This window comes from Solea solea, chromosome 13, assembly GCF_958295425.1.
Source record: "Solea solea chromosome 13, fSolSol10.1, whole genome shotgun sequence".
Taxonomy (NCBI): Eukaryota; Metazoa; Chordata; class Actinopteri; order Pleuronectiformes; family Soleidae; genus Solea; species Solea solea.
In genome coordinates this window covers 17,673,522-17,793,904 of record NC_081146.1, presented here as the reverse complement: position 1 = coordinate 17,793,904, position 120,383 = coordinate 17,673,522, and the positions used below count along the sequence as shown (strand labels likewise).

At 41.2% G+C, this 120,383-nt stretch overlaps 4 protein-coding genes across 14 annotated transcripts; 2 read left to right on the top strand and 2 right to left on the bottom strand.

The window, feature by feature from the left end:
* Nucleotides 1-12,595: 12,595 nt before the first annotated feature.
* Nucleotides 12,596-18,373, top strand: prss35 (serine protease 35). Its single transcript, XM_058646686.1, has 2 exons — nt 12,596-12,840; nt 15,910-18,373. The coding sequence occupies exon 2, from the start codon at nt 15,929-15,931 to the stop codon at nt 17,192-17,194; it is 1,266 nt and encodes a 421-aa protein (XP_058502669.1). The 5' UTR covers nt 12,596-12,840; nt 15,910-15,928; the 3' UTR covers nt 17,195-18,373.
* Nucleotides 18,374-20,693: 2,320 nt separating this feature from the next.
* Nucleotides 20,694-59,779, bottom strand: snap91a (synaptosome associated protein 91a). Of its 9 annotated transcripts, none has more exons than XM_058647762.1 (29): nt 59,292-59,776; nt 58,942-59,126; nt 45,208-45,350; nt 42,331-42,406; nt 41,697-41,799; nt 40,481-40,574; nt 40,049-40,160; nt 39,547-39,653; nt 39,417-39,458; nt 36,937-36,998; nt 36,169-36,181; nt 35,774-35,988; nt 35,554-35,648; nt 35,176-35,190; nt 34,658-34,855; nt 32,525-32,602; nt 30,716-30,958; nt 29,510-29,593; nt 29,136-29,204; nt 28,637-28,771; nt 26,833-26,904; nt 25,612-25,821; nt 23,426-23,596; nt 23,303-23,321; nt 23,016-23,106; nt 22,428-22,511; nt 22,238-22,333; nt 21,979-22,067; nt 20,694-20,855 (listed from the first exon to the last, which is right to left on the bottom strand). In XM_058647762.1, the coding sequence occupies exons 2-28, from the start codon at nt 59,069-59,071 to the stop codon at nt 21,987-21,989; spliced, it is 2,838 nt and encodes a 945-aa protein (XP_058503745.1). In that variant the 5' UTR covers nt 59,072-59,126; nt 59,292-59,776; the 3' UTR covers nt 20,694-20,855; nt 21,979-21,986. The 9 variants fall into 9 exon arrangements, 8 of the variants coding, with proteins under 8 accessions (XP_058503745.1, XP_058503744.1, XP_058503743.1 ...); XM_058647761.1 differs by having other exon boundaries at nt 23,426-23,611; nt 59,247-59,775; XM_058647760.1 differs by having other exon boundaries at nt 23,426-23,611; nt 59,292-59,775.
* A 1,619-nt stretch (nt 59,780-61,398) lies between these two features.
* dop1a (DOP1 leucine zipper like protein A) lies at nt 61,399-85,415 on the bottom strand. Of its 3 annotated transcripts, none has more exons than XM_058647458.1 (38): nt 85,040-85,415; nt 83,169-83,364; nt 82,685-82,866; nt 82,423-82,593; nt 80,916-81,105; nt 80,269-80,367; nt 79,829-79,928; nt 79,045-79,154; nt 78,150-78,264; nt 77,936-78,056; nt 77,469-77,588; nt 77,229-77,346; nt 76,327-76,356; nt 75,165-75,431; nt 72,807-73,326; nt 72,407-72,690; nt 72,167-72,319; nt 71,959-72,059; nt 71,603-71,868; nt 69,388-71,494; nt 68,969-69,080; nt 68,513-68,695; nt 67,958-68,083; nt 67,461-67,595; nt 67,139-67,194; nt 66,883-66,987; nt 66,649-66,715; nt 66,267-66,411; nt 65,894-65,973; nt 65,292-65,401; nt 64,928-65,077; nt 64,687-64,748; nt 64,381-64,533; nt 63,635-63,771; nt 63,504-63,559; nt 63,253-63,417; nt 62,802-62,931; nt 61,399-62,017 (listed from the first exon to the last, which is right to left on the bottom strand). In XM_058647458.1, the coding sequence occupies exons 2-38, from the start codon at nt 83,304-83,306 to the stop codon at nt 61,703-61,705; spliced, it is 7,479 nt and encodes a 2,492-aa protein (XP_058503441.1). In that variant the 5' UTR covers nt 83,307-83,364; nt 85,040-85,415; the 3' UTR covers nt 61,399-61,702. The 3 variants fall into 3 exon arrangements, with proteins under 3 accessions (XP_058503441.1, XP_058503442.1, XP_058503443.1); XM_058647459.1 differs by having other exon boundaries at nt 79,045-79,127; XM_058647460.1 differs by lacking the exon at nt 76,327-76,356.
* Nucleotides 85,416-86,381: 966 nt separating this feature from the next.
* Nucleotides 86,382-107,264, top strand: ube3d (ubiquitin protein ligase E3D). Its single transcript, XM_058648684.1, has 10 exons — nt 86,382-86,669; nt 89,335-89,546; nt 90,052-90,142; nt 91,613-91,832; nt 92,583-92,655; nt 92,744-92,825; nt 93,988-94,096; nt 95,469-95,635; nt 99,304-99,442; nt 106,793-107,264. Exons 1-10 carry the CDS (start codon nt 86,578-86,580, stop codon nt 106,811-106,813), a joined length of 1,206 nt encoding a protein of 401 aa, XP_058504667.1. The 5' UTR covers nt 86,382-86,577; the 3' UTR covers nt 106,814-107,264.
* The last annotated feature ends 13,119 nt before the right edge of the window (nt 107,265-120,383 follow it).

The window sequence follows — 120,383 nt, the reverse complement described above, 5'->3', positions numbered from 1 at the left end:
CCCATTTAAAAACAACCGCAGTTGACCAAAGTGCTGTACAGAATCACATCAATAAAATAGGAACATAAAAAAACAAACAGGAGTCCAGCTCAACATGAATTACACGACAAGGAGAAAAGGTGGGTTTTTAGAGAAGATTTAAAGAGCTCAAAAGACTTTTGTGTGGACAAAATTAGATTTTTAAAAGCATGAGGGAGTGGCCTCCTGGCTGCCTTTAAAAATGGCATAAATTCAGTGCTGTACAGAAAATGGCCATCTCGGTGATTAATTGAACAATAATGTGTGGCGGTCCATAATAGAGGTCCACATGAAATTTAGTCCTGAGGGCTGCCTTAAGTGCTTACCCCACCAGTGCACAGTATAGTTGCCCTTTTCATTTTCGCCCCTGCCTTTCCAAACGTCTCTGCACGCCCCTGCACTTTTTTTTTTTACACAGTTTTCAAATCGAGACATACCTGTTTTCTGAGTTGTACGAGCTCTCAAAGCAGCTTTTCCTGTTTCTCGTTAAAGGCATGTATGTTATTTTCACACTAATCCCAGTGACACACAATAGTGCATACGCTATAGTTTATGTAAGGTGAAGAAAATCCCCAGTGGCACCAGTACGGTAAGGAAAGTTTGGTTTACATATTGTAAGACTTGCATTACCGCCTAGTTTTCCCCGTTGAGTTTTAATGAGTCATGACATTTCTCACAAACACATAACTTACTGGTATGATTGGTAAATGGGGGGTTGTGACAGGGATCATATTTGAGGCCAAGGTCAACCGTCACGTGTTTGCAGCAGGAGAGTTATGCAACATCAGTCGGACAGTATGAAGGGATCCAATCCAAGGTCCATAAAACATTCAATGATAAGGTGGCAAATTCACAAAAGTATTGGCAAGAAACCGTAGAGGTTATTAAGATCAATTTATTATAGCCATATAAAACTCATTACTTTTAATTTATCGTAATTGTATTCATGGTAGTGCTGGATTTTATTGTTTTGTGTAAATAGAAACTAAGTAAGAATTGTACTGTGCATGTGACAATAAACCTCTTGTATTTTGTATCTTTTGTCTTATGTTTATTATTCTTGCCCCAATCTTCATTAAAGTTATCTGAGAGTCAGCAGAACAGAGATAAACTCACTAACACTGGGCTTTCTGGGACTTATGTCATCTACCTCAGACCAGCTTCATGCCAACAAAACTTTGGGGGAAATGTCTAAACTTGCAAACTGCATCCAGAGATCATTTCCTCACAACTCACGCCCACTTTATTGTTTATTCCAATACTGTCACGCTGCTGTAAGGGAAGAGTCAATATCTCTTGCTTGTTCTGTTGAACTGTGAAATGGCAGGTGTTCAGAGAAACCTTCTGTTGATTGTTTGTTTTTTTTCTCAGCTGAATTAAAAATGCTATCGACAACTATTTGCACACTGCTGCAGGAACAACAGGCACTGTGCAGTGGGAGTTTGTGCTGCATGCTTCCCTCTGGCAACAGACTCGGTGGCAGTCAAAGACTCAGAGTCAACGTCAAACTTCTGCCAACCTCTGTGTTTAGCGGCTACCTATCCTGACAGACTGTAAATTACATCTTCACTTTTCTCTACACCAGCTGTCAACACGCAGCGATTCAGTGTTGAACATTAAATTGATCTTTGGTGCACAGAAGTGACATCATATTTCTTTTCCCCCTGCCAACACAAACCAAAATACACAAATACAAAACGTGAAACAACCTGTTCTAACTCAGGCTACATCCATGCTCCTACAATTACAGTGAGTTTTGGGAAGTGCCATCACGGCACTGAAACAGCTGTGTGCATGATGTAGATTCCTGTTGTCTACAATGTATTATTTTCTTTGATTTAATATGGACATAGATTGCGGGATATACTAAGTATTCATATAAAACAATATAGTTTATTATATAAAAAGTAAAAGGGGGGTCGTTCTTCTGTCTGCTCCTTTTTTGGACCACAAGTATTTATTGGAAATATTGAGGATGTGTTTTATTTATTACAAGTTTTTCTTTCCTACTCTTTTAATTGTCTTCTTTTCATTATCATGTCCCCTGATGGCCAATCAAAAGAATTTCCAGCACTTCAACATCGGATTCCCAAACCCATGGATCTGGTCTCAAAATGTTTATTTCTACCTCCAGATAAAATTGTGACATAACGGAGCACAAAAAGGATTTAAACAAATACATAAAAAGCTGCTGCACAGTAAAGGCTGAGGTCAAATTGAACCTAATGAAGCCTCATCTCAGTTGTGAGTAGGTGAATGAAGGGCAACAGTGGAAGTGACCTGCTGCACATGAAGAACGGGATAGGTACAACTTTGCTGTGCTGATAATTCCCTAAAAGTGATTGCACAACATAGAGTACAGTATGTGCTGACTACTCAGCTTCATTTTGCCTTATATGCACTTAACAACTGCTCATGACCCTGATGTTTTACTGCCTCAAACTCCCATTATTACATGCTGGAACACACACACACACACACGCACACATACCCAAATAACTTCCTCAACATACATTTTTGATCTATGCAGTCTGCACCGTAAACAGACACCCACCCCCAACATCTGTGTTTTGACTCCTGTTTATTCCTGTGCGCTTTTTTCTGGTCAGGAAGAGGAGGAAGCAGCAGCAGACACAATTACTGAGAATCAAATCACCCACAAACACACTTCTTTCTTTTTTTTTTCTCCCTCCATTTATTCTGTTGCACAGTGGCAGGAACACCTGGTCGCGCTTCCTGCACTGCAGCTGATGGTAAAGGATTGACGGATGTGGTTGTTAGATGTAATTACAGTCCGACTCTCAGGGGGGAGGAAACTATACGTCTTGATTGCATTGGCACCTGTCGGTTTCAAATATTGGGCGCAAAGTTCATATGGAATTTTCAAGGCTAATAGCAGCATACGTAGACATACTGCAGACACCACAGCTTCTGATCTATTAAACCTTTCATCTATCCATTTTCTACTGCTTTATCCTCCACAAGAGGCTGGAGCCAATATCAAGCTAACAAAACCATTCACTCTCACGCCTACAGTCAATTTAAAAGTACACAACCTAGTCCACAATCTGCATGTTTTTGGACTATGGGAGGTGAATACTCAGCGAGAACCAACACACACACACACACAAGAGGAGAACATACAAACTCCATCAAACCAAATATCATAACCGGTGACCTGTGATGCAACAAATGCCACATGGGGACACATAAAGCAGTATATAATATCACACCTGCAGTGGACAATCTTCATATCAATATTATTAATCGCATACTCATATCTGGAGCTTTTTGTTTGTTTAATTTAATTTAATTTAATGTCTATATTGCCCTTAATTACTATATCCAATTCAACAGAGTAGAACCTAAGTGCTGTACCGTGTACAATCATTATGCACATAAAATAGACATCAAAAAACATACAATAAAACAACACAAACATGAGAAACACGCACAAAATTAGTGAAACAACACGAAGAAAAGTTCAACTCACGTTGTGGTAAAAGCGAATGAAAACAAATGTGTCTTTAAAAGAGATTTAAAAACAGGAAGAGAAGAAGCCTGTGGAGGAGAAAGCGGTCACTGAGGTGTACGATTTGCTTCAAAAGCGACAGGTTTTGAGACGTGACAGATACTATAAGAACAGTGGATAGTGTGTGGAAAGGTTAAGACGCAGGAGTGTGAGGTGAAAGATTCACTATCACGTGTGGGAAGGTGTGCTCACCAGTCAAGGCCTCAGTTTGACCTTTCTGTTTCTTTTTATATCTCACTAACTTGTACCAATAACCTCTATCTACAAAAGCCCCGTGTGTGGCTTTATCTCTGCAGACCCGAGCTTTCAAAACTCCTTCTGAACGAGCAGTATCCAGGTTTCACGACTATAGGAAAATCTGAAACCAGAACCACACTTCCTCCCCATGAGGAACTTTTACGAAGCTATGGCTGTTTCCATTTGGACTCAGAATTGAACGCACACCACGGTTCTCAGAAACACTGGGCCCGCCGAGCACCGTCAGTACCAGTGGAGGAAATGGGTGGATGTTTTGGAGGGATTCCTGAAGTGCGCTACACTTTGAAATCTGCTGCCATTCATACATACATAACTTCCCTCTCCCCCCTTCCTCTCTCTCTCTCTCTCTCATACATGACCTTCCCCCATTCCCCAAAAAAATCAATGGGCCCTTTCACCAATCACTCTTCATAATGACCCACTGTTTGAGCCTATGGATATTTGTGGAAAAGAGAGAGCTTTAAGCTCAGGCTTCTCTGTCTTGCATTATCACACGAAGCACAGTTAACATGCGTGTGTGTGTGTGTGTGTTCTGCAAGACGGAGCTTGATCATAATAGGCTGGGTTGGGTTAAGGAAGCCCTTAACATATCCTAAGGGAGGCTTTTCCCTGAGCCTTTGCTTTTAAACGTGTGATGTGGCCATAGTGCTGCCACTGTTACGTAAAGTTAGTTTCAGGACTATTTCATTTTATTTTGTTTGCTCACGTTTTGCTCAATAGCGCAAAACAGAAAGGTGCACGTTTGAAATCCTCCCTTTCGATAACGGTAACCTCTGTTAATGTTTTTTTGAGTGTTTAATGCAGAGAGAAGCAGCTGTAGACATTTATAAACAAGGCAAGTAAGCTTTAAGATACGTTTCTGACTGATACAGCAACCTGTGCAGCAAGAATGTTACTGCTCAGAAGTTCATATCACATCATACTATTGCCAATGAGTGCAGTTGAGTGAATTGTTAAAATGAACTTGCACAAAAATGAGGAGAAACCTCGGTGTCTGGCCTTTAGATGAGAAATCAAAATTGCATCATAAAGAAGGGATTTAACGCTAACTTTCCCATGTTCTTCTGTCTCGTCCGGCACAGAGTGCGTGTGCGTACCTGAGTGTGTTTGTGTACGTTTCCGCTCGCAAGAGCATGAATGAATGAGTGAGTGGGTGTGTTTTTGGATCATTTAATAATGACTGTGCCCACAAGACAAGGTGTGCCACGGCAGAACGGCAGGTCGGGGTTTGCCAGACAAGGTGGTGAACAATGAAGAAGATTTGACTGGAGAGACAGCGGAGCTCCTCCAATCAAACTCCAGGGCAAATACACGCCATCGACCGCGCTCCGACAATACCTCCCTTTCTTCTCCGGCAAAGAAGACAGAGATTAGTGTGTTAGCCGAGTCGGACAGTGTGTTTAGATAACCTCTCTGACCCCCGCACAATTCTCTGTGTGTCGTTCAACACATAAACACAGAGATTCTAGCCTAGTTTCCACACTTTTTTCACTCACATTCCACGTGACTGGATTTGTTTGCCCGAGTCCTCAGCAGCTCACACTCGTGTATGAAGATGCTCAGTTGTTCTGGTTTCTTCTCGCTAATATCAGCAACAAAATACCTTTTCTCTGTGTGTCCTCCCCTCATCTTACATGTCTCGAGTCCTGGCACCCACACTGGGAAATGAAAACATCTCCTCTGTCCAAATCCACACACTATAAACAAGAGGCCTGTCCGCGATAAATGTCACATCACCTCGTGTTTGTCTCCGCGCGTCTAAACAGTTTCATCTCAGCGCGGACACACTGCAGATCTGTCAGGGTTGCCAAATGAGCGTCGCTGATGCTGCGTCTGCTGTATAATCTGCAAAATACACGTTTGGTGTTTAGGTTATGGCAAAGTGGAAAGGCTGATTTCGTCTTTGCCAATGTCTTGTGCAACTGTTTGTTTAAGGCATATCCCTGCCCGGTGTTTACACATTATCATCATGATAAGAGATAGGTTTGGGTTTTTGTGTTTGTTTTGCTTCCTGTTTTCAAGCCCACAGTTTTCAGCTCCGCTAAACTGTGAAAAAGTAGAAATGATTTCAGATGGTGAAATGCAGCCGTGTGTGTGTGTACTCCAGGAGCATAAGGACATCGCACGAGAGGTCAGTCAGAGATCACTGAGGACGTCCTCCATTTTAATGCCGACTTTTCAAAGGAAACTCAACTCCCAAATTCTATTCCCCTCGTGCACTTTTGGACCTCTGAACTAACCATTACTGTACCAGAGCACAAATTACAAGATCATCAATCATGGCTGGAAACCTCAAGTGTCCAAATATTATCCACATCCTCGTGAAAAAAAAAAAAAAAAAAAAGCAACAGATCCTCTTATCTGAAGGGCACAGGGTTTTTTTTGTGGATTAACATCATGTAGAGCAGATGTTTCAGGTGCATGCAGTTTTTATGTTTTTCTTACATTAAAGGGATTAAGTTTGCAGTCAGCGCAAACACGGCCACACACAGAAAGAAGGAGTCATAGAAGTTTGAAATAACACGCTGACCTGTTAAAAGGAAAGGACAGGCCCAGCGAAGCATGTCAGTCTGCAATAATTCTGTCTCCCAGAAATTATATCCATATAAGTAAATAGTTTTCTTATTTACAGTATGTTGTCGTGGCAACAAACTGGGCGGATTACTGTATATCCAGAAGTCATGTTTGTGAAGATTGTCAGTCATCAAGAGTGTAGATACAGCATATACCTGCATTCATGAAGAGTCAAGTACTGTTTTACTTAAAGCGTTCAAGTGCGTAACTTCAAAACACTGTCACATGACTTCGCACAGAGCTGATTACAGCCCCGCATGACTTTCTGTCGTGTTTTGTTTTCTTTCGCGTGCTGTTCACAAAGTCATGGGTTTTATGTCCCCATGGATGGAGGGAAAGCACTAGAGTGAGATGGAATGCTACGGTGGCCTGGAAGTGCAAACCGTTATTACAAAACGTGAAACACTTTTACAAAAGCCTTATGGAAAAGGACTAGGCTCTTGAAGGAGATTACAACGTTTCTAATACAGTTATGATATGGCAAAAGAAGAAGTAAAAAAAAGCCGAAGTCAGTGGCTCTTATTCTGAAAGCCAGGTTGAAAGGAAGTGATGCGATACAAAATTGGCTGAGTGACTATTGTATATGAAGAAAAAAATACATCTTGTCTCTTTTGTTTATAGCGGAACAGTGTCGGTGAAATTTGTTTGGGGAATTGTAAGTGTGTTTCACATCTTGTAAATTTGTTTTCAAAAAAGGAAACCATCCCTTTACGTCAGAATTGTGGTTTGGGGCGTTCCCTTTCCATAGGGACTGTGGTTTTTGTACATTTGTTTTGGGATGTGGAAAAGTGTTTCTCATGTTGATGAATTTGTTTTCAAAACGATAAATTTGTCTCACGCTTTGTAAAAGTGTTTCGTATTTTTGTAATAACAGCTTGTACTTCCAGGCCATCATAGAATCTAGAGTTGTCATCTTCAGCTCCACAGGTTCACCTGAGGAGTGGGGAAAGTCTGATGTCATTGCCCAAAAGCTTTTATTGAACTTTAGATTGTAACCATTAGAAAAACAACAACATGAAAAGTCTTTGATAAACTGCTCTGCATGTGAGCTAGTAGTGTTTTGGAGACAGAAGTTACACACTGGAGCTTTAAGTCCTCTGACGGCGGCTGCTGCTTTTCCCCGTTGCTTGATTTTTGACGCTGTGGTTGTGTGATGTGCGATCCCCGACATTGAGCCAAGCCACTCACTTCATTTAGCCGTTGACCCAGCGTTCATGACCACAGGTGAGGGCTGGAATGTTCTGCCGGACAGTCTGGCACAGTGTCCACATTTCTGCTGACGCTGCACCGGCCCACCTGTCAATCTGAGACCTCCTCTTGAACAAGACCCAGGAAGACTTAAAGTCCTTCACCTGTGGAAAGCAGCCCAGGGGCAGTTCCTTTCCAATTCCATGTGCAACAACAACAACAATGTTTTTGTTTTGTTCTGTTTTTTTTTAATTCCTGAAAAGTCAACTTTCTTGAAAGCTTGTGACAGTGTCATGAACTCCCTGCTCCACAAGTCTGCCTTTGTGGCCGCCTGTTCATTTACACATGAGAACACTCAGCGGCACGTGTGACTTGAGGCGGCCTTTCATCGCGTACAGTCTCCTTTCTGAAAGCGGCCATGCTAACCATTTACCCAAATATTTACTATTAAAAAAGACTCAACTTTACATAGCCCTTTAACTAACTGCCCCGTTACTGTTTATATATGTATTTACTATACAGTATTAATGTTTGTGTGTGGGGTAGGGAGAGCGGTAGTCAGGTACAGAGTCCTATCATATCAATGGCGGTCTGTTTCACGCCGTGCGGAGCTCAAAGACCATTCAGTTTCCAAAATAAAGCCTGTGGAAGTGAACTGTGGGTCACTGCAGCCCCTGAACTGGTTTATTAGTGTGGTCTGTGCAGAAAACTGTGCTGCCTTTAATGTACGCTGCTATATGCTGAGAAAAGGCCAGTGAGGCCCTGTCACCTCTAAGGTCCAGTTTTAACCTTGTGATGATCCAGTGTTTTGTTTTTTTTACAATAACTCACAGCAGCTGCCTTTAAGACACAATGAAGGAGGGCACACTGACAAGAAAGGCGGCCTAAAACTTGGCGTGCCCGTCCTTTACTGCTCAGAAGGCAGAGAAAGTCTCGCCCGAACGCAACTAATGAAATTCCTGAACCTGCGCGCTCCCCCTCCAATGAGCGTTCGTCCACCACAGCAGAGAGAGCAAAGGGAGCACTTCCCGTGTGGAGGGTGTGACGCTTGGCACAAAAGCCCCTCTATCCACAACGCACGGCTCCGACCCCAACCTGAAAGATCACTCACTGCTTTCCTATTTGGAAACAACTGAGCTCTCTCTCTCTCCTCCCTCTCACTCTCTCTCTCTCTCTCTCTCTCTCTCTCTCTCTCTCCCTCACTCTGTTGTCCCATCCGTCTTCTGTGACCTTTGACACTGAACTTGACTGGAAACAGGAATATTTTCTATGCTTCTCTGTCTGCATGGGCTACAGTTGTGATAACACCGGTTTGGGTTTGTGTTGATTTGCTTCTGAAACGAGGCGAGCAAAACTTTGCCAAGAGCACGGTAACAACACCATTTAGTTACAATGACTTATAAGACCATAGACAGCTACTACCATACTGCTTTGTCATAAGGTTTTTGGAGGCATTTGCCAGTATTGTAATGTAACAAAGTACAAATACCTCGTTACTGTACTTAAGTACAAAATTCACGTATATGTACTTTACTTTGTTATTAATAATTCTAGCAACTTTTACTTTTACTCCACTACATTTCTTCGAACTATCTTCGTTACTCGTTCCAAATAAAATCAGAAGAAGAAGAGCTATAATGGTCTGTATTTACATAGAGCTTTTCGAGTCTTGGTGAGCTGCTGTACACTATAGTTTTGTCACTCACACACATTTACACGCTGCAACATGGGGTTAAATGTTTTGCTCAAAGGACACATATAGACTAGCAGAGCCAGGAATTGAACCCACAACCTTCCCATAGAAAGACAACTCGCCCTACCACTGAGCTACCATGGCTAAATCCTAACACTTCATTTTTTTAATACTTTTACTTTTACATCTAATACTTAAGAACTTTTTATAACAGAAAACTACTTTTGATACTTATGTACAGTAAATGTCATAGACTTTAAGACTTTTTACATAAGTAATTTATAAACAAGTGAGACAGGCATTTGCTGAAGTTAAATATCTATAAGGAGAAAATAGTGTGTTTTTATAGGATCTGGTAATCAATGTCACTCACTTTAGCCTCTGCAGATACTTTCCTGGGTACATCCGTTTAACTGCTTGTTAACACAAATATCACAGCCAATCATAAGGCAGCAATTCAATGCATGGCTGTTGGTGCCAGATGGGCTGATCTGAGTATTTCAGAATCTGTGGATCTACGGGGATTTTTCAAGCACGATCATACCGATCGTTTTACAGAGAATGGTCCGAATAAGAGAAAATATCTAAAAAGCAAAGATTCCTTGTTGTTTGCAGCTCAGTTCATTACAGCAAAGGTACTGAATCAATCCAAAAAGGTTTATACTGTCAGATAGAAAATATAAAGTTTTTTGATTACCTTGACTTCCTGTGGTCTTCCTCAGAAAGGGTCACGTGACGTTACATGTGACGTGTCTTGCTTCCTGTTTTATACAGGTTTGTCAGACAGCAGGGGCTGACTACGCCCCCTGCTGTCTGACGTCCTGTTGAGGACAGTATCCCAGGTGTGTGATAGGATGTCAGGATGTCAGGATGTTTTTTTTTAACAAAACTTCAGCTCAAAGTTACTGAACACGGAAAATGTAAAAACACAGCAGCAGAAGACCACGCCGGATGTCACTGCTGTCACTTTATTAGGTGTCCTCTGTACCTAATAAAGTGGCAGGTGATTGTTGTGAAGTTTAAATTCTCCACATCTCACTTGGACCACAACTACGCGCGCATAAACTGAGAAAGCAAAAGTCCGTGTGAAACTAAACCCTGGACTTAGAGTGAGGCTCAAACCTAACAGTAAGAATGAGTGGGAAAAGGGAAGAAAAAAAAAATAGGACAAAAACACATTTTTGACTGGAAGGGGACATGAAAGGGACACTCGTCCCACCTCGGCTCCACCCGCACTTATTGCCTAAATAATTTACATATCGCGGCTTGGGTAATTTGAGAAAGATGGCAGTGAGTGGTAGCTTCAGAGTAAACCAGGGGCGGCTGACGTCACAGACACAGTGTTTTTCCACACACCCACGGTGATGCTCGCTGATATGACCCTGCCTGTGTGTTAGCATTGTGTATAAGACAAACCGAGACCAGTGACAGGCTGCAGTAGGTGAGTACTGTACGTACTCAGGACCCAGAGAGGACCCTTATAGACATAATGCATATTCCCTAACCCCTTACCTTAAACTTAAACATCACAACTAAATGCCTAACCCTGACCTTTACCCTAACCCTAAAACCAGGTCTTAGCCCCTAAAACGCCCTTTAAAGAAGTGAGGACAGGCCATGAGGTTTATATGATTTTTCATCATAACACTGATGCCTTGGACTGTCTTCATACTGTTTACAGTATGTGTGTTTGTTCAGTTCAATTATTATTCTTAGTCTTCATTTGTATATCTTGTGTATTTAGATTATATCTCGTGTGTTTAGATTATATCTTGTGTATTTAGATGATATTTTTAATTTCCAAAGCCTTGTCTGTGCCGCCGTGACACGGCAATTTACCCCCTTGGAGATAAATAAAGTTATCTTTATTTATGATCTTTTATCATTCTCAGTGAGGACATAACACACTCCCTCGCCTCTTACCCTAACCGTAACCGTCATGACTAAGTGCCCAACCCTAACACTTAACCTAACCTTAACTCCCAATTCTAACCCAAACCCTAAAACCATGTCTTAACTTTAAAGTTGTGACCTTACAAGGTCAAAGTGTCTTCCCAGAGAGATTTGAATGATTTATTGTCCCCACAGCCAGTTACCAAGATGAACACGCAGCTGGGAACAGGTGTCATTGTAGCACCACTGAAATCAGTGGGTATCAATGACATTCCCACTCACATGCTACACTCCTTATTCCCTTTGGAGCCACATGTGTGTCACCTTGTCTCCTCTCCCTCATTACACACATATTTTCCATGTCTTTTTTCTTTCTCTTTTTTTTTTGCCTCATTGACATTTCCCTCGGTCACTGTGGCGTTCTTCCTCTGTCAGCCAGAGGCCACGGGCTCTTCCCTTGGGCCTTGACCTTTGCTTAATAGAAAGTCTAAACACACACACACACAAAAGATCTTAGCGAGTCTAAAGGTCTGTGCTGTGTTGTTACTCTGTGTGGACGCAAGCAACTGTTCACAGACACTGTGCTGCAGCCAAAGGTCTGAGGTTTTATTGGCAAAAATGTAATGTACTACCCATACGTGTTGTATCGTAGGTTTTAAATAAAAAATAAACAAAAAATAAACAAACTGAAGAATAAACAAACTGAAGGAATCTTCCATCTTGTGGCTTCATGTTTTTGGAACGACATTCAACGCAACACCACAGACAACAACGGAGGACATCCAGCAGCTCAGTTTGTTTTCTGCTCGGTTCAGTCAAGATTCAGGATTTTATGTATTTCAAATGCATATCAAATTTCCATCCATTTAGATGACTCAGATTGGGACATGAATAGACAAATAAGTGTATGTATTCAATATTAATAACTTGTCTGAAATGCTCAACAACCAGACATATGCACCTAAACCTGTTTAAATAAAATGCATTCAATAGATACACTGGTTCAAAATGGATTTATTTGTATTAAATGCATAAATCAATACATTGTTGAGCATTTAAAACACATTGGGGGCTTATTAGAACTGTTACACAATGCACCACATTAAGTTTAAATCAGTGTAATACAAATGGACAAAAATGTTACGTGCAATTGAAAAACATAAAACCTAAATATTGACCTAAATATTTCTGAGTCTCTCTCTCTCTCTCTCTCTCTCTCCTGATGAATCCACTGACTTCACCTAATTCTGCAGATTCAGTCAAAATAAAAAAAGAGTCAGTCGGTCTGGTTCCTCCCCGATGAGAACAGCTTTTGTCACAAGTGAAAAAAAAAGGTCTTTTCAAATAGTTTTCCTTACTCACTCCTCCTCCTTGCTTCCTCCCTTCCTTCCCTCCTCTCTCTCTCTCTCCCTCCCTCCCTCTCTCCCTCCTTCCCTCCCTCCTCAGCATCAAGTGCAGCCTGAGCGCAGCGTCCCCGGCTGCGACTTTCTCTCTCAGCCTCTTTGAAGGAGTCATGAGGAGACGGGAGTCGTCGCCCTGCTGAGACCTGCACGTCTGGGATCTGGGGGATGCAGTGACTGTTTTCTAACTGGGATCATATTTTGTGTTAATATAAATCTTGAGGGAGGGAAACAAACAATACATTTGCGGATATTTGACATATCCATCAATCGGATGCAAGCAGGTAAGGGCACGTTCCACATGTTGCTGTGACTCTTGTTGGAGAACTTGCAGGAGATGTATTTGTTTTTAACTTTGCATTCAATTATTATTATTATTATTATTGTTTGTTTGTTTTTACCTCCTTTTTAAAAAAAATAGTTTTTTTTTTCTTTTTAGATGAAAATATTCAACTTTATTGACACTGTGCACATTATTATTATTATTATTATTATTGGTTATGTGGGTTAGGGTTAAGTACATTTAAGTTTGTGCAGCTGTGTGGTGAGCACAGCTGGTGATGCAGATGTGGAATAGTAGATGTTTCTTTTTGTTTTTATTTCTTTGAAAAGGAAAAAATGTGATATTTATTTCCACTGCTGATGCTGATTGTGTTGGTTTTTTTTCCCCCATCATTTTTGGAATGTGAAAACAGATGGCTCAGACCTTTTATTTGGATTGAAAAATGTTTTTTTTTTTTGTTTTTTTTCATAACAGAAACCATGAGCAGAGTTTGTGTGATGAGGCTTTGGTTGTTAAAACACTTTGGAAGTTGATGCATCTGAACGTTTATCCAATGTGAAATGTGTAAAAAAAAAAAAAAAAAAAAAAAAAAATGAATGGAAAATCATTAGTTTTTATAAAGATGGTGTGATTCACACAATGGCCTGAGCCATTCTTACAGAGATGGAGAGAGCGCTGTGCCATAGCGCCACCTGCTGGCCACTGTGTCTCTTGCCACTGTATAAGGCAGCTTTGTGACAGGGATGGAGAGGGCACAGCTTCTTGTTCAGCTGACAGCAGTGGAAAAATAATGAAGAGTTGAAACGGCCGTGAGCCCGACATGGCAGCGTATCAGTTTCCACTCTGTGCTGAATAATTGCAGCCTTTCTTCTGGATGTGTGTTATGTCTGAGTCTGGTGGTGGGAGTGTGACGCTTCACAGAGAAAAACTAAAGGGTCATTTCTTGCATCTTCATTTACACAAGGCTGTTTTACAGCTATTGTGGGCCTGGCCCTTTTTTTTTATTACTGTCTGTTTTGGACTGGTTATAGATGTTGGCCACTTTTCTTTTATTGGAGACAGTGTGGCACACGACACAGGGCAATAAGGGCTTTGCAGTCTCGTGAAAAAAGTGGGATATGCACTGATATGGTACCACGGATAGATGCAACTCTCAGCTGTGTCTGCTGGAGCTCTGCCAGACCAGACGACTTCTCATTTTTCATGCTGCACTAACATCTAATTGAAAGGGAATGTCTGTGTGTGGACTCTCTGGAGTCCAAATGATTTTCTCTCCTTGTGTTTGGATTTGCCTGAGTGACTTCATCACCACAGCCATGCTGACTCGCTGAAAGATCCCCTGCTCTGCAGTCAAACGACGGCCTGCTCAATCTATTACAGCGTGCACCCACACTGTGACCTTCTTTTTAGGGTTATCAGGAGCATTGGCAGCCTCACACTTACTGTACAGCTCTCCGTGTTTGATGACATTTATATGCATGGACAAGGAGCGCAGTGGAGCTCAGGGGAAACCAGATATGGTCATTACTGAGAGAGAAGGTTAACCATTGTGGCAAACCTCCAAGCCACTGTCTCAGCCCATTCAGAGCATCAGGGTTCGTCCTCTTGCTTCTCACTGCCCGCAGCCTCCTGCAGGACTCAGTGGACATAAATCTCTCGTCTCTCTCTGAGCCACAAGACACATGCAACAGCTCTGGAGAGAAATGCTGCATGAGCGTTGACAGTATTTTCAGCAGAGCGATGCTGGGTGATTCCCCCCCCCCCCCACACACACACACGAGGAATCACACCAATGAACATTTTAAGAAAAAGTGCCCCCCTGTGCTGAGTCTCAACTTTTTACATGACTCAAATATTCTGTGCTGCACTGCCTCCCTGTGGCTGTAAAGGAAAGTAGAAAAGAGGAGGCCGAGCTGTTTTAAACAAGAAATGACTCAACCTCACTTGTTTTGTAGTCACACCTCACGTCCCACGACCTCATATAACTTTCACTGGGACCTGGCACGGACAGCAGCCACTTGGATAAGACGTAAGAAGAAAATTACAGGTGTAAAAGTCAAAGTGGTGATTTCAGGGCGCGCTCTGGTTCCACTGTCCCACGCTTTGTCCTGACTGAGCGGAGCAGAGTCGTTAATGTCATCACTGTCACCTGCTAAGCCAGGTCAAAGTGGCTGCTGTGCAGATGAGGAGCCTGAGCTCTTATCTCGCAATGACTGTGACGATAACGAGAAAAGCAAGGAAAAGTGAAGAGCATGCATCAGCAGAATATTTTAGGAAAAGTTTTAGTTTAGCAGAGAGTCATTGTTAAACCATAGTATTTGACATAATAATGACACACAGCTTTGACACAAGACACAAGTGGACATTTTAATATCCAGAATTCCAAACAGTTGTCAAAGCGTCTCGTTCGAAAACCCAAACAAATGGGAATTTCATGGAGATTCTGGAGAGAAAAGGTCATGACAAAGGTCGTGAGGATGATTCTGTGTCAGGTGACCATGGATGTATGTCTGTACAAGGTCTGGTGTCAATCCAGCGGGATTATTTTAAGATGACGTTCACTGATGTTGACTGTTGGTGATGCATCATGTATCTGTGCCAAGTGTTATGTTGTGTTTGTAACTTGTGTCTGTCAAGACCTTTTTGAAAATAATAAGGAATAAATGAAGTGAGCTCTCAGGCGGCATCTTCTGAGCCAGGTTTTTGAGCAACACAGCATTCTCCTCTTCCTGATGTTTTTTTTTGTTTTAATTGGTACCTCTGTGACATTCATCGGGCTTGACGTGCTATCTGAACTCTGTGAACCCTGAGCACATGCCTCATTTAAGACACTTTTAAACAGTTGTGGTTTGTTTGTCTCACAAATCTGAATGAACTGCGGAACGTCCGGATGAGAGAATCACCAAAGATGGGCCGGTTCATCCTCTGAGTTTTTCAAATTCATTCATTTGGGTGTTGTGTGTTATTTCAGTTCAGAACTTAATTGCATTGTAACTGTAGCTATAGGAAGAACAACCTGAATCATAACATACAGTATCATGACTTGTCCTCTGTGTTCTCTGTGTTTCAGAGCCAGGCCCAACTTAACAATGGGCCTCATACCCTTGTGTATCGTGCTCCCGGTGCTACTGGCTGTGGCTGCAGCTGCTGAGGAGAACGCAGTCAGTGATGAGTACACCTGGCCACAGTGGACGGTGCCTCTGGTAAGAAAAAGACGCACTGTGTATATCAGCAGCCCCGGCTTCTCAGCACATTCCCAACTGGAGTTAAGTGGAACCTGTGGGATTGAGTGTCAGCGGCGCCTTCCGACACTTTCTCTGGACGACCTGGAGCAGCTCCTGTCCTACGAGACGGTCTACGAAAACGGCACGCGCACGTACACCACGGTGTCCGTGCAAGGTCTCAACGAGGTGACCGCTCAGTCCACAAACTCCTCCACGACTCACTCGCGACGTAAGCGTGAGGTGTACGGCACCGACACCCGCTTCACCATCTCTGATAAGCAGTTCTCCACCAAATATCCCTTCTCCACCACTGTGAAGATCTCCACAGGGTGCTCTGGGGTTCTGGTGTCACCCAAACACGTGCTCACAGCTGCTCACTGCATCCACGATGGGAATGATTATCTGAATGGAGCGCAGAAGCTGCGCGTCGGTATCCTGAAGGAGAAGTCCAGACGAGGCAAAGGAGGCAAAGGGAAAGGCGGACGAGGAAAGGGCAAGAGGAGAAAGGGAGACAAAGGTAAAGAGGAAGTCCAGGAGAAGGAGGAGAACGACGGGAAAGAACATAAAGGAAAAGGGAAAGGCAGGAAGAGCCGGAGTCGGCGAAGTGCAGATTCAGAGAAACCTTCATTTAGGTGGACCAGGGTCAAACAGACCCAGATTCCTAAGGGCTGGTTCAAAGGTGTGTCTGACGGACTGGCTGCAGATTTCGACTACGCTGTTCTCGAGCTAAAGAAAGCCCCCAAAGTCAAGCACATGGATCTGGGTGTTATTCCTTCGGTTATGAAGCTTCCCGCTGGGAGGATCCACTTCTCTGGTTTTGATGACGACCGGCCTGGCAACCTGGTCTACCGGTTCTGCTCCGTGTCCGATGAGTCCAACGATTTACTCTATCAGTACTGCGACGCCAAACCCGGCTCCAGCGGCTCTGGCGTCTACGTCCGCCTCAAAGAGCCCGGCAAGAAAAAGTGGAAGAGGAAGATCATTGGGATTTTCTCCGGTCACCAGTGGGTGGATGTAAACGGGGACGGGATGCAGCAGGATTACAACGTGGCGGTGAGGATAACGCCCGTCAAATATGCTCAGATCTGCTACTGGGTCCACGGGGACTCAAGTGAGTGCCAGGAGGCCTAAGAGTACACAGGACTCCCACTGAACCTTACCTTTGCCCCCTTGACCCCTCCAACCTCCTCCTGTCACCAACCAGGGGCCCGACGACTGCCTCTGTACTTCCTGTTTCCTCCGAGCAGCACCTCCTCCTCCACTTCTTCACAAACACACGCGCGACTCCGCAGACTCGCTTGTTGATAACAACAGGAACTCGCAAACAACGCGCCAGGAGAACTGTGGCTCTTCAGCTTTTCTAATTTATTTGCTAAAAAAAATAAAAAAAAAAAAAAAAAGAAAGAAAAGGGACAAAAAAGTGTATTTTGTTTTTTTGTGCTTTTGCGGATCATGAAGTTGTTAAGTTTCAAACCCGTTTTTGGATACAATGTTGGGAAGCGCGTACAGTGTATTCACGTGCTCGTGAGTGTCACATTCGTCACACGTGCTCTCCACCACTGTACACGGTGATTACGTGCATTGGCTTTGACAAAAGACCCAGGAAAAATAAAAGTTTTACACATGAACTTCATAGAAAAAGAAAGATTACTGTGTTTTTTTTTTTATAAACAATCTAATGTAATGAGTTGGTGTTTTTGCTTTGTGTATATCTAGTTTGTTTGTTTGCTTTTCTTTTTTTTTTTACTGCTACATTTTAAAAATAAGAGAAAGGGTTCTTTTGAATCCTGGATATTAGATGTTGAGATTTTCCCTGTTCTTGCAGTGCAGTGAAATGTGGTTTCATTGTCGTGCACATAATTATATCAGTGCTTACCCAGATGACGTGGTGCTAATTTATGGAATTGTGTTTTTGTTTGTTTGTTTTGTTTCTTTCTGAAGGGGTCAGGGGTCGGGGGTTTTCAGAATATATTTTGATAGCCTAGTACTGTAACTATGTAATTAATGTGAGGCTACATTTCTTTGGGCTGTGTTAACATGGGACTGAACCATTTAACGAGTTACTTGAGGTTTTGTTTTTTTTTTTGGGGGGGGGGGGGGTTTATGTTAAATGAGGTCACAAATGCAATTTTGTTAGATAATAACACATCGAAATGTGGGATGTGATTTTCTTTTTTCATATGTATCTCATGTTTCAGAATTCATGGGGGGGCGGGGGGTATTATCCCATTTGAATGAGCAAATACCTGAAATTAATCTGAAATGAATATTGCAGATTGACGACAACAAACCATTAAACCAAGATTACTACTTGTGTGTGTTTTTGGGTCTCTGTGTAATTTACTAACTGAAACAAAAATCGTTATGTCACCACAAATGACACCCTTGAAAAATTATAAGGACTAAGTATTTTGTGATTAAGGGGAGACATTTGACACAAATTAGAATGTTCAAGATGGAACCATGTGAAAAATGTTGGACCTGTATTATAAGTACAATTTTGCAATTAACCAATGAATTAAACATCAGCTGATGCATAAGCCCCAATGGTAACATTTTACATTAGAGCAGAGTAACAATATGATAACAGTTTGATAAGAACATGTGCATGCATAAGGCAGGGTTAATATCAATTATATAACATGATCATTATCTGTTTTGATTAACAAACATGTTAATCTGAAGGTATTCTGGATATAATCTGGGCATTACATAAGAAATAACATGACATTACAGTGATATTCTCTCCTTATTACGTCACTACAAGTCATTATCAAGGTGGTTAGTGCATAAATAAGAGGTTTACCAGACAATTAACTCCCTATTAAAGAATCCTAACGATATTATTTTAGTTAAAGTGATGTAAAGTGTTGCCACAACAACAATTCAGACTTATTCATTCGTAAACAATGAAATGCGCAGGCAGTTCAATCCGTCATTGAATTTATTGCATCTCATTGGGCTTACATGCACTGGGGAGGGCCATAGTAAATAAAAATAACTTTACAACTAAACAAAAATACAATTTCAAGAATTAAGTCATGAAAAATGTCAACAATCTTCCATTGTTTTCTCTGAATTATTATTATTTTTTTTATTATTATTATTCCACCTGCTCACACACTCCGCTGAAACAAACCTTCGTAAGTGTCACAGGAGCGGGGGGGGAGGAGAGAACTGGCGTTGTACAGCTGTCACCATATGACACATCAACACGACAACATAGTTAATTCCATTGTAAGTCAATGGGGGGGAAACAAGATCATAGCTGTGGATACACACTGCTCCCATGTGGCCATAATACAGTATTACAGACGTTACAAATGTGCAACAAAGGTCAGCGATGAACCACGTGAGCAACTCGATCGTGTTTTCGGACAGCAATCAAATCATAAACTTGATCATCAGATCTCACACACTCACACACACACACACAGTCAGTCTGTCTCACAGCACTGGGTGCTACAGGCTGGCAACATGGAATTTAAAGGACGTTTGTTTGGGTTTGTTTTTTTAAAAAAAAAAACACAAACAGCACAATAGAGCAACATTGTGATGAGCACAACAAATCTAAATCTAATTTCCCCAATGTCTTGAGGACACACTCATACTGCACCTCTAACTCATGTGTTCTTGAATTTAACGTCACCATGTTGGTTGTTTGAAAAGTCTCGTCACGTTCAAATCGACGCAGTCTGAGTCTCATTTAAATACCTTTGAGTTTGGAATGACAATATTATATTATATGTTTTCAAGTGCACAATATCCATAATTGCATGGTCTTTAAAGGTTACAGTGAAAACACAAGCAAAAGACACTTCTAGTGAAGGGCAGTTTAGACTCGACTGTACCATGAACATGAAAAACAATTTCTCTGGATATGTTTGTTGTTTTTCTCGATATCAATGCCAGCAAATGTCAACATGAGTCTGGAGGATATTCTAAAATAGATAAAGAAAACAAAAAGGAATAAACACTAAATGAAAAAATAAAAAATAAAAGGATCACTTGCTGGTCTGGTATGATTAGAAGCCCACAGAAATTGTTGTTTTTTTGTTTGTTTGTTTTTAAATATACAATATATTAATCATAGACGCTTCTCATGTCGAAGACAGGAAATAGAAGGATACTCACACAACTTCTTTTTGTCAGATTCACATTTATATTTTCTCTTCCAACAGACACACAGAATAGAGACAGAATCCTCGCCGGAGAAATCTATGTACATCAAAGAGGACCGTTCTGTAAACAACACACCACGTAATTGTTTGGAAAATCTACTGGGACTTGTTTGCCACTCCTGCCATGGGCAGAGCAGCTTCGACAAACAGGAGCTCCTCCCCCTTTCACCAGGAGGCGGGGACAAAAGTACAGGGGGTGGTGGGTGGAGCTTAGAACACTAAAGCACATCCATCATTCAACGCAACACTAGAAAGAAGTCTAAACACATACGCCTTCACTTCCGCTCAGTTTTTTTGGGGGGTTTTCCCATGGTTTTGTTTAGACAAAAGATCGGTACATCTACATAAGCACACACTTGTATTTTTTTTTTTTTCTCTTATAGCTATATATTATTCGTTATGGTTCACTTTCACGGTTTGTGCTACAACATCACACAGGAGAAGGAGGGGGGGGGGGGGGGGGGGGTGAAATTGATGGGTTGGGGGTGGAGAGAAGATACTGTAGTACGGTTTGAGAAGCTGCACATCACTGGCATCCTGAGATGTTGATAGACACCAGGTAAAAAAAAAGCTGAGAGGGCCCTTCCTGCTGCTCCAGAGATGAAGGAAAGCTGGACGACAGGAAACACAGATAATGTTTAATTAGCAAGAGAAAGCACTCAGAGAGTGCAAACGTCCACCAAGGCCTGCTCAGTTTCCCAGGGTCAATACACTCTCCTGGAACACAATCAACTTCTACTCATTTCTTCCTTGGGCTGTAACCCACATTTCATTTAAATGCTACTCTCAGTTGAACAAAACCATCACCTCCTAAGATTAGTGGTTCTCGATCGTAAAATGGCGAGTGTGGTAAATAAAAGTGGTTCAAATACTTCCAGCACGTTCCCACGAGCAGAAGCTAATGAACCACTAAGATCATTAACAGTGAAACCATTCATTTGAAGGCTAAACTGGCAACACATTTAAAAGTGGAAGTGGGAACAAGTGAAGACATTGTGGACCCCTTTGAGAGGTCACAGTAGGAAAAACTGTAAATAAGCAATGAAATTAAAGAGGGCTGTTGTTTTGAACGCTGCTTCACTGTCACACTGTTCAAGTGAAGAGAACAGAGCCATCATTAGTGTGATTGGAAACACCTGTGCTTCTCCTGCTAAAACATGTCAAAATATAAATATAGAGAATTCATCCCATCTGCAGTTAACTACACTTGGGTGCATAGAAGCCAAGAAGCAGATATTTATAAAGTCTGTGGATGTGTTTGATTGCTACAAAAACAACCTAACTAGACACAGTATGTTATTAAAGATCATTGACTGTTCTGGTTATACCCTGAGGGTATTTGTCTAGTCTCTAATATAATATTTGAAAATAAGTTTCACCCGTCTATTGGCGCTTTTCCACGATACAGTTCTAGCACGACTTGGCTCGGCACGGCTCGACTGTCTTTTTGCTATTCCATTAGTGATAGTACCTAGTACCTGGTGCCTGTAAGAGTACCTGCTCTGGCATTGTCACGAGTCATGTGAGCGACGTCGGACGGCACAGGAATCAAACCGAAGATCAGTTAAAAAGATTTAAAAATCCCCAAAATGTGTGTTAATCTCCGACAATTAGTGTTAAAATTTCTTTAACAGAGGAATCTGGTGTATTAACCACCACTTACCAAAATCATCCACAAGTAGTTACTGTTCTTACTATGCTGTTAATACTGTATAAACTGTTCTGAAGTCACACCTGGGGCATTATAAGAAGTCCTTGAGGTCGAGTTCTGCCAGAGGGTCCTTGGGTTTCTTAGGACTCTGACTCGCAGGTCCTGGAGAAATCTGTGAGACAAGGAACAGAAGAATGTTTGAACAAACTGACCAGATATGAAGCGGCATGCAAACTTATCAACACAAACATGTAAAAGTAGTCCATTTGATTTATAGTTTGTGTACACAAAGGGACATAATTATTGGCAACAGAAAGCTTCAGCTGGTGTGTGGTCTATTACCGGTGCTCCTGTTACAGGTCTCATCATTGGCTGTGCCATCATGGGCTGCCCCATCAGGGGTTGCATCATGGGAGCTCCAGGTCCACCTGCTGGAGGCTGAGAAGACAGGAAGGACACACGAGAATGGCTGAAACTGAATCACAGGAGACTGTACGTGAGAAATTTCACTCTGACATTATGTAAATCTCACCATGCCAAAGCCAGGCTGTACGCTCATTGGTGGCACCATGGCTACAGCAGGTGGTGCCCCAGGAGCTCCAGGTGTGGCACCGGCCTGAGGAGACAGTTTTTGAAAATGTAATTGTTGTTTCTCATACAGACATAATATAAACATAAGCTATTATTTTGCTTGGTGACTACCACATACTACAAGCCTGTGTTATGATCTGGGAATACTTGGGGGGGGGACAGTAAGCCTACCTCTCACTATTACTACTTCAAGATGATAAAGTACAGCATATACCTGTTTTACTGACAGCTGGTATCATCCAAAAGCATGAAAAATCATGATTCTGGAGGCCTCAAAATGGAAAAAGGTCAGATTCTTAAGGTTATGACCAGTTGCCGTGAAAAAAATCAGTCATGAGTTAAGAACTTCACTCCACTAAGAATCTTATGGGTGTGGTGGAGAAGAGAATGGTGTGGACCAAATCCATCAAAAATACAAGATCTTGGCAATTGCACTGGCAATGCATACGTTTATTAATACAATGCCACAGGGAACCAAGCTAAAGGTCAATCCATCTCCATCCATCCATTTAGTCTGTGCTGTTCTTACCATGGGGGCTCCAGCTGTAGCCCAGCTGGTTGGAGCGACCTTTGGCATCCAGTTGGCTCCTCCAGTCAGCTTCTTCTCACTTTGTGGATCCCTAAAAAAGAAATTTAAATAATGAATAATGAAAAATATATATACATAAAAATAAATAATAAAAAGTCAGTAATTGATTTGGAACAGAAATAGAAAAACTAATGGAATCAATGCTACTGTGACATTCATCACAGGATATTTCAACTCTATAGGAACCCACGCATTGTGAATGTTCACATATTTAAACATGCACTTACTTTTTCTTAACTCCAAGGTCTGAACAGAGGGAAGGAAGCAGAACAAGTCAACTTTTCTTTAGGGAACTGATTTGATTCGTGAAATGAGTGAGCTCAGGAACAAAATTCTGCAGTCTACAGTACCTCCGATCAGGTTTGCCAGTGACGAGTCCAGATCTCCTCCAATGGCTTTGAGGGCCGGTGAAGCAGCTGCCAATCCACCTGCTGCGACAGGAGTTCCCATGCTTCCTGCTGTGCTTCCAGTTGTGCTGCCCCCGGTGCTCTGGGGCGTTACTGCAGGCATCAGCAAGTCGCCTAATCCATCAAACACTTGGAGAGAAGTTGGAAATGGCAGGACATCAGAGGACAACACCGATTACAAACAAGCAAATCCATAATCTAGCTATGACACTGTGTATGTGTGTGGAAGGCAAATCCTGATGTAACAGCATTAATTAGGGATGTCCCGATCCTGCTCTCAAGTACTGGATCAGTGCCAGTCCAGATCGGAGAACAACAATCACCCCATCACCTCACTTTGATTTACTCCAGCTGCAAGGATTTCCACTACTTTATAAAAAGTGACCAGTGTCCTTCATGTAGCTGAGCAGTTCACTGTGACAGAGCTTTATTTTGGGCAGACTCATAATTATTACCTGTGTTTAATATAATTGGTCATTTTTTAAATATGATTCCTCCTAAAGGTCCACTGCAGATTGCTCAGCCCTTTCTGCCCTGAACGTCATGGTGGACTTGCGAACTGTTCAGATTAGCACAGTGCCCCCCACGAACTTCATGTGGCGAGCAAAGAGGTAGAAGATGGATGGATGGATGGATGTATGTATGGATGTGAGGGTCTAAGGACAGAGGGTGTCACTTGCTGTAAAGATTGTAAACCCCTTCAAAGGCAAATTGTGTTTGTGATTTTGGGCTATATAAATAAAAAAAACTGACTTGACATAATATAAAGGTAAACTCTCTATCAAACCACCACAAACATATAGAACATGTAACTGCAGCCTCAGAGCAGCAGCAGTACAGAGACAATGACAGTGTCTGTCTGATCGGGGCATCCCTAGCATCAATAGTTGCCTCACATGCACAAAGGAGGACTGTAAATATATTTGAGCATTCAGAGGGCTAAAATTACATCAACTGGATTTGGTTAATTGCTCCGCCAGTTTACATCATCTCATATATAAACACTGGCTGTTTCTGTCATAAAAAAAAAAAAAACAGTTTCAAACCAGATATATATATATATATATGTACCAGGTTTTCATTCCAACTTGTTGTGAATCACTGCAAAAACTGTACTTTTTATTGTTAGTTTTATATGTTCTTCTACAATGTCTGGGAAATGCAATGTGCTTCTTCTAAACTTCTAAATGTGACAAAATCCTTCACATCTGCCCTTTACGAGTGTCCTGATGTTTCCCAGATGAAAGCATTACAGCCTCTAAAAGGTGGTTTGTCATCTTAAAAAAGGTGAGTTGGAGTGACAGACATTTTTCAGCTTCCTCGCCTTTAAAATGCCTTCCACAACAGTGCTGTTCAATTTGCCACATGAAAACGTTCGGCGTTAAAGGCTGTTGCTGTTTCGTGATTGGAATGAAAACCTTCCAAATTCCACTGCAGACAGACTTGGGGCTTGACGGCACGTGGTTACTATAAGAGCGACTGCTCTAAAAGAAGCGGAAAATAAAGATACACTGACCCTCATGCAGGATATCAAACTTATACTGCAACATGCAAAGTAGGAAGAGCGTCAGAAGACACAGGAAGGGGAGACTCGTCCAAACTGCACATGCTGCGATGAACTGCAGGATCGCACTCACCAATTACACATTAGAAGAAGCAAACAATGATGCAGCAGAGAGAAGACGGTGTGAATGATAAGTAGCAGTAACAGAAAAAGGTGTGGAGTAGAAAGAAATGCAGACAGAGAAAAAAATAGATTGTAGACAGAGGGAGAGTAGGATGAGGAGGTGGAGAAGGCAGAGCATTTGTTGAATGTGTAAGTGTGACAAGAGAAGAAAGAGAGACGTGAAGTCATTGCAAGAGAGGGAGCGGTGCTGAGGAGTTAAGCTGTCAGCAGTAACAACAGTTCATGTCAGAACAGAGACGGCAAAAGCAGATCAGTGTGTCATTCATGCAGCAGTAAAGCTCTGAGCAGGAACAGATGAATCCGTCCATTGATAAGATAGAACAGTTTGAACGAAGCAGACTAGCAAGCAGATTTTCTAACATTTTACAACGCAGAAATGTGAGGCAAATTACCAAAACTAAGTCACTAACTAAGAAAAATACATTTATTGAAAACCACTTACTTAAAGCATCAAAGCCACCAGAGGGCGCTGGTGTGGTGGTTGCAGGTTCTGGAACTGCAGCAGGTACTAGTGGTGTTGGTGATGGCAGCGAGCCCAGAGCGTCAAAACCTGACTCCAAGAGGTCGCCCTGCACCAGAGCTGAGGCTCGGGCCGGAGCCAAGGGAGCCAGAGGAGGTGCTGCAGTGGGAGCCAGGGTGGGAGACATCAGTCCTGAAAAATAGGACAAATCGGACAAGTTTTTAATCAGGATCACCATATTTCCACTAAAAAAGATAACAGATGGCCATCTTAAAGGCAAAATAAAATTTTGCTTATCCATAACGGGACAGTCGGATTCTTGTAGCAGCTACTAACAGCAGCATAACACACTGAGACAGAGGATTGAATGCAGCAAAATAAATCAAAAAGTTACACCAGGTCTGATTGAAGTGATACAAATGTGCAAAATAATCAATATCAGATTGGATGGTGAGAATAATGTGACAAAGAAATGAGCACACATCTATCTGGTGGGTATTACTCCAGTAGTACCCTTTCTATATCTTGTGCACTCAAGTATGTATATGCATTTTATGCCATGTTGGTTACCATTTGTACTCATTATTATATGTGATTTATAAAATTATAAAATATATAAAATCATAACACAAAATGCGTCTCTTTTATACATAGAAAATGTGTTTGTTAGCTTTTTACACCAATGTTCCTCACATGGACAACCCACCAGAATAAAGTGCTAAGGTTTGCTTATGTGCATCCTAAAATTATTATGGCAAAACTGCAAGGTTGTAATGAAGTTTCAACACGGTGTGACTGACAGACTCGAGATGCATGAGTGAAATATGTATGCAGGCATATGATTTAGTTTTAATATACAAGTTAAATGTTGAAAAATACATTAAAAAACTGAATAAAAAGCTAAAAACAGAGACTTTTAGAAAAGTTCCACTCATCGACCTTTGGCATTAACAGCAGCAACAGAAATAAGATTTGGCTTCATTATAAGGTTGTGGCAGGACTAAAAACCTGCTGTCTAATTATTTCAACCACTCCTGCCAAGTCTATGTCATTACTAATTGAACAAATGCTGCTCCATAATTACTTACTGCATCATTTTCATGCCAACATTAAACTCTTTGCAAAGTCTTCCATCTTTTCATCAAACTTTGCTGCTTTAATTTAACAATACTCCCTGTGGCGTGACTGTAAAAAGTGTCTCACCTCCCAGCAGGTCGTCTCCAGGTCCTCCAGGAGCGGAGCTCTGCTTCTCTTCCACGGGGCTGCTGAAGGAGTCTGCGTGACCCGTCCAGTGATCCACAATGCAGCATGGAGGGCAGAAAGGGGTGAGAGGTCAGCCCCAGACCACACACTGAGACATGGTGGGGAGGTGGGACACAGTCAGACAGATCACACCAATGGTCTCCATGAACAAGTATGCACAGTATGCTTCATACTGGGCAACACAGGATCCAAACACCCCTATACTGAGAAACACATAGGAAGTCATGCTAACCCATCCAATAGTTGGATGTAAAGTACATTTATTGATATCAAAATGTGTTCTTTAACCCAGAGCGAATTGCAGACGACATGTTTGCGCAAGCAATTACCGCAATTACGCAGCAGTTTCTGAAAGCTGAGAAGTTGCACGTCAAAGCCAACATGTGGTTATTACGGTTATTACACTTGCCCACGTATCAGCGTCTTTGTCACCAGAGAGGAGAGAGTTGGGAAAACGCCTGTACATAAGGTAGTTTCGTAGATAACTAAATCGTAGATATCGCATGCTTCACTACGCATTTTAGCTGAGTCATGCTGTGGGCTGTTTATTCCTTCTTCATGCGAGAAGAATATTTGTTACACTGTCGGAGAATTATGTATTTGAAATAGCTTGAAATTACTCAGCAGAAATGTGTTGTTAACAACGTCATAGTTGAAAAGGTCTAAAATGACGTTATCAGTATCACATTTGTGATATTGGTATTGGACACAAGTCACTTGTTATATTTAAAGTTAGGGCGAGGTGAGTATTATATAGATATTACACATTACTTACACAGTCTTCTGTGACTTTTAAGGTCAAATCCTGATGGACTGCTCACTCCTCCAGTAAATGTTAGGCCACTTTAATTAGCTCAGGAGGGATAATAATGCACAGATTGCATTGACACCTCCAGGCACATTTAAGTCTGTGTTGTGTGAATATTTTGGTTAACACTTGGGAACAGTCTGGATTAAATTTCTTTTCCAAAACATAGTAAAACAGCCACAGAAACAAAACGCATATACCAGACAGAGGTCTGGTAACAAAATGTGTGTATCAGGTCCAAAATATAATTTTAGACCTCTAACGTTTGCTTATTAATGCATAAACAATTACATTTCAAAGGAATTCATCCATTAATTTCTGATATATGGTACATGAACATACTGTTAGCACAGTTAGTATGCTAACATACTGTTAGCATAGTTAGTATGCTAACATACTGTTAGCATACTAACTTACTGTTAGCATAGTTAGTATGCTAACTTACCGTAGTTAGTATACTAACTTACTGTTAGCATAGTTAGTATGCTAACTTACTGTAGTTAGAATGCTAACATACTGTTAGCATACTAACTATTAAAATGAAAGTCCACATAAAAAATTAAACTCCTCTATTATTCTCTGCTAAATGTAAACTTATCACAACTGAAAAGACAACTTCAGACACAGTATAATAACTACAGTGTGAATAAATCTAGAGTTTACTGCCAACTATTTTCTTCCTTCTCTTTACAGTCCTATTTAAAAATAGCTGAAATCAGTTTAGCACCTACTCCTACAGTCTATCACTGCATCTCAACAATATCAGCCTCACTGCTGCAAACAGTCATTTTAGAACTACTGTAACAGCTCAGCAACAATTAAAGAAAATACCCACAAGGAAGAGAAATGTGAATTTATAACATGAACACACTTTCATATTATATAACAGCAGCATGTATGATTGGACGTGAGGACATAGGTGTGTGTCTACAGTACCCAGTAAGTCAATGACTGGTGCAGGCTCTGCTTTAGGTGGAGATGAGGCGCCTGTAGCTGGAGCTGCAGCAGGAGCCGCAGCAGGAGCTGCAGCGGGAGCAGAGGGAGCAGCGGGAGCAGGAGTTGTAAACGAGTCTAAACGGAGGAGCACAAGCAGGAAGGGATTAAATTATATTCAAGTCTGAACTGCTTAATTCAAGTCCGAATTGCAGTCAGTGGAGGCTTCGTTTCCAAGGAGGGGGAAATGCTCTGCTCGTGCATTGTCGTGCACAGGTTTGGTCTAAAACATGCAGAGAAGGAAAAATGATGCATCTCTGCATCTTAACTGTGTATCCACATCCTTAAATCGTGCATGGTGTGGATGTGACGATCAGACGTGCAGGCGCATGCAGACACCAGGACCATGCACAAACTCCATCCTGGTGTGTGGCTGCACTCTTTGAGGAGTAATAGCAAAGGGGAGAAAGTGATTCAGAAAAGGTTAAGCAGCTTAACTCACCAGTCACAATGTCTCCAGCCGGAGCCGGCTCGGGCAAAGGAGAGGGCCCGCGTGAAACAGCAGGAAGGTCTAATTGACCAATGCAAGCAAGAGGCAGAATACCAGAAAGAATAAAAACAAAAAAAGTGGAGGTTGGGGGGAGCAAAGAAAAGCATTAGCGTGGCAGCTTGAAAGATACAGAGTAGATAGAAAGCAGCCACGACAACAATCCAAGACTGAACAAGTGGATACATGCACAGTTCTCATATCACTATGGGGGGGACAAACCAAGACAAGTGGGGAAATAAAAAAACAGACGACAGAGAAGAAGAGGTATGGAAACCAGAGGAGATGAGAGAGGTTCCACACAGAGAAATGGAAAGCAGCTCCTGTACCTGCACCAAAAAGGTCTACGCTAGGAGTGGTAGCAGCTTTGGATTCTGTGGTGGGGCTTTGCGCAGGCATAGAATCAAACATATCTAAGAACAAGGACACACAGTCATGATGTGGACATTCAGTTTCTGTTCAGTGCATACAGAATCATGGGTTAAAAGGAGAGATGAGAGAAAGCAGAGTTGATTATTGTTAATCAAGTTCAGTTGCTGTGAATCTATTCAGTGCAGTGTGTAAATGAATATGTTAAAAGGGAATATTGCACATTTTCAACGTGACCATATATTACTGTAGTTTGTCCTGTTTTCAAAACACACAGTGTCATCCTTGTATTTGCATATTTTACCAATGTTTTTACACTCTTTTTCCCCCCCAGGACGAATGATTCTACATTCTCACATTGATCCAAGATGTTTTTTTTAATTTTATCTCTTATTTACTACAACTACTGGTCTCTGAAGCACTCTTGAATGATCTGTAAAATCCACATGATTAAATGGGCACTTTTTAAGATCAATATAAACATATATAACCAATTTATGATGATCATATAAATGAATAATTGAATGAATGAAGGAATGTGACATTAAAAGCCTTCAACGTGGTGGGAAAACAGAAAACGTCAATTAAACATTGTACTCTGCACGTCTTCTGGACAGTGGAAGTTAATCTGATACACTATACTGTATATTTAAATTGAAATTGAGCAAAATTCCCCTTTAACCAAAGTGCATTCCCAAAAGCAGAGCATTCTCAACTATCAGTATCTAAGACATGAGTCACAAGCAGGAGAAGAAAACAGATTTCTTCCCTCTAGGTGTTTGTTAGTATTAGGTCCATGATCAAAACAAGTTGAGCCACCTCTGATATCAATCAATCTGTCCCTTATGATCAACTAAAGTAATATTTTACACATCACAAACAGATTGCCTTGTACGAGAGCATTCATATTTCATGTCTAAATGATTTATGCTATGCAGAGGAGGTCAACATGCTTCAATCACTTCTTTTATCTGTATCTGCAAGAAAAGGCATCATGAAAAATAGATATTTGAAAATGCAGGGTCAAGGAGAGTTGTTTCATCATCATCACTTGCAGGAGCAACACAGTCGTCATCATCATCATCTAAACCATAACCGGTGTCATCATCACTTTCATAATGCAGGACAATGCAGTGAGAGGCATAATGAGAGCGAGAGGACTTTACCCCCAAAGATATCTAGAGTCGGGGCGGCTGCAGACTCTGTGGTGGTGGTTGTGTTGTCAGTGGTGGTGGTGGAAGAAGGGGTGGGGGCAACGATGGGAGCGACGATGGTCGGCGCCTCACTAGAGGAGGTGGTAGGGGTGTTGGCGGCAGCAGTGGCGGGGGCACCCGTGTCAGTGGGTCTCATAGCGAACAGGTCCAGCCCTGGAGCAAAGTCTGCACTCCCCTCCGTCGCAGCAAAGGGGTCTTGGGGAAAAGCAGCAGGCGGGGCGGTGTTAAGGAGAGGGTTATGATTACAGAAGAAGGAAAGGGGGTGGTGGGTGGAAGGGGAAGGGGAGGTGGATTGAGGTTTCATTAAATTAGCAAACACTGTAAAAAGCATATTTATGAGGCAAAACAGAGCTTAAACTCAGGGTTAGGTGCAAAGTAAATTAAGCAGGACCACGGTGTTTATAAACTGGACACCAATACAATTGCTATGAGACAACAAAGTACAACAAACCAAACATACATGTGGTTTAGTAGAACAATGGTATTGTTAAAGAAAATGGGAAAATATAAGGCTATTAAGAGGAGAGCTTGATGATCTATCTATTGAAAAAAATCTATTGCAATTATTTTTGATTGTATTGTGGGAACAATATGATTCACAGCTGGTGATACTTTTATCTTACCTGTAATTTTCCATTAAATATATTTCAAAATCATAAAGAGATATCATCTTTGGTGCCTGTTAACAAACAAAACATATTTCCAGGATTTTTGGTCTGTTGAATTATGCAGAATTGAATCATAATTGTATCTTTATCAAATCATTTCAATGTGTTTCTATTGGTTTTGGATATTGCACTCAGTCATACAGTGATTTCGACTGTTTTGCAATTAAATGTGCAGCCGTAATTAAGATTATGCAATATAGTAATTCCTCTTGACTTGATCTACCCTAGTTAATTATGTTTTATATAGACAATTTATATTTGCCATAGAAAACATGTACAACATGGATAAATGTATTATTTTTTGACGAGTAAAGGACATCAGTGCTAATGCTTCTGTTACTGTTGCTGCCCAAACTATTGATTCTAAAACATACCATAAGTAAATATTCTTGTGTGAGGGGGTCATTTAGTAACTGAGTAGTTACTAATAGGGCTGCAACTAACGATTATTTTCATAATCGATTATTCTGTCCATTATTTTCTCGATCAATTGAGTACTTGTTTTGCCCACAAACTAAAATCATTCAGTTTTAATGATTTCTTTATTATATGGAGCAAAGAAACCAGAAACTATTTGTTTTAATTATTGGAAAAAACACTCAAAGAGATTCATTGATTATCAAAATAGTTGACAATTCATTTAGTAATCGATTAACAATCGATTAATCGAATAATGGTTGCAGCCCTAGACTAACTAAATGAAGTTAGTGATGTTAAAAGGAAAACAAAAGGTCTAACGATGATTGGTACAATCATCACCATAAGGTAGTATCATGGTACGTGGTATCATAACAATTGATATTGATTTGTGTGCTACAGTGTAATAAATAGCTGTACTGTGCTTTTTACTTCAGTATTCACTGGATGAATATTAGGAGGAAGATGAGGGAGTTAAGGGTCCATGACTGAGGCATAAAAGCAGGATTTGGGGTGACAGTAAGGGGCATGTTTCTTCTTCTTCTTCTGTCTCGTATGGAAGCAGAAGCAGCTCTGACAGATAAAACGCAGCACCTTTAACGTTCATAGTCATCCATACTTACACACAAACACACACACACACACACTGGTACATAAAAGCTGTTTTGTCACCCACCAGATCCACCAAATGCATCAGCAGCGGGGCCCGCAGCCACAACGGCAGGACCGTCTCCTGGGGAGGGTGCAAACGCATCTATGGTATAGCACACGGAAACAGCCGGAACGCAAGAAGTACACAAAACACACACACACGCCCCAGTGGGCCAAGACACCGACAGACACATGGATGTAAAGAACACAAGATGAGTGAAGAGATGAGTGGACAGGAAACACAAAGAATGAGAGGTCAGCATCAGGAAAAAGCAGAGAATACAAGAAATATGCAGCCCCCGGTTACTATGGCGATTGATCTGATTGTGAGATAAGTCATATGATGAGAGTTTTGCAGGGCTGCATAATGCTGCATTCAGTGAGTGCACTGTCTGTGCAGGTGTGTGAAATGAGGCAAGTTGTCACAAGTGACTTGTGCATTGTGACAACATGGAAGGAAGGGGAATTCAGGGAACAAGGAGAAGACTATATGGCAAATTACTCTGGCTCTTTCTTATTCTACTTACTCAACATTGGAGCTGATTTTAATATTAAAAAGCCAAAAAATACAGAATAAAATCCAATTATTTATCATTGTGGCACATTTTCTGCAACCATTAGTAAACCATTAGGAAGGAAAGGTGATCATCAAAAAAGTTATGAGTCAGAATAGGAGACTAATTACATTGCAGTGGGTTTACTGAGGTGCACATGATTATAACCAAACTCTCTAATGAATGTTTAAAACGTGTTAATGTCTGAGAATATGAGTTTGTTTTTGTTCATGACAACTGTGCAGCTTTGAATAAACCCAGAGGAAAGCAAGTAATCCACTACGCTGCCTGGTATTTTTGGGACGTGCCAAAAATCATGAACATTTTGCTCTGTGCTCAGTGCAAAACAGGGGGTGTGTGTGTGTAGCCACATTAGTGTGAAGGGTTGTAACAAATGAGGGTGCAAAAATATTAGCTGGGGATAAACGTCGATTACACATGAGTCATACTACTAGGCATCTAATCTTTGGAAAGCGGATCTGTCAAATCTTTTGAGAGACACTGGACTTCCTTCATCTCAAGGACTACTTCTAACCATGTGAAGGAAAATATTTCTCACTCATTAGTCAGGTCGTGTCTCTAAGCGAAGGTGGCATGACGTGACATTTCTCGTCGCTCAATTTGCACAATGTAAGCCACAATTAAAAAACTGTATGATCTTATAATTTATAAGACACAACAACAACATGTGGCTGATGTTTAATGTATGTGTCGTCGAGGGTTGAATTGCTATCATGTTTGCATCCACACCATTCCTGGCACTGGTACTTTGAATTTGGTAAATTTACAGCATTTTACTCTTATAATAAAAATGTAGTTTTATAAGTAAAAAAAAAAACAGAGCCCAAAGTAGCTCTGGTCAGATATAAAAACAGAATCCATGTCAGTACTATGGTTGTTATCTCTCAGAGTCTTCACTTAGATATACCATCCACTCTTGAATGTGGCTGCAAATGATTTAAAGGTTAACTATTACTTGGTTGTACCAGCATTATTTGGTTGGTGCCACCACATTTGCTACACGACTCGAGTTTCATTGTGGCAAAAAACAGTCCTTGATACACCAACTGCTACAGATGAGCAGATTGTGGCCTGAATGTGCAACAAATACTATAATGGGCATTGAAGCTGGTGTGATCAACCACATTCTTTTTCAGCTGACGTCAAAATTTTCATCCACATGGAAAGAAGAGCGGTTAAAGTTTCCAGAAATAAATAAGAGTGAAAAATACTCTTCCTAAAACCAGATATTTAGCATTATGACTCAAATGTTAATGGTAAATCAACATGTGGCACAATGTGCAAACTGGGATTCTGGTGCCATCTGATTATACTGTAGAAATAATGTACATTTACATACTTGTTTCTAGCAGTTTTTTCAGATTTTGTGTAAACATCAAAACAGTGTCTACATCAAACACGTGTAATCTGATGTAGCATTTCTCATGAAAACACTCATGATAATAAAATTCTGGTCTTTCATGTACATAGTTCATTCCAAATATCCCATCATTGAACTACATCAAAAAAAGATGAAACAGACGAGCTGACAGGGCGCCATAACACGTGTCACAGCATATATTCTTTCCTCAAACCAAACTGACCTCCGAAAAGGTCGATTTCAGCGGCGGAGGTTGTGGCAGGAGTGGAGATGGGCAGAGAGGTGGGCACTGGTGCAGCCTGAGCGGCAGGAGCAGCGGCAGCTACGGGTGCAGCGGCAGCAACGTCAGCATCAGAATCAGCATCAGTAGACTCTCCCTCCGCCAGGAGAGCTGCAGAAGCTCCATCAGAGGCAACTGGGGCTGTTATTCGAATAAGCCCCCATAATCCAAATGAAACAACCCAGTCAGAAGAAGAAGAAGAAAGACAGGAGACAGGAGGAGGACGAGTGTCAATGTGACAAAAAAATAAAAATAAAAATTCAGGCTTAGTGCGTGCACTGACAGATAATCTGAATGGATTCAGGTGCTGATGGTGAAAATACATTTGTTTTCAATGTGAGCACAGCCTGACACAAATACATCAGAGATATTTAAAGCCAATCTGGACAAAAACAAAATAAAACATCCGCTGGCATTTCTCATACTCAGAGTACAGCTAAGTCCTGTCGACAAATACTCACCCTCTGCCAAGAGATCTGCACAAGAGACACAGAGAGAGGGAGAGAGAGAGAGAGAGAGAGAGAGAGAGGTGAGACTCTGCTGAAATTTATAAACCAGTTTTGAAACAAGGGGCCAACATCAAAGAGTACAAGCTGTAAAAACGGATAAATACCAAATACTAAATAAAAACATTAAATGGTGGCTACAAGCACCACCATTGCAGGGAGTCAGTCTAAAGCTGGGTCCAAACTGGATATAAGTTCAAATGTGTTTACCTAAGTGGCACAAACTTAGCAAAATGATGCCACAGTAGACCAGCAGCTCCCATGTCCCTGAGAGCTAATAAACACACTCATTTTGTTTTGTGCGGTAGAGTGAGCGATTAATAAACTACTCACCTCCCCATCCAGTCGTGGAGGAAGCGGCTGCAGTGCCCCCTGTTGTTGAGGAGGAAATCGGGTCTAGATCCAACAGGAACCCATCATCCAGGGCACTACACACAGAAGAAGAAAGAGAGAGGGCGTGTTGACAGGGGAAAATCCTTTCTCATGTAATATCGATGTGCAGTAAGTGGTGAAGTTCATTCCAAACACGATAACATTGTTGAGAGATTCTTACTTGCTGCTGCTGGTGATGGTGGCAGCAGCAGCAGCAGCAGGGGTTGGTGCACTGGAAGGAATGACGGGTGGAGGAGGTTTGGCGGGTGGCCCGGGGCGAGCAGGGGGCCCGCCGGGCACAGGAGGAGCAGGCTTGGACGGTGGTGCAGCAGCAGTGGCAGCAGTGGCAGCAGTGGCAGCAGCAGCTGGTGTGCTGTTGTTGGCCGTTTCTTCCTGCTACAGAGAAGGAGCCCCAATAATGAGGTGATGTAAACGTAAACGTAAAATCTACATTGACATTTAAGTTTTTTAACTTCTTGCTGAAAGAAAAAAACATGTTTTGACACTGAGAGGGGTTACGTATAAGTAAAGACTACTATTAACACTACATTGTGATTATCATGAAACACAGCTTACCTTAGTGGGCGACCTGTGAAAACAATGATAGTATATGAGTTAAAGAGCTTAATGGTGTACTGTACAGAGACGGCGGACAATTGACAGCTTAAGTATCATGCTTGTGTTCTCAGGCAGGCAGCATTGCAAAGTGACCCCATTTAGTAGACACTTGCAATTAGAGGAGCCATGCTGCACCGCTGTGTCACATTTTACACAGAAACAATGAGATGAGATGTTTTTGAATGTTAATCTGACTGTGAGCGAATGGCAATGACAAATATGTTAGTAATGACACACACGTACATCACCATGTATGAATATAACTTGAACAAATGCTTTACTATGTGTGGTTGCTATAGAAGTGGACCATAACCAAGTTTTTCTCTTTTTTTTTGTAAATAAACAACTATATAAAAATGTACTTGGCTGGTTCAGATATTCTATAGAACGACTCAAATGAATCAACCAATTAAAACCATGAATGATGGTGAATAAGGGTTCACAGTCCAGTTCCCATTGACAAATACTACTTACTTGTCCTCTCTGAGTTGGATGAAGACAGAGAAAAGTGTGTGTTACAGGAGATATGGCCACTAAATTAGCACTAATTAAACGCCTTAAAGTGAAACATCAAAACCATTTCTAAAATCCAAATGTTGAACCAAAGCTACAATGGACATGGACCACAACACTGTGTAACAGCAGGATTACTGAAGTTTATACTCTGCACTACATCAGATAAATGAGTTAAAAAAAAAAAACAACTACCACAATCTGGCTACTTACGGTTTCTTCCCCTCCAGAGTGTTGAGGTGGGTCTCCAGGGACTCCAGAAGACTTTCTGGGGCCTGATCACACCCAAGAGAACCATAGTGGAAGACAGTAGATAACAAAAAAAAACAAACTCATTAGGAATTTCAGTATGATTATGATAAGATATATAATTTCTGCATTACACAGCAGCACCTTTAGAAACATGAGATCGTACTGTTTCCCAAATTCTTTGGGAACAGATGTTTACAGAGTCACTACTGAGTAGATGAGACCGAGACAGGTGCAGCTTATTAGTGTAGGCCTCCTCTTATTGTAGGAAATGAATAAAGATGGTGAGCATACTGTTTGCTTATGGTGCAAAGGCTTCTCGGTGCCAAATGGATATTTCAAACGGAGTCAGCAATTCCAGCCAACGTCCCAGTATTATTGCAAATATGAATTTCAAAAGGTTCACTGCATGATTGCACAGAATGGACGTCAACTGAAGTGTCCTTTACAGAAATTAATTAAGTTTATCCAGTGCCAGCTAAATAAACAACTCACCATGCTTGAGCTGAAACTCACGCCGATAAAACTATCCAATGAAATTCCATCATTCCAACACTAAGTGCAGCAGTTTTCTCCTTTCACACAATGAATCATTCCGATGTGCTCGATCAATAAACACCTCACATGTTTAGAGAAAAGCCTTGACCAGTCCCCATGCCCACTGTACATACATAATTCATCCCACAGGGTTCAGACATAAAACAGCAATTTCAACACATCTCTTCAACCACCTCATCAGCTTGGTTTTGTTTGTAAAATACCATTTGTGAAAACAGACATACTCATGCAGCTTTGTATGCTTAACCGGGATAAATGACACATTGTCACCTACAACATGCATTAGAAGACTTTGTTTAGATTTTCGGAAGTGTGGTTGTGTGAGGCACTGAAACGCTGATTTTCTCTATGGACTGGTGTAAGGTTAAGTAAACCTTTTGCTAAATGTCTAAAATGTATTTTTGTCCCAACTGGCAGTCAGTGTTTTCAGTGAGAGCGAGTGCCCGTGTTTCAGGCAGTTATGGTCGACTCATTCAGTTGAAATGAAGTAACACCAACGCCTTGCCAAATTTGCATCGCTTCACTTTACTTACATTTTACATCAGGCGTAAAGAAATGTTCAACCTTCCAAGCGGCAGCCAAACTGAACACGTTATGGAGATGTACCAAAATCCCATTTATGCATTTAACGCTCAAACACTGCACTGTCCAAACAAGGCTGTTCTTCCTAGAGCCTGTTTTTTTGTTTTTTTTGGTCCAACAAAATGCAGCCAACGATGGCTGGAAACGGTTTTCTCACCACCGAGAACAAATGGGGGCATTTGACAGGCACAGAGCAGCTTTGACATCGCTGTCACTGCACACAACTACAGTAGTAGTTGTCATCCGATGAGGCCAGGGTCACGTGCCTGCGGGTATATGCTTAAAATTGTGATATGACTGACACTGCAAGAGTACATGAGCGGTGACATAACAACACAGTCGGTCGGATGTTAGTATTACACCTCCTTGTTTGTGCTGCTGTGCGATAATGGTGGCTGTGGCCCGAGGATTAATCCACTGCAGTTGTATGGGTCTGTGAGAGGGATAACTTTGCCGTCCTGAATTCATAAATCCAATTTTTTAAGTCATATTTAAAGGACAAGGTCTTAACCATATCAGTAACTGTCAACAGGAAAAGCCAAAATGCAAATATCTCAAAAATGTCATGCCTCTGACTAAAAACAGCTCGTCATGAACAGATTGTAAAGCTGTAACATCCAAACTCCAATTTCCAAACACTCGTCATACACAACAGCATGTTCAATTTAGCACAGCACGGCCCTGCGGTTTATACCATTAGGTGTTTAAATGACATAATAAGCCAGAGATTAAGAGCTTGCTTTTTTTGAGTCATACTGAGAGGACAAGCTCAGCTGAGGCGTTTGCACAACAGATGAGAGTTCAGACTTTCCAAATAGGAACAATGGAAACACAACAGCAGAACAATTTTAACATAAGCCTGTTGGTCCTTTACACGACTAAAGCTATGTGTAGCTCAAGCAGCAGGAACAGCCACTTCCTTGGCAACATTGCTCAGCATATCACAGTTTATCCAATCAGCTCTTCCTGTCACATCATCCCACTTCATCAGAGCAGCTGAAGTCTGTCTGCTGGGTGTGAACTCGCTGAGCAGACCGCTTGCACTGCGCTCCAGCCACTAATTTTGACCTTCTCTAAGCTGTTTGCTCTCCAAAGCTTGCTCTGTGCAATGTTCACTACTCACACTCTCAGCCTGAATGATCAACCTGCATCTGTAGAGGTGAAAAGAAAGGGGATAACCATGCAACCATGCATGGAGGTTGGAAGTGTACAAAGTGACAGTGGAGTGACAATAGAATGTAGCCTAAAAAAAACCTTCACAGATCCAATAAAAACATGTGAGGCATAAGAAAAGTCAGTCTTACCTGAGTGAGTTCGGGTATGTCATTTTTGTCTATTCCCACTTGCTGTAAAAGAAAAGAGTGTCATTTAAGTGCAACAGTTAAAAAGCAGTAACATATGTTCCTGATCTTCAGGTTAATGACTTTAGTTTACCTCAGCAAGCTTGAAGAACTCAGAAACCCGAGTCATTCGTGTCAGGAATCTCTTGTAGATCTCCAGCCCGTCTTTACACTGGCTTCTCTTCATCTGGAAAAATTTTTCTAAAGAAAAGAAAAGAAAAGAAAAATCATCAAAAATCAATGTCCCATGTTTAGCAAGTTTTTTTTGTTTTTTTATCACAGCAGTAATGTGTTTCTTTATTTCTGTGAACCTAGGCACTGTGGCGTAATCTGAGATCATTGTAAACACGCTGTCCTGTTACTGTAAACACTCACTCGTGCACCAAATCTTCCAAACTAAAAATAGCTCCCGACAAATGCAGTTTTGACTTTTGTTTGTGTAGCATTTGCTAAAATACGACAGTCAGCTCAGCAGAACCAGTGCTCATTAGTGCAGTGCAAACAAATGACTTTAGTGTTGATACACGCAAGACTACTTAACATCTGTTGATTGTTTAGTTAATCGTGATGATGAAATGAGAGGAGAGACTCTATACCTAGCAGGTTAATGATGCCGTCATTGTAGCAGGCATATAACTTGATTAGATCTTTGAAGAGTAGAAGAAAGCAGGCGTTTATCACTCCATGGTTCAGGTCCTTTTGATGAACCTGTGGAACGGATGAAATAGAAAACAGCTTTAAATCCACAAACGTATAAGCAGCAAAGGCGGGTAATGTCATAAGATAACACCATGTACAAAGATGAGGTTAGTCTTATTGGCCTGTTCCTGTTAATGAAGCTATACCAAACAAATACATTTATATCACACCCTGAGGAGCAAGGCAGTTGAAATCTACTCCACTGACAATGGTTATAGGTGTGAAAGGACCTGATGTAACTACAACACCAAGCTCGGTTAAACCCAGCTGCCAGCTTTTTCCCCGTGCCCGTGTTTATCCCCCAGCAAATATTAGTGATTATCACTCACATCGAAATCCAGCAGTGCGTCAATCTGGCTCTGCAGGGTTGGCATTCCTTTCAGCAGCTTCTCTACTGACATGGTCCTCATTACTCCCTCAGCTCTGAGACGGAGGCGGAACAGAGAACATTAAAGACGAAAAGAATAAAGAAAATTGAATTTTAACACTGTGAACTGGATATTAAATCCTTTGGTTTAGATAATTGTCTGGGCTGCATGATTTAACCACAGTGCAAAATTCAGTGCTTGGACAGACTCGTATATTATCTGCCTGTCTGACACGAATACTAAGTGTATGTCTGCGGGGCTATTAACATGTGTTATCTCTGATTCTTGTAGTGAACATTTATTTTCCTTTGGTGCTATATTATGTAGCCAGAAGTGCCTTATGTCTGCCAGCTAAGCATAGTCACTCAGTGACCAGGAGCCAATTACCCAGTCATCTCTGCAGTCAGGACACGTCAGTTAAGCCGTGCACTTTAGCCGTGCTTTAACACCATACTACAGGTAACTACGCTCATGCCACACATTAACGCAGCCTCTGTGGGATGTTTATTATTATTATAATGAATGTGGTGGACAAGTAAGAGACAGTTGTGTACTGACCTTGGATTGACTAAGTCACTTTACAAGACAAGGTGACACAATTCAGACCTGGTATTAAAAATTTTCCTGTGACCAAAAAACAAACAAATTGTACAGATATATCTGCTGTCAATGTCTTTGTGCATGCTTCAGTGTGTGTGTGTGTGAGAGAGAGAAAGAGAGAGATTAAAGAGGTGCTCAAGTGAATCCCAGCATTTTTCACACAGCTATATCATGAAATAAAATAAATTGATCAGTGATGTTGTGTTAGTGTGGTGTTAGTATTGTGTTGGTGGCTGCCAATAAATGAACATATGAGTGCTGAATAGTGTAAAAGATATACCCTGAAACTAATGCTGGCCAGACAACATCAGCAGAGGAGGCAGTCTCTAATTTATCCTGATGACAGATTGCAGAAATGTGGCCACATGCATCCTCAAAACCACCTCCGAATGTGTGTTCTTTCATTTGGATCTAAGGATACGTTGGGGGCCATTCGGACCCGTACTTAGGACAATCTGGATGTGATAGGATCTCTTAGGACTGATGTTAATACCAGGTCTGAACAAGGTCAAAAAGCAGTATTGGTTCTGAAGTGATGATGCAGAAGACCAGTGACATGAGACATGAAATTCAGTACCCTTTCTTGACTCGTCCAAAGTCAAAAGACATCTGTCTGTAGGCGAAGGCCTTCTCATTGAGATAGCGGCCGTAGCGTCTGATAAATGTGGACATGTCGTAGCCTGAGGGAACACACACACAAATGTAGATAAATGCACAATCTTCAGGGTCCACTCAGTTCAGCACATTATTAGGCATTAAACAGATTTAAGGGTCCCTTACTCTAGATGTATTAGATATCCAGGTTTGTTATAATGCAGGTCTAAGGCCTGCTGTTTTTGTATTTTTAACATTTTGTTGTTAGATATTTGCAATGTCACACCAAGTACATGATTTAGACAATTAGATACATAAAAGTCATAGATAAGCGAGGGAAATCCCTTCACCTTGTACTTGTTTTAAGGTTTTCACTGAGTTTCAGGACACTGTTTCAATTTGATCCTATTAAAGTGTAAAATCTAAAAAAACTGTTAACTTTATTACGTGATGTTTATAGCTGTAGGAAACCAAATTAGTAACCAAAGGAGAGTTCTGTGGCTTATATTGTGTTAGAAAGATGCAGAGCAGAAGACAAAAATATAGGAGTGGAAGAATTCGCTAATATAACCTGCCAGCTTCACCACACACACAACAAGGAAAGAGATATCACCCACCATGGGAGCCTGTTTTATCCAGGAAGTTGCTGAGATTGAACAAGGTGTTTCGAGATGCCAGGAACTGCACGAATTTCTGCGTGAGAAGACGAAAACACACTGTCAGGCATTAAATAAAACATTTTTATGATATAAATTGGATGAAGTGAGTGTGAAGTGGCTTGCAGACTTGCAAGAAGTGTTAAACAAATGTATGGTTTTAAATTCAAGACACTGTCAATTGTTAAATGAATAACTGTCTACCCTACTTCTTGTGTTTATGCTAAGCTATATGCTAACTAGCTGCTAACAGTAGGTGGAGACACAAAATGTCAGCAACGCTTTAACACAACATACACTTGTAAGTAAAACACTGTTGCTGTTGTTGTTTTTTACAGTTTATCACAGGAGTTAGTTTACTGTAAGAGGTTTTCACAAGGCTCTCGTGAATAGTTGGTTGAAAGAAGGTTCTATTGCTCCCTTTAGAAGTTCAGAGAGGGGGTTCTGCAATAAGTTTAAAAGTTATTAATGAAAAGATTATTGAGATGACGAAGATGCAAGGAGTTGTGAGTATTGAGTCCTTTAAGAGTCCCAAAGAAAGACTTATCATTGACCTTTTGGAGATCCGGGTGGCAATTATGGTTGTTGGAGTTGCAGTGTAGCTTTAGCTGTCCTTCAGGAAGTATCCATTAGGATTTTATGGGTACTGTAGATCAGTGTTTTCCAAACGTTCTATATGAGAAGCCACGTTTTAAAGACGGCAAACCATCGTGACCCAAACTACAATAAATATCATGACAAGAGCAAATTTGTGCTTAATTATTTGCAACCATATCTGTAACACCCAACACTGTCATTTCCAATAGATGTTCGGCAAATTAATTGAAATTACATTTTATACATACAATATGTAAAATATCTACACAGAAATTTTGACTAAAAAGTTGGGACAATTTGCACATTTGTTTGGAGACCACAAAGAAAATCTTCCATGTGTGGGTCCTAACCCAGTCTATTGACTTTGGACAAACAGTGCTGAAAAAGTTCTAGAGGCTCATTTGTCTGATTTCTTCTACTTCTTTATCTCAAGCTCTTTTAGCTCTTTTTTTCTTTATGGATGATGGCACAGAGGTGTGATTTTGACAATCTCTGTCTGAACTGATTAAAGAGGCTTTAAAGAAGAAACGCTACACTACTCATGAGTGGGAGGGTGGGAATATGACAGTGAAACATAGACAACAATCCGAAATGGAACCTATTAAAGGTAAATTGATAATAAAGATAAATGCAGCCCTGCAATAAAAAGCTTGAGCAATAATACCAAATACCCAGTGCAAAATATTATTAGAGACAGAGAGAGAAAGAAACAGAGTGAGTGGAGGTGAGGAATAAATATCCTCCCTTGAGATCCAACGAGTTACGCTCTACCTCTGCCTCTCCAGTTTCCTTTCTCCCTTTCGTTGTCTCGCTCTCATTTAAGTCCGGGGTATCAAGTCAGAATTCAATCTGTTCTCACCAGGGACGCAATAACAGAACTGGCTAACACACGATGGGGCTTACATAATAAAACTGTACATGAACTATATCATCTCGTTAAACACAACCTCACGTGTCATGTATGTTCAGTTCATGACACTGTCCCTTGGAACTCGTGTTTCCATTTCATAATCACATCATCAATTTTGTGAGTGTGTGTGTGTGTTTGTGCGTACTCGTTTTTGTTACCTCTTGGGGACATTTTTCTGGCGCAAACACTGTCTTTTTTCAGAGCCAATAGTCCTCATGGGGACCAAATCCAAGTCCTGATGAGGCAGAACCGCATTCCTGAGGCTCTGGTTAAAGTTTATATCCCACTGTGGCCCATGGCAGCGTAAGTACAATTGACCTTTTCCCCCTTGACACCCACTTTAATGACTACAAAGGTTAATGCTATTATCTTCAAATCATTAAATATCTGTTCGGTGCATGCTGGCAAAGGCAACCCTCACATAGAGGAGGGAGTAGTAGGAACGGAATGTAAAAGATTGACTTAATAAAATAACAGTATCTTTCATCTTCTTTCATCTTACTCGTTCATTTAATTATTATATAGTTTGAATTAGCAATATTTTCTCCTCTTTCTTGCCGCATCCCTCCCTTTTGTGTCATCTACAATGCAATGGAGAGCGGACCTTTGCCTTTCTTCAGCTGTTAGGACGTCAACTGGGTTTAGGAGGTAAGTGTCAAGAATTGCATGAGACTCACAATCCCAGTGACGTCAGCCATGTTCGATCCTTTCCTTTCCTCCAGCAAGAAAATGCCACCTTTTGGAAATCGCACCACTCGTAAGACAGATGCGATAAGACCCAAATTGCACAAAAATTATCCCAAGGGACACTACACAATTCTGTGTGAATACACAGTTTGAATAGTATACACTATATAAGTATCTAGGTATCCTGGAAATACTTTCATTAAAAATGTACCACTAAATCAGCCACATCATTTACAATAAAGCTCAGCACGATTGAACATTTGAACGGCACCGGTAAAAACAAGCTATTGTGTGGAATTATGGAATTCTGTTGATATAATATTCATATTAAACATTCAATAGTAATATTGGTATATATCCACTCCAGACTTCCAGACACATAACTGAAAAAAATCTGTAGCCTTGCTGGTATGTGTTTGTGAGCAGGTGTCTGTGAGTCTTCTGTGGACAGTCAAGCATGCATGCCTCTGTCCAGCACTGCCCTACTTTTATTCTGACAGATTACCTCCACAACCAGTCAGTGCTGAGATATGGTGTCTAGCTCGTATTTTGTTTCCCCTCCTTACATTTTCCCCACACATTCAAACCCAAACCATGTGTGGGGGGGGGTTGTACTGTAGTGTATGTCTGTGTTATAGTCTCACCTCATTTCCATGCACCATGAGGTGGTGTGTAGTGATCAGGGCTTTGAAAACCACCACCCAGCTGGCATTGCCGACCCTCTCCAGCAGCGTGTCGGCCATCTGCGGCACATTCACGGTGGTCTCCTGGGTTGCCTGGATCAGGTCTAATAAGCACAGGGAAGAAAAGGGGGTCACATGCTGAATGTTCACAAAGAAGACACTGAGCACAAGTACACTGTGATGGCCACCGACTTTAGAATTTAGTATATTTCTACGTTTTGACAGTATTATTTTTCTTTGCCTCTGAGTTTCTTGGTTTGATCAAAAGATGGCAGAGAGAAAACAGAGGCCCAATCATGGACTATACCAAGAGCTGCATAGTATTGGTGTCTTTCATGATTCAGAAAACTTTATTGGTCCCAGACGGGTAATCCGTCTGTAGCTTCCCACACACAATCATATGTTCTCACACACTCATTCACAACATACAGCATGTCAAGGCGGTGGGTGTCAGACAACAAGTACGAAATGACAATAAGAATGACAAGTCCTAAAAAGAAATGAGTTAAATTGAACCTGATCCTTGTTGAGTTTTTGTTTGGGTTTACATTTTCCCCATATTGTTTTGACTTGGTTTAATGGGTTTACAGTTCAATCAGAAGTGGTTTTTGGACACATGTTCTGCATAGTCTTCTGCATAATGTGAACAATAACTGCACTAACCTGTCCACTGAGACAACAACAGCTGACAGGCTTTCTAAACACTAATTACCATAGTAATCCACTGTGCTAGGGCACTGTCATCATCTCCCCTGAAAGAGCATCTGATGGGTTTTTTTGCTTAGCTGTGATGCAATAACGTGTTAGATTCCGTGGTTGACATGACAAGAAGGAGTAACCGCAGGGTTGCAGTGGCCACGGCAGCCATATCTGCATGTTAGTCGTTTAAGAGGTAAATTGACTGCAGGGACAAACTATAAAAATTGCAAATATCCTTGCTAGTACGCATTTAAGGAGGCCAAGCAGCAGTTTAATTTCCTGTCAGATACCGCTAGAGCCATCTGTTCCCAATATCTATTCAGCATCAGACAAGAGAGCAGTTCACCTTAGCAAACCTCGCAGCTTGTCAGCACAGATAGAATGAGGGATGAGAATGGGATAAGTAGGCATGCACACAGAGTGATGGACAGAGAAGGAGAGAAGACATGACTGGCATCAATTGAAAAGGCTTGATTCAGCAGAGCAAGGTTGAATGCAGAGCGGCCATTGTTGGGTACTGTGATTCATTAACGGTGTCAGGCAGCTAAGAGGTGTCTATTGAATTTTCCCTATCTGGCTTAAAATAGATTGAATGTCAGTACAACTGACACCTGCATACACTCCACACATGGAGCAAATTTGCCACTTGTTATAATGATGTGAATACTCAGTGACAGGGAGATTGAGAACAGCAAGGTTTTGATTCAGATTACTGAACAAACTGAACGTTATGTTTTCTAACAAAATCCTGAGACTGTTGTGACAACATCTTATGCAGAACAGAGAACAAACTGCCTCACGTCTTGCAGTGTGACGTGTGTATTTGTTGTGTTATCATCCATCATCTCCCATTAATAAAGTCAAATGTCTAATAGAAGGAGGCGTTTCCATGGGAAAGGCGTTCAAGGTCACCTAGCTTTAGCAATCATGCTGCTTTCATCGTGACTGCTGTGCACGTCCAATTCCATAGTAGAGTAGTCCACACAAACGTACACGCACTCACCAGAATACGAACAATAATCCCTACAGAGTGATGAGTCAGCAGCCTGCATCATCCCACGCATCTCATATCTCCGTCTCAGTCTCTCTGTCTCACTCTCACTCTCTCTTTCTGTAGTTCCCACTGTGACGGTCTTTGCTTTGGCCAAAAAAAAAAAACCCCACTTACAACTGCCATCCACTATCTACATGAGCATCTGTCTCATCGCCGTGCTAAACTGTCCTCATATGAGTACAACAAGCAACACATTAACAGATTATTGCTTTAATTTGTTTTAGTTCAATTAAGATGCGTCCACCACAGACAATGTCTTTATGACTCTTTGTCTGTTCACAACATTACGCAAAAACAAATAAGAGGATGCTGGAGTGAGGGTAGGATATGGGCCAAGGAAGAAACATTGTGATATACAGTATTTTTGACATTTTTCATTCAAATAAGGGAATGATATTCAAATAATAATATTTTTAGGGAGTGGTCTTTTTCAGTTACATTCAGAAATAAATAGTATGTTTGGGGCACCTGCTTGCGATGTTGCCTCATACTTTGCTCTGACGTCCCCCTCTCTCTCACCCTTTCATGCTACACCTTGTTGTCTCAACGCTGAAAAGCAATCAGTATCACATTTGTATGCTGACAGAAATATGTAACAAAAAAACAAAAAAAAAGCAGAGTATTGAGCTAAACATGGTGCAGTGGGAAATAATCATAATCTTGCAGAGACAGAGAAGCAGACAGAGAGTCTCAATTCGGATGAGATTGAGATGGTTAACAACAATTCAGCAGGATCTCCTGACTCACCCCCCACCCGTTCCTTTTCAATTATTCATGTGTGAGCGTGAGTAAAAAAAAAAGAAGAAGAGATGCACACACAAACACACGGAGGTGCTATTCTTCTTAGGACACTGCCTTATCTTCTGTTCATTTGGACAGCCTAAACAAAGCGTTATCACTAACCTTAACCATAATTCAAATCTGAGACCCAAACTAAACAGGTTCTGCCTCATGAGGACCTGGAGTTGGTCTCCATGGCAATTACTGGTCCTGACAAGGTCAGACAACCGATAGTCACGACGGATAGTTGGATCCATATTTCATGTAGTGTGCATTACAACATACGACACATTGAATCATACCCGGTATATTTTGTATCAGATCAATGTCTACATCTAAACACACAGTCGAGTGCACACACACACACACACACACACACACACAGTCATTTTGTGGACAGCAATCAATGCAATCCAACGGTACTGAAGCAGAGGCTGAAATACAAGCAGATTTTCACACCCTACAATGCAACACAACAGTCTAAAGCCTCGTTTGTGTTGTATATGCTAGCAGTTTTATCATAACATGTTTGCAACAAGTGGTCTCTCTCTTTCTCCACTTATATATTATCAATAATTTCTATGGAATATAGTCGCACCATACAGGTTTAAGCGCCGATCGCATATAGCTGTCCTGATGGCCAGTGTGTGAGGGGTCACAGGTGCTAAATATAGCAACAAACACTGATCTTATGTGTTAACCAAAGATGCATCCACCATACATTTCAATCAGAGGTGTGAACAGTCATGGTTGGTGCTATCCACAACGGCTGAGATCAACGAGGAAAGATGTTAATGCCAGGTCTGAATAGGGCCTGTACATATCTGTGCTGGATGACTATATATTATTTCAAAGTAACAGAAACATGGGACACTACTTGTTCAAACTAAAAGTCGCTGCTAAAGAGTCCAACAATTCAAATTCACTGCAACATCTTCACAAGATCACCACGCAGTTGCACCTGATCAAGGGAAGGTAAAGCACTAAATCACAGTTAATGTAGTAGCATAGAGTTAAGATTGTTTGCTATAAAAGGTGCATTGCAGCGAACACTCTGCAAAATGACATGTAATCCACTCTAGGGACAACGCAATAAAACATAGTATTAAAGAATGACAAGTGATTTTATTGTATAGTGTTGAAAAAGAATGCCTTATAGTCGTAAAACTGTGATACCGTGGTTTTTCCTCAGACAATAATCTTCATTAACCATCGCATCATAACAAGCAACTGACATAAAAGCCTGTGTGAGAGAATCCATCCACCACAAGACACTAAAACATCTACATAAGCCGACACATGACAAACACAACATTCTCTTCCCATTTTTAAGGACAGATTTTGACAATTGTACCACTGGGGACAGGCCAAGGTGGTTTCCTTAGCAACACACTCTCATTTTTGCAGTGATATCAAGGATTCAGTTAAATCCCTGTGAAATCATTTTCACAGGCGCAAACTCCCACAGCAGCAGACTGACAAGGTCGACAAAGCCAGATGTACTCGAGTCACACCTGGTTTAACGCTGCTTGTTCTAGATCCAACACCCATTCCACCACTCAATTTATACAAGGTGAATACCCACCAATGCAACATATGCCGCATATTTATTCTCATATTGTTGAATGGGTGACTTTACAGGAGACGCGGGGATTCACTGAGCGTTTCATCGACGTAAAAACATGCAGTGTGTGCTACAAGCCATGCTGCACGAGCGCTGCCTTGTCGAGCTACACGTGAATGCACCATGAAAGCACAGTGTTTATTTATAGCTCCCCTCACCCCCAAGCAACCTAGAGGGGTAGAGACAAATTACCCAGAATGCACTGTGCCCGAGCGTAGCCTAGCACCAATGTGGTGAGGCAGCCAAACAAAGAGGAAGCAATCGGGATCCAGACACTGTGGAGGTTGGAAGTGACATGTAAGGAAATAACAGGCATCTCACACCATGTTTCAGCTACTGCTGCTGGTGGACACAGACGTCACCGTCTTCATAATAGACACTTCACTCAGTTGATGGTGTTGACGGGTGAAATATTCCACACTGCACATGTGCACTAGCTACACAAACTCAATTTATATAAGGTATTAAAAAATGTGTATGACTAAAAACAATAGGTTCCATCACATTCAATGCATGTTTCAGGATATTGTTCCCCTCTAATTGACCGACTGACACTTCAGTAAATGATGTGCGTGTGCCTTAAACATGAGGGAAAAACCACAAAGCATGCATGAAGAACCTAAGAACCTGAACCAGAGTCTGAACACTCACACACTCTGTGGTCCACGACACCATTAATATCACTATACAACAATTCTGTGATAGTCAATATCCTGCAAGACAATAATATAGTGATACATCACAATATCTGTTAAACTGAAGAAAACAAAATGTCTGTGAAACGTTAAAAGTGCAGGATTTCTCTATTTATTCACAACATAGAGAATAAATTCCAGATACTCCAGATTTCACAAATCTGGAGGCTTCACAACAGTATTATACGTCCACTATTTGATATATAGTCTGTGCTCAGAGCTGACTCTCTAGCACCGCGGTGTTTATTGCAATGCTACAGTAAAGGGCTGAAGGGCATCACGACCTTCAGATGATGATCGGCAAGAAAACAGATAGAGATGAATAGAGGTGGGCGGCATTAAAAAAAAAAGGCAAAAAAGAGAAGCAAGTCGATTTGAATCAGCTGCTTGGATTAGATAATAGAGTAGATAATAGTCAGTAGCAGATGTATGGGGGTTACTGGTTCCAGGTCATTAATTTGAACACACACTGTTAGTAGGACAGACCACCTCCCACACAGTGTGACATTAGAGAGGCACTTTGTGGCTTTTGAGGTAACACACTGTGAATTCAGCCCTGCAGAGGATGCCGAGTCCTCTTACTAACATCCTTTTATATTCCTCTGTTGACTGCAGCGTCGCACTGGATAAACACTGAACCAATTTAAAAGAGAGGAGAGAACAGAGAGGAGCAGAGTGATGTAAAGACGGAGGGAAACTGAAGTGGGATGTGAGAAAAAAAGGAGCGCCGACAGTGTGGGAGACTTTGTCTTGTACACATTCATAGATCTACCAATACAAGCGTTACACACAGTCTTTACATTGGGCTAGAAAAGGAAAAGGAATCGTGATATGTGGTGATTTTATTTGTTGGAGGTTCTGTTTATCAGTTTTATCTGCAATCCAGGTTTTGAGAAGACATTCCTCAGTTTAATTGGACACATTTTAAAGGCTCACATATGTGTGTTGTTGTGTTTTGAGGGGCTGTTTTCATTTTGGCATTTTGGTTTATATTCAGATAGCACTCGTTCAGTGAACACTGAGGAGGCAAAGCTATAAGACACAATATTATCTTCCTTAGATATACTGTCTCTCAGAGAGACTGACTAACATGTGATTCTGCATTATGAGGGTGAAAGTATGACTCGTGGGTTGTTGTCTAAAGTAATGTATTATTCAAATTTGGTTTAAGATGAAATAGAAACTCTTAATTATTGATACTGTCTAAGAAATACTTGGAATGGCTTGTATTGTGGTTCAGTCGAATTCTACCAACAGTTAATTCTGTTATTGTCGTTTTTGAGAATGCAGTGATTCTGCATACAGACATGGAGGTAAACAAATCTTTGAAGACACTTCATTTTATGATACAAGGTGCAGTTGTTTACGTAGCATTTACTAATGCAATAGGTGGTTAAATAAAGGACCTGTCTGCCATTCTAGAGGGAGTGGGGCATATCCACAGGCTGATCTATGCCCTACACCTGGAAACTTTAATTTGCCCACATAGTTTTCTCGAGGTGGCATGAACAAGAACAAAGTTAGTTCTGAACAGGACATTTTATACTTCATGAGAAACTCAAGTGCAGAACTCATAGGCAATGACAACATTTCTGCTTTTCTGCATTAGCCACGCCCACTTCAAATTTCTGACCAATCACACAATAGTTGCCGGACACCACGCGAGGAAAAAAGCTCTGCCCAGATGATGTGTCGAGAACACATTTCTCTGTTGTCGCGGAGTCTGTACCGGCCTTTAGCTCTTATATCTATTTCTGTGTCCTACTGAGAATACTCCAAACACTGATTTTTAATTCTGATTTATTGGGACTTAGAGGGAGAGGGACAAGCTGCAATGGACCTTTTTCACAGCACACATTTTGACATGTTTTAGCAGGAAAAGCGCAGGTGTTCCTGATTACATATAACGAGCTAGCATGCACCCCGAAACTGAGACAGCGCTATGATTAATTCAATTATTTCCACCTGTGCTTTTCCTACTGTGACCTGCCCCGATGTCTGCCATTGAAAGGACCTACTGTCTTTTTATTGTGGTTCCTGATTGTTAAATACTTAGTGAACATTGAGTCCATATTGTGCTTTTTAAAATGTTCCTCATGTTATTTGTTCAAATCGTCTTCAAGTCTGAAAACCACCAATAAATTAAGTTGTCAGAGGTAAAAAAAGAAAAAGGAAAACAGTTGGTGTAGTAGGAGTCTAAAAAAGATTGTAGATTATAATGCAACCAATACATCCAAAACTACACAACCGTTTTACAGTATTGTAGTAATATTATGCCTCCTTAATTCACCCCGAGTTTTCTTATTACACTTTCTCTGAAAAAGTCTGCCTACACACCCTAACATTTCCAATCCCACAGCACTAGTACAACAAAATAACTGGTTTTGAATTCAGTTGTGGGACTAATAAATGATTATCTTTAATGTTATGGGCTCAAAAGAACAATGGCTGGAGGAAATGAGGGGTGAAAACATGAATTGTGAACACAATTGTACACAAACATTTATAACTTTCCAGACTTTCACAACAGTTCCCTACACCTCACACCCCTGTTTCAAGAATATACTGTCTGTCTCTCAAAGTGGTAAAAAAGTGGTGACTCATGTTGTGGCAGCACACTGTTAATACACACACACACACACACACGGCAAGCCTTATATCCTTTGCTTAATCGCATCTGTGTGTTAAAAAACCTGCTAATTAGAGTGACTAGATTTAGAGCAGCAACAGAGGTGGTGATAATGATTGTAACAAACAGACTGCATGACGATATACCCTGAGATTTAATGTCATCAAAAAAAAATGAGGGAAAAGGGAAAGATCGTCCCACACATTACTGAAAGAAAACACAGCGTTGAAGCTACAGATTTGTCTTCTCTCTCTACACAAGCGGAAGAAGACGAGATCAGGGCAACATGAGAAAACAAAGATGGAGGCTAATTGGAGCGGCGGGAGCGGATGGGCTTGTCTTTGGGTAAAAACATCCCTCTCTGTTAGAGTGACACTGGTTCTGTGGTTGTCTGAACCACTGATACCCTGCATGCTCTCTGGTCTATGCTCCATTTCAGTAAATTCACAGTGAAACATGGCTCTGTTCCAGTCATCACAGAAAAAATATTATATATATATATATATATATTTTTTAATCTTGATCAGTGATTGTTTTATACCCTTATAAATCTTATGAAGTATCGATGAAGATCGTCTTAGTTGTGTTTAATGTGACTGTTTTCATTGAATAGCATGAATTTAAAGGGGTCACATGCACTTCTGAGTGAAAATATCTGAGTTCATACTGTATATTTTGGTTCCTCACATATTTAGGTTAGTTCACTATTTACAAATGTATGTACTCGTTTACACATTCAATTATTCTATTGCCAGATCAGTGTCTGTGTTTCTCACACACCTTCACCTCAGTCTAAGGCCCGGTTCACACTGGATGCGTGGCGTGTGCGTCACTGCCACATTCTGTCACGTTTTTTAATATCAGCTTCCATTTTAACAGACTAGAGTGTTCACACCGCCTATTTTTAAGTTTCGGGCATCTAGCCAATTTTTCAAAGATGACAGACAGAGAAAGGATCTGTTGATAACGATACTGACGCTGTACCAGCCTTATTACCATTCATTTCACAGTCGTTTGAGTGCCTATGCTGAATTTGAAAACATGACAAGTATTATATTTTAAAAACCATCTTAGCAGCTTTATGTGGAGAAAGTGAAGGCTGCAAATACACGAAAATCCTATGTCCTTTATAATCATATCCAATTTTCTCTATCTCTCTGGAGTAAACCGACCTTTATAACCTTTTCTGTCAAGGATAAATCAGAAACAATAGTCATAAACCTATTGGTGATGTGGTGAGACACGCAGGTGAGATGCAGCAGACACGCAGCCAGCGTGAACCAGGCCTAAGTCGAGCCTCTGATTGGTTATTTCAGATTCAGATTGTGATAACAGTGAAATGCTGCCTTGCATCACACCCACAACAAATGTTTTTATCAAAATGAAGTGCAACGATCAACACCGCAGTGAGATCAGTGCATATTTCCACAGACATATTTCCTTAAATGTCACCTGCTGCAAACTCAATAAGGCAGCAGTAGCTTCAGATAAATTCTATAAACATCTACTGTATGGCCCTGTGCCCCCGCTGTAATCTGATGCACACAGCTGTGGTAGCTGACATCACACAATCCCACCATGCAACACTCTCAACCTAAACTACGCCATTTTGGCAGGCAGCCAGGGTGTTCAACCAGCAGCATTTATACCAGGCAACGTGCCAGGTAGACCAATTTACCAGATCACCAGAGATCCTGAACCGCAGCAGAGTTGGATCACTATCATATAAAGCACTCAAAGAGAGCACAGAAGACAGAGTGGTGGGAACCCACAGGACACAGATTCCACTCGTGTCGTGATCACCTCATAGTAGGAACATACTTTACACACTTTAATTGAGAAGCTCAATGGTTTTCTGGAGTAGGATGAAGGAAGGTGTCTCAGAATCCTGGTGAAAGCACCAGGGGGACATTATAAGAGTGAGACACATTCAGTCAGCTTCTGTGACATATTACTCAATCTCCGTGGATTTAAAAGTCTGCAGTGAACTCTCACGGATTGAAACGTGAAATGAACTAGAACTCTTCTTTTACAAAAGCTGATTTGTGTTCTGTGCATGATGCAAACCCACAGATAATAACACCGCTCCAAAGTGCTACTAATCATAAAAAAAAACCTAGCCATGATCACACATGGCTGCTTCCTGCAGGCTGCGAAATGTTAGGCACACCACACTGAATGTTTTGTTGAATTTGATACACAGAGCAGTGCCATGGATTTTCATAAGCCTGAGAAGATAACATTACAAGCTACAGACAGAGGGCACATGTTTTGGTTCTGACTGAGAGACTGAAATATGTCACACCACCAAAAAGACCCATTAATGGTGCTTTTCCATGATATAGTTTCAGCATGGCTTGGCTTGACACTACTCTTCTTTTTTTTGCTTTTCCATTAGTTAGTACTAGTTAGTACCTGATACCTGGTTCTTAGCCGATTCTAATATTTGACGTCGATAGACTGCCGGCCACTAATTGGCAGAGCGTATCATCACTCCTCAAACCGAACAATGCCAAATTGTAGATCAGTTAAAAAGGCTTAAAAACCCAGGCGTAAATCTCCAACATCCAACATTTCGTGAGCACGCGAGCAGAGTGGAAAACACTTTCAGCCACAAGAAAAACAATTGACAAAAAAGACACTTATCACTGCAAGAAGTCTGATCAGAGCCTGAAGTAAAGCACTAAATGCTTTTACTTTATGGCACAAAAAGGAAAGTGAGCAATCTCATGGCTATGCACGTTAAGCTCTCTGACTCTTATCGCAGCATAAAATGCTGATCATCTTAGCAATGGTCCGTTTTGTTCACTGCAATTATTCTAATGCATTGAAAACTTCAGTCCATTAAGGCAGCTGAGTGACAGCTGCACCTCCTCCAATGCTCCACCCAGCTCCCCACACAAAAGTCCTGTGCTGGCATGTTGCCAGCAAGATTAGGCGTACAAAAAATGTCTTTTGCACACACACACACACACACACAATTTTGAGGCGAGTATCATGTGGACCTCAGCAGACTGGTGTCTGACTGGTCGCTGTGGCGTCAGGTTGATGCCAACCAGTAACACAGTCATCACTTAGGCTCAATGTTCTTGCCAAAACACGCAAGACACATCTTCCCCGTTATTGTGCGGCTACTACGTTTTATCTTTTATCATTGCGTGTCCATATTCCATATGTGTCTTTTGTGACATAACAAGCAACATGTTTGTTTATTCCTGCACCCCCCACGATGTTTCCTGCTCTCAGTTTTGCTGTCTCTCTCTGTCTGGGGCTTTACAGTCACAGCACGAGGAGCTAATTCCCCTGGAAGCCACTCCATCAGCCGCGTGACAGACCAATAGACATTTGGATCTCGGTGGAACAATCTACAAGAGACCATATTCTTAGACCCATGGACGCATATCTGTGGAGAAATGCCCAGATTTGGTACTAGCAGGAGGTAACAAGTCTATCCTCTTATTGCTACAGTGTCTGGGGAGAGAACATGATGCACATGGGTTATGCACATGCGTATGTTCATCATAACATGAACTTCATTTACTAAGAAAAGCAGATCAGACCTTTTCCTACTGGTCACATCATGATAAACTGACAGAAACATGGCTTAGTTCATGTTTGATGCACGACATTGATTCAACGTCGAAGATCGAAGCCCTATTTAATGGACTCCATTGATGAAGCTCACTTGGGAGATTGACCAAAAAGCAGGACACTAGAGATCATCCATCCCTTTTCTACTACTTTATCCTCCATATGAGGGATGTGTGGGGGTTGGAGCCAATCTCAGCTGACATAGGGCGAAAGGCAGGGAACAAACAACCATTCACTGTCACACTTACACCTACAGTTAATTTAGTGTCTCCCTAATTCCCAATCTGCATGTTACAGGACTGTGTGAGGAAGCCTGGTAAGAATGCGTGAGTTGTGAGGCAATAATGCTTGCCACTGCACAACCATGTTACCCTGCTTGAGATTTGTATCCTCTTAAATGACCTGTCTCTGCCACAGCAGCAGCTGAGCAGATTAAAGCAAGAAACTCATATAAAGTGAAAGGAGATGAGAACTCAATAAAGGAGAACAAATTAGTCCAGCATTTTAGAATCATTCAAATATGTAAATAGCTTCGAAAGTAATGGAGCCAGAACTACGACGCAGAAGTAAAAACAAAATTGTGACAGACGCCATTAGCACGATGGGAGGATCTTTGAAGTGGATTAGGAGGCTAATAACAAAACTGAGCGATTTAGTCAGTGGATCCATTTGTAATGCAAACTTGTGTGTAGTATAACGACTATAAAACAAAGAGATCTGATGATGGCAGTAATTAATAATAATAAATAATGAGAAGTAGTGAGTTGCAGGAGTAAGCGTGGAGATGTCAAACTCCGACAATCTCTCATTCAGAATGCTGACTCAGCAATTCCCAAATTCAGTTTATTTTTGCTTAAATTCTAATATATTCTATCATCATTCACCATGAGCTACAGGTCAGACAGATAATTACTCTTATTGTGATTTCTCCTTTTACAAACATTAACAGGGAAAGTAGCAACAGGTCTGTCATATGACAACCTTAATAATTCACCACCGGTTTTTCATTTAAAAGGATTGTATCGGTCATTTAAATATGTTCGTCCTATTACCGTGGATGGAAAGGAAACGGTGATATGTGAAGTGCTCTTGCATCAACAAAACGCTGACACACACTTTGGCAAGTGGTGAAACGTTCCACTTTGTTGTGATTGGGTTCAATGTGGCTCGTCATTCAGTTTAATTCTTCGGTCGAGACACAAACTCAGAACTTGCCAACTTGAACTTGATGCCTTTTGCTCCAACAGAAATGTATGGAGTAGCTGAGTCATCAGTACAGTGCGGTTCATATGGTAATACAAACTGTTGTTGTCATCTGACTGGAGAGCCCCTTCCCTAATGTCATTTTTCATCGATAGGGTCCATTCATAAAGTTGGCAGAGCTGTGAACATTGTGGTGATTTCACAAGGGACCACAGTTCAGGAAAAGGCCTTTTGTATTTTGTAGAAACGGCTTTTCACCAACACTGGCGCAGCATGGAGATGCTCATCAGAGTCCAGACAGTCGGTAACCTAAGAATCAGACATTTTAAGGCTTTGTGGCCTCAGTTTGGTTCTATACTGACGCTCATCTAAAGCTGTATATCCACCAAGTACAGTACAGTACAGATCAGTCTGCCACAATATGGTTTAGAACAGTATACACTGATCTGGCTTGCGTTCCCACCGTGGGGAGTGAAGGCCAGATGGTGATAGCTGCTTCAGCTCCGTAAATACCCTGACATCATACCAGCGTGACACTAATAAATGCAGCAAAGAAGAATGCGGCTCACTTAACACTGCTGCAAGCCGACAAAAAAAAAACCCAAAACACACAAACAGCCTTCACACTTCTCTCTATTGTGACGGACTGCCCCACTCACTCCTTCCTTTCCCAGCAGGTCAGGGACTCAGGAAATGACAGTGGCCTTCACAGACCAGAAAGACCAAAACTCTCCCCACTCTCTCTGCCATGTCCGCCTTCTTCTGTAATGGTTTATGCATCTGCTTTATCCAGGGAGAGTCAATCTTCCTTGTATGCATACGTTTCCACCTTAAAATGCACTAAATGCACATCCATCCAGGCTGCCGTAGAGACATGTTGGCACAAGATGGCAGCCACTGTAAAACAAGCCCCAAGTCACATTTAAAAGGCTTGTGACAAAGCTACAAAAACCGAATGATTCCTAATTTTAACGGTATTTTGCCCTAATACTAACACTGCTGGATCACCAAAGGACCATCAACCTAGACAAGGAAACCGACATCCATTAAAAGATAATGACTGTATCAGACTATTATCAGTATCAGTAGATACTCGAGGTGGTAATGTTGGTATCAGTCATCCTGTATAATAGCCTGTGCATCCCTACGAACACACAACGTTCAAAGAACGTAAGCCCATGGTTCTCCTAAGGTTAGTTACAACCAAACCAAAAACTGACGTTTAGAGAACGTTCCCTCAGGTTTAGGTTCCCTAAACGTTGAGGGAGACCATGTGCAACATTCAGGGAATGTTCCCACAACCAAAAGGAACCAGTTAGCTGGGATGGCCTTGTTTTAAGAGGAAGATGACCACATAGATAGATAGATAGATAGATAGATAGATAGATAGACAGACAGACAGACAGATAGACAGACTTACACTCCAGGTGCTTCTTCTTTGGAGCAGTCTGTTCATGTGTGGTGGCCTTGCACACAGCTCGGGCCACCTCGGATCCCGTCAGGCTGTACTGTGCCGCGGCGATGCGGTCCGTCAGTGTCTGACCCGACATCTTCTTCTCTTTCCGTCCAACCCTCGACTATCAAGCGTCCAATATGGTCCTACCCCTATACACCCAAACCACACACACACACACACACACACACACACACACAAATGTAACCCCCAAATGCTTTAGAAAATACAGAAATGGAATACAATTGTGTTGCACTTTCTTTATGACTTACACAACGAGACAGAAATAAGAAGGAGAAAAAACGGCTGATTCTCACTCAGTTGTAGTGTTGGATCTCATCTGCCTTCGATTCTGGAACAATCATCAACTGGCTTGCTTCCTGAAGGCCAATATCCACTGAAAATAAACGTGTTGTACAAGAAAATCGCACTCTAAATGTGTACAATATCCAATATCCTGAAAAAAATTCTCCACGACGCTCAGAAAACGCTCCTCTCTCCGGATGATGCTCGCTGCTTCCTCCCCTGCCCCTGCTGCTCCTCCTCCTCCTCTCCTCCCTATCTTCCTGCCTCCAGTCTCCGGGATAATCCTCACCAGCAGCGGTCCTCCACTTCTTGTGAATCAGCGGGGGAGAACATCAGGCCGTGGCTAGCATCATCATCATCATCACTCCACGGTCCAGTGCAGCGGTGTTTCCTCCTCCTCTTCCTCCTCCTCCTTCCCTTCACAGTCAGCGTGTGTATGACGGTATTTTCAGGGGAATTTTTTTCGCGTCCTCGTCTTGATTGAATTATTAATGTATTCGCGTTGTCGCTGACAGCGCCCCGCCCCCTCCTCCCCTCTCGTCCTGAGTCAGATGACGCAGTCCCAGCCAACCGCGCTGCGGCCCTCTATCATCGCGAGAGCTGACGAGGAGACGAGAGAACGCGCGAGGACGTTGTGAAGGGTTAACGCAGCAGCCACGCGTGTCACACTGCTGCTGCTTTCTGCTGTCATGATATGAAGGTCATATAAAGAGTGAGGCTTCATTTTGACATATTTTATTCACTTAAAGGAAAAATCTCTGTCTTTCTTTTTAGTGTCTCTGTCCGTGGTGCTGATATTAGACATGATCTGCTCCTTCACTCCACACAGACCCGGAAAATGTCCATTTGTTCTTTACAGGAGCAGAATCTGTGTTATTCAAATGGAATATTGTGCCTTTGAAAAATCTGGTTATGGTCAGGTGGTAAAAGCATCATTATAAATGTAATTTTAACAGCTTGGTAGATTAAAATATGGTAAAATATTAAAAGGTTTTAAATATGGTGGTTATCCCTATGGTAGCTTGTGTCTGTCTCTGTCCATGGTGCTGATGATGTTTTGGTCTAAAACTGGTAAAACCTTTGTCCTCGTACTATTTCATTTAGAAAAAAATGTCAATTACTCCAGGTTTATATGAGACATGCTTGAGCATTACATACACATGTTGTATGAGTTTGCTAATATATAAGACATTTTGCTGATAATACAGTATAAGACCAACATTTCACTTGTTACATCATTCCAAATGCCAGTGATCACAGAACCTGACAGACATAAAAAACAACAAAGCTGGTTGTGCCTCGACACTTTTGCAGTGCGGCCTCTATGTTACCCTAAGATTCCATGTCCTTTCAGAGACATATTTAATGATTTAAGCGCCGAGCTACTCATTAAAAGGCAAAGGCTGCAGTTCATATTGCTGAAATTCTTCACTGTAAGTGTTACAAGTCCTGGCTGAAGAGTTAGGCTTTGTAAAGGCAGAGAGTGTAAAAATGGCTGAGGAAAAGGCCAAAAGTTTAAAAATTGGGGACTTTTGTGTTGACTGGGCGATGTCAGTTTATATTGCGCTCTATAGAAAAGCTGAACGGGTCCCCTCTCACTCAGAGAATCACTGTGCTTTGGTTGTCACATTGTATGAAGACTTGTACACATATGTCTGCATTGTGGTAGAAAATGGTGTGAAGAGTGGAATTTGTGAACTAGAGACCAAGTACACAAATGTAAAATTCTGGAATAGGCTGAAAATTCCATGAATGAGAATTCGTGTGAATTCATCTGTGAAAGAGGTGAATTTTTTTTAAATATTCAAATAAAACAAAAACAAGCAATAGTGTCCTCATAGAGCTGAAAGTTTTAAAGTTTGAATGATGTTTCTATGTTAATTATGTGGACAGAAATATGAATAAAATGGCCACCACAGAACAGCATATGGTTGAAGTGATCTATATCAAAAGTCGTCCTCATAACTACAGAAAGACTGGCGCACATGCACACAACCGTTTTCTGTTGGGAGGAAAAGTGATAGTTCCTCTCCTCACTCATAATGATCATAATCAGATCATAATGAAGTTACAGTCGCAATGACATAGTGGAAGTGGAAGAGAGTGGCAAAGGCCGTGTAAACATCACATTATAAATCTTTATTAAGTCACATCAATATGGAATGGCACAGCATCTTCACTCTGTCCCAAAAGAATTCACATGAAAGGTTAAAAGTCAGTCCTCATAGCTGCTCCATATATACAAATAATTAAAATTAAATACAATAGCCTTTGAAAAGTAAATAATCATTATCATAAAAAAATGTACAAACTATTTTCCCAACTTGTATTCCCTTGTTCTGTTATGTACAGGTTGAGGATTTTCACTAGTGCTAATCAGTGGTGTGTTAATTCCCATGTTCCGCTCTCTTTCTTTACGTTCTCATGTCTTGATAAGTCCCTCTAAAAAGTCTTTCTCCACCATCTCCTCGATGTTCTGTCGAGCTCGACTCCAGAACACTTTCTGGCTCTCCAGTTTGTGGTCCTCCTTGTGGCCACGGAAGGAGGAGGAGTCTGTGGCTAAGTTGTGGCTGTAGGAAGGCCCTGAGCGGCTGCTGGCCTTGCTGTTGAACACTTGGCTGAGCAGATTGAAGAACGGCAGCAGTTGCTCCATGCTGCGGATCACGTACAGGGTCAGCATTAGGTGACCTGGCTCCCAGGACAGGGTTCGGGTGGAGCAGTCCTCCTCTGGGTTTTTCTAAGGGGGGGGGGACAGAAAACAGACATGTGACCTTCTGCAGGTGAAAAAACTGCAGCGTCAATTAAGGGTTAGAGAAAAACTGTTAAATGTTTCCCAGAAAATAGCCACTATGTAACATTTAGGAGGGTTGTTGGCCACAATTTAATAAACTAGTATAGAACTGCTCTAAAAAATAAAAACTGTGTTTTTTGTAGGCTTAGAATAAGCCTTATATATAAGGCTTTGCTTTACAGAGGCCATCATCTTGCCCTCCCGTGTTTCCACAACAGCTCAAAGGAACAAACCAGCCAGAGCGTGCTTTTCCCTCTTTTACACAGAAGCTTACTCTGCAAAAGTAAAACATCCTCTCTGTTAGTGAGGGTTACTGGAAGGCAAGACTATTTTATTTTATATCACATTTCATCAGTGAGGCAAAAAAGGAATTCAAAAAGAAACAAATACAAATGTTTTAAAACGAGTGGAGAAAGCAAAGCAGGGAAAGTTAAAATGATAAATGGACATTGCAATTAATTACCACATCTATTATGACAACAGTTACTAGTCAAAATATTTTTTAACCATTTCAAAAAGAGATAAACACAATTCAAATGAATAAATGCATAAAAAAATACAGTATGTTACACTGGAGGTAAGAGCTGCTCATTCTTAAAAGCTGTGGCAAACAAAAACTCTGCAGTCTCACAATAAGAAGTCAGTCATTTCTAGAAAATGTACCTTTATGAGGGAGTCATTTGTTTCTATTATTGAAGCACCGTGTGTAAACAGAGGGAGGGGAAGGTACCTTGGCCCGTTTCCTCAGCAGCTTTACCAGTCGGACTACGTAGGGCTTAAACTCCCTCTGATGAGTCCCCTGACGTCTCACTTCCAACCCGGAATCGTCCGAAGCCTCTGGAATGAAGGCCCAGCGGTACCTACAGTATAATAATAATAATAATAATAATAATAATAATAAGACAGAACTCGCTTAGATATAACCATATTTGATAAGTGGAGCAAATCATAAATATTAATGGAGCAAATTATTCACACATCCGTTCAAACACTTTTCACATGCCGACAGTGGACATTGTTTCAAACTTTAAAGCTGTCATTGTTAAATGGTCCCTGCTGTATTCATCCATCTCAAGCAATGTGACAGACACATGCAGAATCACTTTTAACAGATGTCAGACTCCTTGACCCAGCTCTACCACATGAAAAGCATATTATGAGCCATGATTGTTAGTACATACATCTGGAACTGAGGCAGGCTCTCAGGAGGCAGAGCCAAGGCCAGATCCAGGAGTTTGCAGGCAGACAGATAGAGGTTGAGCCAACGCTGGCTGTTGTAAGAGGTGGAGAAGCCATTCCCTCCAGAGTAGGTGGTTTCCAACCCAGCGACAGATGGCCCTGACGTCCTGGAGATGAAGAGAGCAGAATAAGTCATGACAGGAGCATAGAGGAAGATATTTTAATGTTCATTCCCTGCAGTATTGACTGATACCTTGATATGTCCTCATCTGCTGTTAACTCCTGCTCCATCAGGAGAAACACTTGAACCTACAGAACAACAGTGTATGAATTAAGATGTGTTCCTTTCTGTGTGAGTGCGTTAGGAGAATGTCTAGCTCTCACCAGTTCTGTGATCATTGTGGGCCACAGGGAGGTGAGGTGTTGCGGTGAGATACGCAGTAGCAGCACCCTGAAGAACAGGAACACCTGAGCATGGAGGATGGGCACCTGAGGAAGACGCAGGCTCTCCACCAGACGCTCTGTGCACAAACACAGACATCCAAGCACTCGCTCAATGATCACAGTAAAACATAAACACCTAAAAGATTTTATTTTAATTTGATTTAATTTTAGATCTGTGCTTCAGGGTTTCCAGATAATAAAACGTTATCTGTAGCTGCCACGGTAGACATTTCCAAAAGTTGTCAGCCCAGAAGACTGGAAGAAAATTGATTCCATTTTTTCCCTAATAATAATTCTTTATTCTATGGTTTCTCCTCTTCACATACAATGTGTGAAGAGGAGAAATTCTGAAAACAGCTGATAGTCACAGAAAGTGAATGTGGGTAACTGTGTCGTAGTTTTCAAAGCTCACCATTTCTGCCCATCCAGACTAAAATGCAGCCCGTAATTCTCAGTTTCTGGGACACTAAAACACTAAGGAGGCATAGATGCCAGGTCTATCCAGAGGAGAGTCGATGCATTTTAAAATGAAAACAGAATTGTGGAGGTAACCAGAGTGTCTCACTCTTTTTATTTATCAAAATGTTTCAACAATGCCTCTGACTCCAGCTCCCACCTGAAAGTATGTTTTACTTTTCACTTAACACAGTCCATTCATTTTTATTTTTATGCTATTCATTGTTTACCTTGTATGTCTGGCAGGTATTTTTGGTACTGGTCCACTTCACTGCTGTAGATGGTGAAGGCGAGGCGTTTGAGCAGCATAGCCCTCTGTTCCAGCTCAGCATCTCTGTTGGTGAACAGACTCAGAGAGCTGCTCTGGGCTACAGCCACCCGGGCTGGAAAGGAGAACACACACACACACACACACACACACACAGAGAATCTTTATTAATCCATGTACTAGTCTTTAACCTCTTAAAGGTCTTTCACTTTGTCACATTAGCAGAAAACATGATCTGCTACATGATTTGTAGAATCATTAAGCTTACTCATGAGGTCTCTGAATGTAGTCTTGTCATGAGTCATCAGGTGGTCAATGATGGCTCTCCAGCTGAGAAAGGAGAAACAAACGTTAAGGATGTTAAGAAACTAATATTCCCAAAGCATAAAGAGACAGCGTACAACGGACAAAACCCACTTATAGCTAATTAACATGTGACATTACTAAATATTGATTAAAGAAATTGTGAAGAAGTGTATCACTGCTGTCCCTGCTGCTGTGCTACTCACTGACTGACGCAGGAGGAGTCCATCTGGAAGAAGGTGTGGTCCATGAAGAGGTCGAAGGCCTCCTTCTTCCAGGCGCGGCGGGTGTACTGGTACCCACTGAGGCTGCTTAACAGTTGGATGCAGGCCCGGTAGCTGGGGGCGTTGTGTGCACTGCCGGTGGTATCAGGAAACATTATGCTCTCGTATGCAAAACATGCACGTGATCAACTATGACTCATTTTCACACTGCACTTCATCCTCTGTAGTAACACAGTGGTTCCCCTCCCCCCCTTTTGAAATGATCACGTAAATAGAACAAAGCCTTGTAAAACACGCACAAAAGGTCAGAGGATTATCTATGTGATAATAATGAGTTTGACCACACCTGTGGTTGCGGAGGTAAGGCACGACATAGTGCATGATATTGACCAGCAGCGGGATCACCCTCTCCTTCTCATCGCTGTAGAACACCATGTCCAACAGATGAGCCAGCACCTAGCAAACAAATTCATCATTCGTTATGTCCGTCTTCCTCCATTATGTTTTCAGTAGCCATGGCAACACTTTCTTCAAAAATACTATTATAAACTGGGCTTTTAATCACAATGCGACTACAAACATATAAACAACAGCCCGTCCATCCGCACTGAGCTAAAACAGGCATGGTGAGTTATTCTTACAGACCAGCTCAGCTCATTTACAGCAAACACTAAACACTAAACTCCACTCACCGATTTATTGGTTTACTTAAAATGATTCACATCAGAGGTGGGGAGGTAGTTGTAAATCAGCTGTAATGGAGTTAACCGTGTGTAGTTGGTATATTGTTCAGCCGTGCCTGCGGCAACACTGCCACTGCATGAGTGAGAGCATCCCTTGACACAATCGAGATGAACAATGGACACAACTGGCAGAAACACTGACTGATGGCCGAGTAACAACAGCGTGCGTGCAGAGAGTGTTGAGACAGAGGCGCAAGTGTTTTACCTCAGCCAAGAGCGTGAGGGCGTGAACGCTGTACACAGATGGAGTAAAGTTGGAGGCCTCCATCACTGTGAGCATTAAATCTACGAGACACACATGACAAACAAATTATCAGCAGCTCTACAGCAGAACACATGTATATTAACATTGCCATGCCGATGCATACGGACAATCTGCAGTGTGCAGCATATTCAAATTCCACACGCTTTTGTGGTGAGATTTTCTTTGCAGATTAATTTCGACACTTGGTTTAGCTGGATTACATTAATCCTTAAAATGTATTTTTGGTACAAATAAAAATATTAGCTTAGTGTTAGCAAGTTTGGGGTGACAATATTCAGTAACAATGCAGTTAGTCAACACACATGTAACACACCTTCTACATCAGCTTCCAGGTTGTTTCCATCTACAACTATCTGAGGAGAAGGTTTCACCTCCAGGTTTCTCCTCAACCATGTGGTTTGCTCCAGAGAGGAGCCCGCAATTGTCCCGATGGCTTCAACAACTTTATGGGTCACGTCCTGAACACACAGAGAATATGCAGATATTTTCATAAGGTAACAAGACCTGTCCAGTCAGATTTGTAATCCAATCTGTAATCACGTGAGAGGAGACTGTCAAAACAATGTTCAAACAAGACGTAAAGCAAATTATAGAGAATGTAACTGTTTTCAAGGTAGTAGTAGATATTCAGCGTCTTTGAGTGTTAAGAAAAGCGCTATAAAAATATGATGTATTATTATTATTATTATTATTACCTGCAGCTCCCTCTGGTCCTTCTTGCTCTCCAGATTGGGGTTCTTTAAAATGAACTCATTCAGAACTCTAGAGAAAAAAAGACAAACAGAAAGGTGGGTGGGTGTGTGAGCTACTCAGTAACCACAGGATCCACAACATGACACATTCTAAGTATGATTATGATAGAACAGCTGATTGTGAGGATATGCAGATGACTTTACAACAACTCATAAAAAGAGGGAAGAGAAACCAACCCCAATATGAGAAACTGTCCCGGAGCAGGAAGCCCTAACTGTACCGAGTCCTTCAGCAGTGCCAGCAGAGACGGCCAGCTATCGACTAAACTGGACACAGGAATCCTGTGACAAAAACAAAAACAGGGCACAATCAAAAACACAAAGTAGATCTCTGCAAAATGTTGTGTCTTTATTAAGATAAAGAGATTTAAAAAAAAAAAAAAAAGTCAAAAACAATGGTAAATACATAATATACTAATGTTGGGAAGCTCACCTCTGGACATAGGCATAGAAGAACTGTAACATGCAGACCTCCAATGAAAGATGCTTCTGTGGGTGAAGGGAGGAAATAAAAATGAAAGACCACCATAAAGGTGAAACAGAATATTGATATTTAATTCAATATTTAATAGTACAAGCTGTATTCTTCCCCCTGTTCCTTCTATGTACAGGCATTTGTTTTTGACTCTGAACCTCTGGTTATACAGAAACCTCTTACGAGTTCTGGAGTATCTAAGGAGGAGTCAGGAAATGTGTATGACAGCATTAGGATGTTACAATAAAGCGTCATCGGCAGCAAAAACACAAACACAAACCTTGTCCTTTGCGATGGCAGGAGGCTGTTTCAGAACCTCTTTGACCGTCTGCATGACCGTCTCGGTGCGCATGGCGCTCACTGAGCGAACCAGCTCAACCAGCAGCAGCTGTTCTTCGCTGGCTACAGGGATCACCTAGAAGACGTGGCGTTGATGGTACAAGTGAGTGTCGAGCAGTAACTTCACTCACATATAAAAAACACCATTCAGCCCAAACATTACAACCAGTGCCTCGTTTTAATGTTGTGGAACAACAGCTGGAAATCTTTGAACTGCTTGGGAAGTTTCTCCCTGAATTATTATCATTCAATCTTTTTAAAGGCATCTCTTAAAAACCAGGCTTGTGGAAAACGTAGAATGCAAATGCTGCTGTTATGTTTTACTCCACAACTTTTATATATAGAGTTAATATGATAATAGAAATCACTTCTCACTGCTCCAAATGCGGATGTAAAGAGTAGTGACTTTGTTTTTCTTTTCTTTTTTTTAACACTCACCTTATTCCGGACTGGAATCTTGACCAGTTTCCTCTCATTCCAAACATAAGCGATGGCTGCCATGAAGTGAGCACCGTGGTTCATGGAGATTGGACCCAGCAGCTCAAGAATTTGCTGACGCAGGTTCTGTCGTGCAAATTTAAGCGAAGACCTTAGGTTAGAGACCGAAACAACTGATAACATCATTATCTTGTAAATACCCCTCAGGGTATCTTGCTGTGTAATGTGCTTAGAAAATACAACGGAGTGCAAGAAATAACTATGATGCAGTGTTTTATCATCAAATTACATGGGAAACATTTCCTTTTTTACATATTTATCAAATGCATATTATATTACTAATTACATATGGACATGACTAATAAGGATATGAGGGAAAAATACATTCAATTAAAAATAATTGCCAGAGAAAGGAGTCAGTAATTAGATCCAGTTTGTAATGTTGAGATCAATAGGTAGCACAAAACAAAACCTGCATATTTCCTTGACTGGCTAATTCTGCATTATAATCCATCACCAAGACCTTGATGAGAAGTCCTTTGTTGCCTGGCTTACCTTTGTGGATCCCAGGTTGATGTTTGAAGTGGAGGCAGCGGAGGCAGCAGCTGGTTTGTCGGAGTTGTCAGCCTGGTGGAGGACGCTCCACAGCAGGGTGACAGAAGTCATGATGGTGTGGAGGATGGACAGGATACCTGAGCGGGCCTCAGCCAAGTGCTTCTGGTCGACACTCACTTGTAACTGAGAGGCACAAAATCATTAACACTTTCAGTAACTAAGATTCATCACAGCCATTCCCAAACCTAATTTGACCTAATTCCAAAGATTTTCTATGCCCCCCACTGAAAAATGAAAACACTAATTTGATCAACGCAATCAAAAGCTAAAGTACACAATTATCACTCATATGCAATCAGTAACCAAATCAGCAATATCACTGCTGAAAACACAGCAAAGGAGGCCTGAATGTACATATTCATACTGCTGTAATAGTGTGGTGCACGGCGCCCTCACCTGGTGGTACTGGGAAGTGGGATCCAGCAGGCAGTAGTGGATGATGGACGTGATGCCTTCCAGCACCGTCAGAATCAGGTCAGGAGGAATGCACAGAGCCATCCACTGTGGTCTAAAAGACAAAAGGAGAATATGTGGTTTAATAAATGCATGCATGCATATATATATGTACATATTTATATATATATATATATATATATATGTGTGTATATGTGTATATATATATGTGTATATATATACACATATATATACATATATATATATGATTGATAATTTTTCAATAGAAAATATCTTGAAAATAGACACATTACACATTAGTGATCTGAATGTCTTACATTAGACATCCACTGGCTCCGATCGCTGAGACAACTGCAGTTACCATAATGGTGTGTCAAATCAATATAAGTGGATGTTCATACCTAGTGTCAGTTATCCCAGTCTCATAGCGGTACTGCTGAAGTAGGTCGTCAAGGTTCCTGCACAACTGTAGTGTGACGGAGGCCACCACCCTCTTCAGCACCCTCCCCATGTACGGTAGGGTGGCTGTTATGAGCCCGATCCACTGTGGGTGCATCTTGCATGCATGGTGCTGATGAAGCGCCCTGATCACTGCACACAGGAACATACCCTGCGCGGTGATTGGCTGTCCGTGGAGGTATTGCAGCGATGTCATGGGCTGCTGAGGGTTGACATGCTCCACTTCCGCAACAAGAGTCTCAAACCCTGTCCCTGCAGTGCCACCTGTCCCTCCAACTCCTGTCCCTGCTCCCATTGGTCCTCCTTCACCTCCCTCATCAGCTGGCCCCAGGACTTTGTGCTCAAGTACAACGAGGCTCTGCAACAGTCTTAACAACTGTGACTGGACTGCACTACAGCTGTCGATCTGGTCCTCCGACAGGTTGATCACACTGTCTTCTGACAGACCCTCCTCCACTGTGGCCATGTTGACACCTGCCATGCGCTGCTCGTGCCATTTCTGGGCACTGAATATGGAGGAGAGGAGGCAATGGAGCACCACCTTTTGAACTTTGCACTTGAAGAGGACGTCACTAATGAAACTAGCAAAGCCCTTAGCTGAACCGCCCGTGACTTTGCCAAGCTCACTGAAGAGCACGGCTAACACCTCAACACTGGTGAGTTGCATGGCTCGGTTCCCTGCCAAGTCCTGAGGGCCTGATGCCAGGTGGGCAGAGTAATAGCTTCTTAGATAATAAAGACAAAGCGAGATTATGATCTCCAGGTACATGGCGCTGCGAAAAGAGTGGGAGTGGGAGTCCTGGGGGATGGAGCAGTAAAAGTCTTTGCCCATGACAGAGATTCTGTGACGTGCTAGGAGGTTTTGGAGCAAGGAGAGCTGTGGAGTGTAGGTGTTATTGATGCTGGTGGTAGAGATGGCACTTACAAACCCTGAGGGTGCAGCTTTCAACATGGCTGCGATGGCTGACAGGGCGTGCAGGGCCCGGGAGGAGTCATACAGCTGGAGGTAGAGCAGGACATGCTGATAGAGAGGATGAATGTTAAAACGAGGTGGGGCAGAGGATGATCTGCGTCCAGGGACACTGACACCCCCAACATTCCCAGCAGGCCCACCACTGGGTGAGCCTGTGTCGCTCTCAATCTCTGACACCTCGCCTTCCCCACAACTGTACCAGTTCTCTAGATCCAGGCTGTCTCCAAAGAAAATACTAGGTGGCTTCAGTTTTTCAGCTTGAATTGCTGCTTTCCTAAGCCTCTCCTCCTCTTTCCTCTTGGCCTTCTTGAGCTTGGGCTTTGCCCCTGGAGACTTGTCAGCCAGCCTCTCCATGATCTTCCCTTTCAGACTGAGCTGAGTGCTGCTGTGGCTACGTTTACGGGCCTGAGGGTCATCTACCTGCAGGTTGTGGTCTGGAGTGTTTGGGTCTGAGCCGTCTGGCAGAGTGATGATTGACGGAGATGAACTATGACGAGTGATGCCCTCTTTGTGCTGCTCCTCTGCCAACAAATCAGCCTGTGTGACAGAGAGGAACTCCAGTGTTCCTCCAGCCAGAATCTCCGGCAAAGTCTGGTGGGTGGAGCTGGGAGGAGGTGCACAGTCAACAGCACCGGTTGAGATATCTGAGGAAGTGCTATCTGTGTCAGTCTGTGGCCAGTTCTCAAGTGGAGATGGCACTTCAAGAGATTCCTCATCTGCTAAACTCAGAACCCTATCTATTAGCTCTTTTATAACAGAGGACACAACCTCTTCTATGGAGTCGTTTGACATATCATCTGAGGACCCAGGCTGTTGGTCTGAGCCATTGACTGGGTCCTCAAAGCTGCCATTTTCCACTGTCGATGAATGAGAACGAGAAGACTCTGAGCTCTGGGGATCCCCCTGCTGGTCAGTGGGCTGACATTCACCAGCCAGTATGTTTTCACTGCTCAGACTCAGCAAAGACAAGCTATCACTCAGTGGGTTGACAATCAGACAGAATGGCTCCATGTTGCCCATCGCCTGACGTTGAAGCTCCTCTTGAGTAATCCTCTCCCCGTGGAACTGACTGAAGTCTGAAGACATAAGGAGGAAAAAAGTTTACACAAACAGATTCAAAACTTGATGTTCTCATGAACACAATGACAACCGTCATAAAGGCAGAGTTAAAGGGCAATGCTCACTGTCCAAGAAACCAGAGTCCCTGTTGTAGATGGTTTCTGATGGTTCCTGTTCTGGTACATCTGGAAAGACCTGGGCCCAGTGCCGCTGGGCTTGTACCCTCTGAATTGACACTCGGTGGGTCTTGGGGTGGAGCAGAAGCAGCAGAAGTGGCTCAAGGACCCGAGCAATGTCATGTCTCTGAAGGACCTGATTCAGCCAAGCACGACCAACAGCGCTCGTACATGGATCCCAATAACTCAGACAGTCCAGCATGATAAATAAAGATCTGTCAGTCAAAGGAAGGGGAACAAGAGAGAAAAATGTGACCAAAAAATTCTAAGCACCAGGTCCATGTCATCAACAGATCCTCACCAACCTGTCAAATGTGCGACTAAAGGGAGAGGACTTGGTGATGTTCAAATCTCTTGTCAAATGCCATAGCACAGAAAACTTCACATGGGCCTCCAATCGAATTCTCTGAAGAAAAAAAAAAAAAAAAACAACATCATTTTGCATGTAATGTAATGTGTGTGTGTGTGTGTCTCACACCCTGAATAAAAAGGCCACATGTGCACTGTGCTGACCTTGTCTCTGTGCATAAGTTGCTGACTGATGACGTCCTCACAGATGCTGGAGGAAGGCACCAGGTTGTGGAGCTGGTAGAAAAGCTCCACACTGCGTTGATGGTGCTGAGGTGTTCCTTCACTCAACTGGTCCCACAAGATCAAAGCTACACTCTAGAGCACAAGATTGAAGAGAGAAAAGCATGAAAAAATGAAGATCAATTAATCGTTCCACTTCAACACCATAAATTAGAGGACTACCTTGAAGAAGTCAGTCTTGTCAGCGATGTACTTGAGGATTCCCTGAGTGAGCGGTGGCCTGATGACGACAGCTACTCGACCCTGGCTTGGGCTCTTGGGCTGGGGCATCTCTGAGTTGTCAGCAGATGCCACACTCTCCGCTGATACCATCGCAACTGACTGGGTGAGTCCTATTAGGTCCATGAGCAGGGAGATGGCGGTGCCCTGCAAGCTGAAGTCACTGGCCAGGCAGCAGGCATCCATTAGTGACTGTAGCCACACTGGCAGACGAACCTGCTCACTGTCTATATGGATGCAGAGGGGGATAGACATGCACGGTTTAAATATTTAAGTAAATAATTGAGTGAAAACTCAAAGACAGAGACTAATCTCATTCATTATTTGTGTTTTTGGTGCTTACCAAACTGCTCCTCCTGTGTGGGTGAGGACTTGAGGTTACCCTCCGCGATGTAGACTGGGAAGCTGGAGCATTCCAGGAACAGCTGACAGGCAGCAGTGAAGGCAGCAACACACTCCCTCTGCACCGAGCCAGGTTCTGAGCATGATTCAGGACAATTGCAGTGTTGGGAACCTTCTACGACCAGCGGCCCCGACTGCATGACCTCAGTTCTTTCACCCTCAGCTCTGTCCACATGCCCAGTGGTTATATACAAGGTGATGAGTCGGGAGAGAAACTGCTGGAAGTGCTCCAGGCAGCGCTGCATGACTGGTTTGTCCAGAGACTGAGATAAGCCTGAGGAGCGACAGCCTGCTTTGACCGCTGAATTAAAATGGGGGATTCCTTCCGTTTCCTGTGGTCCGTCATGCTGGTACTGAACAAAGTCTGTGAAGCCACCTTCTGAGGAGCGACTGCTGCGGGGATTTTCTCCATCTTCAAAAACATCCCCACTGCCAGGCAGCTCCATAGCAACAGGGAGAGCCTGCAGGAAGGCAGGGTTAAACAAGTGATGATGGTGATAATGTACATACAGCAAAGAATGTTTTTGTCTAATAATAATAAAAATAATGTCTACTTGGAAATTACAACAAAATACCAACATTCCAAAATGTACTATACTATGTAAGGCAACTAAAGAGCAGAAGTGTTTCATGACTACCTTGACTCATCAGGCAGTATTAAATTTATAACACAGGTTTAAAACTTTATTTATGTCAGACATAGATAATTTATTTAGTAAAGCATTGTGGGAAAATGATAAAATAGCAGACATCTACAAATGGTCATACACTAAATGAGTGCTGTCCTATTTCTTGTATTCAAACAGACAAGCACAAACAAATCCAAACTTTTTACTGTAGTAATCTGTAAACAAAGCTGCAGGGTCTGTCCAGAGGGAGGTGCTCAACTCAACTTTGCACCACTGTTACATCCTGCTGCAGACAGACTGACACACCAAGAACTTCATACACTTTTGACAGTGTTTGTGGGCCTGAGGGCTCCATGGGATACATTTTGATTGATGAAGTGTGCACATTCTGGCCTGTACTCAGCTGTGACATTCTTTATATGCCCCTCAGGGTGGGGGGTGGGGATGTTACAGTATTCAGTGGATGTATGTGTGATTTCTTTCCACTCTGATGGATACGACACACTCAGGAGGCACCACAGACTGATGTACTCCTCTCATTCTTTAAAAGAGAAAAGGCGAGCTTTGGCTCAGCTGTTAGTTTATCATCTTCTCTCTTTCTACTCGTGATCTCCTCTGTCCCTCATGGGTCCATTCAACCCAAATAACCTCCATCTCTTTCCAGACGGACTAAAATGTGTATTGTGCCTCACTGAGCTCTCAGACACTTAATTAACTAGGTTGGTAGACAGGGACTGAGAGAGCCCAGGCAGCCAAACAGTATCTGAACAAGTCTTTAAATGCCTTGTGTCGAGGGATTGTGGGAAGCTAAAATGTGGCACAGGGCAGGAGGCTGGTAGAAGGACACAAGGGCTGGATAGGGCCCTGTCCCTGGACCAGGGAACACCATCAGAGCCTGAAGTGATGGCTGTTTGGGCACTGACTTGTGGAAGAAGTGGGTCAATTAGGTCATAGTGGAATTTCCTCCGACTGCATGGACAGGAGCACAGTTTGTTTTTGTCACATTATGTTTTTTAAGGATCAAAGACAGGACCAAATATTTTCTGGAACTGTTTTTCAAAGTCAGAGGTTGGCACAGCAAAGGCTTGACTTTTGCTCAGGTGCTTGGAAGCAATACCAATTTCTCTTGTGACACACTATTAAAGTGGGGAGATGCCTAAAAGTTCACACTACACAACTTTACACACTCAATGGATCAGCAACACCGCAGTTCAAGTCATCGGGGTCTTTCTGATTTCCAAAGTACAATTTGTCATGAAAACAAAAAAGAAGTGTCAGAGGAGATGCTAGAAATTACACAATACCACACATGACGATGGTTCATTATCACATTAGCACCTCATTACCTGTCACAACACTACACACAGCTAGATATGGACTGCCTGACCAAGCCAACTACATACCTAGATACATGTGACACAGAGGCGATTCTCAAGAACTGTATTTTTGAACTCTTGAGAAGCAGTAAGTAAAGTGGAATTCCCTGTGCAACATAAATGCAAAACTTTGAATGAGTGGAAAGCCGAGGTTAAAATCAAGTGTTGTGAATTTAATACCACACTGACTAAATGACCTCAGATTTGATCATAGTTAAAATAGTGAAAAAACATTTCTATTTCTGCCAAAAAAAAACAGTGTCAAAACAACTTTTTATGGAATATGTTTCTCACCCGTTTGTCGTCCGCGTCTTTGCATTTATCTTTGGCTGATATCGAGAAGTTGTCAGTGGACTTAGAATGACTTTGAGCCTGGGAGCGTGAGGGCAGGGACAGAGGGGACACCAGAGGTGGCTGCACTTTGCTGAGGATCTTGGAGCAGAGGCGAAGGCAGTGGGTGAGCTCCCCGAGGCACAGAGTCTGCAGGTGGCAGGTCAGAGCTGCTACCATGCGCAGCAGCAGCTGAGGAAGATGCTCTGTTTGAATCTCTATGTATGTCTCCTGGACGTTTCGGGGGGAAAAAACAGAAGGTGAGGACCTGGCGATATCTGGGTATCTGAAAGGACCTGAACCTGATATAATTTAATTACTGCTAGTGACTTAATTAGACGACTGATATATAACAGTTTGCTTGGCTTGACTAATACACAACACATATTTAAATATTTGTATCTCCTTTAATTCTGAACCTACAATATCAGGACAAACATGTTTTCTACATTAGAAATTTACATTTTCTATTTACTGGATTTATTTTTATCTACTTAAAACTAAATACCACAGTATAATTGGGTTATGGTCATTTTCAGTTTAAAAATATAAATGACTGAAAAACCCAATTAAGGTGTAAAACATAACAGCTAAAAGGTAAATGATCTACAATTAGAACTACATGTATGGAGCCTCCTTTTCTCCCCATTCCTTTTTTAAATTGGCCTTGTCACATTATTTTTGCGGGTTGAGTGAGGCGATCTTCAAAAATGTTTTAATTTAAGGAAAAAAAAAATATATATATAAATAACATCTAAATGATTAAAAAAAAGGAATTAGGTATTCTCATATTTTTTTTACAAATATGTGAGCATGTAACTGCATGCATGCTTAACAGAAAGCACATACACACTGGGGCGGAAATTTCATTTTCACAAGATCCACACCAAACAGCCAAGTTTTCACCACATTTAATGATTGTTATTAATCCACCGCTCCTCTGTGATCACGTTCGTTCGGGGCATTAAAATATATGACTATGAATCAGTCATTGCGAAATGATCACTGAAAGCAGAGCAGGGACGAAGGGATGAACTGATGGATGTTGGCAGGATGTTGCAGAAATGTTATCGTAGCCTCAGTGAAGCAGAGTGAGGTGAAAATGCAGGAAAGAGCAGTACTTTACCTGGCAGATTACCCTCATGCTTCTAGTAGGCTTCAAGGAGAAAGAGCAGATAGTTTGAACAGACAGGAGCAAGCAGAGCACAGGCTGCAACACTTTGTTTGCAGAAAAAACAAACACACACCTCTCTCTCTCACACACACACACAATCTCTCAGGACACAAGATTTTCTCAATGAAACACACACACACGCACACACACATTTAAAGGGTCATTTCCAAACTTTTCAGATTGGAAATACTGCAAAGACAAGCAAATCTCTAGAGGAGGCAAACAACATTTGGCATTGGAACTAAACATATGCATCTTTAACCTGTGTAGAGACTGCACATATACATACACACATACACACACACACACAAACAGAAAAAAGGTATTTACACACACCCTCAATGGAGACCAATAGATCCCAAAACTGGACAGAAATGGAGTTGGATGACAATTCAGACAAGATGGAAGACCAAATTGAGAATGACCATGGATGGTTGTTAGTTTTTTTTTTGAAAGGAACACACTGGATCAAAGAAGGTGTGTGAGGAGACACGAGGGAGTGTGAGAAAGAACAAGAAGAAAAGTACAAGCAGCAGTGGGAGAACAGGGACTGAAGAAAAGTTAGGAGAAAGATTAAAAAGAAAAAAAAGAGAATTTTTTTTAAAGATAATGTTTGAGAAAAGCAAAATCCACAAAGGGAAGAAAGTGCCACTTTAAAAGGTAAAGAGAAGGATGAACAATGACGGACAAAATAGGACAGACAATAAAGCTACACTGAAAAGACTGAAAAGAAGTAAAGACAGAATGAAAACACAGTAAAAAAAAAATACTGAAGTGTGAAAATCAAGGAACTTTAGAATACAAAGAGAAAGACAGAAAGAAAGAAAGAAAGAAAGAAAGAAAGAAAGACTCACCAAGGAAACAATATCCAGTAGAAAATCAACCAGCTGACAGAACTCCACCAGAGAAAGCTCAGGAGAATCTATACTCCCAGAATGCCGCTGTGCTCCTGTGCTGCTGTTCAGCGTCCTCCTGCATCAGAGGTATAGCTGACATTATTTGGAGGATAAGTGTGACCATGAGCTGTAATATTGATTTTTAGATCTTACATAATAACATCATAAAATGTCACTCATACATTTACACATACAAACCTGCAGCACTCCTCAAACCAGCGAGCGATGTAGTCCCACATGTAGTACGGCTCAAACGAGTTGAACAGGAGATTGGCAGTTTTAATCAGTTCTGCTGTTTTCTTGTTCTCCCGTAATTTGCTGAGAAAGAAGAGAAAGATTTCATGTGAGAACTAAATCTTCATAATATGCAACTGTTGATTTTTGTTTAAAAAACAAAAACACAGTAATTACTCAGTGATGTGAGTAATTTGTCAAGTTAAGACTTGAAAGTATAACAAGTAAATACATGCTGTCATTATTTATGAAATTACTCGCCATTATTTCACCATTTTATAGTTTAAAGTTAAAAAGAAGAGTCTGTTAATGTTTTCATACTTACAAACTGATTTAATGGCATGAAAATTAATCACACCTGAATTTTAATTTGACAAGTATTTTGACAAAATATTCATCTTACTAAGTAATTAGTTGTGGACTGGACAGACCTGCTAAGGTGTGTATGGTCTTTACTGAATGGACTCTGGTTTTGGAGGTCCAGCTCTGTTCGGCACTGTGTGTACAGGGTCCGAAAAACCTCAATCAAAACATCCTCGAGGATTGCGGGACCTGAAATACAGACGGCAGGAATGACATCTGCGGCAAAAGACTGCAAGTGCAAGGTAAATGTTTGATGTATTTACTATTGAATTATTAACATACCGAGCTCAGGTTTGTCCAGCAAACTGATGAGGATGCGAAAAGGTTTGAGGTCGTGCATGAGGATGCTCTCCTCTTCCCCACCTCGGGCCTTGCCCTGCAAGATCCCTATCATTGCCTGAAAACACACACAAACACGTTAGAGTGCCGATTAGTGCTAAGGGCTTATTTAAATGCTTTAGATTTATGTTTTCAGAATCAATCTCATATTTGCATTTTTCTTTTGAAAGTGTGCATTCCGTGCTTCATCTGCCACATAATGGGCTGACGCCTGCAAAAGACAAAAGTCTGTGTAGGAACCGACCCTCTCCTAGAGGAGGGAACCAAAAACTGTCTCTGAGCAGATGGCAGACTATAAACAAATGAAACTAATATAAAACAAAAAACAGAAAACTGTACTTTCAAAAACATCCCTGTCCCTCCAAACCCTGAAGTACCAGAGCCCATCACATGCCAGGAGGCTGCAGCTGCTTTGAGCATGATATGACAGATTACACAAATGCAACCGTGTGTGTGTGTGTAGAAGTCTGTGGGAGACCTGGGAGCTGCCTTCAAAGGACAGGCTGTTGTGAAGAGGAGAAGAAAGCAGGACATACAGTGCATGTAAACCCCAGAGAGGATGTGGCATGTGATCAGAGAGGCTAGTTCAGTTTGTTGCATGGAAAAATAGAAAAAAAAATCAAGTTCCCACCAAAACACACTATGAAAAATAACTGTCTGTGAAAGTTCTCAGTCAACCAGGGTATTGTATCTTCAAGAATATAGATATAACTCTTTAAAAGGTTTCATTTAAAAACTTACGCAAAAGGCAGTGAACCTGCATTTACATTCTTGAAGATAAACACAACACACATTATCTTAATGCTGACCTACATTAACAATAAGCACTCAACCTCACCTGGACCAGCATGTCCTTGGAGAAGGTGTTAAAGTAGTGGCTAGCATGCTCCTCTGGGTTGCTCTGTCGAGTGCTGCGGGGGCCTGTTTTTACCCCAGTGTTATCAAAGCCTTAAAAAACAAACAAACAGTACAGTTAGAACTGTGCACTCAAGACACACATTCAAAACATTCAACAAAGCACTTTCTTCTTCATAAACAGTACTCAGATTTAATTTGTGGTACAGCACGTGTGTCTTGAACTGCTCGGCTCATTTTAACAGGCCAATAATGTGGTTTACAACTGCCATTATTACACTGCATATCTCAATTTGCACCTCTGACCTTTACTCCATGTTCACTTTGTTGTCTCCTTTCTGGTATCATAGTCTAACACTTGAGTCATTGCATCAGTTAACAGTGTAAGCTTGAGACATTCAGTGTCTTTCCCTTGACATGCACACACTTACCAGCATGATCATCCACAGTGAGTTGCAAACAAAAGAAAATAGAGTAAGACAATGACCAAAACAGATTGAAGGGGGAAAAAAAAAGGAAAACAGCAAGAAAACATCAGTAAACCTAATGTGTATGCAAATAACAAGGTACAGCACATACTACACAAAATAACTGGTGTCACAGTGCTTTCATGTAGAATTCTAATTCTAATTCTTGTTTCTCTCGCACGTCTCCAGCGTCTCAAAACTTCAACTGTAGTGAAATAACCGCCGTAGTTCCACAGTAGGAAATCTGACACTGTATGTGAGTGTCAGTGCTGTGTCAGTGCGTGTGTGTATGTTTCTCACCCAGGAGCCAGGCATAGAGTCTGCGGTTCAGGGACATGTCTCTTCTCAAAACCACATGCAAAGCTGCGGAAAGGATCCGAATCATGTCAGGACGAGTCGCCTGAAAACAAAACACAACAGGAAGCCTGAATATTTGTGACTGTTCTACTGTAGCTTACACACACATATACTACACAACCCTAACCCTGCACAAACTTGTTTTGTTTTTATGTCTTAATGAGGACACATCATTGACATAATGCAATCTCTAGCCTAACCTTAACCTTAATTCTAACATAAACCTGATGCCAACCCTTAACCCTGAAAATGCCCTTTAAAGTTGTGGGGCTGGGACAAAATATCCTCACAAAGATAGGTTTGTACGTTTCTTGAACCCCCTCACAAAGATATAAATACATGTACACACACACACACACAGACGCACACACAGCAGTACTGACTTGGCTCATGTGGAAGGGGAAGCAGAAGAGGATCAGGTCCAGAGTGCTCCTCTGCACCAACACACTGGAGTCCTGGACTGAGGTACTGACCGCCTCCACCTGGGGTCAGGAAAGAGAAAAAAAACCCAAAAACATTCAGACTGACACAGTGACTCAAGATAAACCTGCACTGAGCCCCATCACGAACGTCTTTAATCAATTATGTCTTATTATCAACTCTCTTGCCACCACTTTTTCTGTTAAACTGCCTCTTCAACTGTTTTTTCTGTGTTAGTTAAACTGTGTTGTAGATTCGTTTTCCAAATTTATTCCAGACACTAATAAAAAATAATGCTCAATTAAATCCCTGCACTGCTGCTCAGTAAAGCAAATCACCACAACAGCAACAATAATCAACTGATGTTTAGCATGAAGGTGGAGCAGTATAAGTATTTGTGATTTGTGAGACAGACATTTTACTTCAGTCCAATATTCACTGGGTATAAGATTTACAAACAGTGATGGAGCATTACCACATGACACCATCACACTATCTATAACTACTATACTCTAATACAAGGATAAGAACCTGAGGATATGAACTGTTTCAATATAAGGTTCAGCCCTGCTGTAAGGTGTGCAAATCCCCTTTTATCTCTCTCACGTACCATGAGCTCAATGTCACTGCCTATGACATAGAGTTGGTCCTCCATGGAGAGTTTGCGATTGAGGTGCAGGAGAACAAAGGAGATGCCGGGGAGACGCACAGCAGGGCTGGTCAGGATGCTGCCCCACAAGGCACTGTAGAAGGCCGACTGCTCCACCGCTGCAGCCACCTTTTCCAACAGGGTGTTGGTTCTGTAACAAACACGGACAGTAACATAGTAACATAGCAATGTAAACATGCAATGCATCTGCAAAGCAAACTTGAGACCCAGTTTTCGAAATGTTCCATTCTCATAACCCTCACACAATGGTATAGATTAGTCAAAGGGTTGTGGGTTTGAGATCATCCTTTTTGTGTAATTACTGTCCTATTGCAGTAATTGCTTTGCGGTGGTAGCAGTTGTGCTTTGTGTGATGTTGAAAGTGGGTTGTTTTGTACCTTTGTACTGCTTAGATCATTTTGACATAAAAAATGAAACATCTTATGAATATTTGTTGTCGATTGACGACTGATTCTCAGAGGCATGTGTATTTTACTGCTGATTAAACCTCTCTGGGTTACACTGACCTTAGTGCACACACTGTTTCTAAGGGTATCATTCATGACTGATGATTTCACTCACTGCTGTTTATGAGACCACTTAAGTCTCACTGTGAAGCTTCAGTTCACTTTCCTCATTAATTATAATAATGTCTGCAGGTGCAAATGTATAAATATGGATCACATGACACCATCAAAATATGCAATTTACTAATTGCACTGATTTGGTTCATGGTTCAGCCCTACCAATGGGATGAAAAGGAAAAAAGAATCACTGTGTGTAATGTTTTGCAATTCAAGTGCAACTTTAAGATACAAAGAAAACAACTGAAAGAGAGAGACCTGACAGGAAATGGCAGCAAGAATCTGTTAAAATAACGCAACTGTGTGAATAACGGTATTTTGTCAGAAGTAAAAAAGAAAAGAAAAGAACATTCAGAACTTTAAAAGCACAGGTGATGTTAATAACATTAAGGACATGTTGCATTTTAAATGTGTTTTTTTTTTTTACGTGGGTCAGTTTTCAGCTTATCTTTGTACCATGTGACGGTCAATGCACCTTAAGCTACTTAAATTTCAATAACAACTGTGAAAATAAGGGTGATCTAAAACTTAGGACTACTGTGATAACTACAATATTTTTTCTATATTATTTCTCCAAAAATGTTCATATATACATATAAACAGCAACTAATTTATATGTATCAGTAACAGTTATTATGGAAGTGATGGAATCCAGATATTTCTCACAAAAGAGAGTTTGAAGATTCCAGGCAGAGACCGAAGTTGTACACTATCTTCTATTTAAAATATTAATCTTGCAATGACTCATATCTCATGTATCATTCATAAAATCTGCAATCAATTCCATTTCCCCATAATGATATAATGTTTTCTCCTAATGGCCAGTTCTGATGCCAAGTTAAAAACCTTCTGAGAGTTTTTCTTCCCGTTTCTACTCCTCTCACCTGTCATAGTATTCCGAGCCCTCCTCCAGACCAGGCAGGACCCCAGTCAGAAGCCCCTGTAGGCCTGGTTTCAGAGTCTTCCCCAGGGGCAGGTAGTAGGTCTCATAGAGCCCAAGCAGCACAGGCTTCACAGACATAGCAGCATTGGAGAGTAAAGGGAAGAGCCCAGCGCTGCAGAGAGGAAGAAGGTGTTTTATGATCCAATACCAGCAGTGTGTTGAGATTTATTTTTCAGTTGCTGTGCTGAGAAGCACACCATTACCTGTACAGAAAGAGATCTTTGGCTAGCCTCTTGGGGCCAATGATCTTGAAGATGATCTCGTAGGTCTCCAAAGCTTTGCGGTGGACCCCGCTGGGTAGAGCGGGGTGGAGACATTGAGCCAGCCTTTTACCTATCGTCAGCTTCTTGGGAACAACTTGATATTTTGCATTGTTCTGCAAAACCTGAGATGGAATATTTAAAAAAAATAAATAAAATTGTTACAATGAGACACGCAGACTGACTGTGCATATATACAGTATATATATTTGCCTCATCTGCTATGTGTCATGGTGCAGTGTAATGATTGGTTTGATTGTCCTGTGTGAGTCTATGCTGTCCTACGTCCTTGTTTGTTGCGTTTCTTTGATTGTGTTTTATTGGTGTTGTAGCAACAATGGCAAAAGAAATGTCCCCTCGAGGGACAATAAAGCTCTGAACTATAACTGAACGAAAGCGAGCTGTGTGAGCCCGTCTGATATTTTACCTTGTTAAGTTTCCCCAGTGCAGAGATGAGATCTGCCCACTCACTGGAGTACTCAAAGTTCTTGAGGGCTTTGTCCACTGCTGCCACATAGTTCCTGTACTTGGAGTCACCGAGCAGCTCCACTTCCTCTGCATTCATTCTCCTGTGTGGTTTTTATGCTAATGTAAAACACAGCGGACACATATATACATCACACCTGCAACAAAGGACACAAAACAAAGGAGAGGTGAGAAACATGAGACCAAGGAGATGACAAGTACCCAGAGATCGTAATTTTAAGACAAGTCATCTTCATGCTTGACCATCAAGCAAAATGTCACCGCAAATATGTTTACATTATGTGCCCTAAGAGTGCGTAGGTGTCACTGGAGTTGTTTCAACAGCCTGAGTCATATAAATCATCAGGGAAGATAATCTGATAGGAGCAGCCAACACTATCTTTGTTTTAATGCGTTTAGGAAGGAAGCATGACATGTGACGACAAGCTGAGTCATAGCATGACCTAAAGGTCTGCAGAAGGGGAGCAGTCATCAACTTTCCCTCAATGCTGCCACTGTGTCAACTCCTACATGGGAATGTCACTGAAAAACATTCATTGCAGTGACAACAGCTGTGAACAGTGAGAAGAATGTTGTCTGCTTTCACATCACAAGGCAGTCATAACAGCCTGCCCTTCTTGTTGGCCAGTTAAACATTACATGATAGATGCCCTTTAAAATGTATGTATGTCAAATCTAAGAGGGGCTCATTTTCATCACAGGCTCTCTCCATTGAGCAAGGATTTAGACTATTCCATGGTAGACATTTTGATTTATCACAGCAGGGGAAAACAAAGGAACAAACATCATTAACCAATGGCTCAGCACCAGTTCACAGAAAACCACATTGGTGAGCCATTACTAATTAACATTACCACTCACGTCTATGCTTCTTCCTGCTGTGACATATCAAAATGTCTGCAGTGAAAGAACACAAACACAGACAGTAGAGAGAGAAAAAGAGTCACCTCGATGGGTTTTCAAACAATATCATAAAGGCTGATTTTAGTACTCATTCACAATCAGTAATCACTGGTGACACACAGCCTATATACGAGAAGAGAAGATAGATTGATAACTTCCTTTATTGTTGGACATATATCTAAAATGATGCAGCTCCATTTGCAAAGTTACACAAAACACTAGAGGTATAAAAAATACTTAAATGCAATAATTCATGTTCTTTTTCTCGTATGTGCTTCAAACTAGAGCTGAAACAATTACTCAACATATGGATTATTAATCGATTACTAAATGAATCATCAACTATTTTGATAAACAATCAATCGGTTTGAGTGTTTTTAAAGGAGTAAGACAGACTTTCAGATTTTTCAACTTCTTAAATGTGAATATAACCTGGTTTCTTCACTCCTTATAACAGGAGTCATTAAAACAAATTGGTGAATCGTATTTGATTAATTATGTATACGTCTCCCTTTTTGCCAGCTTTGACTGTCTTCTTGTAAGTCTTTGATAGAGTTTGAATTGGGGAAAAAACAACTAAATTAAATGTGTCTCTATGTGTGAGTAAGTAAACAACCTGGAGTCACATCTGACAATGTCAACATGGAGCAGGTGAAAAACACCTGTCATACATAGTCATCACTGTGTGACAAGTAATAACGCTGCACAAGACTCCTGAATAAGATTCTAAATAAAGAATGTGGACATATTACCATGAGCGTCACAGCTTTTGTTTGTTTGAGTGGGAGATAACCGTGAGAGTAACGCTAACAGATACCTCGTATCTAAGCTAGGTCAGGTGATATCGGCTAACATTCACGTACATGACACGTAAAAACACAATGAAGTCAAGGTGATGGAAAATCTTACCGTGATACGACACAACTCAGCCAATGTCATTCATCCATGTTACCGACTGGAAGCGTTAAAACCGGCTGACAACGAAAATAATATGTCTTATATGGCAGCTTGCTAACGTTGGTAGCAGGTTGTTCTAATGATGGAGATTCAGGGCCCCGACTCTGCTGCTATTGTCAGCCCTCTCATTCACACAAGTCCGTTTCCTTTAACGGGAAGGCGTTGGAAACAGACAATAGTCGATTACATTCTACATGTTGTTACTTGTCAATGTGCTAGGAGTTAATAAACAGAGACGGGCGCATCATTAGCTCGTGGGGCGAGAGACGTCTGGTAGATGCAGCACTGCAGCTTTAGCCTCCTACAGTCCAACCAACCACAGCGTCCAACTGCTCTTCCGTGTCTGCGCGACGTCACGTCACCGGCTGTACCCCAGCGGAAGTGGCGTAATTTGTCTTCTAAATAAAAGTTAAATCACTGCTACGTGTACGTATTAAAATTCTACTAAATATATACTACAATAATATACTATACCAATTTCCAAATTCATAGACATAGAAAGCAAATGTAGCCTTTGTAACATGGAATTATACATACTCAAATAATGTTTTGGCTCATCTGACAAATCATATATTGTGGAGTACTCATTTTAATTAGTTGCAAAAATGTTATTAGATACTTTAAGACTAATAAAAATCATTTAGATTTTGTTCTAAATCATGTGTAGTAAATTTCATGTACATAAATGTAGGCTGATAAAGGTTTCTAAATGCACTGCTTTTCTACATGAGTTTGATGATTGCATTAAGACCTTTAAGTTCATTGACTCAAAGAGGAGTGGAAAAACTGTGAATCTCTATCATATTCTCTTTGTGAAGGATTAATGTACATTGTTTTTCTGTTGGTTTGATATTTCTGTTTTCTTCTGTTTTCTGTTGTTTTCTTTTCTCAATTTTCTTTGTACAATTGTATGCGTTGTTTTTATTGTTGTACAATTTTCCAGTCATCCATTACTGTAATACAAATACAGTGGTGGAAATAGGCCTACACACTGGTATAGAGAAATTAGATTAAGATGGAGTGAGAGATAAGGTGACTCTAATATAATATAATATAATTAACTAATTTATTTATTGTTATCTGTTTAATTTTTGGTCGATATCCCTCAGCTCCACTCTGATCCCTGTTATGTACAGTAGAACAGAAGAACAGTATTCCAGAAGTACCACCAGAGGAAGCTCACGTACAACAGGCCTATAAATTCAACATGAAATAAAATTGGTAAATAGAAAATTAATTTTATTTTGAAATATGTGACCGGATGTTTCTTCTGTCTTACAAACCTGTACTTCACACCGGTTTAGTATCGTCACGCTGCTGCAGACATGATGTACCAACATTTGAATGCATAAACCTCTTTAGTCAAGAGATACATTCACCCTTGTGTCCTTTTTCCTGAGAGTGACACAATCCGAACACACCCAGTTAAAGTGAGGTTTGATTATTGGATTGCATTTTCACAGATTATCGTTAATATTTACGCTGACTGAATGGCAGACCTGGAGGAAACAAGCACAACACATGTGCTGGAAGTGTTTTTAGAGCTGAGAAAAAGGCTGCAGAGTGGACTCCTCATTGTCGGGTGATTATTATTTCTAAAACTACTTCGTTTATTCAGTATTTTGGTAACGGTGTATGTACTGACAATATTATTTATAGTGTAGCTGTGCTAGCTAAGCTAAGTTGCTATGTTAGCATAATAAATAGCTCCTTCTTCTTCTTCTTTTATGGTGTTTTATAGAAGTTTTTAGCGCAGTGTTTCATTACTGCATCATCATCATCATCCTCGTCTCCATCTTATTTTATATCCCATCTGTGTAAAACACTATAAAAGTATAAATCATTGCCTACTTAGTTTACCATTGTGTGAGATGTGTAAATGAGGCAACCATCTAGGGCTGCAACTAACGATTATTTTCGTCATCGATCAATCTCGATTATTTTCTCTATTAATCGAGTAATTTCTTGGTCCATAAAATGTGAGAAAGTTTTGAATAATGTCCATCTGTGTTTGTCGAACCTGGAAAATGATTCAGTTTAAATTATAAAAAACATTCACTCAAACTGATTAATCAATTATCAAAATAATTGATGATTAATTTAATAATTGAATAATAATAGAATAATTATTACAGCCCTTGTACTATTTTTGCTTTTTTCAATTTCTTTCTTATTTTATCTTTATTGCCTATCCTATTCCTTTTTTGTGTTCATGTCACTTTTCTAATCTGTCCCATTGCTGCTGTAACAAGTGGATTTACCCAAGGTGGTCACTAAATTCTAATCTACAGTAAATGAATCAATCCGTAATGCAGGGTGTAATGAAACTCTGCCAAGGTCACATAATAACCATAAACTCATGGACTTTCTTAGTGAAGTCCACATCATAATTACTTAAATTTTAATTCTCAATGCATAATGTAAGTACCCTATATGTACAGACCAATCAGATCAGGCCCAAAGTGATGGGTTGCTTGCCTACACCTACTGAAAGTTGAAAGTACATATTTAATAACACTAGATGGAGCTGAAGAGATTTGACAAGAAGTGACACAGAATTGTGGGACTCCTCATATTGTCACCTCACATACCTGCGTGTTCAACAACTAAAATAGAATTGGATGTTATGTGAAGGGAGGTTAAGACAAACTATTCTCACCAGAAAGAAAATAAATACCACAAACACACATACTGTATGTCTCAGAGCAGGAATATAAGAGAAATGTTTTTTTATTGATTTTCAGTAGACGATTGTAGCATTCAATACATTCTTTCTAAGTTAATCCTGGGAGTCACTAGAACTACTCTCATTGCTCACTGTGTCTATTGCTCATACGCTTAGTCTTCAGTCCGATGTGTATGTATGTATTAGGGCTGCAACAAACGATTATTTTCATAATCGGTTAATCTGTTTTATTTTCACAATTAATCGAGCACTTGTTTGGTCCATAAAATGACAGAAAATGTTTCACAAACCTGGAAATGATGATCTTTGTTATATGGAGCAAAAAAAAAAAAAAATCAGGAAAACTTGTTCAAAACTCGTGACTCGATTATCAAAATAGTTGATGATTCATTTAGTAATCGATTACGGTGAAATGAAACTGATACAGGGTCTGGCATTTCCAGTGCTCAAATGCAACGACCAGACTGGCAACAAAAACCGAGGCCCCAGTAACAAACACGCAGATGAGGAGTGTGATGTCTCACACCACCACTTGTTTTCTGATATCGTGTGAGACAGAATGTTGCATATTACACCTTTAAGCTGCTCAAATTTAAGATCATCTCCACAACCAATTACAGGGACTGTCAGTGTAAAGTACTGTCCTATAACCGGAGGAGCTGCTCAGTTCATTGTTCAGTTAAATCTATGTCCCCGTAAGCCACAGTGGCCTTCATAATTCCGTTCAGTCATTACTCTTCCCTTTCCTTTAGCTGAGACAGCACGACTCAGCTAAAAATTGGAGGTCATACGTATGAATGAAGTGGCATTTTATTTGTGGAAGCTAATTGTATTACGCTCTGGACTCACTTTTACCTGATTTTGCTCTCACTCCAAAACATTTTGTTCCACATTTAATAATACCCTTACTGTACAAGATTAATCTCGAGATCCCCCTGAATACGTGCGTCTTGGAGAAGTTACGAGGGGGCGACGATTGGCTGACTTAATGAGCAGAACTGGGACTATAAAATTACCCAGTAACTCTAGTCCTGGGGTCAAAACCTGAGATGACTAATCATTTTTATAGTTGATGATTCATCGCTGCAGTTTTCTAATTGAAGATGAGAAACATTCACAGTTACAGCATCTCAAATCAAAGAAAGATTGCACTATGTAACTAACTGCATAACTTTTAAGCCAGGCATTTTTATCGATAGTTATTTCACCTTGATTTCTTATTATTTCACTTTTGATGGAATTTTGTAAGAAATCTGAAATAAAAAAGAATCAGCAAAAACGAGATATCATCACAAATTATGATAACTGATTTTCTTAGTAAAAATACTGAAAGAACATTTCAATTCATTTCAAACATGTTGTGCGTTTTATTTGACCAACAGACCAACATCAGCAAAGAAAGTCATTACATGTCAGAATAAGCAGATGTTTGGTATTTTGTCTTGACTAAAAATGACTAAAATGATGAACTGATTTGAAAAGATAGTAGCTTAATTATTATATAGTATCGTCTATCTGTAGGTGTCGTAGTTAAAAGCCCGTGTTGCTGTCTGCCCTCCAGGAAAGCTGTAGCCAGGCGTCCTGCTGATGTGGTTGTCACAGGTGGAGATTCGTCCCTCTGCATCCAGACTCTGCGCGGTGAGCTGAGCCTGGCTTTGCCAGCAGGAGTCGCCTTGGAGCAGGGCTCCTGCATTCCGACACCAGCGGGAGAATCGCGTGATAAGGAGCTGCATTACAGACTGCGCATCACTGTTGCACGGAGCCCAGACGAAGGTAATATCCAGGAGGAGAGAGAGAGAGAGAGGAGACGCATCCAGACATGTGGGAAGGTCCCTCTGCGTTGCTGTGCTCCTCTGTGCCATGAAGAGATCAAAGTCTTTTTGGTTGCTATTTAGAGCTTAGTGTCTGTTTTGAATTAATTGGAATGAGTCACTTGGTCATCTGAGACGGTGACGGTGTAGATTTTGACCTCAGGATATTCAGAGGCCCTCATGTGATGGTTATTGGGACTCACAAAAGTACTCCCTTTATGTTTGGAATTGATTTCCTATCATAAAGTGTTCACTCCTGAGTCGCTGCTCGCTCCGTCATGTGGCATTTCCTGAAATTTTCCTTCGGTTACTGGTGCGAGACCAAACCAAATTAGCCTGATTGCCTGCTCTTGATCCAAGCAACTGTCACCACTCGGTATTTGATCAACTTTGCTCTCTGTAATACAAGGTTACTACCCCTTTTCCTAGTGTGGCTCATTCATTCTCTTGCCTTTGGCTCTCCACAGAGGCTCCTGTCACCGTGATGGAGGCACTCCGGGCAAATGAGACTTATTGCTTCCACTGCCAAAGCTGCATGACCAGGCTGCTGGAGGACAGGTGAGCAGCAGATGGACGGGGAAGAGCATGAGTGGAACAGGAAGAGAAGCCAAGTGTTTATTTATGGTGTGACCCAGCGGTGGAAGTGATAGTCTGAGAAAGAAAAAATGATGGATGGAGCTAGAGCTGGAGTTCACAAATATGAGCCTGACTGGGTTAGAGTTATAGAGTCAGTCTGATGTGAAGGTCTGAACTAACCATTTAAAAGAGAGAGGAAAAAAAAAAAAACAATTGCGTTTCTTACCTTGAGGTGGTTCAGCTGGACAGTTGTATTGTTCTTATTGCCTTCAGCTTGTAATTTTCTCTGCTCAGCAATGTGACATGCTGAAAATTGCAGCCGCTGCATTAACAGGACCCTTGCCCTCCGGCTGGGTTTCTCGGCAATAACCTGACAAAAGTTGCCCGAAACTTCAAATGGCTGTGGGAAAGGAATGTAGAAATGTCAGAGGGGGGGAGGGGTGCTGCTGATGCTCGCAGCAGCGAGGACAAACACTTTCAGCACAATAACATTTGACTTTAGCATACGTTGCAGCAATATGTGCAGTTTGGTGGCTGCCTTTGAGTTATTAATGTTTGTGTTGCCTGCACCCATCATGAGGTGCCCTCAACCCAACAGTCCTGTAGCAGATTCCACCTTTTATGAAGGTTTTCATGGTCAGCTTGTGTCTTTCAGGGAGGAGCTGATTTTAGTATGTGGTCGTCATGTTTGTGCTGCCGTGTCAGCTTGTGTTACCTTATTTAGACAGGTGTTTCCATTATTTTGTCCATTCATACGCTATATTTGTATTCAGCACAGCTGAACAACAGCACAGACTGAAGCCTTCAACCAGAGCATTGTCGGCAGTATGACACTCAATATGTCATTATGAAAAATAGATTTTTTTTAATAATAATTCAAATGATAATATTAACTTTATAATATTTTAATATTTTAGGTTGGATATCGTAACGGCTAGATTTTAACATTGAACTGAGTGGATTAGGATAGTGAGACGACCTTAACTTAATCAATACTCCTTGAAAGATTTATTTTCATATTCATATTTATTAAATGACAAAAATGCAAATTGAGAAAGTGGTATATAAATATATGTCTCTGTGTACAATTGTCTGTTAAAAAAAAGAAAAAAAAGTGTAGGATATAACCTTGAATTTTTAAGTTTAAGTTGAATTTAGCAGCTGCAAACCTTTTATAATGATACCTAAACAAACAAAAAAAGCTCTGCTAAACTCACTCAACATGAGTTTACAAGCTCCAAGCAGCTGAAAGATAAGCACGTAGCTGATGAAGCACAAAGGAGCATTTAGTAACCAGAAATATTTGTTTCCCCATCTCTATTCTGACCTCCTGATTTTCAGAGAAGTGTTTATTAAATAATAACTCTGATCCCTACAGTTTGCACGAAGACCAAAAAAAAAAAGGACAGAAAATAAAAGAAAAGTTTTCTTTCTCTCTCTTGCTCTCTTTAGAGTGTTTAAGCGCGTGCTCCCTCTCCCTAATGGCAACTGGAACGCCATTGTGGACGACTGGTGTTGCCACCCGGATCCGTTCGCTAAGAAGTTGCTGCCCAGAGCCGAGGATTGTTTAGTGGGCGACACCTTCCTCCTCCTTCACAGAGACGACAGCTGTGATCAGACTCTCACAGACGAAGTGGGGCCTGTTGGTGTCGAGGACAGTCACGATCCAAAGGTGAGGGTCGTGCAGCAGAAAGAGACGTTGCGTTGCTGTAGCTGCGCCTGTCACGATATCAAATTATGCGGGACGATAAATTGTCCCAGAAATTATTGCCATAAGCGATAATATTGTCGTTCTGAGACCATATTCATCTAATACAATGATAATGGCATAATAATGCAGGTAGACATTAAAAAAGCTTTTTTAATAATAATTTATACAGCATAACAACTTTGTTATATATAAAGTTATATATAAAGCGAAAGTGAATTGAGTATGAGTATGGTTATTAAAATGTGTTAAAAAGTTATATATTGTGATACTTGTTGGGTTGAATTATAGCCCAGTCCTTTCCTGCAGTGACGCAGCAAAGTGGTCTAAAGATATTGTAATAAAATACGAATAAAAAACAAAAATAGATTTATAGTGGTAACATAAAAGTTGACTACCCGCTGAGACATTCAATCCTCTTATTGCTGCATCAGTGAAGTTTACGACCTAACACTATCTATATATATATATATATATGTGTATATAGATGAGGACTGAGCTTTTTCCATTTTTTTTTCTGCCATTCACTCTCTGTACGAGTGGCTTTTTGTCCGTGCTTGACTGAAACTGAGAGAAATAGAAAAGAGCAGAGGAAGAAATGACAATCTACCTGCTGCACGTCTGCTACTGAGAACAGCCGAGTTCACAATGGAGCCGTGTTGATTGCTTTTGTGGGATTTTTTTTTTTTTTCTTTTTACCTTTGTTCCATACAGAAACCCTGCCGCCGACTGGCCCTTGTCTACTGTAAGAGCTGTTCTTCAGTTCTGGGAGAGGCCATTGCACCAGGTACACACACTGTTCAAATAGATTCTCATTCCTAAATGTCACGTTCAATTCGAGCCACTTTTTTTATGACCCCTGTTGTATCTTACAGGGATGCTGAAGCTGTACTTCACACAGGTGGTAGTGGAGACCGCAGTGGGAGACAGGAAGGCAGACACAGACTCACTTGACAGGCAGGTTTTTAATACAAGCCTTGAGTGGTGATAATTAGAAAAACTGCAGGCTCTTTCATAGGGAAATTATAAGAGAAATTCAATCTATTTTTCGCACTTCATTAAATCAGTGCAAGGACTATAAATCACTTGTTGTTCATTGGTATATCAGCGTCACTAATATTAACCAGGAAAACGGAGCAATGAGCACGTTCATGTTTATTGGCTCTCACAGGAGTGAGTTGCTCTCAGAACTCGAAGTCCAACACGCAAAAAATGACATCTGTGTTCATGCTTTTAGTCCCTGTAAAGTGATACAAAAAATATCCCTTCTGACTTCACCCCACAGGAAAATGTGTTAGTAACCAGCTTACCAAATTTGAGTGATTTAAAAAAAGTTGCTTAGTGTTTAAAAATTGGCTTTTAGTCCGCACACGTTGTGGTTCGTCAGTAGTAACAAGTAACGTTTTCATCATTTTGGTGGTAGTTTAATAACATATTACACAGATGCAGAGCTAGTTTAGCAGCAGTCCTCCACCCTCTCTCCCACCGTCTCCCTCTTTATCAGCAGCACCTGCAGCCTCGCAGCGGGAGTCTGCTCCTCTTCTCCCCGGTTCTTCTTCTCCACTTCATTTCCTCGTCTGTAGGAATGTGAGATAAAGTGACAGAGCTTTTTCTGTGTGTTTTTTTTATGTAGGAGCAGGTGCAGTTACTCACAGCAAACAGGCAAAACCGTTCCCGAAGTGCACCAAGGGTTTTTATAACGTTTTTATAACGTTCGAGGAAAGTTATGAGCCGAAAAATCCTGAACAGGCGACTGAAGAGAAACAGCTTTGATTCTACACTTCATAATTCTTTATTGTGCAGTATCTGTATTTGCTTTACAGGGTCTTTATTATTATCATCATTATTATTAGTATCATTATTATTATAATGATAATGATAATAATAATAATGGCACATATTTTTACTTCTGAATTCTTTATCTGTGTGTCACGTTTGTCGTTGCTGTACATAAACTCAATGACAAGCTGCAATATTGATACAATTTTCTAAATCCTGTGCGAGTCTTATGTGCAAAAGTTGTTTTTTTATTGTGTTAGGTGAGAAAAGAAAAGCATGAAAACTATGTCATCTAGTCAAGTGTCATTGAGTTGCAATGACGATTGTCTCTTTTGGACAGATCCCTGTTCGTGGAGAGGACAATAGCAGCCAGGCTGTTGGAGCTGTCCAACTCACTGAGCACCTTCCACTTCGCCGTCCAGACGCCTGATGAGAAGAACTTCTTACTGGTAAGTTTAATCACATCATCAGAACAATGTCCTGAGTGTTGTGTAAATGTTAAAAAATAGACCAATCAGTCATTTCAAAAACGGGAACGAGTGATATGTCGGACTCTCGAGGCAATGTCGAGAGCTGATTAACTGTGATTTGTTTGAGACGCAGCCAAGAATTGAGCTCCTTTAAAATCAGCTTGACATGGATTATTACAAGGAGCTCTTACAAACGCAACACAAACGCAACACAAACACACCACTGTGATAACAACAGATTGCACTTGTCTGATGCATTTATTCCTGGACTGTATTTTAAGAACACATAATATACATTTGTATAACCTGTACTGATATGCATGCAACAGTGGCACCGTATGCATGTACGGTTTATGCAGACTGTGTTTGAAGCAGAGTTTAAACAATGGGACATCAACATGCTTCATTTATTTGAAATAATTATGTGAATTTATACCAAAATGGAACAAATTCTCATTTAAACACATAATTAAATACCCTGCGTTACATCAGTACAGGCCGACACACTCTTAGTCATTTGTTTAGCGGATATTAGATTTTATTAGTGGTACAAACTCCACAGTTGTATGAGAAGAGTGCTCATCAGTGATTTTTTTGTTTGTTTGTTTTTATATATTTTTCTGCTTTTTGCCTGTCCTGAAATGTATTACCCAACTGAACATTTTTAAGAAAGTACTGATAATAAAGTACCTGGAATATGTAATGTTTTATATGTTATATAGTATGTGCAATGTGTCTCACTAAAATTAAAATTAAAACTAAAATTGATACTAATTGGGTTTTTTTTTTTTTATCCGATACTTGGACAGAGTCAGCGTCTTATGTACATGCCGTGCATGCTCCCTGAGCTGAGAGAGGCTGGAGGAATAAAGATTTTATCAGCTTATGTTTTTCTTATTTTAGGAATATACTGGATATACTATTCAAGATGCATGATAAACTTTATTGTCCCAAGGGAAAATTTGTATTGGATAAAGTTCAGTTTAGAAACAAACTTGATGGATTACTTACCACAGAATCAACAACATCCCAGCAGGATTAAAAAACTTATAATGAAACATATACACTGTATCTCGTCTGCCTTTTCTCGCTCATCTAACTGAGTTTTCTGTCAGCCCTCCACACCAAGGTCATGATGTCAAATCAGCGATTTTGTAAAGTAACAAAAACTTACCCAGCACTAGGCCAGCAACTTGTTTTTCTATGGACTTTGGTGCAGGCGAATAAAGTATCACCCTGACCTCTGTCAACATGAGTTGACTTGTTTGATGGAGTATGATTCCGCTGCCGTGTGACGCAGAGCATGTGTACCTCTCAAGTGTTAAGTGACCTGTCTCTGCTTCTTCTGCAGCTCTGGCTGCTGAACAGTGACTCCATCATAGCGTCGGTCCCAGAGACGCGTGTCGAGGTTGTGAAGTCTGTCGGCTCCACTGCTCTTCACAGTCCATCGCCCAGAGCTGTCGGAGCCCTGAAAGTCCTCTATGTTGTCTGCTCCAACCCGGGCCCCCAGCAGAGCGAGTAAATGAAAACACTTCACATATCCTCCACCTTAGTCCCCCCACCTCCCCCCGAAACTGCCTCCTCTTTTTTGTCATGCTTTGTTTTCGGCTAACTTCTTAATCTCTTCCTTTCACCTTTCCATTGCGCCCTCTCAATCACAACCTGTCTGGGAGGGATGAAAGACTACTTTGTTGGCGAGCAGGTTTTATTTGCTCAGGGTCCCTGCTCAGGTCTAATTGCCTGTAATTTGCAAATGAGATTGCCATCAAAGGTGTTTATCATCTCAAAGTTGTCAGTTACATAAGCCGCATTCATGTTTGTTGCACATACAGGGGATGTTGTTTTGACTGGAGTGAGGCTCTGTGTACCTTGCTGTGATGCATCAGTGAGGTGTAGGTGGATGTGCTGCATGTGGTTCTCTACACTTGGTACAGCAGCACCCCTTTGGAGGAGCCTTCCACTCTCATTATTTTCAACTGAATCAGCATCAGCGTCCCCCCCCCCTCCTCCTCGTCTTCCACCCTGAAGTCAGAGAGAGTGAAGGCAGAACAGGGAACTTTTGTTTTTTCTCGCATTTTGACAAGCCCACTGGCTAACTGCGGGAGAAAGGGTAATTAGAGGCAAAGCTCGCATGAAAGGAGAAAGGCTTGTCTTCACTGTCAAAGCAGCAAGAGGCCATTTAAATAACATAATGAACTCTAGAAGCTGAGTGATGCCCCGGTAACTTTTGCGCTGACACAACATTATCCATTTCTACATATGAAATAGGGCTGCATAATTGATTGCAATGAAAAGGAAATTGCAATATTATGACCAAGTGCAATATCCGTAATCGAAACACGCTGTAATTACAATTAATATTCATTTTGTGATCAAACTGCAATATGGTGAAATTATGCAGCGCTACATAAATCTACTGGCCCAAATGTTTGCCGTCCAAATGTGAAAAATATCCTTTTTTTGTTGAAAGACTCAAAAAGCAGCTTGAAGGTGACATAGACCGGAAGCTCCAATTAACGCTGCGTTTTTGTGTGTATCTGCGTCATTACCTCGTTTATGAAACCCTAAAGTTTCAGAACAAACAGTTCAGCCACTGCTGAGAAAATAGTGTTGTATTGTTTTCCTGGGCTCTGCGAAGCGGATCGACACTTCCTTAATTTGATGTCGTCATCAGAAATCCTCACCACCGTAGCGCCTCCCGGTGCGGGCACTAGTCCGGGCACATCCAGTTGCGTACATTCAACCGCAGAAGAAGAAGAAGAACTAGTCTCGTTGTAGCTGCTGAGATGCAGAGCATCCACCGTGCCAGAGGGGGAGCTGTGTATCTGAGCGCTGGCCTATCTATTACGTCACTTCCAGGTACCTGGCCAATCACAGGACAGTAGGAAAGCTCTCGTTGGCTGGCCAATCACAGCAACTGTTTGGTCTGAAACAGCGCGGCTGACGAGAGTGTCAGCGAGGAGATATTTTGATCGGCTCGTTTGCAGCGATTAGGAGGTTTTTAATCATGAAAACAAGTTAATATATGTAAGTAGACCTCCATAACTAACATATATGTGTGATACAAGCATTCTATGTCGCCTTTAATCATCCTTTTTTGGGGGGGGGAAAGGCTGTTAAGGTACAAAAAAATATAAATAGTACCAATTTTCAATAGCAGCATCTGACGAAATAATCGCATTTTACCAAATCATGCAGCATTTATATGCAACAAAAATGTCCTGCACTTAACACAAGCTGTGCTGAGTATGTGTCCCTGTCTGTGACATGCCACTGTTACCATGGTTACTGCTTGTTTTCACTTTTCACATGCACGTCTCGAGTGTCGACATGCTCATAGATATTAAATGAAAACAATAGACTGGCCCAGCCGCCGTGACCGAAACTGTCGTGTTTAACTTTAACACAAATGTTTGTTCCATTCTAACATCGTGGAATGAGTTCGCCGAATGCTGATGACGCCGCATGTGTTTCTCAGTACGGCAACTTTCCTGTGCTGCACACAACAAAGTGATTTGTTCTATGTTGAGAACAGACTGAGGCAGCAGCAATGTTGTGCTCCTCAAGTGCAAAGTAGGCTTGAGTCTGACAGGAAACGCAAAGAAGCGCCCACGATATATTTCACCATCACTGTGGAGTGCTTTAAAAGTGACTGGATCGTATCAGAAATCGTATTAAAACGATAGAAGGACCTTGTGAATCACAATCAAATCGATTCAGGAAATAAGTGGCAATTTTGAGCCCTAACTACTACAAAAACAATTTGAAATTGTTCTCCATAACTGAAACCTTGAAACCAAGCTCTCATCTGCATGTCTCCAGTTTCCACTCACGGCCCAAAAACATGCAGATTGGGTTTAGTTAAATGGAGACCATACACTGCCTGTAGGTATGAATATGTGCGAATGGTTGTTTGTCTCTGTATCTAATGTCAGCTGTCATCAGATTTTCCCTTGACCCTCAATTTAGAAGAGTGGAGAGGCAAATATTGGCTGATTTAATATTGTCCCAGCTAATTTATCCCTCTAGCTCTTTAGCGTTTGGTTTTTAAACCTGCTGGAAGTTGAGTCCCAATGTTTCATCATCTACTGAACACGCTCCGCATTAGAGTCTCTCCTCTGTGAAGCGCTCCACAGTGCAGCATTTGCCTCTGACGTGTCTGAAGTTTTGCAAGAGCTAAATGCTGGTCTTACTCACGCTTCCGTCTCCCCCCTACATAATTTACCATTCATCCTTCATTACTCATCTCTGACATTTTTAAATTAAATGTTATGCCTGGGGAGCCAAATACTCATGACGGTGGCCGTCTTATTTGGCATACAGTCGGCGACAGTCGACTGCAGCCAGTGGTTGCAGTGTGTGTTGTTAAAACTGCCAATAATTGGTTGGAGAGTCAGTGAGCCAGTGCCTAAGTGGATTACACTTGTCACTAATGGGAGTGACGTGATTATGAGAAATTCACAGCCGCCTTCGCAGTCTGGTACAATGGGAAATAGTAGGGCTCACAGATACGGAAATCCAGTCTAATGAAAATTATATGGGCATCCTGTTTTTTCCCCCTGTATGATTAATTGTAATTAATGATGCATCACATCCCACTCCAAGCACACAGGGTTATGATGGAGACTGGTTTGGCTGCAGATGTAGGAACTCCATCATCTTTGCGAGTTAACCAGCCAAATCTGATGAAGACCCTCGTTGTTGTGTGGTTATTATTAGCAACTTGTACATGGCCATGTAATGTAATGTAAACAAAGCTTAAGCAGCAGTCTTTCCTCAGTGTGATGTCTCGCGTCGAAACTGCCAAAACTTTGAGAAGAATCGCTTTTCTCAGGAAGTGCACAGATGGCTAAATGTCACCCAAACAAACTGGATCAGCACAGCACACTGACACGGCATCAATCTTTCCCCATCTCGCTTTTCAGCTCCGTCTTCTTGCTCCACACACGCACACACACAAATTGGTGCCACTAAAACACTCGCCATCAATCCACTCGTATGTATCACCGGCTAATCCAGTTCACACTTGAAAACTCCTTAATTAAAATGACAGGGCAAATGCTTCAACATGAGATGCGCGGCAGCTATTTCTAGGCATTGGCCCGATTGCGTAATCACGTGGCATTCGCTGTAACTCACCCCTGCTGTGTGTGTGTGTGTGTGTGTGTACGTACGTGTGTTTTCAGCATTATGTCTAGTTGGGAGGTCAATGTCATCGGACATCCTGTGGTGCTCCCCCTGAAGGTGTGTGAGGAGCTGCTGCAAGTGATAGATGACAGCAATTCTGCGCTCCCCGGGTCGATGCGTCACATGAGGTCCTATGAGGTGAGACAGTTGCTGTGTACCGCAAGTGACATCAACACATGATGCCGAAAGAACTGCTGACTCTTGGCTTATTTTTGATGCATAATTATATAATTTCTACACTTAAAGCGGAGGTCGAAATGGCCTTTTTCTAACTACATATGTGAGTTAGGGAGGTCTACTGCTCCTCTCATTCTGCCTCTGTCAGCCAAGCGGTTTTGGAGCTTTTGTACATTTATGGTGATATGGATATAATAAGATTGTTTCCCGGTTCAGGCCTTTCTGTGTGCAGTTTGCATGTTCTCCCCATGTGTGTGTGGCTTTTCTCTGAGTTTTCCAGTTTCCTCCCACTGTCCAAAAGCATGCAGAGGTTATTTTGACACTCTAAATTCACCATAGTTGTGAGTGTGAGAGTGAAGGGTTGTTCGTCTCTTTATGTTTGACTACCGGGCCGGTCCAGAGAGGAGAGCTCGCTTGGTTTGTTAGGTGAAACTTTAAGGAAGTTCCTGTTTGTTTGTAAACAGTCCCAGCTGTGTGCACTTTGAACGTTTATGTTACATCATCAACAACACGCATTCGGATTGGTACCAGTCGTCAGTGAAACTTTAATAAAATGTCTGAACCTGGGTCCAAAAAGAGTTTTGCTTTTGGATTTCGGTAGCTCGTGTAAAAGCTCACACTAACTTCATACACTTTCCAAAAATATGAAGTACAAATCCACTGCACACACTGCACGTGTCTGGCGTGCAAAGACTTTAACTGCTCTCACTCATTCTTATCTTTTGTTAATACCAGTTTGAGCAGCGTAACAGTAACACTTTAAGCTGACTGGCAATCACTCATTTCTCACATGTTTTTTTTTACGAACAGCTCCTTGCTTTTCCATTATTTGCTCGTGCTTGGCGGTGATTTTATTCCACCTTAATCAATTTCACGAGTCAGTGCTTTCACCTTCCAGATTCAAATGCAGGTAAAATGTAAAGTTTTCCCCTTATTCCGCCTTCTATTCACCTGTAAATGTGCATACGTGTATATTTAGCCCCGAGTTGCCGAGGAAATCCCTTTGACTAGAAAATAGGAGGCGTTAACTTTGCTGACAACTCTATTCTCCTGGCTGTTTTAAACATAGTGTCAAGGGTAATTAGCACCATTGTCCTCCACTCCGTGCTCCGAAAGTTTGGAAAGCGACTGCCACCACTTAAACAAGTTTTTTTTTTGTCTGCTGAGGAATAAGAAAGCTGAAATAATGTACAGTGAGCGAGTCTCGTGTAGCACCAGCAAACTCATGTGAAGCTGCTTTCACTGTGAGCCCAGGCAGGGGGTTTTCAGCTGAAGGCCCGAAAGAGGGGGAGTCTGTACTGGAGAAGAAGTTCTTCCTTGAAATGAATAAGAAATAACACGTCCATAAGTATAACTTATTGGTGTCCATTTGGGCATATTTTAATTTAGTTCTTTACTGCATATTTTGTTCAAAGTCTGCTAATTTTAATGAATTCACTTTAAGCCTAATAAAACCTACCAGCAACAGCTGTAACTCCATCTGGCTCAGCACCAGTAGTTGCACAGTGCTTTAATAACAAAAAAAAACTGCATGATTACAAGAAAAATATAAAACTTTGAGATGCCAGTATGGGAAATGTCTCCGATATTGCAGAAAATCCTCGATCAGGCATCAGCAAGTACGCAAATCTGTGCACTGATCCGACGCCAAGTCTTTAATGTACAGAATATTAGTTCCACTCCGATAAAACTGCAATTTACTTTCCTTTTTGGATGTGCGTGCCCTTGTATACTAGCAGTTTGTAATCATTCAGAAACCACCGTGCGCGAGATGTCGACTTTCTAAAATCATATCAACTTAAATTAAACTGAAACTAGGTGTTATTTCACTTCCATCTGTGATCTGTTCCTTTTGTAATAACACAATTTCAAAGGAGAAAATCAACAGTATGTCCCCCTCAGAGGATGTGGAGTATGGAACAGAGGGTTCACTGCCAACAGATTGCTTTTTTAATTCCTGCTGCACTTTCCTGTTGTAAAAGGGTCATAAATGGGTTTTGTACCTCAAACTTTAAAATGCTTTCTGCAGTTCCACTGCCACTTACCGAGCCCCTCCAGATGAGAAACTATTGTAAATTCCAGACTGTTTTGTTCTCTCCTCTCTCTGTCACACTGGTCAAATGATAAGTTGTATTATTGTTTTCAGAGAAAACATCATGACAAGTGGTAGGTGTGGACGTGTTTTGGAATTAGGCTATGATGAAATGGAAATGGCTTTCAGATAAAGGGACCCAGACATAGGACACAGTATCTTTTTGGTGGTTACGGCAGGAAAAAGAGTGTGATAAATTGACACACTCCAACACTTCCTGATAGTGGAAGCCTCTTGAACTATAGGCGACAGAGGACAGGAAGGTAATGTGATCCTATAGCCATCTAGAGTTACCGGACATGGCCTGAGAGCTTCTGAGAATTCGTGGTTAAAGCAACCAGAAGTGGGAGCTATGGAATGGCAGTGTGGAAGCTTATAATGATCAGAGAAATGGATGGAGACGATGACATGAAGATGCGTGCGAGGAAATGGAACAAAGAGGGAGGGAGGGAGGGAGGGTGGTTGGAGCCATCGTTTTTATACTGTTGCCTGCAATAACCAGCCTGAGAGGAGATGATGGCATCTCTGTTCAATCTCACTTCCGCCTCATTTAATGGGAAAATGTGTATTGTGTTAACAAGTTTGGGAAATGTACTGCACAAGAAGAGGCTATGATACAATTTTACTCACTAACATCGTCGCTGTTCATTAGGGAAAAGCGGTGCAAGTGGTGATAAGCTCAGACCGGATTGCGTGGCTTAAACTCTGCAATTTAAAATCACTCATTTGGAACAGATACTTTCTAATAGTGATATTAAAAACCCAACACACACACATGTACACACACAGATGTTTTCTTTTATTCTGGCTGATTTGATGTCTGGTCAGGTTGAAGTAAAGTGGAGCTGTGCTCACACATCATGCACTAACCCAAATTTTTGCAGATGATGACATGTAACAGCAGGACAAGCACAGGTGCGATTACATTCAGGCTAACTAGTTCCTGGGCCATGGTTCACTGACTTACTGCTTTACTCTTTACACCACTACGGAGCTGGGTCTGTGACAAGTTAAAATAGAATAGTGAAAAGGGTCTATTAAGTGATGATGAAAGTGTATAATTACAGGTGCAACAAACATTTCGAGGAGAGTTAGAAGAGATAAGCACAGCCTGTGTAACTGTCATTATAGTCTTGGGAATCAGAATGGCCTAAGGATCGGTTGTCTGAACCCAAGGCATTTCTTGGTTTTTCAGTGGACGTGTCCTCAGTTTGCTTCAATCTTTCTCACCATTAGATGCCTTTCATTCTTATAAACTGGACCTTTAAGTCACTAAACACGTTAGATGAGCCTGGATATATCTGTTTAGGCTAAAACTGCATTTGTCAGGAGAAAGATACAACCTATGGGCGGTGATTCTAGCTTTTGTTACAAGACATTTAGACCCTTTAGTGTCCAATACTAAATGAGTTTGTTTAACTTGTCTCAATGCTTTTAAGAACATTGACATCCCATCAATCACAGCACAGTGACATAGTTGAAATGCTTCTGTTTGATTTCTATCCCTGTGAGCAGATCGAGGTCTGCCCCATAAACCAGCTAGTTATTACGCTGCCTGTGGAATGTCTAGTGTCGTCTGCGCTGCTGCGATTCCGTCTCTCCATCTCTGGGCATGCCAGTGATGTAATGGGCTGTAAAGTAATTCCAGCTCCAAGTGTCACTGTCAAACCCGGGAACAGACCCCGCGTCCCTTCTCTCCCCCCCGTCCCTCATTAATCTCCTCCACACAGACACAGACTTATCCAAAATCTGATCCAGCATTTTTACAAGGAAAAACTGTGGCTCTGCATCAATCATAACATCACAGTCTGAGAGCAAAATCTCAACAGCATCACAACAGGAGCGACTGCACTTTGTCCAAATAAATAACTTCCACCACGATGCTAGCGTCGCGATTCAGTGCACATGGACAAAGAATGCGGGGGACAGTCTTTGTTTTCAGCAAAAACTGTCCGACAAATCTCTCTTTGTGTTTATGTTTCTCTGCTTGATGATACAATGGCACACTGTTCTGTTCTCCAGAAAAAAGGAAATGTTGTAGTGTTATGTTGATGCTGTTAATCTCCAGTATTTGGACACCTGACCATTACACCAACAGGAACTGTAATGGCGTATTAAAATACATATGCAGTACTTTAATATGGAGTTGGTCCCCCCTTTTTCAGCTAGAACAGCTTCCACACTTGTGTTTCTATGCAATTTTTTGTTCGTGCCCATTCATTCTGTAGAGCATCCATGAGGTCAGCCACTGATGTTTGGATGAGAAGGCCTGGATCGCAACCTTCCAGTTCCAGTTCATCCCAAAGGTGGTCTATAGGGTTGAGGCCAGGGCTCTGTGCGGGCCGGTCAAGATATTCCACACCAAACTCGTCAAACCACGGTCCTTCCTCAAACTGTTGCCACAAAGTTGGACACATAGCATTGTCTATGACCTGTTTTTGTTGATCCACTGCACAATCCTCCTGCTACGTCTTATTCTACAGCTGAAACCACCCGTAAAGGGTTTCATTAATGAAATTATTATTATTATTATCCTGGCGCCTATGAGACATTCAGGCTCATAATAACTCCCTGATGGCTGCATGTAATGGCTTCTTGTGGTAATCTGTAGTAGTGACAGATAGGAGGTTTGAAATCTCAGCATCACTGAGGCAGTTATCGGCAGTAGATCATTGTGGTTCCTTTTTCTTTATGTGGATCAAGGATCTGTGAGGTGGTGTGGACACATGCCAACGGGTAATGAGAAAGTTCATCATTGTCTGGATCAGTGGGTTTGTTCTTTGCTCCAAGATTATGTGCTTGTCTGGTCTTGTATCTGCCTGAATTGCAGCATGCTCCTTTGAGTTTAATTTTCGGCTAAGCATGTTCTACTTTTCACACTTCTTACCGTCTCTCCATCTTCTCGTGGGAAGCAATATTCTCTGTGCGGCTTGCTAAATTTGGAGTGTTATGATAACAGAGTCCCAGGCATCGAGCATCAAAGTGTGTGTGTGTGTGTGTGTGTGTGCGTGCGTGCATGAGTGCATGTTCCTTAACATAAGCCTCATGTCATTGTCTCAGCGCCATTTAACACCTAGACATTCTGTAAAGTCCCCTCAATTAAAGAGCTCTTGCATAGCGATGGGAAATAAAACTATCAAAGGTACTGTCTCGCTACAGCTGTAATGTAATGTGTACTTCACTGTGCTGAAGCTCAAAAGAATTCCAGTAAGATCAAAGAGCTGTTACAACCTGAGACATGTCATCTTCCAGTGTTTGTGGGCAGATTTACTGTCAGTGAGCCCCGCCACTCTAAAGACTTTCATGTAGTTTTTACAATAATCTGGTGAGTCTTGATCAAACGCAGGTTTGTGTTCTTGGTTTGTCCTTGCAGTCAGGCCGTCAGCCAGCTGGGATGGAGCTTGAAGTTCACAGTCATGGAACCTCCTCTATTCCAAAATGAGCAGTGCTGCCAACTCCACCTGTCATGTTTACTGGCTGAATTGTCAGATGTGTTAGAAATGTCCAGTCTGTGACTCTTTCTCCACCTTTTATCAGTTCATTGTCAAGTAAATGGTAAATGGTCTGTATTTATATAGCTCTTTTCTAGTCTTGGTGACATCTCAAAGCTGCTTTACACTACACTTTTGCCATTTTCTCATCTTTCATACTCATTTGCACACAGCTTAACCCTAACCCTCACAGTTTGCTTACCTGGGTTTTTAAGTCTTAATCTCCTGATAATTGCCTCACAAACGTTTTCCAGAACTTGAAATGTGATTGCTGCTTTTCAAGTATTTAATACCATAAATATATTACGATTTCTTACAATTACCTTTAGTCACATGGCAGATACTTTTATCCACAGAAACTTGCAAGTGATCTGCATATTAAGGTTACAATGTAAAAGGGAACATTCACTTTTAATAGAAAACATTTATTAACCAGAGACATCATTAGAGTTACAGTGCAGAGAGAGAGAGGGAGAAGAGAGAGAGAGAGAGAGAGAGAGAGAGAGAGAGAGAGAGAGAGAGAGAGAGAGAGAACCACCAGGAGGAAAGAAATAATAAGTGCTCGATAAGTTCAAGAATGAAAGTGCGGGGGAGTCGAGAGTGCTCAAGACGAGTTAGGGTTAGTTACTTAGTACTTACTTTAGAGATTTTATAGAGAAGGTGTTCTCTCTTTTTTTTAATGAATATGAAATCCAGGTTTCATTCATTCACGCTCCAGAGCAGCAGCTGTACAACTCCTTTCTTTGTTTTTTTTGTGTGTTTTTGCTCAACAGCAGAACAAGCTTGGCAACTTGTATGAATTACCATTAATGCACTTGAGTGGCGAGCAGGCACTAGCGTAGGAATGGAGACGGAGCCTTGAGTGAGGCAAAGGCTCTCATCCATCATCCCAATATAGAGCCTTAGGAGGAGCACAGTCATTGTCTGCAGCAGGCAAAAACCCAGGAATAGCAGATGGATGGAGAGAGAGAGAGGGAGAAGGAGCGAGAGAAGATCTGACTTTATTTTTTCTGGGCTTTGTTTATCTGAATGTGTGTTTTTTTTTTTTTTTAATGATTCAAACTCAACCACCACCTGTGTTTTTTAAGTGTTTAAAGGTAATGAATTCAAATAATATGTTGCTGTGCTGATCAGCAGACCGGTGAGATTCATTACATCTGTGCTTTTGGCAGCAAAAATCTTCATTATAACTGGGGAAAATAGTTGATTGTACAGTCCTTATCCCCAGGTCGTTACATGCTGATGTTTTGGGATGGAAGCGCTCTGTATTGAGCCTCTGCCACTAGATGAGCACGGGTGCTTGGTATGCAGTATAGGGTGAACTGAGGTAACATCTTTATCTCTGCGATGCTCAATCCATAGTGGAGCAGCTTTTTGACATTTACTGTTTGATTCTATTTTCAACTCCTGGCCCCTTTTTAGATGCTTTGTAGTGTAGTCAGTTGTTGGAGATGCTGGAGTAGCGATATTTCCAAGCAGCTGCTGAGTATAAGAGCCAGTAAGAGCGCCCTCTGTTACTGACTCACCCTGCGATTGGTCAAAAGTCGAGATTTTCCCAAGCCTGGAAACAGAGAAGGTGCAGAAACGCTTTTTTTGTGTGAAATCATTACACAAATATCTTGCCTACCCCAGCTTTTCAGTTCAAACTGGATATGTAACAAAGTAATTTGATTTTTTGTCTCTATACTGTATATACATTTAAAACTTCCCTTTTTTTCCCCCCCTTAGGTGGCGTACCTGAGACTCTGAGGTCAGTGGTCAGAATCCCGGAGGTCGTGAGCTGTCACTCATTGAGATTTGAAAGTGTTTGTTTATCCTGCGCAGGGAATGGAGAACACAGACACGACGACGATAAAGCAGGCATGAAATTGTTTGTCATGCTTGTCTGCGTTTTGGATCTTGGTTGCTTGTGTCAACATGTTTGATCGTTCATAATCACCGTCACGCAGAATCATGTTGACACAGGTTGTCGTTGAGCTCCTTAATGTTAACACACTTCCAGCGAAAGCAAAAGTGGAAGAGGATGACGACATCAAAATACTGTAGTTCTCCGTAGAACAGAGAGTCGCATATTTCTCTGTTTATACTTTTTAATCGTACAATATTGTTTAATAAACTGTAAATGTACTGTGTAGGTTCATCCATTTCTAAGCTCTGTTTTGTATCACTGACGGACTAAACTGTTGTATTTTTGAAAGTATCACCTCCTCTTGTCTTTCTTTTTTTTTGGTCTACTGAAGAGCACTTCTTGTTGATATGTGGGACATTGTTCTTGACTTGGCTTGATGAAAGCTTATTATAGAGGCACTTCAGCTGCAGGGTACAGCAGTGCATCCTCCACTCCAGTGTAATTACAGCTTGGGGAGCTAGGTGATTTTTGTCTAGTTGTGGATTTACTTGGAAGAGAGTGTGATTGATACCGTTTATGTAATAGTGTATTAGTGATCAATGTGGGATTACCAAGGCACAGTATTGGCAATAGATAAATATATAAATTTAACTTTAAATGGAAACATGGCAAGTAAGAAATATGGTCTTTTAACTAAATGTGTGAATGTAAAGGGGAAATTCAAATCTAATTTTGTTATATACTCGTCACTGTCTAGACTTAATTTGGGCGGAAGTAGATTTTACATTGTGTCAGATGGGGAGAGCTTCAGCCAGATATTATCACCGTTAATCTAGGGACAGTAGAATACAATAGAATACGCTCTCTTTTCATTGTAGGCACAGCATCTAAACTGAATTGGTTGGTGCATCAGTCATAAACAACAATCACACGTTTACTTCAATCTAAACATTCATTGTGTCTCACTTAGCGTGTGCATCGCTTAGTTTTAGTCTGAAGTATCACAACAACTCTCGGATGAACTGCCTTACAAAGACATTTCTGTTCCCCCAGATGAGGAAATAATGACTCGAGGTAACAAACCAACACTTAAAGCTTAAGATGCCCTCACCTCTTCATGGCTGATTGAAAAAAAATGGTATCTAGTCTTCATACGTTATCTGAGCACAATGTCAGACAATTGTTTCCAACCATGTCTATTTTTACAAACTCCCAGGAAGGCCGAGAGAACTATTCTTTTCCTGCTCCTGACTGCATGCCTGGATCTGCCGAATGCTGATGCAGCAAGTGACAATTACTTTTAAAAATACAAAGAAGTATTGTGCCCACTGAGGCGGCAAAGCAGAGAGTGAATTGGCTAATTAAATATGTCTAACGCTGAACCGTCAAGGGGCTCTCATTTCCTTTCTGCCCTTTCTCCACGAGTGCAAATGAAGAAGGCTCTAAATAACCCATTTGTTTCAAACCCGCTGAGCAGAAGGATCTTCTCCACATTACAGGCTGCTGCAGCTGTTTTGAACACACCGCCAGACAGTCACCCAGAAGCCTTGGGAAGTCGCAGGCATTCTTTGTCGTCCTCCCCTTGATGATAGTCAATGGATGTGTCAAATTAAAAAATCTGTGGGGGCCAGCACACCATGGTCTGTTGACACTGTGCCGCTCATTAGCATTTTTTAGAGAGTTATCTCATGAAAATATCACTCTGAACAAAGGCCTATTCAATACTGAGTTAAAGTAATTACTTGTCCCTAGTGGAGGAATGTTTTTTTTTTTCCAACTTCACACACTGTAAGGAATTTGGGTTTATAGTAAATTAAGGGCTCTGAACAAAATTTGACTATTGTTCAGCCAGCAGTTGAGCTATTTGGCAATGGAACTATGAAATAAGTATCTCACAACAAAAAATTAATCATGCTGCTGTCAATAAATAAATAAATAAATTCTCTCTCAACATACAGTATATATATATGACATTATCTTACTTATGCTGATTTCACCTGATAAGATATTTAATTGTGTTATTAGTATATAGGCACTATATTAGTACTGTTTTGGTAAACAAACAATACTAAATGGTGTGTATTTATATAGTGCTTTTCTAGAGTTGATGACCACTCGAAGCTGCTTTACTCTACAATTTTGCCATTCACACATATTCACACCAATTTACTCACACGTTCATACAGCACATCTATGTGCAGTGCATTTTCTACCACTCGTCTTCCAAACCCATTCACATGCTGATGGCTGTATCTTGCCCAAGGACACATTGGCATGTAGACTAGCCGGGAAAGAAACCCAAAACCTTCAAGAGCTACTGTACCCCATCTACTAACTAAAACTGTAAAAAATCACAAAAAAAGTAACAAAAATGACTTTAGAGGGGTTTACCTGTAGTCATTTCACAATAAAACACAAAATACACCAATTATGTGACATTTACTCTTAAAGCCAGTGAAATACTGGAAATAATTTACGCTATACTTGGACCGGAAATCACTGCAACTCCACACACACAGTAAGTTCACGCTTTGTCTGTGACTTCTGTCCTATTGGAGATAAATGTCCAATAAACCCACATATGTTGTAATATAGAGAGCGATCAAGCCCACTGAGTCACAGTATGCATTTCAGAATGGATTTTCCAGGCCTGTACCTTTGCTAATGTGTTTGATATTATTTTCGTATTACACGGGACAGCGATGTGTGAGATTACGACGTTTCCACTGTAGGAAGAATAGGACCCTTTTGGAAGAGGTCAAGCCGTAAAGCATGTCTCATCTCTGAGAGGAAATGAGGCATTAGATTGAGGTGCAGTTTTAGTCACCCAGTCCTAATGGGTCATCTATCCTGAGAGTCTTGGGAGTTCCAGGGAAGGAAGATCACAGATTTTTTGATCTGGTTTTACTAAGTCACTCGAGTAAGACGAAGGAAATAACACAGAAACATCCTAATAATATTTCTAATATCCATGGTTTCCACAGGATTGCAATGTTTTTTGGTGTCATGAGAAAACTGCATTATCTCTCTACCCTGTCTTGGGGATCATCCAATTTATTGATTTGATTTATGGGTTGATTTGTTTTTCATTTCATTCATGCAACGGGTCAGGGAAGGACCCAAATGCAGTACACGAAGGCAGGCAGACAGTTGGTAACGTTGTTTATTTAGCACAATGTTCAGCGACAGTTCAATGAAAACCCTGCGAGGAGAAGCTGGGCTCACTGGAGATCTCTGGTTGTCTGAGCTCTGTACCGTGGAAAGCAGAGGGAACTCCTTGAGCCCAAGATGACAAGCCCACACAAGGGAGATGACAGTGTCCGGTGCAGGGCTGTTCCGCCACTGGAACAAGCAGGCAGAAAACAGACAGGGAGTAGATCACCAGGGCAGAGACAGAGCAGGCAGGTCAAAGACAGGCAGGGTCGGTACCGGGGGAATCAATCCAAATAACACTGGAGAGACTAGTACTGGCCACATAGAACAATCTGGCACTGAGTGAACAGAGAGGTGAGTTTATATACTGTGTTTTTTATTATTATTATTTTTAACTTGTGTGCTCTTTAAAAAATAAACTGGTACTTACTGAGTCTGATATGGAGCATCTGTAGTAAAAGTATTCTGATTCTGATTCTGATTGATTGGTGATCAGAGGCAGCTGAGTGCAACAGGTGGGGAGCGTTGGACTAATGAGCAGGGCGTGGCTGGCAGGGAGGTGAGGAGAAGGAGGGGCTGGTGAGCTTAGGTGAATGAGATGACAGCGAGAAGATCATGACAATTCATTGCTTTTACATTGGAACAACCAAACACTTCGAGAGTTTCACACTGAAATACTACCTTCCCAAGAGACTGTGTTACTTTTTCATCCTAAAACAGTGTGTATTTGTGTATTGTACTTACAATTTCACCGCCTTGTAAAGTATCTCAACATAGTGAGATGGGTCGTTGTGGCAATAAAAACCCCATTGTTTTCAAGAAAGTAATAATATTAGGAATTACATATAGCACCTTTAAAAATAACCAACATTTGTATGTTGTCTAATTTGTTATCATATTGTCAGACCTGCAGGAGTGACGTCACTTCCAAGTTGACCATGTTCTAGTTGAGAAGTTGGAAAAAAACATTAACGTGAACATATCACGGGCTAGCCATCGTTAGCAATACCCGTCAACAATATGCTCTACATGGTATTTTGTACGCAAACACAGCACAGCAGCTTGTCCATGGATACAAATTGAACAGTCATACTGTATGTGTACGACTGACTATATTTGAAGCGAATAAAGAAGAAAGAAGTTGTAGAAGACTGTTTAAACTATTAATGTGAGTAACAGCCATCTTGGAATCGAGTGTATTTTGCTCTGATTTTCCGCGTTGGAAATCTGACTTGAGGGGAGTGTTTGACCTAACTGGACCTCCTCTAAATCTAGCTCAAGACATTGTTGTTTATCCACAGACTGTATTAAAAAAAAGAACAACGTAGTGTTCTGGAAAGAAAAGTGAAGTCCAGTAAGTAGGACGAAAGTAGCAGTGTGATTGATACCTAGTATTAGGGTTGCTTACTGTTCCGTAAAATAAGGATTTGTTCCGTATTTGAAAGATAAAAGACGTGTTCCATATTGAACAGATATGGAACGCACTTTCTTCCTTATTTTTGATTTTCAAGTCGGTGTAAAACCATGACAGAAAAATGACAGATTAGTCCATGTAAGATAAACTGTATTATTTATTATTTTTTGTTGACTGCTATTTTTCTGGATTATGAATTTATGCATGCCATCATGGCTTGATCATCCTTTTTTTTTTTCGATAATAAAAGGTTAACTTATTTATTTTTATTAAACTTATTTTGAAATCTCAGTGAATTATTTTGTTTTGCGTATCAGACAATCAGGCCCAATCTCAGCCCCTGAGCGACTCCTTTGTCCTCCGAAGTCACTACAGTCCACTAATGAAGATTGTGCGATTTGTATGAGGAAAAATAAAACCCACCTCCTGCTGTCAGACCCTCTCCATCTGTCTGTCATTCATTATCCAACAGAAAATTGGCACTTTTATTTGTTGTCCATGTCCTGTGTATCGTAGCAAAGGGGGTGGTGGGTGCAATGTGTAGACTAACTGTTTATTATTTTCTTATCAGGGTGTTGGCAACCCTTCCTGGTATCATCTAGTATAGGTGCCTTGTTGCTAGGAATTGGAATCAGTCCTATACTGGTCAGAATTACTGGATTGGATATTGGTTGGATACAAAATCTGATACAATCCAAAAATCCCTAAACACATTTGGGCAGTTTATTTCTTCTTTTTGTCAGAACAATATTCGTTACACAGTTGGATAATTATATCTCAGCTAATTATGAAATGACTCAGCACAAATGTGTTGTTCAGAGCTTCATAGTTCATAAATTGTCTAAAATGACTGTATCAGACTAGTATTGGTATCGGTAGATACTTGAGTTTGTGATATCAGTATCAGACACAACAAAATGGTATCGTTACATCTCTCCTCGTTGTAGATGATTGTCTGTGAATCTTTGAGTATGACTGAAGACATTTTTCGAGAATAAAGACTTTTTTTCCCTCATAATTTTATGATTTAATTCTCAAAAAATTACGACTTTATTTAATATTTCAGATATTTTCAGATTTAAGATAATTTTTTTCCTTCAGTTTGGTCCTAATACTATAGATTGGATAGAAGACAAAAATCTGAAAATACAGTCAAGCTCAAGACACTACTGAGCCACGTACAGCCTCAAATAACCACGAGCATAGCTGTGGATTGTCTCACTGTCTCACTTCCAAAGTCATTTAGCCTCGGCCTCCAGCTTAATCCCTAATTTGCCCCACCACTCTAACAACCACCCATACCTCCATCTTTCTCCCCTCTAGAATTCTCCCATCTTGTCATTTTAACAAGGCCATGGGGCATATCAGTGGGGCCTTCAGGGGCTCATTAACTTGTACATTGGTCTCAGCAAATCTCAGTGGCCAACTTACAGCTAACCGATGGCGGGCCTTCAAGCAGGTACAGGTCATGGAGTCAGTCTGCTGCTGAAGAAAAAAATGACAAGAGCTGCCTCAGCGTGCACAAGGCAACTTCCCACCTCGAATAAGACACACAGAGATCACTGTTGGAGCATATTGTTCCTGTGACAAGGAACATTTTTAGACAGAAAACAGCTTACTGTCATTGAGTGACTAGTCCAGTGTGAAAATACAGTATGGGGGAATAAAACTTGTCAAATACATCAGCAATATTTCTCTTGTTTACGGTTGCAGAATTCACAACAGCTTTAGGTTTCTCACTCATGATGCAAGCCTTTGTGAGTTAGACAGACACAGAGCGAGCTGAAAGCTCTTGGTCTGGCAGGTAGGAGACATTTTGAGCTGACAGCTGACACAGGAGATGGAAACCCTGCTGAAAGAGAAGTGTAAGTCTTTTGCTTCTGTAGCAGCTTGATATCTCCTTCTGCCCGGGGGAAGATTAATCGGCTGCTACTCCAGAGTCTGAGGATGGAGGAGCTTTTGTTTCACTTTCACAGGGCAAAAAAAAAAAAATGCTTATCAGGATGTATTATTGAAAAATAAGCAGTTAACTTTCCTGTTGGTTCTAATCCACACTCCTGGGGAAGACAAATATTGTGTGGGCTCACGTTCTGTTGTAAGACTTTAATTCAACCGGAACAAAACATTTTACAGATATAAGTTGGGCACAGGGTTCAAAACTCATCATTCAGTTGTCTCCTGTGAACGAGATGTCAGTCATTCCGCTGTGTATGGACGGCCATGCGGCTGCAGGACATGAAGGATCTAAATGAGGGATGGGATAGAATTGGGAACAGGAAGGGTTGGAGACCGGGATGTTAACAATAGGGCAATCTGTCTGCACTCGTGGCTAAGACGAATGGTCCAATCTACACGGATTCATGTCTGCTCTGCTTTTCTCATGGGTGCATTGACTGCAGCCTTGTTGGACATTTTTTTAAAAATGTGCGGGCACACACAGAGTAATTGATCTTTCCTTGGTGTCATATCAGGCAACAGATAAGCTGCACGTTTCTATTGTTGTGCTAGAACTGGACAGACCAAGACCCTCTATGATAAATAACTTTCCAATTATCAAGAAGCCCAACAACTGCAGTGACCTGAGTGATGTGTTCAAAATGTTCCGGTCATAACAAGAGAAAAGGTTTGTTCAGAGAGCGATGCATGCTTGTATGATAACTCCCGTTCTCTCTGTTTTGGCTCCAGTCTTTTTTCATCCTGAAATTCCTGTATGGCGCTGGTTTATTAAGCCTTGCACATAGTGGTAAAGTTTTTTAATGTTTTGCTCAAGCTGAAACCGTTTTTTCTACTATTGCATATTCTGTCTTTTTTCTTGGTGCTAATTGGCAATATCTGCCATCTCTCTGTTGACTTGTGTGCAAAAATGTCTGAACACAGTCCTGTAAGAGTCTACACCCGTGCTAGTGGCTCTGTTGAGTACGGATTTAAATGATAACGCTAACACACCAAAGCCGTGGTTCTCAAACTGTGGTGCGCGTACCAGCAGCTGTACACTAGCTTCCTCTTGTGGTACTTGGAGGAAAATCAGAAATACTGTTCCACTGTATTTACCAGGGTATATACCAGGGTACTCAGGAATTGTGATCGCAGTGCGTAGAAAATGAAACAAATAAGATAAAATAATAATAAATAAATTAATTAATTGATTAAGAGGAGGCCGAGATAGCAAATTATCCTATTGAATAATAAATAAATCTGCCTCCTGTGGAAAGTCCATAGGTGACTTTGCTCGGCCTATTTACACCACTGTATTTTTAACATTGGTGATATGGTTTTACTTCAAGAGCTCAATATTTTCTCAATTGGTATTGGTATAAAAGGTTTGAGAACAACTGCACTGAACTGTAAAATGACTCCAATTTTCAGCATCCTAAAGCATATAAGCTGGTTAACATCAGGTAAGGCTGATACGAATGTCATCGGCTCTCCAGACATTTTATCATAAATCAAAAAACTGGACAAATGATCATTTATCTGACCTGATGATGAATGATAGATGAATGATAGATTCCCTCAAGGGGAGATGAGTGGCTCTCCTGAAGGGCCCACAAATGTTTCCTTGTGCCGAATGTGAAAAAAGAGCCCAAACTGAAACAGTGGGAAAATAGAATAAAAACATTTGTATATATTTATATGAGTAAAGTTTGTAACATTCCAATATGCGAAATGCATTGCCATGATAGTGTGAAAAAGGTCAAATGTGGATGTGACATGCTCCACATTGTAGCTTCAAGATAAAGAGTCGGACCTGACCTCCAGAACCCTGCAGCAGCACATCTTTCCCATGATAAACCCAAGAAAGGTAGCAACCTAAAACCAAAATGAATAATAGGTAGAGACATATTCCCACTGGCCAACGAGGACTGTGGCCACTGTTTCTGTGTTCCAGTTTGTGCGTGCCAAAGACAGGCCTTTTGTCTGTTCCAATATATTTCCCTGGATCTATCTTTAGATGGGATGCATCGCGATGAGAACAAGTCCAGTTTTCTCAATGGCTCCGGGACTGTACACATTAAGAGTCTCTGTGGCATTAATGATTTGTGTTTGAGTTGTGAGATTCATTTTTTTTCCTGGAACGTCTTCCAAATTATGAAACTCTGCGCACAGGTCTCGTAGGCAGCTTGTTGTGTTTGTCAGAAGCCTTAATTCAGTGGAGAATTCATAGCTGAGACTAAGGGTAAAAGACCCCCTCTATCCCACAGAGGTGACAGGTGGAGGAGAAGATGTACAGTCATCTCATCAGCTTCCTTGTCAAAATTCCCCATTCATTTCTACTGCAGCTCAAGGAATGCATTTTCTTCTGTTGCAAAGGATTTAAACGATGGATTTAAAAAACCTCAGCAAATCAAACTGAAACTAATTGGCATAAAGCTTGTTTGTGATTTCTTTCAATTGACACTGTGTCCATGCTTGAACAGGGAAATGTTCCAGCCATCATCGTAGGAAAACGTTCTTGTTGTGATACCAAACACCCCAACGCTTCCCTGAGCTATTTCTCAGATCATTGCTTCTCTTTTCACCTCCTTCAAATAATCCCTTAAATCACTGAAAAAATAAACTATTCATGCCATAACTTGTGCACAGGGCATGTCTTACTGTATTGTTTTTGTACAGTTCCACAAAGTCTACAAGCAAAGTTGTGGAAAGTCGGATGTTAAAACGTCTGTTTCCACCGCCTCTCATCTGAAACAGAGCCCGTCTTCGCGTTGCCTCGGGCTGTGGCTCTGGCGCTGCACTGACTTTAATAGCTGCAGTAACAAAGTTAAGAAATGATTCACTTCAATTTGCCCGAGGCTAGTTCAGTTGTACTGTCCTGCACTACACAATGCTGTAATTGGAGAATGACTCATGGTCGTGATACGCAGTGTTTAAAGTAATTTTTGCAAAGAAAATATGGAGAGGGTTTTGTTTTCCTGCTTTAATTGCAGTACATATTATTATTATTATTATTGTTATATAGAGGCATTAACAAGGATGTTTTTAGCAGTGACATTTTTATAATTACCATATTGGTGCATTTGCATATGTTTGCATAAAATGATCATTTTAACACATTATCCAAAAAAAAAGGAAAAAGAAAAGAAAGCAATACTCATAAAGTGGAAGAAATGTGTTCTGACACCCACTAATGTGAAGTAGAAACACAGACTCATTTCACAAGGAAATAGTGTAGTGTAGTACATAATTCTCCTTTTTTGACTCTGATGAGAAGTTTTAAAAACTCATTTTTAACAAAACCTATTTAAAAGAGGCAGAACTATAATTGTAAATGTCAGACTGCTCTGTATTTGGCCTATGAGAGGAGGATTGTCCAGGCGGAGAAATGACTCTGTCTCCTCCATTGTAGAGTAAGTCACAAGACTAGTCTCAAGATCACTTTTTGAAGGTCCCAAATTTCAATTTTCAATTCAATTTGATTTTGTATAGTCACAACACAAGGTACAAGGTACTCTACATGGTAAGGCAGAAACCTTTACAATGTTATAGAGAGATGAGAAACCCAACAGTTCACACAATGAGCAAATACTAGCGACCATCTGCCTCGACCGGTTGGGGTGAAAGGAAAAATCGGGGAGCTGGGGGACAGAAAGAGGGGAGAGAAAGGGAAAGAGTGAGACAGACGTGTGAGACCAGCAGCAAGATATATAACAGTTGTATCAAGTTCGATTCAGACAAGACAGTTCTGAATCAGTTATGACATTTCTATCGTACTGCAATGTCATTTATACACGCAGTCGCATAGATGGCAATACTACTACTGCTAATGATAATGATAATAATTGAATCTGGATCTGGAGCCTGCAAGATGACGACAGAGAGAGAGAATGAGGACAGGAAGGAAAGACGCAAACTTGGGAGAGAAAGAACAAGGTTAATGACATGTAATTAAGTCATATTCATACCTAGAGTGTGAGACAATGAGTGTGTGAGAGAGTGAGTGTGAGTGCACCACAAAATTTCCCCCAGCAGTTTGAGGCTATAGCAGCAAAACTAAGTGATGGTTCAGGTTTCCCTGAGCTAACTCTATAGGAAGGTTTCCCAGATATATGCATTCATTTTGGAAGTCTTATACTTATTCATAATCTATAATGTAGGGTAGACAGGAGAAGGAGCTGATGTTGGTAGAGCTGAAGATGAAGATTCTGAGTTTTTTTCTTGGAAGTGACCTGGATGGACAGGATTAGAAAGGAGCGTATATGAGGAACAGCTCAGGTCGAACGGTTCGGAAATAAAGTCAGAGAGGAAAGGACGATGATGAAGGCCACTGACACGATTCATGGATGTTGTGAAGGACATGAGGACAGTTGGTGTAACATAGGAGGATGCAGGAGATGGAGGCAGATGATCCACCCATCAAAGGGAGAAGCTGAAAGAAGATGCCTCATCAGCTGTGTTGGAGTTTACTACCATAAAACATTTGTGAGGAGCAGGCTGTAATTAAGTGTGTAGTGTAGCTTTTGTGTGTGAGCCCTCTGTTGTTTTCATACCACTAAATGATGCCTCTCAGTGCTGTCAGCGTCTCAAGCAGTGGATGTTATTACAGCAGCCTCTCTACTTTGATCTTCCCTTGCCTCTGCTTGTTATCCAATCGCTCCGTTATAACTTGAACAGATCCATCATCGCACTACAAAGTTGCTGTGGAGGAGCGCTTGCAGGCCCCGAAGACTCAGCCTGTGCTGCTCATGTTCTCATTGTGTGTGACGAGGTTGCGGCGCTCATAAGAAGCTGTTTCTGAACCGCCTCGGCGCTTGTTGTAAAAAAACTCAGGGAGGGTGACTAACAGGCCAGTAGGGACGATGATGTGATTACAGTAAGTGTGCATGCACAACCCATGAGTTGTCATTAACATTTTACGCTGCTCTTTGTAACATCAGTGTAGCACAGCATTATTGCCTGCAACCCTGCCAACCTTGTTCAGGATCACTGATGATGAGAGAAGGCTGTTAGAAAACTCTGCTAATGGGCACAACAAGGAGGAAGCGTTTCATTTCTCCACAGCAGCTGTCTGCTTGACTCTGTGCACCCGCTCACATGTTCTGATACACACCTCCCCACTCACTCCCTCACTAATTAAAGTTGGAGCGTACCTGGTGTTACCTGGAGGGTTAGATGTTCACTGTAACAGAAAAACAATACAAAGAACTTTTATTTCAGAGGGCAAACAATGCAGAAAACACTGTTGGAAAGGGTGTTGTTATTTGCTATTAATGTTATTATTTTTAATAATAATTTTAGAATTTACCCTTTAACACCGAGCGTACCTCAGACGACAGGCGCACTTTGCATTACTGCAGTTGCAAATATTGCAACGGTTTCTGCAAGCTGAGACGTTGCACGTCAAAGTAAAAGTATGCTTATTACACCTGTACATAGTGTTTTTGGCCTGTTTATGGACATTGAGACAAAGATTCAAACGTTTGTTTTACGTGCGCAAAATCTGGTGTTCGTGTACAACTACAGTGTTTTTTCCAAAATTAAACTTTTTGGTTTTCATTTTAAATTGTTACTACACTATTTTAGCTTGCAGTAAATTGTAAATAACTGCCAGATACTGAAGTTATACTGGAAAGAAAAGAAAATTAGCTGTATGCTTTTCTAAAAAGGTAGGTTTTAAAATAATTACATATAAACTTTAATTTATTGTATGTTTCCACGCATTTATGTCATCCCTCTGTTTTATTTTATAGTGCTAATTTTCACATATTTCATAATGGCACATTTTATTTCCTCGTGTCACCTTTAATGACGGTGGTGTTATCAACACTCCCCCCCCCATTAATCGTTTTTACTTAATTAACTTTGACTGCTGACATTAATTCCGTCACCTCAGCGATGTTCAGAATGTTAAAAGTGTCCGATGAAGTACAGACACACATCTGGGTGCAGAGTGAGATGATGTAACCCACAGGAGGATGTTTATCAGTTTTATGGCAACATGATTGTTTTTTTGTTTTTTTTTCAATTTGTATCACTGTACATAAAATAAAATATACAGTGTAACCTCTTCAGCACGTTTGTTAGTTAATCCATCCACTTATTATCTTCTGCTTATCCTCTTGAGGGTTGTGTTGGAAGCTGAAGACAATCCCAGCTGGTTTACAGCACATATTGAAAATAATATGCACATTTACAGGACAGGAAGGAAATTATTTCAAATGTGAAAAATACCTCCCCACCACCTGAACACCCACATTTGTTTCTGTGAGTCTTCATTAGTAGTGCAATGTAGTTTATCAAGGATAAGTGAGGTGATCATTAAAGGGACAAGGTGTAGAAATTAGCAGCATTTTATTGGTGAAGTTGCATGTCGCACCTCACCCTTCAAGTTTCAATTAGCATCATCATTCATTCATCTTCTACTGCTTTGTCTTGCACATGAGGGTCGCTGGGGGCACTGGAGCCCATTCCAGCTGAGTGTCCAATTTGCCTAATTGCAGAAAGACCCTTTTTTTTCCGAGCGGGTCGTGAAGCCGAGTCTCCTTGCTGCAAAAGGCAAAAGTGTCTCATTTTGGGGTAATGAAAAGCAGTTTCTTCCCTCTCACAATGTACATGTTTCCAGGGTAAAGGATTATAAATATATGAAATCTGGATGCTTGGGAACTAAAGCATCCGGCTTGGGTCTAAATGCACACTTCAGTAGTTTTGTGGTGTCGAATATCGGGAATGAAAACGTTGTCTTTCGATGGAAAACTTTGATATCCGAGGAGTTAACTGCATAATCTCAGTCTTGAGAAGTGCAGGAAGTTACAGCCAGAGATAGAGCTCATTCCCTGAAGGACAAGACAAGGCTGTTGTGTTATCAGGCACTTATTTATTGCATTAATGTATGTGGAGGAGATATGAAGTGACAGGACAATTTGATAGTGCATAGAATAAATGTGAGAGCAGTTATTAAGGATGTA

Excerpts from the sequence above, each read along its gene's own strand:
- prss35 (XM_058646686.1), top strand. The coding sequence starts at position 15,929 with ATGGGCCTCATACCCTTGTGTATCGTGCTCCCGGTGCTACTGGCTGTG.
- snap91a (XM_058647761.1), bottom strand. The coding sequence starts at position 59,071 with ATGTCGGGTCAGACACTGACGGACCGCATCGCCGCGGCACAGTACAGC. Across the intron at positions 45,351-58,941 it reads AAAGAAGAAGCACCTGGAGT|ACCTGATCCAGGCAACCCAG; the intron begins GTAAGTCTGTCT and ends TGTGCTTATTAG. Across the intron at positions 26,905-28,636 it reads ACCAGTCATTGACTTACTGG|ACTCCTTCAGCAGCCCCGTG; the intron begins GTACTGTAGACA and ends CGGGTCACGCAG.
- dop1a (XM_058647458.1), bottom strand. The coding sequence starts at position 83,306 with ATGAATGCAGAGGAAGTGGAGCTGCTCGGTGACTCCAAGTACAGGAAC. Across the intron at positions 78,265-79,044 it reads CCAAGGACATGCTGGTCCAG|GCAATGATAGGGATCTTGCA; the intron begins GTGAGGTTGAGT and ends GTGTGTTTTCAG. Across the intron at positions 75,432-76,326 it reads GCATGAGGGTAATCTGCCAG|GAGACATACATAGAGATTCA; the intron begins GTAAAGTACTGC and ends CGAAACGTCCAG.
- ube3d (XM_058648684.1), top strand. The coding sequence starts at position 86,578 with ATGGCAGACCTGGAGGAAACAAGCACAACACATGTGCTGGAAGTGTTT. Across the intron at positions 89,547-90,051 it reads TGCACGGAGCCCAGACGAAG|AGGCTCCTGTCACCGTGATG; the intron begins GTAATATCCAGG and ends GGCTCTCCACAG. Across the intron at positions 94,097-95,468 it reads ATGAGAAGAACTTCTTACTG|CTCTGGCTGCTGAACAGTGA; the intron begins GTAAGTTTAATC and ends CTTCTTCTGCAG.